The following is a 143,841-nucleotide window of genomic DNA, read 5'->3' as shown; positions in this document are numbered from 1 at the left end:
TGAACCATATTGGAGCCCAACGCTAAAGGAGAAGTCATTTCAGATCTATCGAAGAGTTTGATATTTTGTTCATCATGGATGACTTAAAAATCTCTTTATTGTAATCACTGAGGTTTTTGGGTTTTGGGTGCCCCTTAAAGCTTACACAGAGGTGAGTGCCTCACTCTAGGCCAGGCCCTGCCAGGAAGGGTGGAGAGTTGCTCAAGGCAATGCTAGTTTTGACCAGAGGCCAAAGGAGAACTTGGGTCTTCCAAATCTACAAACTTCATTCTTCTCTGTTGGCCTCAAGTGCAAAGTCCTATCTCTCCAAATAAGTCCAGAGTTCTGGTGGGCAGGGAACTAAATTGGTAGAATAATAACCCACTTGCAAGGTTATTGCCCAGCCAGGGAAGTAATATTTGAAAATTCAAGAAGCTGCAAGTTCATTCCCTAAATACAGGATTGCTGCCGATGGTGGTGTCCACATATTATTACTGCAGTGAGATAATAAGAGCTATAGGGACACATGCCAAGATGCAGACCAGCTCCCCAGCCCCACCCTCTCTTACCTGTACTACTTTCCAAGTGAGGAAGCCCCCTCCATTTTTCCCAAACCCAGGCTGATGACGTTCTTCAAGAGTTCTGTTACTCACCCCATGCTCCCAGCAGAGAGCACAGCCATAGATACATGAAGAATGAACAGTGGTCAGCAGCTGAGCCCTGACGATCACCTCTTCTTTCTGCATAATGACCACATGATGCGGCACGTTCCTCTGTATGGGGACACCATGACACAGCATCCGCTCATTGATGGACACTCAGTTGCTTCTTTTTGTTCTCTCCTTCCCTCTCCTGCTGTCCTCTTTCCCTCTCCATCTCTCTTTTTCTCTCCCCCTAATGTTGTGGCTGGGAGAAGCCCGTTTTTTCCCTCCAGGGCTCTGCACTGCAAAGGAACGTAATGTACATAGTTTTCTCAGATAGAGTACATGTTCCCTGCCCAGAATCAGTACTGCTTGTGGTCTATGTCCTCTACCTAGAGGGTCAATGGTGCCTCCCCCCCCTTGAAGGGAAAGCCCGTAAACCCAAATGTATGAAAATCACGGTTTGGTGCTGAGACTTTACAGAGAACTCACTCCCCAAGTCTCTGTGAGCATGGCTGCTGGAAGAACCCATAAAGGAGAAAGGAGAGCCATCTTACCATGAACCAAGTTGGGTCAGCTTTGCTTTGGCTACAGCCAAAAGAAAGTACACGTGGTTTTTCTTCTCTCCCTTTATCGTGCCATTCCCACCACCCCTTTTTAAAGAAAGAAATCATAATTTTAGTATCATTTCTAATAGGCAATTCATTCCCATGACTCAAAATTTCAAAAGTATAGAAAGTTGTCTTCTCCCAGTCACCTACTTCCCCTCCCAGAGGGAACCAACTTCACCGGTTCCTCGGGAGGGATTCCAAGTATACCCAAACAATGGTCTATAAGTGCTCCCACTCCCGTTGCAAATGGTAGAAATCACTCCTTCCCTCTCTTAGTACAAAAGGGTACATACTCCATACACTGGTCTTTACACAGGACTTCATTTTTTGTATCTTGGAGATGATTCCCCCATCAACCGCTGAAAGCATTCTCCTAGTTTTAATGTGGTTTACTACTCCATTGTATGGCTTACCACAATTTCTTTAACCAGTTCCCTCTTGATGGACATTTGGGCTCTTTCTAGTCTTTTGCCGAAGTAATGCTGCAGTGATGTTTGTATATATGTCATTTTGTACATGCACACATTGATCTGTAGGATTATTTCCTAGAAACAGAATTGCCGGGTCAAAATTGATACACATTCAGAAGTTTGACAGGTAGTGCCAAGTGCCCTTGCACAGAGCTCAGGCCAGTCCCTCCTGTAGCCCAAGAGTGCCCCTGGGAGCACACATTCCCCAGCTGCTCCTGCCGCGGTTTATAAAGGAGGACTCTCGCGATAGCCACCTTTACGGTCACTAACTTTTCTTTTTCAATCCAAAAAGTAAAAAATGGCATCTCAGTGTGGTTTTGCTTTGCATTTCTCTTATTAAGACTGGGTTTGGTTTGGTTTGGTTTTCTAGGACTTCTTTGTTCGTACGCTTCGCCCACTTTCCTATTGTATATTTGTATTTGGGAAGTACCTGATTTGAGCGTGCCCTTCCCACAGAAGGTCAGACCTTGTCTGCAGTAAGAGTGGTCAAGTCCATTTTGTCTTTTGACTTTGCCTGTGGTGATTTTGTTTGTTTGCCTTGCCAAACTTTTATTTTTATCATCAACTTTATCATAATTTTATGATTTCTGCTTTCACTCACAGATTTCAAACTCCATTCAGAGGTATTTTAGAATTTGATTTTTGACATTTAATCTTTTAATCTACATGTAATTCATCTCCTCTTAAGGTGTGAAGGATGTATCTGACTTTATTTTCTCCCCCAGTTGTCTACACAGGATATTTATTGAGAAGTCTGTCGTACCCCATTGGTTGAATTGCCATCTCCATAGGTCGTAAATTCCAGAGTTTCTTGTGCCTGCCTGGGCTTCTCCTCTGGTGTCTCCCTGACCTAGGCACTTGTGTGCCAGCACTGGACCCTCTCTTTTCCTTTCGGTGTCACTTGGACTTGACTACAGGTCCCTGGGTTTGCAGACGTTGGACTGGGATGGGGTGCAGTGGAGGAATAGCAAAAGTGTTGGATAACATCAGAAAACTTCTAGACTTTCTCCAAAGCCTCCCCACATCTAAAATGGTTTTTCTCTCACACTTCCTCTCTAAAGAAAAACAAAGAAAACAAATATGTTATTTTCCTCATTTAAAAATTTGACTATTTGGGGGCGCCTGGGTGGCTCAGTGGGTTAAAGCCTCTGCCTTCGGCTCAGGTCATGATCTCAGGGTCCTGGGATCAAGCCCTGCATCGGGCTCTCTGCTCGGTGGGGAGCCGGCTTCCCCCCCTCTCTCTCTGCCTGCCTCTCTGCCTACTTGTGATCTCTCTATCAAATAAATAAATAAAAAGTCTTTTAAAAAATTTGACTATTTGTCCACCTGGAGGGTATCCCTTTTTTTCTGTGCACTCTGCTGTACTCAGGGGAGGGGGGCTTCCATTCCAAGTCTAGGAGCTTGGGGAGGACTGGAAGCAGGGCTTTGACCACCATGTGGCTTCTCCCACAGACTTCTGGAGCTTCAAACCCAGCACTTGCCGGTGGAGTGTAAATTGAGCTGGTCTTTATCTTAGAGACATAACTATGGACCCTAGACAAACACATTAACAGCTACTAAGACTAAACTAATACTGGCCAATAAACAAATCCCCAGGAGAGATTATGCAGAAGAATCCTCCCTCCCTCTGCGTGCCCCTGGGGCTCCTGCTCCCTCAGCCCTCGGCTCCTCCCCATCGTGCTCCCCCACCAGACGAGTCCATACAGCCTCGCCAGCGGCTGCCCTGCCATGGCCCCCTTTTCTAGCCCAGCACGGTCCCCATGCACTCAGTAAGTAATGACTGCAAATAACCTTAAGCGAACAAATCTCCTTAGAAGGAACAGCTAATAGTTCCAAACTATCAAAAGGAAAGCTTCTCCTTTGGAGGTAGAAATCATCCCATATGCCAGAGGTTTTTCAACTTAAAGGTCTTCAGATGTGCCTCAGAGGTTCCCTGAACCCCTGCAGTGATTTGCAAAATTCATAGGTAAGTCTGGTGGGGAGGGCTTTTTCTATGTAGTGAGAGAGGAGGGTCCTCAGTGTTCATAAGAGTCTAATACTTTAAAAAAAAATGTCTAGTTATCTACGGATAAAATTACATCTGGAATTTGCTTCAAAACATTCCAGTCAAGAGTGCAGGGAGTGGGTGGGGTAGGTGTAGTTACGGATGAAACGAGGTTGACCATGAGCTGATTGTTGTCAAACCTATTGACGGGGGCTTGGGAGTTTATTTTATTATTGCCTCATGAAAGAGGGAGGGGAGGGGGGACGGAGGGAGGGAGGGAGGAAAGCCTTGTTACAGACAGACGGAAAGAACCAGACGGCCCACAATGTACAGCTGCCCTCTCCCAATTCCAGCTTTACAGGAACCACTCCTGCCTTGGTAAGTGTTTGGGAGCCTGGAAACTGTGTGGATGCAGAAGCGTGTCCCCTTCACTCTCACCTCCACCGAGTACGCTCAGCATGGCCCAGGGAGCAGCTCAGGCCCCCTCCCCATGCCCGTCGCAGGCCTCGAGGGCCAGGGAGCCGGTCATCCGAGGCCCTTGGCTCCTCACCCCAGCCCAGGTAGACAGAGCCCCTGTTGCCCGAGCAAGGTGGTGCAGAAGTGGGCTGTGGCCGCCCCATTTGGATATGCTTGGAGTAGAAAATTCACAAATTCCAAGCTCCTCTCCCAAAGCAAACCTCCCCCCGCCCAGGTGGCTGAGCCTGTCCTCCCTCCGACAGAGACGGCTCCATGGGCCGCCAAGCGGGAGGCTTTGAAAACCGGCTTGTGTTTGGGTTGTGAAAGCATCAATGTGTGCCCTGTTTGCGCAGAGAAGGAGCATATTTTCTCCCTTCCCAATGCAAACTCAAAAGATGCTCCACGGTTTTTCTTCAGACTTTCCACAGGAAACATAAATAAGGAAGAAAGATGATCGTAGGAGCAGAGCCCCGACATGGGACGCCAGCCCTGAAGGCGAAGGCACTGCTGGAACAGGCGCCCTCTGTCCCTTGGTGACAGCCTCCAGAGCCCTGGGCGCACCTCTCCTCCAAGCAGCCTTCGAGGCTGAGGCCGGGGGAGCCACAGGACCAATTCTCAGGCCCAGCTCCCGGCCGTCCTCGCCTAGCCCATGGGTGGCGGGTGCCCAGGCTGGGCGGTTGTGGCGATCCCTTAGCTGCCTAGCTTTCCATCTCCTGTCTTTGCTTGTGTTCAAGTTGAACACACCGTGCTGCTCCCAGCCCAGGGGCCCAACAGCACAGTGAGTCTGATGCTGAATCAGGGTGAAGTGTGGGGACGGCTTCCCAGGAGCCCGAGGTCCCCCAGCTGACCAGTCCTCCCTGTGTTGGGCTCCGTCTTGCAAGGACATTCCATCCCTGGTCTGCAGTCTCTGACCTCAGGGAGCTTATAATCTGCATGCAAACACGAAGTAAGAGCAGCCGTAAGGCAGTGTTTGAGAGCACACTGTTAAAAATAAAACAGAGAGACAAATCTTGAAAATTCCCTAAGCAAATTCACACAAGCAAAGCTGAATGCAGTGTATTTTGCAGAACGAACTCGACATTGATTATTTCTTGCTTGTGCCTCTGAAACCTCTGAAAAGCCTAGGCAGAGAACTATTGCCCAAGACTGACAGGAGGTTAAGCACTGACCAATTCCCTATCTTAAGAAAATTCAAATATCATAAGAAAAAAAGAAGAAAAAATTCTAATATTGAAACCAATCATCATGAAGAATAACAGTCACTGCTTTCTCACCCTATATACTGCTTTACAGTAATATACCCCCAGAGCCTCATTCCAGTTTGGTTCTATAATTTCCGGTTCACTAATTGTCTTTTTGGTGCGTGCACCGTCAGTGTTTACTAATCACTACTTTGGTGATTGCTTGGTTTTACTTCTGCTATTTCTGAACTTTTGACAATGCACATATGCATTGGCTGACCTAGCGTTTGTATAACCTTAATGGACTTTTTTTTTGCACACAGGATCAGAGTAACTCCTTCTCATGGGTTATAAATACCAGCTGACTGCTTCCGTGTTGGGAGTTTGTAAAAACTGTATTTCCAGATCAACTGGGCCCGACAAGAAATAGAGGATGGCCTCTGATGCCGGAGCGAAAGCAAATGCTGATAGGTTTATTATAAGCTTTGGTGGCTCGAGTGTCTGCTAGGGCCAGAGCTGCAAGGTTTCAGGGCCGCCATTTCTGTCTCTTGACATCCAAGAAACTTTCTTCGTGAAATATTTTCCTCTCCTTTAGTTTCTCTTTTTGGATAGACCCAACAAGCCCATTGTGCATCTGCAAATTAAAAAAAAAAATAAAACGTAATATCAGTTCCTAGAGCCCTGTGATAAGTCAACTACACAAAGCAAGGACACCACTGGGAGATGCTTCTGAGATTACGCTTCCAACCAGAGTTAAAACTGGCTTTGATGCAACACATTCAGAGAAAGACCACAGGAACCATTTCCTTTTCAGCTGAGGTTTATTTGTTTTGTTCATCTGAAGCTAGAGCCAATAAGCTAAATAATTTTCAATGGCTAAGAAGGTTTCTCAGATTAGGATAATCAATCCTGTCTCAGAAAAGCCAACCAAACTGCAGCCCAGTGTGCTGTATCCACAAGAGGAGCCGGTTCTGAGAGGGGTTTCCCTAGGGATGCTTCCAAGAGCAGAGGCCCGGCTGAGACTGGCTCAGAGAAGAGACGCAGAGCAGGAAAGGGAAGGCGGTGTGCTGACGGGGGTGAGGAAGAGTGATGGAGGAGAGGTGGTCAGGGCCCAGGTGGCTCAGAGCATGGGCTCTGGGGTCACACGGGTCTGGGTCTGAAGGGCTCCCTGGGCTCTGCCACCTAACAGCTGTGCAGTGTGACGTGCTGTTATGTTTCCCGACCTATGAAAGTGGCACAATACCAGCACCTGCCTTCTAAAGTAATGGTGAGATGAAAGAAGACAAAATATGGAAAGAACTCATGGGCAGTTCTCAGCCAGTGGAGGCTATTCCAATCATGCAAACAGAAAGAGTAAGGGGACACATCGGGGTTGGGAAGAGGGGACACGGTGGGAGGGGTACCAAGGCCTGACACTACAGACTGCATCACCCCCCACCCCCAGCCCCATCTCCAGCCACCTGGGACAGCTCATCTCCCAGTCCAGACAGATGGCACATGAATCTATTGAGAAACCATCCATGACAGTTATTGGAAACTTGACATTTGCAGGGTCTCCACACAATGCCTAGCTGCCACGGCTGGCAACAAGGCCTTATTCACTTCCCCATGCAGCTCCCTTAGCTGCCCCAGCCCCTCTGTCGCACGCTGGCTGCTGGTGTGCAGAGGGCCCCCTGGTGCCCGGCCACCTCCCCTCCTCTGGCTCTACGTGATTTCTGACTTGCTTTTTCCAAATGTGAAATCTTTGAATGAGGTCATTTCAACTGAGGGGTGGGGTGTGTGAGGGGAGTGTCACCAAGGCAACATTTCCGAAGTGCAGAGGTCCCTGGGGTGACTTTAGGCGGAACCTGGATAAACGTTTTTCATTTTAATAGATACATATTTATTGTTAAATGTATTTATTTTGAAAAGGTAGAATATCGATCCCATGATAGAGTTTTTAGTTCACATAAACTTGAGTAAAGCAAAAGAGAATGAGAGAGTTGATTTAAGGAAACTATTAAATGCTGAATAGTCCAGGTGGTCCTTGGTCCTGACAAGTAATTCTGGGAACACTGCACACTTGCTCTCAGCCCTCACCTACAGTTTCCTGGACACGCTGGTCTGATGGACTTGGTTTTGATCACAACAGGATGGTCCTACCTTGGGCTGACCAGAGAGAGGGGCTATTCCATACCCAAAGAGCTCCAATGACATGTCACAGCTCCCTCAACTATGTTTTATCTGCCCCCTACATGGACACCTGGTCTGCCTTGCTGTTCTCAAACACGACTCTCGTATTTCAAACTGTTCAAGAGCCCTCCATAGCTCCCCATTTCCTACAGGACAGAGACTGACTCCTCAGCCTGGCACTCAAAGCCCTGCTCCGTCCATCTCTCCATTTCTGCCACAGGCCCATGTACTCACTGCCTGGACATCTGGTGTCCTCCCTTTGGTGTCCCCTCTGCCCTAGCTGCTCTAGGGATGTGGATGGGGGCTGTCCACTCATCTCCAACCTGTCCTGTGATTCCTCATCCTCCTCCCAGGCCCCTGCATCCTCTCCTCCTGCAGATACAACTGACGGTCTAGCAGAACGCTCAACGCCTGCCTGTGGGTTCTGCCTCTGGCACTACTGCTTACCAGCTGTGTGTCCTTGAGCCAGTTACTTGCCCTCTCTGGTACCCCATTGCTTCATCTGTAATGAGGGCCACTGACAACAACATCTACCTCCTCCCAGAGCTGTTGGGAAAGCTGACTGAGATGCTGTTCCTGGCACAGCACCAGATACACAGTAGCAACAAGTACACGTCTGCGGCCACACCTTCCTTGAACTTGGAGTTTAGTTCTAGCACAGAAGAGCATTTTGGCACTCCTTTCCCAGGGAGGAGGTGTTTGATAGATACTTGTCGACTGATTGTGGATGTTCTGGGCTGCGTTTTTTACATTCTTCTCTTGATCAGAGGTTCCAGAGGGCCTGACAGCAATGTTCCCTTTCCTGGGTCTAAGGGTCCCTGCAGCCCTGAAAAAAAAAAAAAAATCAATTCCTAGGTTATCTCGCCATCTTCTCTTCTCTGGATGAGTCTTCTTTGGTCTCGAGGGCTCTATGTGAGGCTGCTTCTTCTTCCTTCAACTTTGGCCTAACATCTAGAATCGTCCCCGGAGTTGCCAAGGCCAGCAGAGGAGGCACGTGAAGCTTCCACAGAGCAGACTGGAGGAGACAGAGGGCAGGGGCTGGACACACAAAAGGCCATCTTCTCGACTGGAGAGCGGTCACCAGCACACACTGACCCAGGGCCCTGTTGTGCCAGGCACTGAGTGAGGGGCAGCCTTCGAGACCCAAGCTCTGCCCCTGGTCCTGGCCCACTTCTTTTCTTGCTCTGGTTGATACAGAGATGGTTCCAGAACCTGGATGGTTCCAGTTTTTCAGTGACCAGCCAGTGGCCACAGGCCTAGACTAGCAGCAGGCCTTCCCTCCCCCATCCAGTCCTCAGCCTTCTCTGAAAGATGTGTGTGTTCCTTCAGCCCTCCCCCACACCACATCCCCTTCCTCCCACAGAGCCCGGGTCCCCAGGCTGCAGTCCAGCAGTCCCTCTGAGCAGACTCCGGGCGAGGCTCGGCTTTGTTAGAAAACCTCATTAGCAGAGACAGCGAGGCCGGGGGGGCTTGGGGTGGCATTCCAGGTGTCAGTTGAGAGGGGCCGCAGGAGGAAAGGCCATTAAACCACGCTGAGGTCAGCCCCTCGCAGAATGAAAACAACAAACTGCAACCCAGGAGAGGGCTGGAAAGTACACTGGCAACTGAAAAGGGGATGCCCCATGCTCGGCTGGGAATGGAGGGCCCTGCCTGGTCCTGGGAGTCCCAGGGGTGAGGTGTGACCACCCTCCACTATGTGAAGCCCCAGAGGATGGAGGCAGAGCCTCAGGAGACTCTGAGCCCCCAGTGCCCAGCGCATGCAGGCACTCAACAAACATGGGATGAATGAATGAGTGTTTAGCCCATTCCCAGCGAGGAGGGCCAGCAATATCTCCGACTACTTGAGCGCTCACTAGGTGTGAGGCCCAGTGCTAAACTATGTATAAGCTCTTCATACGGCAACAACCCAAGTATTATCAGCTCGATTTTAAAGACAAAGAAGGATAGCTACCAGAATGTGTTGTCTGGGGCTCCTCTGGCCCTTCAAGAACTCTCTAGAACTCTCCCTACCCATACCTGGAACTTCTGAACCAGCGACACATTTCCTTCATTCCACAACTAGTTATAAAAAGGCTGAGGGAGCACTGGGGCTGAGGAAGCACAGGAAAGCTCACTCCTCCTGAAGGGCGATTAGAGTGAACGGCTGGTATCTGGAATTCGCTGTCCAGAGAGGGAGAGGGGCTGCCTGGAGTCTGGGCACAGAGTCTGTCGAGGGAGGCGAGGACAGCGGCTGCCTGTGTGTGTGGACTCCTGCTTTGCTTCAGTGAGTTCTGTTTGCCCCTGCTGAGCAGGGACGTGCAGGGGTGGGTATTTTTGTCACCTAACGGGGAATGCTCATGATTTATGAAGTCCTTTTAACCTCAGGCTGCCTCATAAAGAAGCTTTGAGGGGACTCCAGGGAACCTAGTTATGAAAGACCTTCCTTTCTGGGGCTCTTTTAGAGGAGGCCTCACTGCCTGCCTGCCTGCCTGCCTTCAAGGATTAGATACCTTGTGTACCCTAGTCTGGGTCTGGGATGATGGGGGCCGGGGACCCCAGGAAGACTGGCTATGGATCTGTGCCTTGTTCCCTTAAGCCTGCTCAGGCTTCTTGTCCTTTACAGCCTCTTAGCTGAAACCTGCCTCAAGACATCTCTGATCCCTGACCCCTCAAGCCCTTGACTTTTGAGGCCCAAGCTTCCACTGGATGAGTCATTCACCTTACTGAGCCTCAGTTTTCTCATCTGCAAAATGAGTATAATACTACCTACCTTTCTGAGGACAGCCCCCATGCGTCTCATCTGTTCTTGTCTCTCTAGCATCTCAGGTGGGACACAGAGCAGTGGATACAAAATGGCAATTTGTCCAAGGGAATTCTACTGGATTCCACCAGGAGGAATCAGTGGAACCTACAAGCAAGGAGCCTGGTGGGCATTTAGAAAAATCTGGCTTAAATCTGGATTTTGAATTTGATTCTTCCCTGCAGATGTGGAATGGAGACCCTGGACCAGATTGTGAGATGGGGTCCCCTGAGGGCCCAGCTCTCTCCTCCCAGACCCCTTGGGGCCAGCTACAGAGGATCTTTGCCTCTCTCCCTTCCAGGCACCCCTCCCCCAAACTGGACCTCCCGGCCTCTTCCCAGCCCTGCAGCAGCCCCTGTGGCCCCTCTGGGGCGGTGGGCGTCCCTGTGTCGGAGCAGCCAGCCCAGGCCCCTCTCCAGGGAAGGGGCGGAGGGGTGTGAAGGACTGGTGTGTGTGACTTTGTTTATTTTCTCTGAAAGATCCTGCCTGAGTCCTGCTATAAAAATAACCTGCCTGGAAACCTCATCTCCGAGGGGGAGAAAGAGGCTTTTGTATCCAGAAAAGTGGCTCTAACAGCCTCCCTGTGCCTTCGTCTCAGCCCCACACAGCAAGGAGAAGCTGGCTGAGGCGATGAGGAGCCTTGGCCCAAGGGAGGTGTGCAGGGCGTAGCCAGGGGATGGCCCTGGTGGGGGAGGGGCAGGGAGGGGGAGGGGTTCAGTGCCCCCCCCCCGCCACACCCCCCCCACTCCCGTCTGCGTGACCCTGGAAGTTCAGGAGGAGGAACTGAGGGAAAGAAAGAAAGGAGACATTGACAAGAGATACAAACCAACCAAGATGCACTGGATATCAGGAGAGAGACAAACAGGCCGGGAGAGAGAGGAAAATCAAGTCCTACAGAGAGAGACACCGGAAGGAGACTGAAGCCAAAGGAGAAAGAAAACAGAGATGTTCACCCAGCAAGTTGTGGCTGGAGCTCAAGGAATCAGAAAGAGTCTGCGGCCAGGTTTATAGAGGGAACTAAGGCTTTGGTCCAATTCCTGGGATCCCCAGTGTGTCCCCCTGCTGGGGGAGGAGGTCAGGCAGGGTCAGAGCTGGGCTCTAGGGCCCTTCCCTGGTCCTTTGCCCTGGCCAGCTCCTGCTCTGGAGCACGCTGGGGTGATAATGAAGACACAGGCCTGACTCGGGTCTCTCAAGGTATGCCTTCCCAAGGGCCAGGTCCAAAGGCAAGAAGGGATTCTGCGGCAGTGAAAGAATGCTAGCATTGCATTTGGAGGCCTGCATTCAAGTCCCAGTTCTCCCACTTGTTAGCCTGGTGACTGTGAAGTCTTCCAGCCTGGCGTTCTCACCTGTAAACTATAAAGGATAGGGCCCACACCAACTCGCAGCACCGTTGGGCAGATCCATGGAAGGGTACCCAAATAGTGCCAGTGAGACGAGAAGGGATGAGCCATTCAAACACATTTCTCTAGGGGCTGGGGTTGACCGTAGAAATTGCCAGTCTCGGTAACCAGCGCCACTCATGGTGTAAGCAAGAATGTCAAAGAGAAGCTCACAGCTTCAGCCATCTGGGGAAGAGTAGGTTCCAATATTAACCATGAAAGTAAAGTTTTTCTCCTATAAGAAATCTCCTGTATCTTTTCATCACCAAGACTCACGTAGATTCACATAGAATCAGGTTGGTAGAACACATACCCCTGAAGACACTCTTACGCTTAAATCCAGCGGGGAGGCTGAACTCTCCTGTGATAATGTATGGAGCCAGCAGAAGATAATGTATTATTTCCCCTAGGGCTTGGAGTTGCTGTTTTGGTGGTAGGGGTGGCTTTTCTTTTCTTTTTTTGTGACACAGATCAAAGGAAGAACAGAGCTGGGGTCCAGGATGCTTTAAAGCAACTCTTGGAGGGGCACCTGGGTGGCTCAGTGGTTGAGCATCTGACTCTTGATTTCGGCTGAGGTCGTGATCTTGGGATCGTGAGACTGAGCCCTATGTCAGGCTCCACATTTAGTGCAGAGTCTGCTTGTCCCTCTCCTTCCCTTTTGCTTGCTCTTGCTCTCCCTCTCTCTCAAATAAATAAAGAAAGAAAACCTTTTACAAAAATAAAGCAACTCTTGGAGGTACGAATTAACATGTGGAGAAACTACAAAGGAAACTCTACTTTGGGGACAAAGAGCTGGGCAGCACAGCTGTTCACTGAAGCTAGGAGAGGGCTGTGGGGCTACAGAAGCCATGATCAAAAGCGGGCTGTGGGCACAGCAGAGCCTAAAGCATCCCCACTGGCTTGAGGCTGAGCAGGGACCCAAGAAAGGAAGAAATGGGGGTAGGACTGCAGCAAGGCAGCTACTGGGAAAAAGAAAGGAGGCGGTCTGGTGATGCATCTGGAACTGTCCCACAAACTGGCCCTCAACAGCAACAAATTTGAAAAGTAACTGAAGGAATGTGCTCAGGACACTAATAACATTAATAGTTAAAACAAATGGTTAGCATTTACTGTGTGCCAGGCCCTGCTCTAAATGCTTTGCATGCATCATTGCATTTAGTCCTTATAAAGGTCCTTCCTAGGCATCCACCACACCCCCACAGTATAGCAGACTCTCATGCTGGACAGGGCTGACCCCAGTCCTAGATCCATGGGTAGGCCCTGGTAGATTTGAGCCAATCAGGGTAATCCCGTAACCCATGCCAGAGGGAACACCTTCAGGTTGTTCCAAGTAAAGTGTAGACTAGGACTTGACTAAAAATGAGGGAAGAAAAGGTGTGAGGCCTGGAGCTGCTGGCAGCCATCTTAGGATCATGGGTGAGCCATACTGAGGATGAACAATATATCAGGAAGGCAAAGCCAAAAGAACCACAGAGAACAAGCAGAAGCCCTGATCAAACTATTCCTGAAACCTTCATGACTTTAGGATTTTCATGTGCATTAATGAAGTCCATGATTAAGATAGTTGAGTGAGATTCTTTCCTTCCTTCCTCCCTCCCTCCCCTCCTTCTTTTCCTTCTTTTTATAACTTACAGCTGGAAGTATCCAAACTGATGCAGAATATGTCACCCGGGGAGGTTAAGTAACTTGTCTGAAGTCAAGTAAGCTACCTGATAAGTGAAGGAGCTGGGATTCAAATAAGGCAGGGTGAATTTAGAGCCTGTGCTCTCCCAACAGCATCAAGGAACCCTGCAGCAGCTGCACTCTGACCACACAGCAGCTCTGTGCCAAATCCCCATCCAGGGCACCTCACTGCGTCCTCATGGCAGCCTTTGGAGATGGCAGCCACTGTTATCCCTGCTTGTACAGATGAAGGAACTGAGGCTTGAACAGGTTAACTGACATGCTCATTGTCACATAGCAGAGCAGAACTGAATCCAGGTACCTGCGATCAGGGTGCTGGGCCTTCTCTCCTGTCCTGTGGGCAGAGGCTGCCCAATAGTGTTTCCAGACAGTCTCTTCCATTCCCTTTGAGGGTGAACTGACTTCTAGTTGTTTTATCTACGTTGGTCATAACTCCATGGTGATTGCACAGATAGGTGAGCGTTAAAGGGAGGTAATTTTATTTTATTTTATTTTATTTTTAAAGATTTTATTTATTTATTTGACAGAGAGAGTTCACAAGTAGGCAGAGAGAGAGGAGGAAGCAGGCTCCCTGCTGAGCAGAGAGCCCGATGCGGGGCTCGATCCCAGGACCCTGAGATCATGACCTGAGCCGAAGGCAGCGGCTTAACCCACTGAGCCACCCAGGTGCCCAAGGGAGGTAATTTTAGCCCAGAACATTCCTATTTTTCCAGCAATGGGGTGGGCACCCTGGGAGAGTCTGAGCTCTCTGTGGCGGGCAGGCCAGCAGGCCAGGGCTGGTGGAGAGGCCTGTTGCCTGCATGAGCAAGGCTGGAAAGAACGGCTGACGTTCTGTACTTCCAAAGCCTCAGTTTCCCCATCTGTACAGTGGTAAGGGCAGGGCTGGGTGAGGGCTGACATCTCTTCCACCTCTAACATTCTCAAATTCTGGAATTCCCGGAGGCAGGACTCCAGGCCCCAGGGTCTAGCCAGGAAAACAGAGAGGAAGCTGTTAGGCCAGCTGGGTAGAACAGTGGAGCTTATTGAACCCACGGTTCCCTGAAACAGAAACAGCCAAATGGCGCAAGCAAAGATAAATTCATTTATGGGGCTGGTGAGAGCAACTGAAAAAAATGCAGGGCTTGAGGGCTGTCTGAGGAGAGCCAGTTTTCAACTGGTGGGCTGTGACGGTGTGCCCGCAGGATAGAAACTGTACTCCGGGCCACAGGCTGCCCCAGCCAGAAGGAAGACAGTGAACCTGGACATGACTGTCCCCATCAAGTGCCCAGGGACCTAGAAGTCCTACATGGTCAGGGCTCCCTCACGTGGGTTCACTTCCCCCAGAGACCAGGGAGAGCTGTGCTTGTCATTAGCAAAGGGAGGCCTTTCGGAAATGTGCCTTGGTTAAACTAAAAACGTTGTTTAACTGAAAGGCACTTATTCGGCAACACAGAGACCACTCTTGCAAAGCTGTGAGGCTGAGAGAGAGGAGGCCTGAGTCTCCTTCCCTGCACAACTTTGGGTGGGCCTTGAGACCCAGGGGTAGACAAGATGCCACCATAAAGCTCTGGGGAGTCTCTCTGGGATGTTCCCTCCACTCTTCGCTTTCATGATGATTAATGTTGATATTGTGACTATTTGCAATGTGCTTTGCCATCTGCCATCCCATGTGAAAATGGAGCTTCCGAGAGGGTAAGCGGAAAGTCACTCAGGTAGCAAATGATGGTTTGGGGGTTGAACCTAAGGCCCTGGGCCTGAATCCTATGCTCTTTTCTTGTGGCACCTGCTACGCTTTTGGGGGGCCACAGAGGGCTGACTTTTCTAGGATGCCTTTTTCTCTTGCTTAGGGACAATGCAGAGCCCTCGGAACTGGATTAAAACCATTACAAGTGACAGTTTTGAAAAGATTGGTATTTGAAATAGAAGCAATTCTAATGGTAAAGTAAATGAAAAGAAGTCCAAGGGACTTCTTTATGACTTTCTTCATGATGATTACTTCTAGGCTTTAAAATAAGGCAAATATTGGAAATTAAATGATGATTTTTTTTACTTGGTGTCACCACCCTACTGCTGTCCTCAGTAATTTCTAGCCTGCCTTTGGCCTATCTCAGGTCCTTGGGCCCCAGGGCCACACTGCTCTGTGCTGAGAGGAAATCTCTGGAATTGTCTGTGAAATTGGGCCAGGCTATCCAGCTGGGAAGATGCCTGTGCTAGAGCAGAAGTGACTCAAGCAGAGAATAGGGCCCCTGAAGGAGGTGTTCCATGAGTGGGGAGGAACGAAGGTTGTCTGGGAATAGCTCATGTTGTCCCTTGCAAGAGGAGGCAAGGAAATAAGGCTACAGAAATGGAGGCTCTGGAAGAGCTATAAGTCATATTCTTCCCTGGGCTCTCGAAATGCAACAATGACCACCATCTTCACCCTCAGAGAGGAGGCCGAGTCCAATTCCAGGAGTCCAATTCCAGGCAAAAAGAGTAAGAGAATGGTAGAGGGGAGTGTTAGGAATGTCCAGCAGGGGAACAGGGAAAGAAGTTGGAGATTCCCCAAGTTCCCCTCCCTAGGGGCTCAATGTATCCTCCAGAGCTCCTTGGGACCAGGGCTCCTTCCTGTGTTTTCTAGTTCCTTCCAGACTCCAGTCTGGGGACAAGGGGGCTGCAGTTAAGTACAAGGGTATCCATTAAGAATCCAACTGGAATATTTTCCCACTTTCCCTGTTCTTTTTTCCATAAGTTCTATGTCCAACATGGGGCTTGAACTCATGACCTTGAGATAAACAGTGGCATACCCCACTGCCACTGACTGAGCCAGCCAGGGCGCCCCTTTCTGTGCTCTCTCTGATACTGCAGAGGCTGAGGGGGACAATGGGAAAGATTGTGGGAAGAAGAGTTTGGGGGGAATTCTGAGCTTTTTAACAGCAATTGGTAAGAATGTGCAAAACTCTTTTAAGTAACATAAAAATAAACAGCTAGTAACTTTTTTGATTCTCTGCCTCAAAAGAAGTAAAATGTGTTTGGGGTACAGCCGGCAAGCAGCTCCTTGACTCTCTTTCTCCTTGATCCAGTCCCTCCAACCACCCCTTCTCCCTAGCAGTCCTGCCCTGGTCCCTCAGCCACCCACCCTTTTAGAGACCCCATGGCATCATGGGGACTAGCTATTTTCTGGCTGACGGTGGGAGGGGCTGGAGACCCTCGTATGCTTGCGGAGCAGGTCAAGGTCCCTGAGGACCCTGGGATGGAGTCTTTGTAGGAGTCAGAGCAGTGAACAAAGAGGCCTTTGAGTCCTGGCGAAAGCCCTAAAGAGCCAGTGCCTTGCGCCCAGCCTCATACCCCCAAGGACTGGCTCAGGCAGACTGCTGGCTCTGGCCCCTTCTCCCCAAAGGGGATTTCTGATGCAGCTTTTGTGCCCCAGATGTTGCAGTGAGGTACTCAATTCACCTGAAATATCACCAGGGTTGGGGACATTCCCTTGAAGCCCTCTCATTCCTTCTCTCTCTCTCTCTCTCTCTTTTTTTTTTAGAAAGATTTTATTTATTTATTTAACAGACAGAGATTATAAGTAGGCAGAGAGGCAGGCAGAGAGAGAGAGAGAGGAGACAGCAGGCTCCCTGCTGAGCAGAGAGCCCGATGCAGAGCTCGATCCCAAGACCCTGGGATCATGACCTGAGCCATAGGCAGAGGCTTTAACCCACTGAGCCACCCAGGCGCCCCCATTCCTTCTCTTTTAAAAGACTTTGGATTCAAACAGACTTGGTTCCAGTGTTAGTTTCTACCACTTACTGGTCATGTGATCCTGAATAATTGACAATTTCAATTGAACTTAAAATGGGAATATTATTATTCTTATTACATTATATTGTATTATAATTATTATAATTATGTTATAATATTATTCACTTCATCGGTTGATTACACAATGCCTAGCACATGGTAAGCACTCAGTAGGTATCAGTATCAGGATTATTATTCCTAATATCTATCCCCATTCTCTCTTTCCTCTTGACTCCTGCCAGGCTTGACCCTCAAGTCTAACCCCAGTCTGACCCCAACCCAGCAAATGGGTCCATCAGGTGAGAAAGCCTCAGTTGGGCCTGAGCTGGGCTCTTCAAGGTTGTGATAAGTTTCCTCAAGCCGGGGGTATAGGGGCAGGAGTCATGTGAAAAAACTTCAGGCACTAGGTACAGGGTGAGGTTGACACTGACCTTAGATGATTGAGCGGACTTTCAATGGCCACATTTGTGTCACTTACAGGCACTCAACTCATATGGACTCCTGGAATGTTCAAGAAGTTCAGTGGTTCCTCTGGCACTATTGGTGGGAATGCAAACTGGTGCAGCCACTGTGGAAAACAGTATGGAGGTTCCTCAAGCAGTTAAAAATAGAACTACCCTGCAACTGATTCAGTAATCCCACTACTAGATATTTACCCCCAAATACAAAAACACTAATTCAAAGCAGCTCTATGCTTATAACAGCATTATTTACAATAGTCAAACTATGGAAGCAGCCCAAGTGTCCATCCATAGATGAATGGATAAGGGAGAGGTGGTGTATGTATAAAATGGAATACTATTCCACTGTAAAAAAAGAATGAAATCTTGTCATTTGCAACAACATGGAGCTGAAGAGCATAATGCTAAGTGAATTGACTCCAAGAAAGACAAATACCATATGATCTTACTCATATGCAGAATTTAAGGGAAAAAACCAAAACAAGTAAAGGAAAAAGAGAAGAGGGACACAAACCAAGAAACAGACTCTCACCTATAGAGAACAAACTTGATGGTTACTGGAGGGGAGGTCGGTGGAGGGGGTGAAATAGGGGATGATCAAAGAGTATACTTCTCATGATGAAAAAATAATAAAATGATAAAAAATAAATAAGTTCACCAATTTTTAAGTTTTGAGAGGATCTATGAGATGGCTAAACTTCTGCAACCTCTTTCCAGCAAAATATAGAATTCTACATGTTTTGCATATAATTTTAGTAGGTTTATCTGTGGACCTCAAGTTTACCTTTACTCATCTCACTGTTCAGAGGGATTAAATAATTTGAGGACCCACAGCTTGCAGGTGGCATAGCTGTGACTTGAACCAGGATTGTAATAGTCTTTGCTCTTCAAAGAAATGCCTCCATTCTGTTCTTTAATTGGGGTTTTGTTCACTCCCCGCCTTGGGTACTGGGAGGTTTTGCAAGCCCAAGGTGGTCTCCTTGAGGTCCCAAGGAGGTTGTTCAAGGGTTGATTCCGGTGGGTCCTAAGCTGGGTAGAAAGGATTGAGCAAGGCCAAGCCAGAGTTCCTACCAAGAGCCCACAGGCCCTGCCTGTGGCAGTGAAGGGTTAACAGAGCTTGAGTGTGGCTTTGTATATGTGTGCTCGAGAGTAAGGTTGCATGTGCAAAGGCGCACGTCTCTCACTTGTGCGTGTTGGTGCCACAGCAGCGGGACCGCAGGCCAGCCTGGGAGAGGTGCCGCAGGGTCCTGGTATGAATGGGCCTCTGTCTTTATGGCTGTGTGAGCCTCTGTGTGTACAGGTCCCATTAAGTCGCCCTCAGCCACATGTGGAAAGGGGAGGAGAGGCCCGGAGAAGCCCAAACCACTCGGCGTCCTTCTGATTTTAGAATGAAGTGGAAGACATAGGAGAAAGAAATTATAAAGACCCAAACTCACATATGACTAGAGTACACATACACACCCTCTCTGGGGCTATCACAGCCTCTATTCTCAACCCTGTTGCCAACTTCCTGTTACTTCTCTGGGTGATTTGGGGTGAAGAATCTTCAGCTAATGCCCTAAACCAGATTCTAGATTGCTGACCCTATTTACCTCTGTGGCTGTCTCAATGATATACTCTGTGTAACTTGTCTTTGTCTTGATTCTGGGTTTGGCTTCTCTTTCTGGTCTTACCTGCAGCTCCCGTGATACACACTCATACCTCCAACCCAGCCAAGCAGGCCTCCCTTGCACCATTATGTCTGGGATGGACAGGCTTGGCTCAAGTCCTGTCCTGAGCCCCATGTTCCCACTCCCCCTTCTGGTCCTCTCTGGGCCCCTGTTGCCCTTGGCTGTGGTTTGTTTAATGGAGCAACTCCTGTCTGAGAGCAACCCAGAGCTCAGGACACAGGGAACACTTGTCCAAACTGGCTATTTTTCACCCAAAGAGCCAAACCACAGTGATGGGCTCAGTGGCCTGGCCGGGTGCCTTCCTCAAGCCTCCAACCACTAGCCTGGCCCCCATTTCCCTGATGGGGCCTGATTACCTGTGGCCTCCAATTTAGGACTCCTCATTACCTATTGGGAGACTTTCTTAGCTGGAGTCTGGCACCCCCTGTGAGGGGAGAAGGGAGATCTGGCTTCTGAAGCAGCAGCTGAGACACAGAGAGATACCCTGGGGACCAAAGAACAGGCCCACAGAGACCAACAACCATACCATATTCATCCCTCTCTTCCCAGTTCCTGGCACAGAGTAGGTCCTAAAAGAATAAATTGAGTGAAGAGTTAAATAGATAGATGGATAGATAAGCAAATGGGTAGATGGGTGGATGGATAGATAAATAAATGAAGACTCTTAGACCCAAGTAGATATTCTGATAGAAACCTAATTTGGGGGGTGCCTGACTGGCTCAGTCAGTAAATCATGTGACTTAGGGTTGTGAGTTTAAGTCCCATATTGGGCATAAAGCCTACTTAAGACAGAAATTAAAAAAAAAAAAAAAAACAACTCAAACCTAATTTGACTCTTTGGTTTAGTCATGGGAGGGAAGGAAGGAGAGACTTAGGTGTAGAAGATTTAGCCATCTTACCCCAGAGTCTAAAGGAAATCGCTGAGCTCAGACCCTTTACAGTTCATCTTTGAGACTCCCCTGGAGGTCTGAAGTTGAGTGAAACTAGTGTATTCCTCAGGCCCCTTCTTGCAGAGGTTTCTATACTCACTAGAAAATGTGCTCTGCTGCTGAGCAAAGTAGCAATGAGTCAGGAAGGAATGGAGGGTGGGGGAGGGTGGGGAGAAATGAGGCTCAGGCTGATGGTAGTGGTGCCAGGAGCAGGCCCCGGGGACAAAATGTTTCAGGCTGGGCCTAGAGCAAAGTGTTATGTGCTTGGACTGGGAGACTGAGGACATTTCCAGCACCTAACACAGGGACCTGGCATATAGTAGGCACTTAGTATCTTTGAATTAATTAAACATTTCTACACCCTGTTCTGACTAACATCCCCAAATCCTTTTCCAAGGGGCATATAGGATTCTCAAGAGCCCTGGACCATTAAACACCTTCTTCTGGGGGTAGACTGAATCAGGGTCAGCAGCCCTACTGAGGGAACAAGGGGCCGTGTGTGTATGTCCACCCCCACCATCCAGTCCCCCTCCCCCATCCTCATCCTCCCTCCAACCACCATTTACCTTGGTGTTGATCCAGAAGCCTGCGGCACCAGAAGGGAGCAACACAAATCCTCCATGCTCCGTGAGTTTGTGCATGTGTGTATGTGTGTGATAGTCTCATCTCAAGCTTAGGCAAAAGGCCTCCTCACCCCACTGCCATAGGATGGTGTACGGGGCTGTGGCTCCTGGGGGTTGGGGGTGTGGGTGGGTCCTCTGGTGGAGAAAGGGCTTGGATGATAAGAAGGGAAACTCCACCCCAGGAAGGCCATAGCTGCAGGGCTCAGAGACCCCATTCAGGAGTCCCATCCCCCAGGCCAGGCCCAACAGATCATCTCTGCTGCTGAAGTCTTCATGGAAGGAAATGCTTAGAGCTTCTCCAGGGCCCTTGCTCCTGGAACATGCTCCTGAAGTTTGATCACTATTTCTTGCAGCAATTTGCCTTGAGACAGGCCAAGCAGCAGTCTTTCCTTACGGCGTATCCATGGTCAAAGCTGCCCTCTGAATTAGATCTAGAAAGGCTGTGTTTTGAGGCCCAAAGAGGCTTGCCTCTAGTCTGAGTTGAGCCCATTTTCTGAACAGACACAAAACTGTTGGCTCTGGGCAGGCAAGGAAAGGCCTTGTGAGCCAAGAGAAAACAATTAGGAGTAATTACCATCAAGAGAGGCCCCCAGTGAGGGGTGAGGGTGGGAAAGGCCAGTCTGTTTAAGAGGAAGCTCAAAGTGGCAGACTGATTTTGGGCAAAGAAATAGGAGAGAGGGTGGGAGGAAGGGTTGAGATTGTGTGTTGTCTTTCTTTCCCAGTAAAAGAGCAGGACCCTCCCCCCTTGGCCTCTAGCTTGAACTAAGTTCCACCTCTACAGGGGCTCTGTGTAAGGTGGTGGGGGTGGGGGAGCAGGAGGGCACAGGGCTGTGCATTCCTGAGATTCTCAAACCAGTCGGAATGGCAGAGGAAACTCCATACTGAGGGGACAGAGCAGGAGACACAGAAAGAAGTGAAAAGAAAAAAATGGAACACCGTGGAGCAGGGCAAAGTCTCCAAATGTCCCTACATACACACCCTTGATTCCTGAGCTCCTGTGGTGATGAGCTCTATCTGCTTGGTATCAGCATCTCCCTTCTCACCACCCTCCCATCCTTAGCCCTCCCCCTTTCCAGGTTAGAACTAGAGGCCTCAAAGGAAGTTTTGCCAATGTGGACAGCCCAGAGTTGGTGACAAGAATGGGAGGCAAAAGACAGTTGGAGAAAGGGTTGTTGTGGGAGGGGTGAAGGGGATTCCTTGGTACCCCTTTCTGGAGAAGCCAAGAGGAAATGAATCCCAAGGCAGAGGGTCCCCACCATTCCCCTTGACCCTCCAATCTAAGGGGACGAGACAAGGATCTCAATCCTGCTCATGAAGCAAAAGAGGGAGGGTTAGCCTTTGCAGACCTCATGAAGGTTCTCTTCTTTGGTTTCATACTGATAAACCCCCATGATATGTGGGTCACATGATCTCCCTGTTTTGAGATGAAACCATGCTGGCTGTGTGGAAGCAGTAGCTCATGAGGCTTTTACGGGCTTTGGAGACCTATGTTCTTGGCTTGGAGTCCCTGTTCCTATCACTGACAGTCTGAGACTTAGGCTTATTCGATCCCTAAACTCATTTCCTCATTTGAGAAATGGGGATAAGGAATCGTAACTACATCACACACTTAGTGAGAACTAAATGAGGTAATGTTTATAAATGTTTGGCACAAAAGGCTGGGGCCAAGGCCTCTATAAATGCTTCTTCTTGTTGTTAATGTCAGGAGAAGAAGATAGCTCTAACTGCTAAGTGGATGATACATCTGAAGCTGGGGACCCCGGGTGAAACATAGGCTGAAACAGACACAAGGTGAGGACCTGAATCAGCAGGGGAAGCTGGCAAAAAGGGAAGCACAGGCACCTGGGACACACAATGAACAGAATTTTAGTGAGAGACAGACAAAACACAAGTCAATTGATACAGAGATGTTGGGGTTCAGAGGTGATGGCCAAGAAAGCTTCAGATGTCTTCGATGCAAAAAGGTGGTTTTATTAGCAGAGGGACAGGACCCGTGGGCATAAGGAGCTGCACTGGGGGGTTGTGACAGGTGCCTGATATATAGACTTTCAAGTCGGGAGGGGGCTAGGACAGCACAAGCCTCCAAAGTATTTTGGAAATAAGGTTTCCAGGATCCTGAGGGGGCCAGTTACTGTAAAGACAATGTCATTTATTACTATTTAGCAAAAACTTAGTCATGAGACCTTTCAGATGTATATCAATGGGCCATATGCTTGGAGAATGACTGCTAACACATATCTGGGGGGGGTGGAAATAAAGGAAGTTTCCAAAGGAATTTTTATATGTTAAAAATATAAAAAGGATCACAGGATCCTGAGAAGTCAGGCTGATTTCTTTTTGCCCTTAGCAAAGTGTCAACATCAAGGCAACTGAGCTCCCAGAGGAAGGTCACTCTGCCTGTTTCAAGGACTTGTCAATGATGAGCTTTAAGTAGTAAGGCAAGGATTGTTTCTTATTTCCCACATCATAAATAATACAGTCAGATATGAAATGCCACAAAGAAATGAAGGTAATGGAGCTAGGGAGTGTGACAATTGAGGTGTAGGGGTGACAATGCCCCAAGAGCCTAGAGGTGGTGAGGGAGTGGTCAGGAGGAGATCCAAGGAAAAGCCCTCCAGACACACGAAACAGGAGGTAGAACCCCCGTGAGATGGAAGCAAGTTTGGTTTGTTAGATAAACAGCAAGGACACCTGTGTGGCCGAGACTGGTGAGCCCCAGCTGAGTGGGAAGGCATCCTATTGGAGGTGCAGGGCCCCGTAGGCCATCATAGGTGAAGATCACTGGCTGGTGGTGGGCTGATGGAGAATGGAGCACAGGTACACAAGGAAGCAAAACTGCTTCCCTGGGGTGCCTGGATGGCTCAGTGGGTTAAGCCGCTGTCTTTGGCTCAGGTCATGATCTCAGGGTCCTTGGATCAAGTCCCTCATCGGGCTCTCTGCTCAGCAGGGAGCCTGCTTCCCTTCCTCTCTCTCTCTGCCCGCCTCTCTGCCTACTTGTGATCTCTCTCTGTCAAACAAATAAATTAAAAAAAAAACAAAAAAAAACAAAAAAAAACCTGTTTCCCTGGAGTTCAGAATAGTGTCTGGAACATGAATTCCTTGAGGAATAGATCAAGTCTCCCCACCTTTCCCCCTACCCTTGGGTCCTTTGTAACTTTCTGCAGTGCAGGATCACACCAGGCCCCCCAGGAGCAGTTGGAGACAGAGGCTGACTCTAACTCACAATCCAGTCCAGGTCCCACTTGGAAGGAGTCTTCTCCCTGTTCAATGATGGACATGCAGATCCAGGCAATTGTCAGTTACCTTTAGCCACATTCAGGAATCAGAAAATAAGAATGGCTTGAAGGCTTCCCTCCTCGCTCCAACCATTTTCAAACGGCCGAAAAATCTTAACCATGTCTAGAAAAATATTAGAACTCAAGAATGTCCCGGGGACAACAAGGGACTCTTCTAACTCATACAGACAAAACCACTTCACCAACATACTGAAGATTTTTCAAAAGCTGGTGCTTTCTTATGTTTTATTCTCTGGAGTGTAAGCTTTACAGGTAGAGAGGTTAGACTATGAGGAGGAAGGGGTGCAGGAGAGGGGCAAGGAGACAAGGAACGCTGTTAGCAGAGTGGGCTGGAAGCCCTGACTGGTGTATTTGGCTTAGGAGGGCCATCTGGCCAGCTCCACAGACAGGTCTGGTTTTGAAAAGTGCCAGGGAGCCATGGATTTGCATGTTATTTGCGTTCCAGGCTTCAATTCCAGGTATGTGGAATGAAATGAATGAATGCACAGTATTCAGACTCTCGGTTAAGGGGTGGACTCAGGAATCCAGACCACACTGAGGATCCAATCACTGGTCCCACTTGGATCAGGAGACATAAGACACAGAGACAGAATAAACAGTCAAAGAGACAGAGAGACAGTCTTAGAGAGACAAATACCACCAAGTCCTTTTTTACCAGGGAGTTTCCAGTCAAAGCAAGAAAGCAAAATCCACAGAATTTATTTTAAATAAATCAACTTTTAAGAACTAGGGAGAGAGTTACACACAGGTAGATAAACGTAACATCATCCCTGACTTATCTCTACCTCTATCCCTCCATTATCCACACCCAGCTTCCAACTGGAGTGTGTGCCTATGACTTTGGCCTTCTTGATAAGATCCGTTGCTTGGTGTCTGCCTAGCCTCCAGATTAGTTAAACTCTAAGGTCCATAAGGACAGGTGGCTTTTATTTCCTTGATCAAACCATCTTTTCATTCCACCCTCCAGGACCCCCAAGTCCAGTGCTTAAACACTTGCTTATTAAACACCCAGTGTAAGGGGTTCCCCAGAATATCAGAAGAGGCAAATGCCCTCCAGGAACTTAGCTCTGGCTAACAGACAAGACACAGGCAGCAGGTAAAATGGTCCATTTAAAGCACAAGGCAGAACGGGACTCAGTCTATGGGAGATGTACAACAGCACTGGAAATAGAAAAGACAGAGAAGATTAGAAAGATGTGTGGTTAGAAAAAAAAAAAAATGCTATGATTAGCTCCTTGGGACAAAGACCCAGACCCCGAAGGGCATGCTGAACTGCCAAGGAAGATATTTAAGGGTAGAGTGGGGCATCAGGTTTGGGACCACGAAGGAGGTGCAGCCCTACGGCAGGTTGCCAGAAGCAGTCCTCCTTCCCCAACCCTCGAAATACTGTCTCCTCAATCAGTGTTTAATGCAGTTACCCTACTCCTCACTGGCCAGCCAGAGAAGCAGCTTGCACTCCTGGCTTGAAGAAAAAGCACCAGATCATTCACCTGCCCTCTGTGGCGACCGGTCTCAGTCTATTCCTGATGTAAAAGTTGGATTACAAACACAGAGTTGTAAGATTTTCTGATTATAAGGGCTACAGCTGGGGTGCCTCGGTGGTTTAAGCATCTGCCTTCAGCTCTGGTCAGGATCCCAGGGTCCTGGGATCAAGACCCGCATTGCATTGGGTTCCCTGTTCCTAGGGAAGCCTGCTTCTCTCTTTCCCTCTGCTGCCACTCCCCCTGCATGTGCTCTCTCCCTCTGTGTCAAATAAATAAATAGAATCTAAAAAAAAACCCAAAAAACAAAAATAAGGGCTAGAGCTGTCCAGATAAGAGATTTTAAGATAGTGTGATTAGGGAAGGCTTCATGGAGATGGGATTTGGGTGTGTGTGCTCTGGAGGTATTTGTGAAAGAAACGCAGGAGTAAATTGAATGAGGTGTGTCCCACTGACTGGACTCTGGGCTTGTTGTACATCTCTTTCTCACACTTTCCCTTCCGGACACTGATGCTCTGCAGAGTGGAAGGGCAATCTCCAGAAGTCAGGCAGTTGATGGCTACTTCTCAGGGGAGAATGCCAAAGTCAATAGCTATGATGTGTCCCATTAGGGTAAGACTCGGACCTGGGCCTTAACTCTAAGACTAAGCCGTATTAACACTGGCCTTAAATTTGAACTTTGATTCCCTACCTTGACTGAATTCTATTCCAAGCAGGATCACAGCCCTCCACATTTCAGAATCTTAGACTCTGACAAGACCCTAGATATCTGGCCCAACGACTTACAATGAGAATTATTCTTGCCCTATCCCTGAAAGCCCAGAGAGGCAGCATGTACTAATATTATTTCAAGGTTTATCCTCTGGCTTCGAGTTTCTCTTTTGTATCCTACAGGGGATTCATGTGTAAGTTCTCCCGTATCTTAGTGGATGACCAGCATGACCCCCACATACCCTTATGTCACTCCTTACCTCCAAAGCTGGGAATGATGGTCATGAACTCTTACTAGAGGTCACGGTTCAGCACAGGTGAAATAAGGTTTCCATCTCTAAGGAAAGATGCTGGGCTGAACCTTACATTTTAGGATGATTTTGAAGCTATGGGTAGGTTCCTTTTGGGCAGCGAAATATGGTAACTTTTCCAGAAGCTCAGCATGTGGCCTGTCAGAGTCAACTACAGGCTATGAAGGTCTATATTCCACCTCGCCCTGGCTCATCCAGGTGGAGCAAGAGAGAAGGTAAAGTCCAAGTGTCTAGTAGTCTATCTCTCTTACTCTGGAAAGATGTATTTGAGAGCTGGAGGGATGGCATCGAAGGACCAGAGGCTGAAATATTAAAAACACTGGGGTTCATAAGTGAATCCTCTCCCTCTCTTTAGGCCTTTTATAAGCCAGGTAAAACCAGATGGTGATGGACAAATTATGGGATAGGGTTGCTGGCAGTACTTTCTCAGGTCATGTGTTTCTGGCAGTACTTTCTCAGGTCATGTGTTTCTGCCCCAGAAACTAAACGTGGGGCTTACACTGCTAGGGGTAGTGGGTAGAAGATGCTGGTTCACAATTACACGAGCTAAAGAAGAGAAGAGCTGATACCACAGAGAAGTATGAAGCACCACATGGAGGGAGGAGTGCATTTCCACAATGTCTCCATGAGGGAGAGGGAGAGAGAAAAGTACTCTTATATCCAACCCCAAATGGGACTCCCAGGAGCAACAGTGGGTCTCTGGCAACAAATGGGTCAGAATTAACCTACATGCTGTGGACCGTGTATTTTCAAATGTTCTGATTTTCTCTTTTTAAGGTCCAGGAGTGCTTGGTAGGACTGTGGTTTCTGTTGAAGGCTCTGTATCTAGATTGAATTCATCATCCCTCAAGTGTTACTTTTTAACGGGAGGTAGGTGATTATGAGCAGTGAACACATGGAAGAAGGAAAAACCGGAGAAAAGGCAAGAGGCTTTAGTTTAAAGCAGTTTAGCTAAGATACTGGTAGCATGCCCTTGGCCATGGAATGCAGAAACCTCTTCTTGCCTCCCTGATCATCTAAGCCCACCCTTAAATGAAGGAGAAATTAAGTTTCCAGATGCTAGTCCTGAATCTGTTGGCTAGTTCTCTGGAAAAATGGCCCACTATAGAAGTCTATATTTGGTTCCCAATGAGCCACCCTGGGCTACAACCTATGTCTCAGCTTGGTCCACCCATGTAGGGTGGTTTCACTAACTTCGCCTTGTATGAAAATGCACTGGTCAGAAAGGGGTCCATGTTCAGACAGGCTCAACAATTCCTTATATATTTTTCAAAGTGCTTTTGTTGCATGTTTCATTTTCTGTTATACATGGCAATAAATATTTGCTGCTTTGGTCTGTACAAAAGATCTATGAGGAAGGTAAGACAGATGTTGTTACCTAAACGGACAAACAATAAATACAGACAACTATCTTGTTCTGAGTCCGCCCCAGATAATAGCAAAAGCACCTGAAAAACTCAGGTCTTTTGATTCATAGTCCAAATCTATGCCATACTGCCACCTTTCAAGTTGTCATTGAAATACATTAAGTACCAAGAATCCATGTGCAGGAATCCTACAATAAGCCTGCACATTGCAGCTTTCTAAAAGAGAATGTTAAAGGGCTCAGCAACTCATAAATAGAAAGCTATTTATTTCCTATAGAAAAGCATGAAAGAAAGAAAGAGAGAAAGGAAGGAAAAAAGAAAAGAAAAAAGAAAAGAAAAAAGAACAAATGAACGGTGGTCTTCCCCAAAAAGTCAGGCAGTTATGAAAAAGGTAGGACATCTGGTTGTTGGAGTGGAAACAGTAACATTCAGTTAACAATGGAATATTTAAAAAAAATAGTTTTCTTTTCAAATTGTAACCTGTGGTAAAACATAGAAAAATGTACTAAACAAGCTTGGTATAAAACAGAGTAAAATTTTCAAATAAGCCCAGAGAGAAAGCACAATGTTGGAAAGGATGGGGTACAAGGGAAGAAGAGAAAATATTTCATACAAAACTACCTATTACAATACAGAAAAAAGTATAAAACGTTCCTATTTTGGAACTTAAGTACAAAATGACACTGGCATTGGATCGTTTCACTATCTAGCCTGAGGAACGCTCAGAGGGTGGGGGAGATGCTAGAAACAATAAAAGGAATAGCAGTTTTTTAGTCTCAAGTTGACAGTCCAAATTCCACCCGTTTTCCAGTTGAAAATCTTGCCTCCCTTGGTAACCTCTACCCCTAAGCCAAAGTTCATCCAGGCCTCAAAATATTGTTAGGAAGTCCACAAACACCCTACACATAGGGGCTGGGATCTGTGCGTGCTAGAGCTAAATTTGAAAAATGGAAATAAACCTAGAGGCTAAAGTGGTGAACACATTCAGCCTTTTAAAAAAAAACACATATCCCTGTGAAATATATATATATATATGTGTGTGTGTGTATATATATATATATGTATATATATATATATATATATATATTAAATTCTCTGTGGTTAGAAACATATTTAAACTAACTAGCCACAGACCACACTAGACCTGCATTCATTCAATGCTGGAATTTTATGCTAAAGACTGAGGTCCTTCTTCTTGGTCAGAAGTAGGTGGCAGTAGAAGTGGTGCCTTGGTTGCCCCACTGAACTGCTCCCTGGGTGGGTCTTCTCTGTATCATGTGTTCTGAGCACATGCAAACCCCTGCTTTAAGGAAAAGGACTGCCTGGGACTTTGGGGTCCCCCCAGGGCTCATGTGTTGTGCCTCACAATGGGAGGAAGCTACAGATGATAAAACAGCCTTGTATAGAAGCAGACGGATCTCACAGGAGGCATATAAATAGGGAAGTCCTGGAGGAGGGACTTTTGCATGGGACCCAAAGTTCAGATTACAGTCACTTTCCTGACAATACATCTTGAAAATCCTGCGTGTATGTATGTGTGCGTGTATATGCTGGTGGTTTTCATCCCTACCTTTTTGCCCAAGCCCTTTCCTACCTCTTAGTAAGGCCTAACAACAAGAGTTTATATGAAACCAAGAATCTGTCCAAGCTTCTCTCGGCCCCCGAATTAGGGACTGAGTGAGGCTGGAGCCCTTTGAAAACAAGATGGCAGAACTGAAGAAGTGAAAAGCAGTCTCTCTCTTCAGCTTAGGGATGTCCCTCACCCCTTTCACAGCACCAAAGTTTCTTTGCAAAAATAGTATCTGAGATACAAAAGGAAAGGCAGATGTGCTTGTGAATGCATCTCGCCAGGGCCTGGTCCGGGATCAAGGGCTTTACAAGAACACAGGGGTGGGAGCAGCTGTTTCCAAGGTCTCTGGCTGTAGACAACAAAGAGCTGGTCCCCCACAAGGTCAATGTCGGCTAACTGAGACAGTCTTCACAAAAGCTTTCGGTGGAGAATCTCCCAGACCATCCGCTTCCGGAAGTATGGCATGTGTTGCTGTAGGGACACAGAGATACCCTTAATTTTTTTGTTGCTTTCATCCAGACCCAATACTCCTTTCCTTCTCAGGGTTTCAATTCAAATAGCTTCAGTTGCATTTCTGGTCTTTCAAATTGCTCAATTCTTGATTACATGTAATTTTTTCCCATTGTTTTCTATTGTTATCTCTACTGCTATTTTCTCTTATTGTGGCCTTACAAATTTTATTGGGCATCACCAGGAGTGCCCACGCTACACCCAAATGTCTCCAAGAATTTTGAGGAGGGTGTCTATCAAGTCCTATATGTTGACCTTTTCAGATGATAGGAGATCTAAGGCTTGAAAATAAAAAAATTACTTTTTAGGGGAAGAGTTACGGAACTGCAAGCGCTAGTTCCACACAAGGGCTATGGTGGAAAAGTCTGGTAAACCCATTAATTTAAAGTGGAGGACACAAACCATAATCTCCAGTTTCAATCCACTTTGGTCTCTGAAGGACAGCATGGACAGAAATAAACAATCACGAACTAAGAGAAGACTGATCAGCTGCACAAGTGAGGGGCAGGGGCGGGGGCCGCAGGGCAAATTGTGCTAGGAGTACACAAGATATGGCCTGTTCCAGAACCTGACTGCCAACCAGATGAAGAGTAAATGAAGAAAACTTGCTCTGGTCCCAGTTCTCTATTTCTTACAGGATTTGAGGTAGGTGAGGGAAAGGGGCAAAGAAGGCTCTGCTAATGACCAGCATTCCTTGACTACAGCATGTGATATAAGGGAATGCAGCATGTAGTCTACCACTATCCTTCTTTCTCTTGTGATGTGGTCCGTGCGGTAACCACCAGTGTGATGAACCATAGGCAGAGTCCGCTAGGCAGAGCAGATGGAGGGGAAAAACATCTATCGGGCAGCTAGAGACAGGGCTCCTTGCCAAAGGCTCAGCTCACCTGTGTGAAGTTGATTGGTCTGTCTTTGGTAATGCAGTCAGCATATTTGCAAGCAAACATGCCACAGTCGCTTCCATTCATCTGCTGTGGAATTTCCTGAAAGATCAAAAACAACAAAAAGCTGACATCTTTCCAAGCTTCTTTCCTTCATATTAGATTATAAATAAGAACCAAAGGATATAAATGTTACAGGTTTCCCTGAATTCTGAAGAGGTGACCCTAAGTCCCTCACCCAAAACGACACAAGCTTAGAGAAAAAAAAGAATACAGCATCTCAGTCAGATCTTCATATTAATATTCATCTTCATATCAACCACAGGAGACACAGGGCAGGAGACTATCTTAAGATTTCATGACACCTAAGGATGTAAAGAAAAGTCCCTCCCATAAGGGCCAATCAGCAACCATTTCCCACAGCAGTGAAAAGCTCAGTAAAACAGCTGGGCATTCAAAAAACCTAGTTCTACATAAGAAACACATGACCAGTTTTCCCACAGACAGCTTACTCTATCTTCCCTGAGGAACCAAACAACAAAGCTGAAGTCCAGCTAGACACTAAGAGAGAAGGTCCCTGAGAATCAAGCAATAAAATCCTATCCTTCCCAAGTACCCTAATCTCAGGATTTCCACCTGATGAGATAGAAATGTACCTGGCTTTTCTTGCTGAAGAGCTGCCAGCCATTGGTGTCAAACTCTTTCCTTTTCTTGTCAATGCTTTCTTGCTTCAGGTATTGCCTAAACGTATTGGGAGAGAAGATGAGCTGTGAGGCACTGGTGATAGCTGCCACACTAAGAATGAGGTTCACAATCCTTAGGAAGGGTTTTCAACTGCACTTCTGAGGAAAACAGTATATAATGCTGGGCAGGGAATCTTTGGATGGCTAAGCTTCCCCTGCAGCTCCCAAAATTCATACCCACTCTGTCAACCCAAGGGAAACAGGACCTCTGCCTCTTACACCCAGGTTCCTTCTACCGATTGTTCCTCCTGAGGAATGAGTTTTGATTCTTTTCCTTGGTTTATATGGTCCTTTAGAATTCGACCTCATGGGAGAAGGTTTCTTTAGCAATATTAAGGCAGTTATTCACTATTTATACTCTTGACTCTCCTGTGTGAAAATTCAATCCAAATCATAATTTGATGAGTGCATACCTCATACAGAGCACTCTTCTTAAGTGCAAACTGTTCACCATTCTGGAACCTATCTCCTACTGGCCACCAGAGTGGCACAATGGTACAATGAGGAATAGACATTTTGAAAAACAAACAGATAGGGTATAAAGAGATCTATCTGCATTCTGGTTCCCAGCTGAGCCACTAACTACTAGGACCTAAGCATATCAAAGTCACCTCTGTGGGTCTTGGTATCTTCATCTGAAAAATTAGCAGGTTGGATTAGATGACTTCTAAGTAGTTTCAATGTTGACTCTTCATTATTTTAGTGCACTAGGCCAACAGTTGTCCCCATGAGGGCATCTTTCTGGTATTATTATATTATTATTAAACTTTACTTACTCAGACATAAAATATCCATTCTTACTCAATGTGACGACTTCCTTTATTAATCATAATAGCTCCACTAAAGATATCAAAGAACTGACTTCAACAGTAGGAAAAACTCAACATATGTCCAACACCAAACTCTCTTATTCTCAACTCCCTACTTACAGGAGGATCCTGCAGGCTTCATTGTTTATTCCACCCATAGAGTCATAATAAGTAATGTTCTTCTTCCGAAAGTCCACAACCTGGGGATAAAAAAAATTCTGTGTGTTCATAAAATAAGAAAAATAGTCTCTCAGCTTTCACTTCCCCAGAACTTGGAACCTTTTGCCAGATTTCCTGTGAAATCATGACAAGTTTGACTGATATTTTGCATTATACCATGCTTATATTGCAGAGGGAAGAATAGGGGACTATTTACGTAGTACTGTTGGGGCCTCATTAATGGCCCTGAAATCTTTTTCTAGTACTTAGGTTCTCCATCTGCCATGTGGGCAACAGTGAAGACAGACATACTCTTCAGAGACTGTAAGATGAATGAGATCATTTCCAGACGGTTTCAGAAAGATGGTAAAATAGTCAGTCGTTTGTTTCTTTATGTGGAGAATTTCTCTTTAGCTTTAATTTTTCAAATGTAATTCAAAAATAGATTGTAAGGTAACTTTTGTATTTTTATTAATATATTAAATGAATGTATCCATGTTCTCAGAGTCATAAAAGATATTAAACTATCAAGTATGCAAGGCAAGTCATAATTGGGGCAGAAAGTACGTCACAGAATCTGAGTTGGCAGTATCATTAAAAAGTCACTTTTTCACCCCCTGCCTTGTCTTGAGAATGTTTAGCCTTACAACTCCCTTTTAAATATTTCCAGAAAAGGAAACTCCACAACTTTCTTCAAAATCTAAGTATCTCCCACTCTTGACAGGAAGTTCACTAATCTATCCAATTTTTAGGCAACAAAAAATGTAGAATACTCACTACTCTGTATGTTCTATAATTCTGTAGATTTCTTTTAAATTTGATTAAAAGTAAGAGAGGTACTCACAGCAAGACACCAGTGCACTCCTAGGTGAATGGGCACCAAAAGAATATCAACAGAAAATACATCCACTTTCTTTGTCCAACGTTTCACTGCCTGATAACCAGCCGTTTTTAACTTAGTGAAAAAAAAGGTATTAAATGCATGCACACTTGGCAATCCCTTTTCTTTACTTCGTTCCATCAACATATTCATGTAGAAATTGATTATCTGTGGGAAGAAATTGAATATATTAAAATAGATACTCAGTCCTTTCAAAAGAGTTGTGTTGTATGAAGGAAAAGTAGTTGCTGTTTCCTTATCAATTAAGACTTCAACGCCCCAAAGCCTCATGCCCCTACATCAAATTCCGGAGGGCTGAGCTATAGATCTACAGATATCTTATGGGGTTGAGGATCCATATGGGCACATGCTAGTCTGATCTGTAGAAGACTGAGGATTAGGTCCAAAAATGAGGAGGAGGAAGAGGAAGGGGTGCTACAAGGTGAGACTCAGAGAAAAGGAAAGGAAGTAACCAAGTAGTTTGATAAGACACATTAGAGGTATTTTAGTCTACTGGGACTGGATGAGCAACTTAAATGAATTCTGAGCTCACAGCCTAGTGTAATATAAGTGAAGACCAACAGTTGAGTCCTTAGATGTGGGTCACCTGGATTTGCACAGACCGAAAACTGTTCCACAACTGAAGACTGCCTTTTCAGCCTAGTACGTCGGCTTTCAGAGATGACTGGCTCTCGTCTCAAGCAGAACTGAGTGACAGAATAAACCATCAACTGTACTAGAAAAAACACTTCTCAACTGCCTATTTGCTCGGCATTGTCACCTTTGCAAAGGTAGACATGGATATCATATAAAAGCCTACATTACATGAGACCTAAAAGTCCAGACACAAACAAGAAGAGTCAAGTTTTCCTCCAGAATCTGTATGGTTAGCTTTCTCATTTTTGTTGATTCCATATAGGCCTCCAATATCAAGCATGCGTTCAAGAAATTTAAATGCTTGATATGGAAGATACAGGATTCTTTCTGTTAACAAAACAATGTATTCTCTATTAGTGACTGTTGACTATGGTCCCTTTAGGTCCCACTCCTTGGTACTAAAGCCTGAAAGTTACTGTGCCGGAAGTTACTGCATACTTACTTTATGTGGCCAGCTGAGGCCAGGCCAGTGTCTGTCAACTGCAAGGAATGAATGGGCTAACTGATGCACATCTTGGAAATATGACTAAGAAAACAGGCACATTTTTCAGAATGCTTTTTGGGGAATGGGAAAACGCCCCTGTCCTTTGACAAATATTTACACACTAGGATGCCAGAGCAGTGAGCTACTGCCCAACAGTAGGCAACTACATACTGGGTAGGCAGCAGGGAACACTGCCAGGAACACACCGAAACATGGTCTAGACTAGAGAAAGGGCCTATAGACGAGGATGCCTCAGCAGCTGCAGGGAAACCACACTCGCCATGAAGCAAAGCTCTGAGGGTGGGGGTGGAGGGGACTGGGACTAAAGAAAGACACTGTTCTGCTTGCATCTCTGAAGACCAAGCAACAGGCCCAGCAGGTCCAGAGGACTTAAGCTGTGGCTGATCCTCTGCCTAGTGTGATGCTCGGCAGATACCTGGAGCTCAGTTATTTTAAATAATAATAATGAATCAAAACATAATTAAGGTTGCAGATTTCTCAAACTGAGCTTTTTAATCTAACTCTGACCCCAAGGATAATGGTGCCAAAGGTCGATTTCAGACTTGTGAAAGGCAGCCAGGAATGCAGGAAGACCTGCCCAATAAGTAGAGATTTCTAGGCTATAAAACTACATCCTCTAGAGAGAGAAAACCAGCAAGAAAGGATCGATTCTTCCGGTCTTCTGCTCATCCCACAATATTAGCCATGTTATGAGGCTAAGACCTTTAATCCAAGGGGTTAAGTGAATAGGCAGATGACCTATCAGTCACTGTACACCAAACCTTCCATGGGCAGACAAAAGTCATGTACTAGAAAGGCAATACAGACTCAAGCAGAAAGTAGAGAGCAGGCAGAGAAATAAAGACAGCCAAGCACATGAAAGCCATGGAGATGAATCTCCTTTAGGTGCCCTTCAGAGGGGCATCATTTTGAGGTCATTACCCTGAAGTATAAAAGGATGACATAAATGAGTATCATGCTACCCATGATTTTCCTATGTTTTAGGAGGAAAGAGTTCCAGAAGCCAAGAAGTTAGACTTACATAGCCTGGGTTGTTTGGTTTCTTATTTTTGTGTTTTTATTTTGAGAGTGTGGACTATAAAGCTAAAGACCAACCCAGCTTAAGATGAACAGAGACCTAATGATTCAGGATACACATTATCCATTTCCTTTGAGAACTCCTCTTCCATTGCTTAAGTTCTGCCTCCAACCACGGTTTCTCCACTGCCAGGGAAATGGCCTCCTCCAAAGTCAGCTTATTAATTAGCTCTAAGGAATTGTCTGGGCTCTTTTTCATTTCCCCTATATCCCAGTAGGAGGGAGCTTGGTGGCCCCAGTGTCCTCCCCATTAGCTGAGGATGTATAATTTGAAATCTGAGGCAGAACTGAAACCCCAGTTTCCTCAGTTTTGCAGCTATTACTCTGTCCAAATGAGGAAAATTGCCCTAGTGCAGCCAAGACACAGTTCTACCAAAAAAACAAGCTAGGAGTTAGAGAACAAAAAGAATCCTACATGTCATCTCACAGAGGACGGCTGAAGATGAAGGAAAAAGAAATGAGAGAAGGGATCACAGTGCTTAAGATGAAAGAGAAGCAGGGATAGGAATTTGCTTATATTTTGTGAAGACAAGGGTCCCTCTCCTCCCAAGGGGAGAGCCCTTCTGCACACAAGACTCTATTAGCTCCAAAAAATCTTGAATACCCCTTCAAATAGGGGGCTAAAAGTAGTCAATCAGCACTGTGCTACTGTTTGTCTTGCCAATTCACCAGCATCTGGGGACAATTGCCAGTGTTGGTCCACCTGTCCCTCTTTCTGGGGCCCACACTTGTCTGTCTGCTTGCTGCAGCTCCAGTGCCTCAGGAGCTGCCCTTTCCGCTGCCTTCACAGCCTTGGCTATGAGCGCCTGCTTGTCTATGCAGGGCTTTTTGGGGGGGCGGGGTGGGACTGTTGTTTATAGTGTCTTGTTCTTTTGTGATTTTATCTGAAGAGCTGCCAGGCTGAAGCTGGAAAACTTTCTCTTTAAAGGAAAAGCCTACAATGTTTTTAAGCTAAGGACTCAATCCTTTTCCTGTATGTTACCACAATGGCATAAATGACCACTGCTATCTATACCTTCTTTCTCACCCAGTAAACCAGCCAAACTATTGTTTTCTCATCCTTTTAGAAGTAAAATACCCCACTAACAGTAAAATTTTAACTTTTAACCCTTCCCTATTTTACACTCTGAACCTTTTTTTTTTTTTTAAAGATTTATTTTTATTTGAGAGAGAGAGAGAGAAAGAGAAGACCATGCACACAAATGGGGGGAAGGACAGAGAGAGATAATCTTCAACAGACTCCTTGCTGAGCGTGCAGTCTGATGCTGCTACTCTATCTCAGAGCCCTGAGATCACAGAACTGAGCTGTAACCAAGAATCACACGCTTAACCAACTGAGCCACCCAGGCACCCCTGAACCTTTCTAACTGGCTCTAGGGAAAAAATGTTCTGAAAGTTGTGGGTATAACAGTGCTCCTACGTAGAAACCAAGACAAGCTTTGGTGGGGAAAAAGCCATTTTTCCTATTTTACTTCTCTATGTTCTCACCTTGACCTTCCTGTTCTGATTTTTAAATTAAATCTACCCCTTTTGACCACAAAGCCCAAAAGACCAGCCAAGCAGCAGCATTTAAATAGTATGAGTCAGAAGATCATTCACTCCTAAGATCTAGACTATACTTACAGGGATCATTTCTATAGTTTGTTAACCTAATTAATATAAACTGTAGACTTCAGGTAAGCTCTGTGTATTGCATTTCTCACTGTGAACACATACCCAGGATTCTTCTCCCATGGAAATTCAAGTAATGAATTATTAGAATCACTGCTAAAGTTTTAGAAAAAGACAGGCAGGCAACACCTATTTTTATGGAGTTGTGACAACTGTAATTATAATTCTCCATGACCCTGCATAAATCCCTGGTTTACCCAAAGGACTACTTCTATTAAAAAAACACTTTAAGAAGTAACTATAATGATGTGGAATCTACCAGTGAGTCACGTTAGAAACACTCAAATTTCCATTCTGATCATTTTATTCTACATGTAAGAGTACATTGCATATGATAGACACATCATATTCACTTAACTAATTTATCTCATTTTGCCTAGGGTCTCCCCCATCCCCTCATGGAATCAGTTTTTACTTCCTAAGGCAAACTTATTCCCTGTGTTAGGCTTGTCTAGTTGGGATTAACGTTCTGTAAGCTGTTTCCTCTCTTCACTGGGCAATACTTAAATTTAACGGCTCCTTGGAAATAACCAGAAAGCTATGACAACTACCAATTCCCCATTTCCACTTTTGTTATGAAAGAATGCTAGACAGAGTTATGTGCTCTGATTTCAGATGCTGATTCCACAATAAAAATCAGATGACCCCAGTATACCCCTTATTAAGTCTTACTTCTTACTTTCCCACTATCAATCAAGTAAGAATACTTTCTCTATATACAAGGCTACTGTGATGTAAAATAGCTGAAAGACACCTCTTTCTTTTCAGAGATGAGACCTACAAAATAGGTAATTGGTCTGCCTTGTTAGCTTGGTCATCAGTGTAGTCAGTCTGCTATATAAAATCCACCTTATTTCCTCCTGCATTCCCTCATTCCCCACATAGTATTAGTCTTTTCCTTACGGTGTTCCCCCTAGCTAGGAAAAAGTCAGAAATACAGTGTTCCAACAGTCTAATGCTTTTGCATTTTGGAAGCAACTACAATAATTAACAAGGGTGTACAAAATAAAACCAGAAAAAAAAAAAAGACATGTCTGCTTGTTATTTTCCCAATTCATCCAAGTAAATTACTAGTAAGGGATGACAGGAAGGACAGAGTCCTGGAGGGAAAATGAAGAGACTGAAGTGCAATATCATCCTGTTTCTCCACATGGGACAGAGCACATTTAGTGCTGTCTAGAAGAGGAAGTGTTTCCTGCCCACAAGCATTTGGGTACATGGGATCCATCTACCTAATCTGGCTTTCTACATCCTTAACAACTTTCTATTTCTCCCACTGATTATTGAGAAAGGTGTTGAAATCTCCAATGATAATTACAGCTTTGTCTATTTCTCCTTTCAGTTTCATAAGTCTTGCTTCATATGTTTTGAATTTCTCTTACTAGGTGTGTTCATCTCTAGGTTAAGTCCTCTTGAAGAATTTATCCCTTTCAAAATGTTTGTCACTGGTAATATTCTTTGCTCTGAAATATACTTGGTATGATATTAATATAGTTACTTCATCTTTCTCTTGATTAGTTTTTGCATAGCGTATTTTTTCTATCCATTTACTTTTAACCTATCTGTGTCTTCACATTTAAAATGGGTTTCTTGGGGAGCCAGCTGGCTCAGTTGGAAGAACATACAACTCTTGATCTCAGGGTCATGAATTTGAGCTCCATGTTGGGTGTAAAGATTACAAACAAAACAAAAAAACCAAAAACCCCAGGAAATTTCTAATAAACAAATAAATAAAATAAAATAAAATGGTTTTCTTATAAACAGCTCTTTTCTTACCCAATATGACAAGCTCTGCCTTTTAACCGGATGTTTAATCTATACTTTCCAGTATGGTAGCCACAAGTTGAATGTGACTACTGAGCACTTGAAAAATGACTAACCCAAACTGTGCCATAAACATAAATATGCTGTAAGTAGAAAAAGTGCACTATACTTTAAAGGAAAGATACCTCTTTAATAAAATTTCACTATTTATTACATGCCAAAATGACAAATTTTACATATATGGTGTTCAGTAAAATATATTATTAGAATTAATTTTACTGGGGTGCCTGGGTGGCTCAGTTAGTTAAGTGTCTGCCTTTGGCTCAGGTCATGATCCCGGGGTCCTAGAATTGAGCCCCATGTCAGGCTCCCTGCTCAGTGGGGAATCTGCTTCTCCTTCTCCCTCTGCTACTCCCCCACCCCTGGCTCATGCCTTCTCTCTCAAAAAGATAAATTTCTTAAAAAAAATTAATTTTATCTGTTTCTTTTTAGTTTTCTCAATATGACTACTAGAAAATTTAAAATTACCTATGTGGGGGCGCCTGGATGGCTCAGTGGGTTAAAGCCTCTGCCTTCGGCTCAGGTCATGATCCCAGGGTCCCACATTGGGCTCTGCTCCACGGAGAGCCTGCTTCCTCCCCTCTCTCTCTCCCTGCCTCTCTGCCTGCTTGTGATCTCTGTCAAATAAATAAATAAAATCTTTAAAAAAAATTACCTATGTGGTTCACATTATATTTCTATTGGGCATGCTGGGTTAGATCTTTTACATTTATTTATTTATTTATTTTTAAGATTTTATTTATTTGTCAGAGAGAGAGGAGCAAGAGCGAGCACAGGCAGACAGAGTGGCAGACAGAGGCAGAGGGAGAAGCAGGCTCCCTGCCAAGCAAGGAGCCTGATGTGAGACTCGATCCCAGGATGCTGGGATCATGACCTGAGCTGAAGGCAGCTGTTTAACCAACTGAGTCACCCAAGCCGTCCCAGATCGTTTACCTTTAATGTGATTACTGATATCGATGAGTTTAAATCTACCATCATGCTCTTTTTTTCTATTTGTCCTATCTGTTCTCCCTTTTTTCTTTTCTCCCTGCCTTCCTTTGGGTTATTTTTTTTCCATTTTATATGTTTATTAACTCTTTTTATTTTTATTTTCAGTGGTTGCTCGAGGATTTATAATATAGGTCTTTACCTGATGACAGTCTATCTTCATATAACATTATATCACTTCATGTACTGTGTAAAAATTTAATAGTATGTACTTCCTCTTCCCCACTTTTCTGTTATGACAAAACATAAAATGTAATATAAAAATCCCATAATACATTTCTGCTTTAACTAGCCAATTGTCCTACAGAGATATTTAAAAAAAAAATCAGATCATTTCCACTGCTTTTCTTTCCTTTATATAGACTGAAATTTCCACCTCATAGTTTCCTTCTGCCTGAAGAATATCCTTTAGTATATATATATATATATATATATATATATATATATTAAGTATTTCTTATAATACAGGTCTGCTGGTGGTGCATTCTCTCAGCATTTGTCTGAAAAAAAGTATTTTTTGAAAGATGTATTTGTTGCATATAGAATATAAATTGACAAGGTTTTTTTTTTTTCTTTCCTTTCAGTACCTTAAAAATGTAGCTACACTGTCTCCATGCCTACATGTACTTCTGTCTTGTATTCCTCTAGTACATCACGTGTCTGTTTTTCTCTGGTTGCTTTTATCACTGATTTTCAGCAACTTATTATACTTTTTAGTATGGAGTTTCTTCTACTTAGGGTATGCTGAATTTCTTGGATCTGCCAGTCTAAGTTTCCAAATTTGGAAAATCTACCATTATTTTCTTCAAACTTTTTTTCTGATACCACTTACACTTAACTCTTCCTTCTGAGACTCTAATTACAGCTCAGAATGCTTGATATTGTCCCACAGCTCACATATACTCATCTTTCTTCAGCCTTTTTTTCTGTTTCATTTGGATTGTTCCTACTGCTATATCTTCTAGTTCACTAGTGTTTTCCTCTGTAGTGTCCAATATAATGTTAATCCTACCTCGTATATTTTTTCTTTCAAAAACTGTGTTTTTCACCCCTTAGAAGTTCAATTTGGGTCTTCTTTTACATTTTCCATTTTTCTCATCAAAATGTCAATTTTCCTCTAAATTCCTGAACATATAGAATGTGTTTGTAATATCCTGCCAATGTATGCTAGTTCTGTCATTTTTGTCATTTCTGAGTATTTCTGGTTTTTTCCCTGGTAATAAGTTGCATTTTCCTTCCACCTTGCATGCCTGGTATTATTTGAATGGAAGCTGGACACTGGTTTCATGTTTTTTGGGTTTTGTTGTTACTAGAATATGTTTGTATTCCTTTAAATATTGTTGGTCTTTTGTTCTGTGATACAGTTAAGTCACTTGAATCAGTTTCAAGCTTTCAAGATTTGTATTTAACTTTGCTACCACTGGTCCAGAGTGGCCTTTATTCTAGGGCCAGTTTGGCCCCACTCCTGAGGTAATGTCCTTTTGAGGCCTTTATTCATTGCCACATGATTTTTCCATTCTTAACTGGTTGGAATATGAACTATTCTAAGCACTTAGCTCTGAGCTTTGTTCTGATTCCTTCTTCCTGGTGGTTCTTTCCCCAGCCTCTGGTAGTTTCTTCCAATCTATGTACAGACTGGTGCTCAAAGATTTGGGGTGGGGGGGGCTCTGCATATCTCTGAAGCTTTCTCTTTGTGCAGCAACCTCCCCTTCAGTATTTTAACCTCACAAATCTTAGCCCCTTTCACCTCCCTGAACTCTGAACCATGTCTCCTCCACTAAGCAAGACTGTCAGGCACTGCTAGATTCTACCAGCTCTCTACCCTCAGCATACCATCCTAGTGAGGTTGGGAAATCATCAGCTCATCCCTTTCATTTTCCTCCTCTCAGGGATCTCTGATATTCACTGTCTGAAAATTTTTGTTTCATGTTTTGATTAGTTTTCTGGCTAAGCTGTATATGTGCTGCTGAAGCGAGCACAGTTTTCTGGTTAAGCTGAAAGAGTAAACCTGATCCATCTTATTCTATTATGACCAGAAATAGAAGTCATATCCATTCACTTGTATGCCCAAGTAATTTCCATATATCTTTAAATTTATCTGATGCCTTATAAAGCAATACTTAGGCCCTCTACGAAGTAGAACTGTCATGCCATAAAGCAGAATCATCAAGCCACTGGATCACAGAAGTCATCTAATGTAATCACCTGGAATTAATAAATAATTTTTAGTGCTGACATCCATTTAGAAATATTTCTTTTTTGCTTCTTGATTATGATTTTCAATCTACTTTTGCAACTAATTCTTCCTCTCTTTAACCCTGACCTCCTTCCCTTAATTAGCTATTTCTATTAACGATTAATCACCAGACCTAGTACAGAAATTGCCATCTATAACGTCCCTGGACTTCTCAGCCTTGCAGCCACCTTTTGTATTCTTTACAAAGACAGCCAATTTCCACATTCCATTTCTGAGAAGTTTCATTTTCTTACATCGAGTTAAAAATGTCAGCCCTATCAACCAATTATTAGACCTTTGAAGCTACACAGAATTTATTCATCTGTACATAAATCCATTCACAAAAACCTATGTTTGAAAGCCTATTTTATAAACAAGCAATGTAGCCTACTCCTTTAGGGAAGTGACCGGAGAAAGGGTAGTCTAATGGCTTTCTGCATGTATTCTAAATATAGGACTTCTGAATTTTATTTTCCTTATAAACTAATTCTGATCCTTTTCATTTCCAGGATCTTATATTTCTTTCTTTCTTATCTTTTTTTTTTTAAGATTTTATTTATTTATTGTCAGAGAGAGAGCGAGCACAAGCAGGCAGAGTGGCAGGCAGAGGGGGAGAGAGAAGCAGGCTCCCTGCTGAGCAAGGAGCTGGAGGCGGGACTCAATCCCAGGACCCTGAGATCATGACCCAAGTGGAAGGCAGCAGCTTAATAGACTGAGCCACCCAGGCATCCCAAGGATCTTGTATTTCTTGTCCATAAAATGGTAGGAATAACATGCCAGTCACCTTATTTTGGAGAAAGATTTAAAAGCAGCCTATAAAACTGATAGGATATACAGAAAGAAAATAAATGGCTATTAATGAAAATATCTATTTGAGGGAGGGACCGGATTGAAGAGAGCACAAATTACTTGCAAAAGATGACTCAGAATTCACAACCGAGAAAAAGAATTATGTATTTTTAAATGAATATGAATACTTGGGATATCTACTAATTCCTCATCAGAATGTTAGCTTCTCACAAACAGTAACTTTGAAAGCCTGAGAAGTACTGTACTTTGAAAATAGTGCTTTCCAAAATAGTTACCATCATCACATATGTGTGAATTGGTACCTGCTTTCAAAGTTAACATTCTGAACTCAGAATACAAGCACTCTCTACAAAAGTTATGGGTAGGTGTCATAGAGATGAAGTAGAAAAGGAATCTTTCCTTCTCTTCTACTTTTCTAAATAATGTAATTTCCATGAACTTTGCTTGCTAAAGATCCAATTTTTGATGGGCCGGGAGAATAGAAAACATGTTCTGATGAATGCCGCCTCTGTAAGGGATCTCACCAAGGAGCTCACCGAGGTAACTGCCACAGTAAACAGCAGGGACTCAGCTCATATCCTACTCATTGCCGCCCTCTAGGAGGCTTTGCATAATTTACAGCAAATGAGCTACAATCCCAATACAACAACTGATCCCTTTCCATTTGGCAATGGCAGGCAGAAATTGGCAAGAAACCATACATTAATGTCTTCAAATAAAAAAACATTTAATTGATGGATACTTTTGACAGTCCTTGATTTCCATTTTGCCCTTTTATCTGGTGAACTCTTTTTTTGTCCTGTTATGTGACCCAATATTCTAATATCATTATTTTGAGCCAAAAGAAGCAAGAGGCTTCCCCTAAAGCAAAACAGTATCAAACCATACCTTCCTTACCATTCTTGTTCAAAGATATTATTCAGGGAATAATGAACTTCTGAAATCTTTATTTTATTTTATTTTTAAAAGATTTTATTTATTTATTTATTTATTTGACAGAGAGTGAGAGAGGACAAGCAGGGGAAGCGGCAGAGGGAGAGGAAGAAGCTGGCTCCCTGCTGAGCAGGGGACCCCCCCCCCCCATGCAGAGCTTGATCAGAGAACCATGAGATCATGACCTGAGCAGAAGATAGCCATTTAACTGGCTGAGGCACCCAGGAGCCCCTGAAATCTGTATTTTAGAAACTGATCAGGGGCAAAGAGAATGGGGCTAGTCTAGCTGCCCCCAGAGAAAATCAACATGCTGGGCATGGCATATGGCTCTCAAATTCTACACATCTAACCCTAAGACAGGATCCAATTTAGGATTCTGAGGCAGTACAATATATAACAGATAAGACCCAATGCTTGGGTCTAAATCCTGGCTCTGCTACTTACTGGCCATGTAACCTTGAAAGTTTCTTAATCTTTCCATGCTTTGTTTCTTCATCTATAAAATAGAAATGGTTAAACTACAGTATATACCTCCAAGGTCTGTGGCAACTATTATAACAAATAGAACATATAAAACATAATAGTGCCCAACATGATGTAAATGCTCAATAGATGTTAGCAAATATTATTATTTGGAAGATCCTAAGCATACAAGAACAGATTATAGATATCTAGAATATCTAGTGCTTATTATACGGAGTATCTAAAAATCTTTCACAGCTATAAAGTTTTGAGTAACCCAAAATATAAGGCAGGGATGTTTCTACTGAGCCTAAGAAAGGAAGCAAGTACTTAGAGAAAAAAACCGCAACCCCATCTCTTCCTTTGCTGTGAAAAATACCCTTCTGAAATAAAACAGTCTCCTCCAGGTTTAAGAATGGGGACAGAATAGTTTAAAGACTGTAATTAATCTACTTAAAATTATTAGCAGGAGCTGAGGGCCATACCTTTCTTTCAACCCAGTACATCAAATATTTAATAATATAACTTTTTCAATGTCAGTATATTTAATAACATACCTTTTTCAATATCATATATAAATGCAGGCTATTTTAGAAAGCTTAAGTCTCATAACCTAGGTAACCTGGAACAAGTACAGAAAGATGAAAAAGGAAGTAGAAATGGAAGCCATGATGGAAATGATGGCAACACAGTCAGAGCTGTTAAAAATCTACTCAGAAGATGTGAACTGCAGGGTAGGTGCCTTAAAAAGAATGAGAGCCAAATGTCCTCTCCCTCAGTGTCTAGATCTTCCACACACAACAAGGTAAATCAGCAGTTCTCAGGCTCACAGGTATAGATAAAAAAATCAGCTGAGGTTATTTGTTTAAAATGCATTTCTCCACCACAGTGTCTCATACTTACTCAGGAGAACAGACAAACATAGGAGAGCCAATTCTACGTAGGTCATCTGAGGACCACACTTGGAGAAAAGATAATGCCTTGATTTAGCTTCTACTTAATGCTCACTATTTGAATATAAAAACAGGTGCGAGATTACCTCATCATTGAGCCAGTTCAGATGGTTTAGAGTTTGAATATCTTTGCGTGTAATGGTTAAGCGGAATGCTTCACTCAGAACTTCATCCTGGTTCCCATTACGAAATACATTCTTTATTTCCTTCTCCATTTCCTAGGGAACCAAGAGGTACCAGAGATGACGCCTACATGGCTACAGACTAGATTTCTCACCAAAGCTCATATAATCCCTAGGCTATATTTATCAGTAATCAACTGTTCACTTCTAACATTTTGGTTTGATTTCTATTCCTTCCAGTAATTTCCTGGGTTACTTCCTTTCATCCCATCTTGTCCTCCCTTCTCATTTGCAGCACAAAGTTTCAGACCCTTCTTTCTTTTATTCCTAAGTCTGAAATAACCTTCTGCTATCAGATTTTCTAAGTCCACAAGAAGACCTAATTATATTTCATATCTTTGGTCCATACAATTTCCTAGTAAACAGAATCTTTCCCAAAGGGTAGTCAGGGGATAAAGGTAATGTCTTCAGACACATTTTCATAGAAAAAAATTAGACTTCTTAAATGTAAATTATGGACTTCAAGACAACTATAATAAATGTGTTATACTTACCAGCTATAGGATAGTTTTTCCAACAGAAGAATGGATTAAGGAACAGATTATCTTAAATGTACAAAGACTTTTATATATTTTCCAAATTTTTATACTTACTTTTTACTACTTAAAAAGAACCATAAGCCTCAGCTTACTACTATTTGATGTCAAACTATTGTACACATACAAGTGATAATGTACATAAAATAAAACACAATTTTATTCAATGTTTTTTCACTGAAGTCATGAAAAGCCACCCACAATTCTTCCCTCAATTTTCAATAATCCTTTAAAAAGAAAGTCAAGATTGGTATTGTAATACAAATAAATGAAAGCAGGGGTATGCAACACAATTTAAATGCCAGGTGTTCTATTACTTCTACATTTGAAATTCATTCAAAGTATTTCTTCTAAACACACTTGCTAGCACAAGAATCTGTAGTATGTAATTTACCTCTGTGATTTCAGGAAATTCATCTTCACTCTCAATTAATTTATGACCTTTCTTTTCTGTTTCTTGGGTGATCGTGACAGGGATCTCCTTTTCAAGTGGTACACGAAGATGCAGTTCTACTGAATCATGTACTGAATGTTCCTGTTCCTGCAATCTCTGCAAAAAAGAAATTTAGAGTTAAGTAGGATAAGGAAAACTACTACTTTTCTACATACACTGAGCAGGACCAGCTGGAGAGACCAAGGACATCCACCAATCATATATAATGTTATACAACCATAACATCTTGCAATTACAATACCTTTGATCCCAAGCCATGTAATCTTCCAAATCAGTTTCAACTTGGATATGTTATTTATTTACAACCTTATCTCTAATTGTTCGTTTACCTGGTTTTGAAGCTGTAATGCTAGTGCTTTCTGCTCTTCAATCTGGCGCAATCTCTCCCGTGCTCGAGAATCATAAACACTAGTTCTAGGAGATGAAAAGGAATGGGACAAAAGTGCAGACCACTGTGTTAGCATCAGGCACATTGTTAATGAACGATGAGCATTAAATATAAACCCTGATACATAAAGTCTAAAATCCATACACTAAACTTATCGTTACACTACACTTATATTTTAAGACAAGTGAAACCAGGTAGTGTTATTAAAATTATCCTATTTTTATTGAAATGATGAATTTTTTTTGCTAAATGGGAACAAAGTGACTTTTGTGGATATTTGCAAATGTGTAGTCTCTTTTTTCCTTTAAGCATACTTATAAGATTATGGAGAAAATGAAGCTTCATTCTAGAAACTCAAAAATAAGACTGAACCCCAAAGGAGCAAATAATATAAGATATAACTGAGGTTTCAATTCAAATATTTATGATCCAAAAGAAAAAAATATGAGTTTTTTTCCCCTAAAAAAAATTAGTAAGGCCAGGGATTTGGATAACTCAAAGTTACTGAAAAATGGAGACTAAAAACTCAATAATTTTGCAAATTCCAGAAATGTGAATTATTCAATAAATTAGTTTTATCAATGTGAAAATAAGGGCATTTATTTTCCTTTCTATGTAATACCTAACTGAAAGTTCTCCAATCCAATTTAATTTCAGTAATTGTTAGATATTTAACAAACCTAAGCAAAGACATGTCCCAACCCCAATAGGTTCTAAGAACCCAACAACTTAAAAGTTGTTTTATAAATAAATATTAAATAGGGAATCTTTACTGATTAAATATAGGAGGGGTGATTGGCTAATTGACTACTTCTAACTGGAAAGGAAGTGATGGAGAAGGAAATTAACCAACCAAAATTAACAACTTACAATTCTTTGATCCACAGCTCTGCCTGAAAAAAAGTAGGACTATGGGTGGGGAAAAAGATATGACAAATGAGCAGGAGGCTTATAAGAAAATTCAAATATTATCACCAAGAAAACCAATCATTTAAGTAATTTACAAGAATGCTTTATATTTATGCAATAAGTAAAAAGTCCTAAATTACATAAAATAATTGCAACTAGGAACTAAAGGAATACAGGTACAAGTCATTTGCACACATACTAGTTAAAAAGATGACCCAAAGTTTGGCAGAGAAGTTAACTGTAGCATAGCTCTTGTGTGAGAGACCAAAACGATGTGAAAGAGCACATCACATGTCAAGGTAATATACTAGGCTAGATCATTCCTCCTTCCAAATGCTTCAGATTAACAGATTTATTAATGATTTAGTCAAATCTTAGACTTCTTGTCAGTCTACTTGAATCAAAATATTTTCAACTAAATCATACTGCACACTGGAAATCCCCACCCACACAAGAATTCGTATCAAATGGCTAGTGAGTCAATGAATCAAAGTGGAAAATCAGCAATACAACTCTACTCCAAAGATGAGTGACCAGTTCTAGTCCATGCAGCTCTTGTGACAATCCAAATGAATAATGCTTCGCAGAAGAGTCACAGGCATGTTCTCTCTCCTATAGAGCCTCTTGCTCTTCTCAAATGTCGTCATCTCCTTGCCAATCCCTAACTGAAGGATTTCTCAAAGAAACAAAGAGGAGTGAACACTTTTCCAAAGAAAACTTTTAGATACATAGAACAAGTAAACAAAGGAAAGCATCAAATTGGGAGTTAAGAGACCTAGATCTCCTGGAACAGTCCGATTCACTTTGTGACTTTGACAAAGTCACTTCATTTCCATGGGTCTTAGTTTCAGATTTGTAAAATATGGAAATCAGAGTCCCTGTCAGTTCTTCAATTGGTACAGTCTGTCTTAGTGAAGGCAAGAACAAGGATTCAAGAGTTTATCCCTTGCTCCTTAGCCTACCTTTTGAGAATCAGTATTCCCAATCATCCTTAGGCTAGGGTTTGGCAATGACAATGCTGTTCTATTGCCTCACCACTGTCACTGAGGTTAATCAATGGAAAACATACACGTAGTAGCCTATATCCTTGGCACAGTGAATACTGATGTAACAACCAAGATAGAAAGTCAGAGAGATCAATGGTAGCACTGTGAGAGGCCTAGTGTGTGACATTAAAAACAAATGAACATGAAAACACATTTACTGCACAATATAAGGAAGTGACAAGAATTGCCTAGAATTTCATGGTATTGTATCACACTATTAAAGCTTGTCTGCTTCCTTATTAGACCATAAACTTAATGAGGATAGGAATTTTTGTGTTTTGTATTTACTACCATAACCTCTGCACTAAGAGTGTGCTTGGCACACAGCAGGTACTCAGTACTTATTGAAATAAGTAATTGAAATGAATAATGTAAGGGAAAAGTACTGCTCTTCAATGGATCAAGGTATTTGGTGGCTTAAAAAAGTAAAATAAGATTATACATTATTTTTCATATGATTGAAGCACACAGTAATAACTACAAGCACCTACTTAGTGCTCTCTGTGAAATTCTGCTTTAGATGTTTTATAGTAGTTAAGCCTCATGATAATTCTCATACTAGTTAAATCTTAATATTATATGTAATAAGGAATTATTCCTCATAGTGTACAGAAAAGGAAACTGAGGTGCAGAGGATAATCTGTTTTGGAAGTCAGGATTAGAAACTATGTCTGTCTAATTCTGAAGGCTGTGATTTCTTCTCTTGCAATGTGCCTTTTAATAAACCAAAGCCTTAAACCAGTAGGGAGATGATGAATACTTGAGCTACTCAAGAGAGCATTTAAGGCTTTCTAGGAAATGCATGTTTAACAAAGATTTATTTACTAAGTACCTATCATATGCCAGGCATTATCACCATTAGGTAAGTGCAAAAGTATTAGTAATGAACAGACATAGGGATAGAAGTACTAGAAGAAAAGGCTTATGCTGCCTGGAGAAGTCAGAGAAATGTCTTGAGGAAAAAATAACACCTGAGTCAGATTCTGCAAAGCAAAACAAGAACAAGTGGACAAGGAGAGAAAGGAAATTATAGGGATTAGGATCAGCATGTACAATGGCACAAAAATAGGAAATGGAATGGCATATTCTGGGAAATAAGGGCAGATCTTCACTGTGAGACCTTAACCAAGAGGCAGTGGTAGGAGATTAAGAATAAAGAGCCAATCAACCAAGTCTTGAGAGAGCAGGCTCCAACTGCGATAAACAGCATTAGTCAATCAGCCCTCCCCAACAGACCATTTCTCCTGCCATCTCATTCTTCGGGCATCACCAAGAGAAATCTTCCATAAAGGAAAAGTATACCCAGTAAAGAAACATTAAAGAACTAAAAGCACTCATTTATATGAGAGTGACCTTTTCCCAGGAAAAAATACCTACTTTGTGTACTATGTGTAAAAACACTTTTATAAGTGCTTTTTGAGTATATTAACCTTCACAGCAATTCAAAAAATAGTAAGGTGTTAATACTGGCATTTTCACTGAAAAGGAAACTAAGGTTCAGAAGGATAACTTGTCCAAAGTTACATGATGCCTGGACAAAATCAGAACCCAGGTCTGGGACTCAAGAAAAAAAAAAAATGTATAAAGAATAAGAACTCCAAACTCTAAAATCTCCTTGAGAAACTATAACAGAGAGTTTTTCTTTAACTATCTAAAATTCAGGACATATAGGAGAGCTGCAAAGTATAGAAACTGAGATGAGAAAGAATGTTTCACTACTGCTAACTTCTTCAATGGAAATCTGACACTATTATCATTCCAGCAATTGAATTGCTAAAGCCACAGAAAGAGCAATGGCAAAGAAATTGCGGATCTTAAGTAGTAACCCACTGAATTACAAAGCAAAAAGTTTCATATAGAAGTCAAGTATCATAAAAGATCATATTTGAATTGAGATTTAAAAGACAATAAAGACATTCCTGCTTCTTTAGATAGACAAGTTGAGGTAGGGGCTACATACCAGGCAGAAGGAACACTGACTATGAAAGTAAGTAAGGATGTATCACATATAGTTCAGCACGTAATAAACACAGGAAAGAGTCCCATCTTCCCACATGTCTCCTCCTCTCATGTCCATCATGTCTCCCCTCAAATGTCCCTTATCAGACTTGCCATGACCACCCAGATAAACAGTGCCCCAGCCTATAAGTTACCCTGCTTTATTTTTCTTCACATTTATCACTACCAGATATAAATGTTTATCTACTCATTCATTATTTGTCCCCCCATCTCTTTCCTTATACTTCTTATAACCAGAATGTAAGTTCCTTGAGTGCAGGGCTTTCATTTTGTTCACTACTGTTAGCCCTAATGTCTGTATTAGGACTTGGCACATAGTAAATGATCAATAAATACTTGTTAAAGAAAAGAACGTGTGACAGGAAGTGCGGTGTGCAGAGGAAATGCTTTGTATACCATATCATGGGAGTTTGGGCTTGACTCTAGTCTGAGAGCCAGCCACTCCTATTGGAATTTAATGAATAATCAGATATGCATTTTAAACAGACCACTCGGGTTGCAGAATGGAAGATAGAAAGAAAAGGCAAAGAATGGATTTGAAACCATGATGGAAGATGGAATGAAGCTCAACAATGAGGCCAGAGGAAGATGACCAATCAGAAAGTCACTGAAATAATTCAAATAACATAGGCAAGAGGTCTGAATTGAGGCAGTTTGACCTTATATTCTGTAACTCTCAGTGAAGAAATTGTGAGTAAGGGGAAGAAAAAGAAAATATGTCAAGAACATCCTTTTTCCAAAGCTTACCTGGGAACTGGAGTCTGGGAATCTTTCACTTTGAGTAAGATCACAGAGTCTGATCCTAAACAAGAAACACACGAGCATATCATTATTAATAAAATCCTACATAGTTATATACTCTAGATGCCTGTAGTCTAAGTTCCCATACTTTGTTATATTCTATTTTCATAAAAATAATGCAGCATAAGGACAAAGATAGGATGGAAGAGACAGAGAGAGAGGCAGGCCCATTTTCACTAAGCCAGAAAGAGGGCTTAGAGAAGAGCTTGCCTCACAAAGAAAGCAGTCGTTCTAAAATACAAGCACATAGGCCCTTCATCAACTACTCCCAGGCTCTGCTTGATTCCTGTGCTGCTTCTTTCTGTTCCTGGGGAACAAGAACAAACCAATATTTCTCAAAAGTTTTCAGTTCTTGAACTACCATGAGACTGAATAAGGTGAAAGAAGGGAAGGAGAAACAGAAGGTAGAAAGACAGAAATAGTTATAGAAGTAGCAGAGTCTAAAATGTACAAACTCCATCATTTCATCATTTATTTTCAGTGTTGATAAAGGCAGGAATTGTGTCCTTCTAGAGAATCATGTCTTAATCGAAATGATTAGATCTCATTTAGAATACTTATTAAATAGTACAAGAAAAGTAAGGAAACACTTCAATGTACTACAGTATATTTGTTTCAGTTTAGTTGCATCTAACCCTTTGTCATACAACTTATGTGTCTTAGGTTAAAGGCTTTTTTAATGGTAGTTCCCAGTAAATCATCTCACAAAATTTTATAAAGGTTTTCATGAATACATGTAGCTATATAATGATGCCACCAACAATTTTAATCCCCAAGTGAAATTTTAAGAAAGTGAATATCTTAAAAAAAAAAAAAAAAAATCAAACAATCTGAGGAAGGAGGTAAGAGCCTTAGAGAATGATCTATCAAAAGATCCATAATGTCTAACCATTTAACCTAAAACTTGTTTTAAGTTATATACCTAAATACATACTATCATAAACATACACAACACATACCTACAGAAGAGGAAAACTAAGCAAACGAAATTATCCCAGAAAACCTTCATTAACTGGAGTGCAGAGTCTAGATATTTCAGTTAACTGAAACTTAGGTAGAAAACTCATTTTGTTTCTGAAATTTGCTGATAACCATTCTAAAATGCATAAACTTACTACACAGCTTTTTAAAACATTACCTGATTAAGAACTTTTACTTCAATACTTAATTGATGTTCCAAAACTTCAGAGTACTTAATGGTCATTGTAAAGTACTAGAGACAGAGAAAGTACTTACGTAATTGGGCTGACTGTGTTGACCCTAGACTCTGCTCAGATTACAACCTTGCCTATGATTCACATGGATCCCATCAACAGTTAACTGGCTATTAGGATTGAAAATATAGTTAAACGAGACCAATTTCACCTTCTGATTGTGTATTTGAAGCTGGTAAGTGATCTGGCTGATGTAGAAGAGAGTGGTGATGTTGGGGTTGATGGACAGGATCAGAATCTTTGGATCCAAATGCCACAACATCTGGGGCACAAGATGATAAGGAATACACACTGTGGGACAGTTGTTCCTGGGCAGTTAAAATGCTGGCAGATCCAGATGATGAAGTATCAGAGCCAATGATCTGAGCTGCACAAGAGTTTCCATTTTTAAACAGTGAGTCTTTCAAAGTATTCTTATTGGAACTAAGACATCGAGACCTAGTAAGAGAAGAATATAGTTTCAATATCAAATGACAAAATGAGAATTAAATTCATTTGAAATATGTTTCTGTGACTCACAGGTGTAAAGGAAAGTGTGTGGTGGGTTTTGCTACAGAAAACTGTTTCCCTGTGACCATCTGTAGCAGCTGTCTGTAAATCTCTCTTTCTTCTTCTTGGACTGTCTATATTAAAAAAAAAAAAGAAAAAAGAAAGAAAGAAAGAAATCTTAGACACAACCAGTGAAGAAGATTTTTTTTCAAAGCAGCATCTAGATTCCCAGAAGTTCTGCCAAAGTTCAGATAGAATCCCTCAAGATAATTAAGAATTATCCTTAGGGATATTCTAGAAAATTATAAGAAGAGTTAAATGAAATAAATACCAGATACTATACTTTGGAAAATTATGGGACACATATGTAAATAACAATGCAGACAGGCTCTAGGATAAGAAACCAGAAGGCCAGTAGGCAATCACTTTTGAGTCAAATGATAGAATGCCAGAAACAAAATATTTGAGGATCTCTCAATTAGGATTCCAACAAACCCTACAATTCCTGACATCTACTAGAAAAACTATAAGGAAGTGACCAGAAGAGTCAAAATCAGAGTGGGATACCTTGCTGTTTTCTACTTTATCTAATTTTTAAGTATTTTCCAGAGATGGTTTCCATCTCCAAATTTACTCTTCTTCCTAAGCCTCAGTACTGAATTCATTTATTGACTTCGAATACCTACTAAGCACCACTCACTAGAGATACTATACTGAATAAAATAAAATAAAATTCCTGTCCTTGTGGAATTTACATTATACTTAAAAGGAACAGTAAACAAGATTAGTCAGATAGTATGAAAAATTAAAGGGAATAGAAAGTGATGGAAAGGAAAGAGCAAGAACAGGTAAGACCCCTTTAAAAAGGTGGTTATTTCAACAGAAACCTGTATCAAGGTAAGAGGTATGTCATAGAAATTTATAAAAGACTATTCCAGGTTGAAGGATAGCAAACGCAAAGGCCCTGAGACAGGTATGTGCTTAATGTGTTCAAGGAAAAGTGAAGTAATGGGGCGCCTGGGAGGTTCAGTTGTTAACCGTCCACCTTCAGCTTGGGTTGTGATCCCAGGCTCCTGGGATCTGGTCCTGCATCAGGCTCCCTGCTCAGCGGGAAGCCTGCTTCTCCCTCTCCTACTCCCCCTGCTTGTGTTCTGACTCTCACTGTCTCTGTCAAATAAATAAAATCTTTAAAAAAAAAAAAAAAAGGAAAAGTGACATCAGTGTGAATTAGCAGAGCAGTAAGAGAGGTTACTTGGCAGAGAACCAGATTACACATGGACTTGTAACCATAGGAAAACGTCTATTCTATACTGATCCCCAGAAGCAGTGGGCTGCATTCACTACAAAGTATGCCCTGATACTTTAAAAAAAAAATCTTATATACAGTTTAACACAGCCACTAATCTTCATGAAATAATTTTAATATTTTGTGCCAGGGCTAGCTACATCCTGCACTATGACATTTCAATGTGCGTAAGCATTTTATTCAGTTATACATGTTCAAAGCAGAATGAAATTAAGCAACTATCTATGCAAAGGCAAACAGACATTAAGTTTTTTTCTTCTTGGTCACTGTTTGCTACATAGTAACTGTCAATCACATTGTCACTATGTTACTGATCTAACAAGATTCACCTTGAACTGTGAAGCATAACAACTCCTTACGAAAAAGAGGTATCCTTAAATTTGAATAGATGAGTAATAAGGTAGAATTAGTTAAGCATTTGGGGGAAAAACAGACCAAAGAGAAAAAACAAATTGCAATTTTCTATATGAAGAAAATAAACTCCTTAATTTTATCCCTTATACATTAATACTGTATTTAAGATGACAGCAGTCCTTTTTCCTATTGTTTGTGAAGAAACGGTCTACAGTATTGGACAGGCACTTCAGTAAGAGCACAAAAGTGATAATGGTTAGCAGGTATACATTATTATCAATCACCAAATCTGTAGGTTTTGGCTGTTGTACTGGGGAGGCCATGAGTATCTGGGAGATAAATTTAAAAGCTGTAATTAAGGGGTGTCTGGGTGGCTCAGATGGTTAAGCCTCTGCCTTCGGCTCAGGTCATGATCTTCAGGTCTTGGGATCGAGCCCCATGTCAGGCTCTCTGCTCAATGGGAAGTCTGCTTCTCCCTGTCCCTCTCCCCCTTCATGCGTGCATATGTTCTCTGTCTCTGTATCTGTCTCAAATGGATAATAATAAAAAAATCTAAAAAAACTTTTTTAAAGCTGTAATTAAAATAAATGCCTTTTTATTAAAACCTAAATTTGCTGTAATAAAGGTTCTTTAGGTAGACAGTCTGAAGAATGAAGCATCATTACAGATTATTAGATTGTAAGAGACTGCCAGCCAACTCCATAGTGATCTACATACAGGAAAGCTGTGTTACCTGGCACTTTAACGACTGAAATTTTTGAACGACCACCAAAGTTGATCCCACATTCCCACTACACCAAATAACCTAATTCATAATCCACAATACAATGGGCTTAATAGTAAATTGTTTTCAGGAGGCAGTGACGGAAAATCAGAAGAGTAATACCACCTGGGTCGTGGAAATTAACTCTAAATTAACCAATCATTGTAGTTCATTTCCACTGTCCTACCAAACTAAATTTTAAGAAGGTTTGACTACATTATCACATCATAGGGAGGAAAATAAAGCAGAGAAATTGGTGTAAGAGGTTACTTTGACTACCAAGGGAATGTAAAGAAATACCCCCAACACATGAAGACTTCACAAACACACTGAGAACAGTGACATAGAAAGGATCTTTGCCTGTGGTACCCTACAGACTTCAACTGTAAAAAGTTAAAAACACTTCTCTCCTCCCTCACATCACATAGCAATACAGTTTCTTAGAATAAATTTTTAGGGGCGCCTGGGTGGCTCAGTGGGTTAAAGCCTCTGCCTTCAGCTCAGGTCATGATCCCAGGGTCCTGGGATGGAGCCCCGCATTGGGCTCTCTGGTCAGTGGGGGGAGCCTGCTTCCCCTTCCCTCTCTACCTGCCTCTCTGCCTACTTGTGATCTCTGTCTGTTGAATAAATAAATAAATAAATAATAAATGTTTATACTTCTAAATAAAACACGAAGAACCAACGTGCCATTGACTCAGCTAAAGTACATTATCATAAATCTAGATTGATTCAAGGTAATGAACTGATTTTTTTTAAATCAATTAAACATACATAAGTCACCCACAGATCATTTTCTCCATCTTTTCAAAGAAAAGCCTCTGTCTAAACCGGAACAGCCTCATAGTCATTAGACACCATAAAATAAACAGGAAGAGATGTTCTGTATTCCGAATAATTATCTGAGGTCTCTTGAAGCCTCATACTTTCAGTTTCAACTATAGTCTAAAAAAGAAATTACAGAAAAAAGGTTAAGAATTTTTCACTGTCCTACATGACAATTTAAAGGTCACAAGAACTTAACTGCTATTTCAGGCAAAGAAAAGATAGTCCTGCAACTCTCTCAAGAACATATATAACATTTGGCTTTACCAAAAGAACATGCAAAAAGGTAAGTCTCTTCAAACTTGAAACACAATTCTTTTTTGGAGCATCTGGTACTAAAAAGTAAAAGAAAACATCTTTCTCTATACATTACTTATTAAGCTATTTCTACTGAATAAGCAAATTAGGAAATTAAGAGGAAAGGAAGTAATAAGTGGATAATATGTTAAAGTAAAAGAAATTGGCTAATATTATGTTTTAAACATAATAAAGGACAAGGAAAGTTTAAAACCACATAAAGGTAAATAAGGTGCTGAATTCTATTTTTTAAAAAATGTGGCAGATTCTTGCACTTAGATGCTTGTTAAGAGTCTCCATAAAACTGTCTGTAAAATTATAAAAATCTAACAGAGAACAATAAAACCTTTCAATATAAATTACTCAAATAACTTCATAAATCTCCTTTGATTCTGTTTTAAGTAATAGCTTTATACAATTATACAATTAACATAAATTTCAATTATCCAAAGTGCATAGTTCAACAACTTTCTGTTTTTAAGCCCAAAATTCTTGGTTATAACAAAATTGTAAAGTTTGTTTGGTTTTGTTTTTAAAGACTAAAACCACCAGTGTCATCTATTAAGGAAGTCCAACATCTTAAAATGTTGTTCAATATGTTGCAGAGAAGCATGCCTGGAAACAACATATATATGAAAAGAAACTTTGAGTTTTTACTGTTTTACATTTTAAAAATCCCTAGTATTTTCTCTTTCCCAATCAGAAATCCATATCCTCTAAACAGTGTTAGTTATATTAGAGATATTCTATATCTGTACTGTCCAATACGGTAGCCACTAGCAATATGTCTGATATGGTAGCCACTAGCAATATGTGTACTTGAAATATGGCTAGTGTGACTGAAAAACAAAATCTTTATCTTATTTTAACTGAACTATTATAAGTAGTGCACAGGACTAGTGGTTACCCTATTTGATAGTACAGTTCTTTAATGATGTCCTTAAATCAGCCATTAGCCAAGTGGTGGTCCAGTCACCACTTACTTATTTCCAAATTCTTCTTTATTCTCTTTAAACTCCTGTTGTAAGGCTGAACAGTAAAGTGGTAACAACATCATGTTATTTTTATAGATTTAGATTCCTGAAAGTGATAAATCCAGCAGTAAAATCAATACTTAACTTTCCTTCTTTAACATAAGCAACTGCTTCTCCCTTGGAGATCTCAGTATTTCCATGGAAAGTAACTTTTCTTCCACTTTGTGAGCTCCCCACCAGTAAATTCTTTATTTCCGGGTGGGGGGGGTATTTTGTTTTAATCTAGATTATCCATACTATCTGAGACTAAATATCTAAATAATCTGTTGATACTCTGATTTAATAAAGTTTGGTCCTATATTTTGTCTTACTAGTATTATATGGGTAATGTGGTATTTCTGTACTAAAAGCGAGTCACTTTTCATAGCAGAATATAGACCTACAAACAACTGGTTGACTCCAAATTTTCTGCATCTCTTGTTGCGTGGGATAGGTTCAGTCCCTGCCATTTTCTTGGCACTGTAGAAGGAAGGGGAACTCCAGTTTCATGTCCTTTAGTGGGCCAGCCTGGGGCTGGGAGGGCTGAATATAATCTAGCTGGCCCAAGTCCTCAGGTGGAGGTAGAAGTGAAAAGAGGAGGGGCTGAGTGGTTCAAAGGACTGCTTGGCTAGTGGGTGAATGGTGGGCTTACAACAAACACAGATAATCTTAAGGATGCCATGATCTCAGCGGCAGCCATGGGAGGTAGGGGAGGCTTGGGGGACAATATCCAGCCACCACACTGCTGCCGTCTTCTTCCCCACAAGTCTCTCTGTAGCCTGCAGGCTGCCTAGGCTCCAGCAGAAGCACAACCCCAGTAATCTAAAAATATTTAAGTAATAACTAACACATACATGGTACTAAATTTAGTAGTACAAAAGTAAAAAATAAATCTCACTTTTATAACTGTTGCTCAGTTCTCATCACCAAAGGCAACTGCTGCCAGTTTCTTCTCTACCCTTTCTCTACTAAATATGATTTACTAGTTCTGTCACCCTCTGCTTAATTTTTCAGATTCAATACAAACATAAAAACAAACAGAATGTATAAGATTTTCACTAACCATGTCACAAATAATCACGTTTTGCCACTTAAAAGATCTTCATTATGAAATTAATTATTTAGCATGAAATGCTGTATTCTTGACTCTCCAATCTGTAAGCTCCAACGGGCTGGAAACACACCACTGTGTTGTATAACAGGAAGCATACCAGACTAGACTCCTGAAGACCTGGGCTGTAGAATAGCCAGGTCTTTTACTAGCTGTGTGACCTCTGACCTCCACTCTCCTAATGTGTTTAAAATGTGGGTATTACCTCATCTCTACCTATTTCACAGGATTAAAATGATTCAACATAATAATACATGTGAAAAGCATACTGGAAACTCTATAGGCTACATAACTGTAAAGTATTGTTATTTATTTGTATCCTCATAGCAAGCAGTCCAAAGCTGACTAGATGCGTAATAAATATTTAACAGATATGAGCACATTCTCTGCCACATAAATTATATGCCATATTATATTTACAGAATTCATCTTTTTTTCCTTTAGGTTTTTTCCTTTAGGTTTATGCATATAACAACCAAAGTGTCAACAAAATATCTTTCTTTGAGGGAATATCTATGATCTCAAAGATATTCTTACTCATAATGAAGGGACATAAATTATTTAGCTGGCTTCTTGATTTTCCTTTTATAGTGAGGGAAAATTGTCCTAATAAGAAATAAGGGCCAGTATTTTACCAAATCCAGCAAGTTAACAGTTTTGTCACAAGAAACACAAGTTGAGGAAGGGTCCAAAAGAACAGAGATAGTTTGATGTATGAGAAGTAATTTAGAAAATACTGAAAATTAAGTCTGCTCTTTAACAAGAATTGAAAGCAGTAAGAGAAATGATGAAGTCCTGCTAAAATCTCTAATTTCTTTAGCACAGATGACAGCACTCAAAAAATTAAGAAAGAAAAGGCACAGAAAGGATTAAGTAAATGGAATGGTTAATAAACATCTACATCAGAGGGAATGAATGGCTAGGGACAGGGAAAGATTCTAACCTTTAGCAGCCTTTGTTGCAGGTTTTCCTTACCTCTTCTGCTGTACTAACATGTCGCCTCTGCATTTTCTTGGGGCTCAAAAGGTTTCGACGACATGAACCACTCCAAGATGGACTTGGAACAGGCTTAATAGGAAAAGATTTTTCATATGCAGACACATGGCAGTGATGGTTTGACTTTCCCGTAAAAGTGTTTGATAATCCACTAAAAAAAAAAACAAAACACACACACACACACACACACAAAAACCAGAGTTTGTAAGAAAAGAATAAGAAAATCAAACCTAGTGATTTTTACTTCCAAGAAATAACAAAAACAACCAAAGTGTCAACAAAACCAACACCAGTAGAATGAGGGATGTACCATTTGAGGGAAATATACAAGAAATGATCCATAGATTGCTCCATCAGATTCTGCCATACTGTAATTATCAAACACCTAAAATTGTATTTCTTGGCTTTACAGTTCCTTTGGTCAGGAACCAAAGACCTGTGCATTATGACAACAAGTTTATCACATTAGATTTCTTTAGAAAATCTGGGTCTGAAGGATCTAACATACACTTTCTATTCACTTGCCCTTCAAAGCAAGTACTTGCTGCACTTTCTATTTACTTGCCTCCTCCCCCAGTCCTTTGGAGGGACTTACTTTAAGATTAAATATGCAAAGATGGATAAAGCTGAAGCCTTTCAATGAAGCTTTTAAACTGACTTTTAAAATTTCCTTAAAAAACCAACAGATGGCTCCCTTCCTTCATTAAAAACAACCAGAAGGCTTTCTCCTAGGTTACATCACTCTCTCAATTCTTCTGGCCCATTTACCTCCTCTGAAGGAGAATTTTGTTTTTGCTTCTTTAAATTGTTTGTGCCCCCCAAAGAATGGGGAAAAAACTGGCAGGAAAAATACTTTTGTGAACTTAAAACCCTGTCTTATCTCTAAGACTAGATTAATAATTTAAAGTTCTTTCTATGTGGTCTTTTTCATCTGTTATTGCCCTGCAAGGATGAGCTACTTGCTCTCAGCATACTGATTTTTCTCTTTTTCTTTTCTTTCTGGTTGAGGATGCAAAACAGAGATACACAGCCAACTAAGCCAAATTATGGAAGCAACTCTTTAAGTCAGTACTTTTGGTCTGGTTCCAAATGAAATCAGACTAGGTGTAAAAAAAATTAAAAAGTACATATATGCTCTCTCAAAAGGGGAAAAAAAAAGAGAGAGACAAATCAAGAAACAGACTCTTAATTATACAGAACAAACTAATGGCTACCAGAGAAGAGGTGGATAGGAGAGAGAGGTGAAACAGGTGATGGGGATTAAGGAGTGTACCGTTTTAATGAGCAGGGGGGAAGATATGTGTAAGTATTGAATCACTATATTGTACACCTGAAACTAATATAATGCTGTATGTTAACTGGAATTAAAATAAACTTAAAATCACTTAAATGCTCTGTATCTCTACAAATTACAATGGTTTCTATGTATGTTAGAGTGGAGAAGGAATCAAGGAGTCAGAATTCCAGGCTTACTTCCTTAGGATGGGTGGATGCTGCTACAAAAAGAAGGCAAGGGCACTATAATTTGGTGAAGATCTAATGAATTCCCCGCAATGCCTTTTGCATTGCTGCTTTCTAGAGTGCATGTGTGTTTAATGCAAAAGTCTTCCTTCTAAACAAAAACCAGTGGGAGGGTATCTTGCAATGCCAGAAAGCAAGTATGCTACCTACAATTAAAGAGATTGGGCCAGACAGCAGTGAGCCTGAAGGAGCTCCTGGTGGCCAAAGCTGTGAGAATGTGAACATTAAAAGAGTAATGATTCTAGTGGACAGGAACACACTGAATCTGGAATGACACTAAAGAAGAACAGAAAACCTCATCTGAAGCACATGAAGTGGCTATTAAAAGAAAAAAAGACCAAAAAAGACACCTACTTTGAAAAACTGGTTATGAAAAAAGAAGAGCTAATCCTATCACTTGTCTTCCCAGTAGATGGGAAGGGTATCCCATCAGGGTAACCAAACAACTCTACCTAATATGGAAAAAACCCCTCCCCTTCAAAGCAGAATGAAAACAAATACAGAAGAAATGGTTAACACTGGAAAAGTACTATTTCAGTAACTCTAATAAAACTATTAATAGGTCAAAGAAGGTTAAAAGGCACCAACTTCAAAATATAAAATAAGTAAGTCCTGGAAATGTAATGTATAAAATGATGACTACAATTAATAATACTGGGGTGCCTGGATGGCTCAGTGAGTTAAGTCTCCGCCTTCAGCTCAGGTCATGATCTCAGTCAGGGTCCTGGGATCGAGCCCCACATTGGGCTCTCTGCTCAGCAGGGAACCTGCTCCCCCACCCCCACCTGCCTCTCTGCCTTCTTATGATATCTCCCTCTATCAAATAACTAACTAAAATCTTTAAAAAAATAATACTGTATTGCTTATTTATAAGTTGTTAAGAGAATAGGTCTTAAAAGTTCTCATCAGAAGAAAAAACTATTTTATAACTACACATGACAACAGATGTTAACTAGACTTACTGAGGTCATTTTGCAATATATACAAATATTGAATCATTATGTTATATACCTAAAGCTAATATAATGTATGTCAATCTCACCTTAATTTTAAAAAATTATCAGGTAAGGATTATCAATTGATATGAGTAACTATAAGGCTGATGTGAAATTGGTCATGAATAAAATTGCCCAAGTAACATCATTTAGATTACATTCTAGTCATCACAAGGGGGAAAAAAAAACTAAGTGTACAAGAGGACCACATTGTTATCTCCCTAATCCAGAGGTCAATCCAGTATCACTGATAAGGAGAAACAGATTTGTAGATTTTCTAATGTGATATAACAAAGCACTAGCTTTTATTCAAGACAAAGATCTAGTTTACAAAAAAAAAATACAGAGGAGAGATGACAAAATAATACTATGAGGAAGAAACCTATCAAACCCAAAAGGTGAAACAGGCAGAAAAAGTCATGTCATAAGAAAAAGGGGCTGGGGCGCCTGGGTGGCTCAGTGGGTTGAGCCGCTGCCTTCGGCTCAGGTCATGATCTCAGGGTCCTGGGATCAAGTCCCGCATCGGGCTCTCTGCTCAGCAGGGAGCTTGCTTCCTTCTCTCTCTGCCTGCCTCTCAGTGTACTTGTAATTTCTCTCTGTCAAATAAATAAATAAATAAAAATCTTTAAAAAAAAAAAAAAGAAAAGAAAAGAAAAAGGGGCTGTTCTAGATTTAAGAGACTTAAAAGCAGTAACTAAAACATTGAAAAAAATGCATGTAAATGCAGAGAAAAATATCTGAAAAGATATGTACTGGATATTACAGAGGTGATCTCTCACTGGTGGAAATGACGTTTTTACATTTTATTTTTTATAAAGCACATGTATTTGTTTCTATTATTATATTATAGGGAAAGGTTTGGAAGGAAACACACAAAGGGGAGGGGAATAAGATTGTGAGGAATGGTCAAGCATCTTTAGTTTTAATGGCAACCTTTTAACTTTTACAATATGAATGCATTAATGAATTCTTGTGTAATTTAAAAATATATTAAGTGGGGAAGACCAGCCCTGGGAGTACTGACACATTTCCAAAGTCCATGTGCTAATAATCACAAAATAAAAAAGTCATCTCATTGGTTTCTATCAACACCAGAAAGCTTAGCCTAAGCAGGAAATTAAATGACCCCACATTCCTAAAATCCACCATCACAGTAAAATTTAAGAAGTCATAAATAATATTTTAAAAAAGAAATATTTTACTAATAAAGTTCCTGAGGGAGAAGTTTCTAAGCCAAACTTCATCTGTCTTTAATGATCAGTATAAGCTTGGTGAGGGAATAGGCAGCCCTTAAGACATTGGGCTAAAAAGGAAGAAGCTCTTTGTAATTCTGTTTTCGAAGAAAAGAAGTTTAGGTCCAATTGACTAAGGCCATAAGATACAGAACTTCTTTGGTTTAAGCCAGGTCTCTGCTCATGGGAGAGCCTATAAAATGTACTGATTTCTTTGCTACTGAAGTTGTAAAAACTGAACTATTTCCACTTTAAGATTCAAAATTTTGGAATAATACTCATATGCACCAAGATTTCCCTCCAAACTCTCCTCTAATGAGAAACTTTGGCTGTCACCAAAACTCAGCACCAGGTAAATTAAAAGTTGAAGGTTTAAAATGGATTTGTCCATATTTTCACAGTTTAAAGTTCAGAAACAGTGTTACTCCTTTAAAATGCCAACATTGGGGCCCCTAGGTGGCTCAGCTGGTTAAGCATCTGCCTTCAGGTCAGGTCATGATCCCAGGGTCCTGGGATCGAGCCCCATGCTAGGCTCCCTGCTCAGTGGAGAGCTTGCTTGCATCTGCCTGCAGGTCTCTGCCTGCAGCTCTGCCTACTTGTGTTTTCTATCTCTCTGTCAAGTAAATAAATAAAATCCTAAAAAAATCAAACAAACAATAAAATGCCAATGTTGAGTTGCTCCCCACAATTCTGGGGCAGCAGTTCGTTCTGCCCATGGGTTCTGTCCCTATGCTTTAATAAAACCACCGTATTGCATAAAATAAAATAAAATAAAATAAAATAAAATAAAATAAAATAAAATACCAATGTAAACAACTATGTTATGGCCATTTTCTCTCATATTAGAGGAAAGGCTTGTTAACTAGGAGGCCAGAATACCTACCTTGAGGTCTTTCGGGTTTCGAGGTAAAGACTTCGGCTATTTCTTGATTTTTGTGAAGTTGAACCTGATGCTGGAGTGGAATTTCTCCACTGGCCATTTGCACTCTGGCCAAAGGTTCTTAAGTCTCCTGAGCCAAGAAAACTGTCTGAGGAAGGGTTGTCTAAAAGAATAAAAGTTTGAATAATTAGACAAATATCTACAGTAGTAGTTTTCCATATGACTGCAACCATGTCCAACATTGTATTCCAAAGTAATGTGGTAAAGCACCATGTCTCTCATGGAAGAAAGATCCCAGTCTCAACTGCCAGTAAAGTCTGCAGTAAGGGAACTTCTACAAACTATAATTGATTCAGCCATACTAACCTGAAAATTGATGAAGGAGCTGAATCCTGCCACAGCCATGTGCCTTATCTGCATCAATGTGACTCCGTGGTGTCCACCAAAAGTCAACATTTTACCCCAACTATATCTTGCAAGCACTCCCAGGCCTGGGCCTGAAAGAAGGTAGGCCAGACCAGTAAGAAAGCAGGTGGAGGGCCAAGAAGAATTGTAATTCAAATGAACAACAGTTATCGCTTAAAAAGCAGCTCCTGTCACTTTCTTGCTTTTAATTACCATGTTCAGGACTCGGAGGAGGGCAGGGGGGCTCTCTCTCAGAACAGAGATAACCTCACTGCTGCTTATTCTGGCTGGCTTATGGCAGGAATGACCCATCATATGCATCTGGTATGCTAACCTTCAGGTCACTTAATGTCATAATCATCAAAAATATCAATACTCCCTCCGATGCTTATTACTGCACTCAGGCTAAGTGAGGATTATTTATTATTTGAATCTTCTGACTTGTGGCTTACCAACTGGGGTAAGAAAAAGTCTCTTGAAATTTCAGCTAGGAATAGAATAATTTCTTTTTTTCTTTCTTTTTATGTAGGCTCCATGCCCAGCAAGGAGCCCAATGTGGGCTCACACTCACGAGCCTGAGATCAAGACCTGAACTGAGATCAAGAGTTGGATGCTCAACCAACTGAGCCACCCAGGTGCCCCAGGAATAGAATACTTTCTAAATCCACCTCTCCCTATCAGCAGGATCAGACAATTTAAAACAGCACCTTCAAAATAACTTTGGATGTCAGGTTATGGAACTCTGAGGAGCACCAGTAAAAAAATGAGAATGATAATTCTCTACTTCCTGAATTTTTGCCTAATGCTAACATTTTCAAACCATATGACTACAGAACTCTTCGCAATATTATTTAAAATATTTAATGTAGCTTTTGATTTGGTATCCAAAAAAACAGCAGCTGACAAAAAGAAGCTTAGTACTTGGGTTTGTTTTGTTTGTTTTTTGTGGGGTTTTTGAATCAGGATTATCGGAATTTAGGATAAATAAGACAGGAAAAAAGAACATTCAGGGGTGGTATTAGTACCAGTTGATTAACCACTGGATGAATCTAACAATTAAATATACTTTTAAAATGAATTATAACCTTGTACATTTGCAATCAGTATCTATGCTTAGCATCTATTACTATTACTTTAAGGAGAGAACATAAGGCTAATAAAAAAAAAATGAGTATCATTAAAGGACCAGAACATTTTAATCTTTAAATGCAAAGTTATAATAGTAGAAATATGTCTCTTACACTTTCTTGCTAAAATAGGATTAGGGAATGATCTAACTAGAAATGTCTGCTTGAGGAATGTCGCCAAAAAGGCAAAATTACCCTGATAAGTGTGAAATTTGAGACCAAGGATAAGTCAGAGTAGCTACCTCAATGGCATTTCACAAAGGCTTCAGCTTTTAAATGTAAGGGAAAAGCACAGGATCAGGCAGCCTTTCTGTTTAACCAGAACAAGGTGATTCCACCCCCACTCAATGAAAGCAATCAATGGTCTTCTACTACTGACGTAATCAAGCAGAGCTGGAGAGGAACCCAAATGGGGCTGTAGACACTATTTTTTAAGTGATGATTTAACTTCCTATTCTGTTAACATTAAGAAATCAGATTACAAACGCCACAAATAAGATTACTTAATACGTGCACCTATGCACACACAAAACTATAAGGAAATACACCAAAAGTTTAATTTTGGCTGTGCTCCAAAAAGAGAATGATGGGTATTTTCCTACCGGTCTCTACAAATCTTCTACAAGGACAGGCAATAGTTTTATGGACACAATGAAATAAGTTTTAAATTAAAAAAAAAAAGTATGTCAGGCAATTACTTATAATGAAAGTAAGCATCATCAGTTGCTCCTGTTAACTTTCAGGTTTAGTTTTATAAATAGCAGGATGCTTTAAATCATCTACTAAATGCCTGTCTGGCAACCTAATTTAACATATTTTCCAAAGATAAGATGATGATAATGATTCTAAGCATAAGCAAAATTGTTTTTCATCTTAATCTACTTTTCTGTTTAGTGTTTAAAATATTTCAATTTTCAATTGTTAATAAATTGAAAATAAAATCAAGATGTCTTAAAGGCTAACCAGCAGTAAATTATTAAAGTAAAAGAGCTGTATTTTCTCTAAAAATATTTTTTATATTAGTCTAATTTTAAGTGGATTAAGAAGCAGATTTTTGAAAAACTTGATACAGAGAGGCAGCAGATGCAGTAAAACAGGAAATCGTAAGTAAGCTCCAGACCCTAGATTCTAAAGTTTGGGGCTTTCCCATGATTGTTTTCACCTTGGAGAAAAGAGAATAGCAAGAAAGGAGACAAATACCAAGACAGAATGAGAAGACTAAGGCAGGTAAACTGGAGACCCCATCTTGCCCAATCAAGCAGTGAAGCTCAAAGTGACTGACCACAGAAAATCAATGTGGGGATTATAGGAAAAGAAGACATACAAAGGAGACACAATTCTGCAGGATTTACAATCAATTAGAATGGATGTGGCAAAGGAATGAAGTTAAGAAAAATATACACTAAAAAGTAGATTTAAATTAAAGACTTTAAGAAAAAAGTATTTAAACCATTGGCCTTCAGAGATTTAAAATCTGATTATCAGAGAGCAATCCTGGAACTCTGTGACACATCCGTACATTTGTTTGGTCAGGGATGAGATGAAATTTGGTGGAGGCACAAATCTAAATCCTCTGCTTCAGGCTGTAACTTAGAAAATGACTCTAATAGCTCAGCATCCGCATTTCAATATGGCTTTGTTATTCACTGTTGCTATTCACTATTCATCATCACATATACACTGTTATGAAGTAATTTTTTTCCTTTTCCTAAAAAATGGCCTTCAAATGAGAGGCAAAACTTCCATGTAAGATTTTGGTGCAGGGATCAACTTACAAGATGAGGACAAACATAGGAAAAATGTAACTCTCAAGAGTCATCTAATTCAGTAGAAAGCCAAGAATCTGGTCAAATATACCAGTCAAGAACATAAAGTTCTGAGATGATCTCGGATATATCCTTTATGAATATTAAGGGTGTAATGAAATTTTACTTTTTTTTGTAATAACATTTTAAAGAAAAAAGGCTATACATACAAATGTTCTTATTACTTACAATAGCTAAAAATAGCGTGAAGAGGACCTAACCTACAGAGAAAATAATGAAGCAAATAAAGGCATGGGACCATTATCCTAAATCGTAGTCCCCTAGATCCCACTGCATTTCTGAATTTAAAATTTTTGGAGTTTTAGAAAGATAACCTGGTATATATTATGTAACACTTCAAGGTATAATTTGAAGCTGCATCCTGTAATCAAACACATTGATACATCTGCGGTGAAATATATAAATACTCATATTTACAGAAACAAATAGAAGACAAAAATATAAATAGCTTCATGTCAGTTCATGTGGGTTTTGCCAAGGAATGAATTCAGGTCAGGTCAGTTTGGATGCCAAATGAATTATGAAAAGAATTTCTGGTTTTCAGAGCTTTTTGGATTTTCAATTTGCACATAAAGCACTGTAAATGTGCATATCAATTCCATGGATTATTAGAAATCAACAGAAAAAGGTAGACACGAAGAATAACATATAAATGGAAAACTAAAAATTAAAATATTGGACAAAAAAGATGGTATGTATTGAATCATACGATGTGTATCATGTATGTACACATGGATAAGGCCACAGAATTGAGGGTTATGGTTAGCAGAATCTGAGTATAATTTTCTCTACATAATTGTTTATTATTCAGCAATTATTTTAAACTAAAAGCAAATATTCTATCCAATGGTAAATCAACATATGAAATTATAAATAAACAACCTGAGTTCAAGTGGAAATATTAATGATCTTGTTTCATTATCCACTCAAATGTCATTTCCCTAAGATTAATAATGAACTATCTAACCAGATGTCAGACTCTCTGCTCATCAGAAAGGCCTTTCCAATAGTTAATGATGGCAGAGTTATTTTCAGAGCCAGTTAACTGATTTTCCTATACAAACTATGCACATACTTTGCAGAGACCATTTCCCATACCAAGAGAGGAAATTCAGAGCCCAGGGTAAAGTACCGCCCACCTAAATGACATTTAAGTATAATATAAATCTAAAAGATCATCATACTAACGTCTTTTTAGGGGAGGAGATCTCATCTTGCTGACAAAGAATCCTGAGGAAGCCAAATAACAATAATTATTATTTGCATTTCATATTTATCACCTCAGTTTATCCTTATAAAAATCCCATTAGGGCAGGTTCAACAGTATTACTAATATTTCCATATATGTGGGAAGGTGAGGAGACTGAAGCATGAGGAGTGATAAGACATAGGAAGGCACTATAATCTTCCTGGGTCGTACTGCCAGGAAGCTAACCAATAAAAACCTCTTAGTTTCCCCAAGACAGAGCCAGAAGATCACTGGGGGTCCTAACCTTAGGAAAGGGTCAGATGGAAAGTCGGGCAGGCCAGGGACTAGGAATAGCCTAGAGAATGCTGACTTCTGCCATGGATCACAAGCTGAACAGGCAAGCCCCTGAATATGCAAGCATGGCTGTGGCAGGTGCTAGACAGAAACATGTAATTAACATTTCCTGCCCTGATGGAGGGACAAGCTTGGATAGAAATAATTTGTCAGGATTCATGGTTTCAAGCAGAACAGAAATGGCTTACTCTGTGCTTTATGTCAATATAAAACACATATCCTGTACATCGTAGACACATATCTTCAAAATAAAACAAAACAAAAAAAGCCAAACCAAAGCTGTACTGCTTTTCACAATGACATAATGAACAAGTAAAAAAAATGGACTCCCCCCCACAAAAAAAAACTTTTCCATTAAATATAAGTGGTTGAGACTAGGTCAGTAAAGTACTATAGTAACCTCCTCCCCCCGTCAACACACACAGTGATGTTTTAGTGGAGAAAATACCATTTTGCTTTTGACAATGTTTTCACTCTAGAGATGGTAAACACAGACAATTTGCTAGGAAGAAATCTGAATGGTACAAATGCTGTGACTCCAAGTAATATGTCATACCTGAATAATAATTTGGATTATAAGCCGTACTTCTTGTAGAACATGTATAAGATCGGTCCAAATTTCCTTCCCTGGAAGGTAAAATCTAAACAAAGCAAAAGATTTTTCTTAAATCACATTTTTCACAATAAAATGGAATAAAAACTTACGCTTGGAAAATATCATTAAACAAGATTATGATGTATTTCAGAATTCTATATAATTATATTTTTATATATTATAAAAAACCCTACATACTAATAAGAAAGGAAAACGCATAGACAATCTAATGAAATGACTGAGGCTTCAAGGGGAAAAACAGGCAAAGTATCTGTTATACAACTCAATTCAAAGAATGCTCATTAAAAGGTAGACATGCACATGGTATATCCTGTTCTGAAAGCCAGCTGTATCATCTATCAAAGAGGGTGACAAATGAACCTGGTTTTAACCTTTTGATAACTTTATACAGAAGTTCTTAATCAGGGGTGAGGCTGTACCCCAAATACCAATCTGGAAATGTGGGACTATATATTCAGTTACCAAAAATGATTATTGGAGGCAGATATTACAGGTAATTTAGTGCCCAAGGGCCAACAATGCTAAACATTCTGCTTTGCTTGGGAGAGATTCACACAGTAAAGAAATGTCTCATCTATATTAGTCATGGCTTTCCTACTGAGAAAGGCTGCTTTATTAATGCTCCTCAAACTTTAAAGTGCAAATAAACTAGCTGGGGACTTTTCTTTCTTTTTTTAAAAAATGTTTTCATTTCAGCATAGCTGACACACAATGTTACAGTTTCAGGTGTACAACATAGTGATCCAACTTTTCTATATGTTACGCAATCCTCACCACAAATGTAGCTACCGTCTGTCACACCAGATTCCCTATGCTGTGCCTTTTATTTCTGTGACTTATTCATTCCATAACTGGAAGCCTGTACCTCCCACTCACCTTTCCTACTTTTCTCCACCCTCTCCCCACAACCATCAGTTTTGTTCTCTGTATTTACAGATCAAATTCTGTTATTTATTTGTTTTGTTCTTTAGATTCCACGTATTAGTGAAATCATAAGATATCTGTCTTTCATAGTCTTATTTCACTTAGCATAATACTCTCTAGGTCTATGAATACTGTCACAAATGGCAAGATCTCATCCCTTCTATGGCTGCATGATATGTGTATACGTATACCACATCTTCCTTACCCATTCATCTGTCAGTGGATGTTTGGGTTGCTTCCATGTTTTGGCTATTGTAAATATTGCTGCAATAAACTAGGGGTGCATATATCTTTTTGATTTAGTGTTTTCATTTTCTTTGGGTAAGTACCCAGTAGAAAAATGATTGAATCATGTGGTATTTCTATTCAGCAGCTGGAAATTTTTAAAACCGTACATTCTAATTCAGTAGGTCTGGGGTAAAGCCTGGGATTCTGCATTTCTAACAAGCTCCCAAGGGATACTGTTGATGCTGGTCCTTTGAGAAATTACATTTTATAACATAGGGAAATCTCAGAGCTTCTGTATATTGACATATTTCCCCCCACTTAATGCTCAACAATTTTAAGACTCTAGTTGAAAAGGACACTGACCTGTGCTTTGGTAATTCTAATATGCACAGAAATAATAAAAAGTTTTCTAAAAGATACTATTCTCAAAAAACTCATACATAGCCTAGTTCTTGTCTTAAATTTAATATATTAAAAAGAATTCAAAACACCAGAAATATTGATTCTAAAAAGTTTATAATGTTTGTCCTTTTGAGTGTGCCATTTAAATTACATCAGATGAAAACTTAAGCCAAAGTAATTCATCAACTAAAGGAAGAAAATTATTCCTCACCTGATGGTCAGAAAATGAAAGCTGGTCCTCTGGAAAACCTGTTTGGGCCAGGAGATGGGTTTTGAATATGGAGTTGTGGTTCACTAAAGTTACTTCTCCAGCATCCATCCTCATCCTATCAGCAATATCATCTGGGGGAAAGAATCCAAATTAATTCAAGTCACATAATTCTTCAATAACTACTTTTCTAGGAATAAATCAGTTCACCTAATAAAAATGACTCCCAAAGAACACCTCTATAATCAAATAAAATCCCTCTTTCAGAACTATTGGCCAGAAATCTCAAAATGTCACTGTCAAAAAGAGGCCCATGTGCAGAAATTGGCTCATTCGGAATTAACGGAGATCATCTATCTACCAAATAGTTCAAAACTTGTGCAAGTATTAAAAAAAAAACCCTTAACTCAAAGTTTTTTTAAAAAATGAAATTTTCCCTAAAAAAACTTTGAATGTTTTAACTGTAGAAAAAAATTTCACTATTAAAGAAAAGGGAAAAAAAATGTCACCATTCAGAAACAAACACTGTTAACAGTTTCTTTCCTGTATCTAACTCAAAAAGGTGCTTTAAAAATGAATCCACCTGAACTTTTTTCGGTAAAAAGTACCATTTATTCATATGGCTCTAAACAGATATCAGCTCCATTACTGTAATGCTATGGCAGAACCTTATTTTATAACCACTTTTGAGACCTTTGTTAATATAAAAGAGCTAGAATAGTAACAGATAAGAGTGACAGAACTCAGGTGACTTACAATGACATTAACGATTAGAGAAAAGTGAAACAAATGACCGGGGGAGAGAGAAGGTAGACTACGCAAAAGCAAAAAACAGAAGAGAAAAGACTAATGTGACTTTAAAAGGAGCACATGGAATGTTATAAGATCTAACTGTAAAAATTGTTCAACCTATTCCATATTGGCTACTAGTCCTGATCCTGTATTGATCGCTTTACAGATATAATGAACTATAAACAGCGTATAGTATAAACTATAAATATAAACAGTATAAACTATAAACAAACTATTGTAATCACAATTAATTTTCAATGCTACTAGCTAAATGAAATTTAAAATCTACCTTAATCAAGTTATTTATCATATGGAAGTTGGTATAACATAGTATGAAAGAATAAGGACTCTGGAACCAGGCTGCCTGAGTTTAAATTCTGGCTCTATCAGTTCTGGTTGTTTCTTAACCTCTGTGCCCCCATTTCCTTGTTAATATTAGGCACCGTGTAAGACACTTGTAAAAAATTAAATGAATTAATGTATTCTAAATACTCAGAACAGGGCCTGGCACATAATAAATGTTAGTGTGTTTCTGGCTTTTTCAATACAATGAACCAGAAAATGCTTCCAAAAGATGCTATAAACAATGTCTCAACCAAAAGAAAAATGCCTGGTGTTACATCTATTACATAATTAGGTTGAGACCTCCTTGAAGATTATTAAGCACAAAGATGCAAATACCAAAAATGTTAAAACAAAACAAAATAAAACAAAACAAACCTGTCTTTCGATTCAGCTTAACTAATCAGGGTAGCTAAAAGGACTGATTATTATTTCATAGTCAGACTTACCCATGTCAGATCTTTTCACATCACTGACTTTAGCAAGATACAAAGTCCTATAAAAGACAGAAAACAGAAATGTTACATACTGAAGCACCCCCTTCATATAATTATAGAACAGGAAGCCACACACAGTGTGGCTCAGCCACTCACATTTTTGTTCTCAGTAGAGAAAAATATAAGGTGGTGAGGAGAGATGACTTGATGGGAAGAGAATGGGAACTAAAACGAGCCAAGGCAATTCCAAACATTTCTGAACCTTGAGCTATATTAAAAAGCAATTATGGACTATCCACAGAATCACAGACTATTACAGCAAGAAGTTGAGAGTACCAACCCTTTGGAGATTAATTTGCATAGGATCATAAAGTTAGTCAGTGACTGCACTGAAATTACAACCAAGAAATTCTTTGCAATCCATGGCTCTAATACCCCACGCTAAACTGTTTAATAAACAAGACAGATCTTACGGTGGTCCTATTAGACTTTTCTTCCATATGTTTTAGTCAGCAGCCAAATATAGATAGCTACTGATATTCTCAGAACAATCAAGATATACTTCCCAGTTGTACTAAAGTACTTTCTCTCCCATCATTAATCAAACTGTTACAAACCAAAGTCCCTTTGCCTACATGAAATTATTTTCTCCTCTGATGTATCTAATTTTCCCCAGAAAAAGGAATTTAAAAGCCTGCTTGGAACTAGGTTAATAAACATACCCTTGGCACACATGCTTCTTGGAAGAGGAGATTAGGAATGGTAAGAGTCACACTTACTATATTCATAATATCATTACCATAAACTATTTAAAGATTTTATTTCACAGAGAGAGAGATCACAAGTAGGCAGGGAGGCAGGCAGGGGGTGGGGGGCGGTGGGGGAGAGCAGGCTCCCCCCTGAGCAGAGAGCCTGATGCGGGGCTCGATCCCGGGACCCTGAGACCGTGACCTGAGCCAAAGGCAGAAGCTTAACCCACTGAGCCATCCAGGCACCCTTACCATATTTTTAAAAAGATTGAGCCCTCATCAACTTCGGTTTGTTACCAACTTTATCAATCCACTTTAGCAATATCAAGGCTTCAATCTACTAAGGAGACTGGATGATGCTATTAGGTAATCCATATGGTCGCAAGGAAGTGCCCACATAAAGGAAGCCTGCTTGAGCTTTTCCTGGCACAGTTACAGACTAAGCAGAGTAATCATTTGATACCCAGTCTTGCTGGGGAGGATTCCCAAATAACTTAAGCCTTATATTTAGGCTTCAAGTATGTTTCCCAAATGTTCAACCTAACAAAAGGCTTCTATTTGGAAATTCTCCAGGTTATTCTATCCCCTTCCTCCTTTTTAAATAATTAATTCCCTGGGTTCCCCGTTAAGGGAAAAAATCCTATCAACCAACAAACTAGGAGTGGCTTTCTCACATTTCACTCTTTTGGCTATTTCATAAGTGTCATCACTAGTCTTTTTTGTTGATTTAAGGAAAATGCCAATTTAAAAGCTTGGTGCCCAGTTCAACAATCCCCATGTTACTTCTTTTGCATTACTAAGATAGAGGTAAAGAGGGAAGCAAGCAAGAAATTAAAGAATTTTGGAGACTATGTCCAGAGAGGTTAAATGACTTGCCTGAAATCACATAGATGGGGAAAAGGGAAGATAAAAATCCAGGATATCCTAACTCCCAAGAAAATGTGCCTTTAGCAAACACCACAAAACGTGGTATCCTTTAACATATCTTCATTCAAGGATTCATATACTTTGTCAAGATAAAATTCACCTCTTGGGGGTGGTCCTGGGGGGATCGACACTGTTTAATAAGTTTAATATTTAAAGCCCCACGTTTACATTTTAATACAAATACATCCACTTTCTTCAGTGTGCTTATGTTACTTTCTTTTTGCCTTTTGCATTTACATTAGAAGAGATATTTTACTCCAAGATTCACCATGAAATTCTGGATCTAGAAACTTTGATGCCACCAAATTCTCACAAGCCTAAGAACTTTTCCCTTTCAAGAAAAGTATTCTAATAACATTTCCTAGTTCACACTGGTCATCAACTTACTAAAAGAATACAAGCTGTTACAGGCATTCAGGTGAAATCAACTTAACAGCTGAACACAAAAGTAACAGGAGATCTGAAAGAAAAAAAAAAAAGATGGCAAAGTCTTGATGGTAACAGAATGTAACAAGTAGAACAAAACATGTATAAGCTTACAGACAAAGGTGGTTATAAAAGAGAATGTTTACAGTTACCATGAAGTTACTAGAAAGTATGTATTGAGGAGCGCAATTAGCTTTATCCAGGACCAAATGTGGTTAGGATAATTTATGATATGAGAAGGGTGTGGAAGTGATCTTGTGAATCACCCTACTCTGAACTGTGGATATATGTAAGTTTGCAGTATATTATCACGTATTTGTTTTTGTTTCTCAAACTTTTACATGTAACCTCTCCCAATCAGACTCTCAACACCTTAACACTTGAACACCTTAAAACACTAAGCATTCAACTGCTTTAGTACACAAACATTTACTGTGCACCAGTTCCGTACGTGGTACTAGGGATACAAAGACGAGTAACAACTGGTCCCTGCTGCTGAAACACTGTCTCCTGGGAGAAACCAGATCCATCAACAGATACTTATAGCAAGAAAATAAAGCTGGTGCATTGGCAAGAGGCGTGGGAGTCAGGTAAAGAAAAGGAAAGACTTTCAAAGCGGTAGTCAAGAGTTACATCACCTTAGCCTGAAGTGGCAGAACCTGTTTTTTAATCCACGTGCTCCCTCCAGATTTAACTCATCCGACGGGGGGACATGAAGACCATGTTTGCAGCAGGGATAATTAATTGCAATCGGGCAAAAATGAAGGGGACTTCTCAAAATAAACACGAAATGAGTCTTCCAAAATTGGGACGAAAGGGAAAACGGGATCTCTAAATTGGAAGAAGGTTGTGGGATCATGCTTAAGAGATGCGTAAGGCTTCACTGCCACTGTCATTTCAAATTCAGTGCCATCTATCGTTCAACACGAGGGCTTCACACAAATTATCTCTACAAAGGATAAAGATTTAGGAGATAATGTGACCTACTCCATTCAGAAAATCCGATTAGAACAAAGACCCTAAATATAAAAGGTGGTAGCCTACATAAGGCTTTACATACACCTCACAAGCATCAACACTCCCCCCCAAACGAGTGTACCAAATGTGAAGTGAAATGACCTTAAAAAGGCTGACTCGAAAGTGATAAAGGAGTGAGTTATTGCCAACAAGATAGTGAAAACACTGCAGAGGCACCGATAAACAGAAATCACCAAGCTCAAGAGAAGCCGGGCATATATCCAGAGAGACCACGTTAGGGTACAACCGAGAAAGAGACGGTTCAAGGGAATGACCAGGCCATGAGCCAGGTAAGCAAACCGTGGCGGTGGAGGGGCTTTTCATAACCTGGGCAGGAGGGTCCAGCCGTGTCTCTCTGGTGGTGGCACTAGCGAGATCACACCTCAGGGAGATACCACAGAGTGAAAGAGTTGGAGAAATGTTTACGTGAGACGCAGAAGTAGTCGAGAAACACCATTCGGGTCTCAAGAAAGGCGGGAGAAGCAGGTGTTAACAGAAAGCTGAGCTTCCCGGTGAAATCAGCTTTCGCTTGACAGGAGAGACCCTGCCCGGGCGGGAAAGCCCCGAAATCCCCACCGGCCTCTTCCCCACAAGCAGCGCCGGGCGCTGAGACCGGGCCCGCGGTACCGGCAGGGAGACGGCCCCTCCTCGACCCAGGAGAAAGGGGACTGAAGGAACGGCCTCGGGAAGCCTAACTAACGGCCGCCAGCCAGAGCGCGGCCGGTGGAGAGCAGGGGGGAGGGGAGGTGGTCCCAGGGGGCGGGGCAGAGGAAAAAGCGCCGTCCCCACCGCCCTCCCCGCTTCCGCCCAGCCCAGCCCAGGCTGCTGGGCCCGGACCGGCACTGCCTCCCGGCCCAGGCTCCCTCCATCCCCACCCCTCCCCCAGCTTCCCGCCGCCACTCACCGAACCGGAACCGGCTGCTATGCGAAGGGGTTTCCGGCCGGGCGCGGAACGCAAAACCCGGGAACCGCCGCGAACCGGAACAGCCTCCACAACACCGGAAGAGCCTCCCGGTGGCTGCGGAGGGGCGAGGGGGTGGGGCGGAAGGTCAAAGAGCAGAGTTGAGGAACCGGAGAACGCCTGCGCAGTGTGGCCAGGCCTGAGAAGCTCAAGGACCATCTAAGGCTGAACTCATTAATTTCCCTCTTCCCTTTTCAGCGTGGGGTTTTTCTCGTTCCCGTTCTCGGATTACTGTTAGTGTACCCGTCGTCCTTCGCTTTTTTCTGTTCCCTCGATCCCTTTGCGCGCGGTCTTCTGGTTCCGCTCGGCGATTTTTGCTTTCGCTCTGGTTTCCATGGCAGCTTTTCGCTGTGGCCCTCCCTCCACCGGCGGGAACTTGTAGCCGGCTTGACAGATGCAGTCCCGAGGGCTGAATCGAGCTCTGTATCGTGTTTTATTGAGAATCACGGAACGCTGATGCTTGTAGTGGTTGTGGGAAATACTTTACACTAAGTTTCAGGGACGTGAAGTCATTTCCCAGAGTTATAAATTGCTCGGCAGATCTGGGAACAGGGAAAAAGTTTCTTAACTTGCAGTCCTGTGTTCTTCACATCACATCATGCTTGATTGCCATTGGGGGCGGGAGTGGAAGCGTTTTAGGATTAGCCGAGGTTAGACTCCGGAAACGTGTAGAACCTTGCAGAACTATGGAGGCGTTTGAGACATGGGCAGAGGTGTGAGGAAAGCTATTGGGGGTCCACCAGAGATCTACTGTTCCCAGTAAGAATAGAAAAGGACCCAGGTGTCGGCCCTCTGAAGAACTAAATGGCCGTGGTGGTGTTCCTGTGACTGAATGGATTAACATGTAATCGGTGCTCCACTTTCAAAAAGAAAATAATGGGAAGAAATGGGTTTTTTTCATTCAGGCTTTTTGCCAAGTCCTTCAACGTGACTTCTGGACCCAGGCCCTTTCCAGAAGTCTTGGAGAAATGCTTCTGAGTAGGCCCTCCAGACCTCGGAAGTCTGAGCTCAGACTTAAATAAGGGGAACCTCTGGATGCCCTAGCCTTTTACCTGCTCTGGGGAAAAGGAGATGCTTGTTGAATTCAGGCGATCTTGCCCTGTCAAATATATAAAAGGAGATTCTTTGTATCTCTTCATATACTGATACTTTATTTTGTCATGTCCTAAGGCCTTCAGTAGTGGGCGTACCTGATCCATGTCTGTTTTTCCAACTTAACCATTCCAGGGTTCTGTTCATATGGCTTAACTCCATCTCTATTTCTAGGAGACAGCCATGCGGAAAGAGGAATTTCATCTGAAATTTTTCATGTGTGTGATTCAGTCTCGTGGGTTAGTCAGGCCTCCTCAGCGCACAGGTACCATTGTCTCCCGGTCATACTCCAGTGAGGGATGGCTTCTCTTGCAGGGAGTTTGAATATAGGATGTGAAGCGTACTAGTCTAATGTAGGTGTTAGGGGCCAACTGACTTTATTCCATCCCTAATATAGTAAAATAGCTGTCTCTGAGCTCTTTTTTAAGAATACAATATATCAGGTGAGATTTGGGGCTCATATGTGGGAATAGGCCCAGGCAGATAAAAAACACAGACCTGGGAGTTGAGGAAGAACAAGACTTATAGCACATGAGCTGGTATTTGATTTCTCTGTGCTTTGTGAATCCCTTTCTGGACTCATCTCTCAAAGTCCTTGTTACGACTGTAATTGACAATAAAATCTATAAGATAGAGTCCCAAAGAGAAATGGTTTTCTATTCTACCATAGTCTCAAGGTAGCTAATGACATGTTCTGCTTTTCTCTCTTTTATGTCAAAAGAACAGAACCTTTTTAACGGTAAGATAGTTGTTGAGAAAAGTCATGATTTCTGTAATTTTTCATTGGATCATGGGGGAAAAGGCCCTGGACAGCTAAGAGTTACAGAGGAAATGAATGAGAATAAGTAGCATTCCCTTCCCTGAATCCCGCCTTGAGGGTAACCTGGCGATATTGCTTCTCAGCTGGGGAAGCTTCAACTTCCAGCATGCTCATACAAAAGCCACCACCTGAGACAGACAACTTGAAGTCTCTACATGCTATGGATGATCCAGGCACCATGGAAGGCATACCTGTTTTGAAAAATGGTGAGGCATCTGGTTAAACAAGGGGGTGGGGAGAGGTGGAAAGGAGTATTGGGAAATGAAGTTTATGCATACATTATAAATTAGGATACAACTACCAAATTTGAATTAAGACACGGAGAAAATTTGTGTGTGTGTAGTGGGGGAGACATTGAGAGAGAGAGAGAGTAGGCGATCATCTGAGAAACTAGAAACTCTAGAAGAAGAGAGTAGAGCTCTATGAAAAAACATCTTGATTTAATCACTAGTGATTCAGTTGGCTTCCTCATGCCTGTCTGGACTAAGCTAGGGTATCCTGTTATCAGCAACCTGAATCAACAACCTGAAATCCAAAAAATAGATTACATAAAGAAGTTATTATATTACAAAGTGGTTCTAAATATTGTAAAAAATATTCATCTTAGGAATCCATTTAGTAACAAATTTCTCTTGTATATTTTGAGTAGTGTTTAACTCAAAAACAATTTATATAAGATATCAGAAACATCTACATTTCCTCTCAAGTGAAATACATCTATATTGGAGTCAGTTTACAGCAAACATTTATTGAGTTCTCACTATGTGCCTAATATACTAGAAATAATAGGGACAATGTAAAAATTGTATATAAAGACATAACCTTGTCACTTTTCTAATAGTTTACAGTTTGAAAATGACTTATTGAAGTCCAACTCCCCATATTTGAGGAAGAACTTCAAGTCTAAAATGGTCTTCCTCAAGACATTAACAAGTTCATTGGAGTAATCAGTCTCAGCACCTGTGAAATACACAGCAGTATTTATTCTATTTTTTATTTTATTTTTTAGAAAAGATTTTATTTTTATTTATTGGAGAGAGTGTGTGTCTCTGTACAAGCAAGGGGGAAGGACAGAGAGAGAAGTAGACACCCCCCTGAGCAGGGAGCCCCAAATGGGTCCTGGGATGGTGACCGGAGCCGAAGGCAGACTCTTAACAGACTGAGCGACCCAGGCACCCCTCAATAATTTTTTCAAACAGTTACTATTCAAAATCATTGTACTAGGCTTAATAAATGAGAAAATGAGCTAGTCACTTTCCCTTTCCCCAAGGAGCCTATGATCAAGAAAGGAGATAGAATGAGAGAGCATGTAAGCGAAGAGCTTAATAGCTTTGGTCCAAAATGCTGAATTTCCAAGGAGAATGTCATTGAGAAGTCGGGAAGGGGGGGGAGAAGTGGACCTCTTAGGCAGAGTTTTACTTTGGTAGGGTATCACATGGCAAAGTCCTAAGCTTTGAAATGCATAAACTCTAGCTTAATTCGGTCTCATTTTAGTGAACCTAGAGTTAACCATACTTACAAGAAAATGATTTATACACAAGAATATTAACTTATTAAGATGTTGGAACAATAGATGTCTATATATGACAATTTTGTGTGGTCTGTGTCTCTTTAATCGACTTGCTTTGCCCATCCATAAATAGCTGCTAGGTATAAGAAGTAAGCCCATCTGGTGGCCCGTCCTACACTTACTTGAATTTGTATAGATTATTTTTTATATGCCCTTGTTTTCCCTGCTTTTCCCATTTTCATTTTACTCTATACCTAAAACTCACCTCAGACCCCTTAGCTCTAATGATCCACTTGGAGTCGGTTCTGTGGTTTGAACTTAGCATTATTCCACAAACAAAATTCTTGGGACACCTGGGTGGCTCAGTCAGTTAAGCTGCAGTCTTCAGCTCAGGTCATGATCCCAGGGTCCTGGGATCCAGTCCCACATCAGGCTCCTTGCTCGGCAGGGAGCCTGCTTCTCTCTCTGCCTCTGCCTGCTTGTGTGTGCACGCTCTCTCTCTCTCTCTCTCTCCCTCTCTCTGACAAATAAACAAATAAATAAATAAAATATTTAAAAAACAAAACAAAACACTGAGGCTTCTGGTGAGAGCTACAGTGAACCCTTCCAGCTTTCCCCCTAGAGATGGAGAATCAAATGTCTTCCCAATTAGTCCCATTGGGACCTCTGCCTCTCTCCCTGCCTGCTTCCTTTCTTCTTTCCTTCCTCCTTTTTATTCCTTCCAAGAAAATTGAGCATATACTATGTCAGGCACTGTAGTTGGCACTGGGAATAGATAGTAGCAAACAAAACAGGTACATTGCCTACTCTCTTCAAGTTTATAGTCCTGTAGGAGTAAGACAGCAATCACATCATCACACACAGATCATTAGAATGATGCTACTACGGTGAAAATAATGCCACATAATCAGTGGGTAAAAACAGGGTAACTAATCTGGCCGGAGAATTGGAAAAACCCTTTTAAGGAATACCTGAAAGATGCATATGCATTACCCAGGAAAAGGGGAAAGAAGAGCTTTTTGGAAAAGGGGACAGTAGGATCTGAATTGAGGAGTTTGGCTTATTGGAGGAGCAGAGAAGGCCAGCACAGCTTGGGTTAGAGAAGAGTAGTTGGAGATTGAACTATAAAGATAAGAGCCAAATTACACTGTGCCTTCTAGGTCTTACCACTCCTCCACTATGGGAACTCACTGAAGAGTGACAGGATGTGGCTCCTGGGTTGAGAATGACTTGGAGTGGGCAGGAGGGGTTATGTGCTCTGGCAGGATGGGAAATGCCACCTCCTGGCTCCTCTCCACCTAGGGCATAAGCGAGGAAATGCCATCAAATCTGGTTGGCAGAGGTGAGCCCAGAACTACTGATGCCGCAGCACCCCAAAACCCTTGCCTGATCTCCCCCTGCTGAAGATTGCATAGGGACTCCCCACGAGGCTGTGTGTGGACAAGGTGAGCTCTAATCCTGATGGAAAATGGAACACGTTTTGTTTCTAATATCACACTTGGCAGGGAAGCAGTTGTTACTATCTTCTCTGACTCCTTGCAGCTTAGAATAGACCAGCTCTGCCTGTACTGTGACGAGGCCGACTGCATGTGTGTGTGTGTTGTGTGTGTGTGTGTGTGTGTGTGTGTGTGTATGTTTCTCAGCAATGGAGGAACAGAAGGAAGCCATTTGGTCCTGCCTGCACTGGGACACAGCAAGGGGATGAGTCACCTAGGCCCTCAACCTTTGCAAAGAAAGGTGGTTAGAATTCCCAGAGAGCTGAGAGCATGAGACGAGGACCTCCAAAACAAAGGCTCAGGGGGTAACAGTAGCTTTGTGTGCCAGGCTCTGATCCAGCAGATCCAACCACCCACTAGACCCAGAGCCTCTCCTCTGCATATACCTCTCCTGGCCCCTGATGGACAACAAGCCTTGGCAATCTGGGACTCCTGAGATGACTTCTTATTGGGCTGCAAATGAGCAAGTGTACCAGGACAGTAGTGTTTCCGCTTCTGCCCGCTGTGTTACCACTTATCCCTAGAAGCTGAGACCTTACTACCATATTCCTTCCTTCATTTAGACAATCTGTCACCAGGATTGCCCAGTTCCCAGCACTGTTCGGTTCCTTTGACAGTAAGACTGTCAAAACCACCCACATCCTGGTTTATGCAGACCAGGATGCAAAGTTTCTTCAACACTGTGGATGCAACTGATAGATGAAGGTGATTGCTACAGCCCAAGTTTCTTCCAAGCGGGTGTAATTGTTTCCTGCGTTAGAGACAAGGTTTTCCATCTATAGATGCTATGTTATAAGTAACCTGAGCGTCTGTACTCTTGTTAAAGGAAAATCAGTGAGAGTTCTGCCTCTGTAAAGACTGTCTTAATCTCAGCCTAGTTGCCACTCAGCATTGATCTCCTGGTCCCAACCTACTAGGACCAGCTCCAGAGAACTTGAATTTTCATGAAACTGAAATGCTCAGGTCTCTTCAACTGTCAACTGAATTGGGAAGATCATTGAGTAAGAAAATAACCATAAGGTTATTTGTCTTCTCTGTTCTGATAGCCCACAAAGCTTACTTCTTTAAGGAAAGAAAATGTTTATCTGGTCCAAGTTTGAGACTACATACCTCAGCTGAAGGGTTTATTTTCCTTTGCCCCTCTCAAGACTTGAAGGTGGCACCTTCAACCTATAATGGCGGTTATCTTGTTACCTGTGACCTCTTTCTTGAGCCAGTTTTCCCAGGAACTTGATCCTAATGGGTGAAGATAGGAGTCATCCATGCTTTCTGGCCATGCAAATTTACTTTTCAAGTGATGGTTGTCTTGGACCTCTACATCTTGCAACAATCATTCTCAAACTTTTTTGTGCATCAGAATTACCTGGAGGGCTTGTTAAACCACATAGTTGAACCCCTGTCCCAAGAGTTTCTGATTTAGGAGGTTCCAGGTAGGACCCAAGAATTTGCATTTCTGACAAGCATCCAGGTGATGCTAAATCTGCTAGACTGGAACTGAGAACCATTGTCTTAAGCCAGGGCCCTATGTCAGAAACATTAATATTAGTGGATAGCGGAGGGTGCTCTGTTTCCAGGGGTCATCTTGTCCCAGACAGAGCTAAAGATGACTCTTCAGGGCAGACAGTGGTTTTGTGCCCATGTCTAGGGTCTGCCCATAAAGAGCTTCCATTCTGGTGGAGGAAAACAGATTATAGTCAGAGGATGACTAGATGAGATCCAGGAATTGTGTAGAAGTGAGAGGACCAGATAGATACTTGTTTCAACTCAGAAGTTCACACCTAGTTGCTGTATGTGTTTCATTTCAACCCACCAAGTCTCTGTTGCCCATTTACAACTCTAGTTCTAGTCCAAAGGAAATCTTGGTCCTCCTTTGTGACACTCCTACCTTGTTCTGCCTCAGGACCTTTGCATTTGCTATTCTCCCTATCTGAAAGAAAGCTCTTCCTCTAAAGGGTAGCATGGTTTTCTTTCACATTCATTCAAACATCCTCCTAGAATGTTATCTCAGCAGGGTCTTTCCAGGCCACCCTATTTAAGATAGCACATTTGTCACTCTGCTTCTTTGCCCTGCTTTATTTTTCTTCAAAGCACTTAACACTATTTATTTTCTTAGAGATCTTATTTATTTGAGAGAGCGCGCAAAAGAGAGCATGAGCAGGGGAGCATGAGCAGGGGAAGGGCAGAAGCAGGCTCCCTGCTGAGCCCTATGTGGAACTCAATCCCAGGATGCTGGGATCAGGACCTGAGCCCAAGGCAGACACTTAACTGATTGAGCCACCCAGGCCTCCCTTGACTAATTTGTTTATTATCTGCTTTCCTCACTAGAATGTAAGCTCCATGAAGACTGACAAGTTTTTTGTTTTTGTTTTTGTTTTTTCAATCCTGGATCCCCTTGAGTCTAGGACAGTGCGTAACATATAATAGGTGCTCTGTATTTGTTGGCTGAATATTGGAAACCTATAGTATGCTGTTTCCTATTCTCTTGGGTGAGAGTCACAGCTGGATGACTACCATGCCTATTTCTCGTTCCTAAATGTCCTGGCGCACCATTACTAGCATCATTAACATGATCTTTATCCTCTTCATCATCTTGCCGCAGTGGTCTAACTGTAGATCCGTGCCCACTCCCTAGTCATGACACTAACACTGGAGTAGTGAATGGGCTCGTGGGTATGGCATACGCCATTCTCTTAATTGTCCCCCATCTGTGCCGGCCTTAGGTAATCCTTGTTAAAGAAATCCTCTGTCTTCATGAACTACTCAGATTCCTGGCTATAGTATCTAGCTTTATCCTGGTTTGGAAGGTACTGTTCCAAACTTTCTGTAACTTCATTTGACTATCCACTCCTTAAGAGGACTAATGGCCACAGCATCATGAACCAGGCACGTTAGAATACCTCAACTGGGTTACCGAAGTGCTCTTCCTATCTAGCTGCTACAGAATTATCTTTAAACATCTTCTGACATTTCTCTCCTCCAGAATACCTTCCTTGTTGTTTTTTTTTTTTAAAGATTTTACTTATTTATTTGACAGACAGAGATCATAAGTAGGCAGAGAGTCAGGCAGAGAAAGAGAGAGAAGGAAGCAGGCTCCCCGTGGAGCAGAGAGCCTGATGTGGGGCTCAATCGTAGGATCCTGGGATCATGACCTGAGCTGAAGGCAGAGTCTTTAACCCACTGAGCCACACAGGTGCCCCCAGAATACCTTCTTTTATAATAACTATAACTTTTGCACTTAATCTTCGCCTGGACTTCATGTCAACATCCTCATAGCTAACTGATATATGGAGAGTTCTGGGAAGTACAGGAGAACTTTCTAAATACCTTCCTGTACTCTGAGATTAATATAAAGAATATGCCTTTCATCATTTGGTACCAGGACATGACCTATAAGGTGAGATATCATATGGGTTTCCTGACATGCTGAAAACAGGAAGACCACCACCGCCAGATAGTACAAGATAGAAGAAATAGCGGATTTGACCACATGACCTTCTTGGTCCAGATGAACTTCTTTTAGGTTCCATACTTTTTTCCCCCCTCACTCTCTGCCTATCCCCTAAATCCTGAATTTTAGCTACTGACCTCAAGAATTGAAAAAAGCTGGTTATGGTTTGGGATAAAGTTCTAGATTTCCATCAGCACCCTAGCTAATTCCCATACTTGAATATAGCATTAGAATAGGCATAAGTCCCCTTGTGGAGCCCATCAGAGTACTCCAACTTTTTTTTCTGGTACAAACTCAGGACATTTCAGCTTTCTTATTTGGAGGAAAGGTCCAGAGTATTCTTTTACAGACCCGTTAATGCTTACCAGCAATGAAAATAATCTTAGAATCAAATTCAGCTGCTGGCTTAAGTTTGGTTACCTGGAGAATGTGTTGGCATCATTTCTTGTTTGTTTGTTGTCTAACTTGCTGTTTTGCTTCTGTGATTATTGGTCCTTAATTCTGCTAAGCTGTGCAATTTACTCTTGACACTTTCCTTAGGCACCCTACCTTGTATGGCAATATTTAGATCCCTTCCGCAATTCCTCTTCTGTAGTCACCATTCTGTGTTTACATGTAGGCTTCGTGCACCAACAGCCTGCCCCATGGAATGCTTCTCATCCTCCCTGATTAGAGGGAGGAGGGTTGAACGTATGTCATATCTCCTAGAACTGCCCATATTTTAAATATTCTCTCCCATCATCAATTTACCAATAAATTATGTATCCAAATTTTGAAATGTAAGATAAGTCAACCATACCTAGCTAAGATGACCTTTCTAAGTTGTTCAGTTTCCTTAGAAACTGTATTTGAAATTTAAAAGTTAGTTAATAAACAGAAAATTGGAAAGAGTAAAATGTATGGTCTGGAGTCTATGATTTAAATTAAAGAAAACTCATTTTTAAAGAGCTAATCACTGTTTCATTGTATCATCCATCTCTCTAATACTGAAATATTTGTATCCATTTGTGTCTTACTCTGGAATGGTCCAAATAAACACCACCAAATTCTTACTATCTAAGTTCCTTTTTTTTTTTAACTTCATTTACCCTCAAGTAATATGAATGTGTCATAAGAAATTGGTGCATTATATTTGTTAATTGGGGTATTGATTTCTTCAATTATATCCCAGGCCCAGTGAAACATAAACTCCCTGTGAACCTTTGTTAGTCCCTCTAGATTTTAAAATCCATGAGAGTTTATTATAACTCAGCACCTGGTATAGTGGCTGGCACATAATGAGTCCTCAATAAATAATTATTGAATGTATGAATTAATAATGAATAGGGATTTCTCAAGAATTCTTATTAGGAAGATATTTACAGCTCTTCTTAATACAATGTGTTTCTTCCATCAGCTATCTCTATTTTGTGTTGGTTTTTACTAGTTAAATTCTCAGAAAATAACATCTTTAAGTTTGAAGATTGCATTAAGATGACCACAAGCAAGGCCCAAGTACTTCTGAGAAAATTCTTCTTTTCTATGGCTTCCACCCCCAACTGACCTGAAGGTGCCTTTTGAGATGATAGTTCCTTGATTTGTGCTTATATAATTTTCCAGGAACTCCTGGGGATGATTGATGCCTGGACAGAAAAAGGAATCTAAAGAATCAAGTGTCTTTGGATAAGACTAGGAGTAACAGTGACATTTCCTTGCTTTCACCTAATTAATGCAATAATTCATTAAGAACACTTTCAATGAAGACTTAAAAGTTGGTTTGGGGTAGGGGACCCTGACTGGCTCAGTTGGTAGAGCATATGACTCTTGATCTTGGGGTTGTAAGTTTGAGCCCCACATCGGGTATTGAGGTTACTTAAAAATAAAATCTAAAAAAAAAAAAATATTTGGTATTGGGTAGAAAGGGTAGAGAATTGATCATCTCTCAGATTTCAACCTTTATGTTGGAGTTAGAATGCTGTAGGAAGCTTTTCTAACTTTTCCTTTTCTAAAACTTTTTAACATCTTTATTGAGATATAATTCACAGATCATAAAATTCACCCATTTAAAGTGTATAATTTGAACATTGGCATTCCAAACGGATTCCTCATAAGTAGCTTACAAGTTACCACTCCATCCTAGCAATAAGTAAAAGTAAAAAGACTGAAAAATTAACAATTCTTCTTGGATCCATAAGAAACAGGGAGGACACAGGGCAGACTGCTAGCCCCAAATCTGGAGAGACAGACAGGCAAGTACAATTTATCACGGCTTACTAGAGCAGAGACCCATGAGTGGAAACCTTCTTGGAATTAGTGATGGGGTAGGAAGCCCGAATTGTAATTAACTAATTTCTGGAGACAATTCTGAGAGTTAAAAACTGCAGGGGGACCCAGTCAAAGGGAGTCCCCACAATATTGTGAGATTTACTTTCAGGAGCTCAACCAGATTCTCATAGTAAATATCAGAGAAAGCCCCCTGAGACTTCCAACAAGGTGAGGAGAAAAGGAACCATCTGAAATAAACCAGAGCATTCTTTCCTGGTCAACAAGCCCTGCCTTCAGAGGAAACAAACCAGGGCTTAATTTACTGGGTTGTTATCAGAGTCTAACCTACCCGAGGGAGAGAAATACCCAACTCCAGCCCACTCTAGCCATTCTGGCCCTGGGTAAAAAACCTGAGAAATTTCTGTGAAGTTCATAGTCTAGGGACAGAAGCTGGAATCTAATCATAGGACTGTAGATGCTTCCTCTCCCCACCACATCTTACCACCACATTGGACTGTAGACTAAAGGCCTATTGACGGCACTTCCTTTTGCCCATTACATCATGTCTGGCTGTCAAGAAAAATTACCAGACATATAAAAAGGCAAAAAACACAAATTGAAGAGGCAAAGCAAACATCAGAATACAACATAGCAGGGCATCTAGCCATTTTAAACACCTATGAATAATGTGTTTAGGATTCTAGTGAAAAAAAAAATAGACAGCGTGCAAAACAGAAGAGCAATGTAAGCAGACAGATGGAAATTCTAAGAAAGAGCCAAAAAGAAATGCCAGAGATTAAAAAAAAAAAAAACATGATAATAGAAATGAAGACTGCCTTTGGTGTTAGTACACTGGGCATGGCTGAGAAGAGACTAAGAACTAAAGATTGTATGAATACAATTCTCAAAAACCAAAAAAAAAAAAAAAAAGAAAAGAAATATTGAAGAAAACAGAACAGAGTACCCAAGGACTGTGGGACAAATACAGCAGATGTAACATACACAAAATGGGAATACCAAAGGGAGGAAAGAAAGGTAAAGGAACAGAGGAAATATTTGAAACAATAATAACTGAGAACTTCTCCAAATTAATGTCAGACATCAAACCATAGATCCAGGAAGCTCAGAGATATATGCCAAAAATAAAGACAAAAACCCTTACATGTAGGCATATCATTTTCAAACTACAGAAAATCAAAGATAAAGTACCAAAAGAAGCCAGAAGAAAAAACACCTTACCTATAGGAAAACAAAGATAAGAATTGCATCTAACCTCTCCTCAGAAACCATGCAACCAAGAAGAGCATGGAGGGAAACATATGAAATGTTGAGAAAAAAAAATCAACCTAAAATTCTGTACCCTGAAAAATTATCCTGTGAAAGTGAAGATATGGACTTTCTCAGACAAATTGAGGGAATCTGTTGCCAGTAGACCTGCCTTGTAAGAAATGTTAAAGAAGTTCTTTAGAGAGAAGAAACATAACATGGGTCTGAAACTTGGATCTACACAAAGAAAGGAAGAGCATCAAAAAATGAATACACGGGGCGCCTGGGTGGCTCAGTGGGTTAAGCCGCTGCCTTCAGCTCAGGTCATGATCTCAGGGTCCTGGGATTGAGTCCCGCATCGGGCTCTCTGCTCAGCGGGGAGCCTGCTTCCCTCTCTCTCTCTCTGCCTGCCTCTCCATCTACTTGTGATTTCTCTCTGTCAAATAAATAAATAAAATCTTTAAAAAAAAAAAATGAATACACGGATGCCTGGGTGGCTCGGTCGGTTGATCATCTGCCTTCAGCTCGGGTCATGATCCTGGGGTCCTGGGGTCAAGCCCCACATCCGGCTCCCTGCTCAGTGGGAAGCCTGCTTCTCCCTCTCCTGTGGAGTGTGTTCCCTCTCTTGCTGTGTCTCTCTATGTCAAATAAATAGGCTCTTAAAAATTTTTTTTTAAATGAGTACATGAAGATAAAGCAAAAAATTATTTTTCTTATTCCTAGTTGATCTCACAGATAATAACTTGTTCAAAATAATAATAGCAACAATGTAGTCAATTACATAAACTCACATATATCTATGCAGTTTACTCTTGAACAATTTGGGGGTGAAGGGCACAGGTGAAAATCTATGTGTAACTTTTGATTTCCCCAAAACTTAACCACGAATAGCCTACTGTTGACTGAAAGCCTTATCAATAACAATTGACATCTTTTGTATGTTTTATGTATTACATACTGTATTCTCACATTAAAGTAGGCTACAGAAAAGATAATATTATTAAGAAAGCCATAAGTAACAGAAAATACATTTACAGGACAGTAAAAAAAAAAAATTGCACATAAGTGGATCAGCATAATTCATGCCAGTGTTGTTTAAGGGTGGGTTGTATACACCTATGTTATGTTTGTATATAAGTAAAATGAATGACAGCAATGATACAAGGAATGGGAAGAAGGAATTTGGATTATTTTCTTATTATAGGTATTCACACCACATGTGAAGTTGTATAGAGCTATTTGAAAGTGGACTTGGATTAGTTGTAAGTGAAATATTGCAAACTCTAGGGCAACCACTAAAAAGGTAAGAGTATTACTGATACACTGGGAAAGGAGAATGCAATCGTATAAAATGTTCAAGTAAAACCACAAAAGGCATGGGCGCCTGGGTGGCTCAGTGGGTTAAAGCCTCTGCCTTAGTCTCAGGTCATGATCCCAGGGTCCTGGGATCGAGCCCTGCATCGGGCTCTCTGCTCAGCAGGGAGCCTGCTTCCCCTTCTCTCTTTGCCTGCCTCTCTGCCTACTTGTGATCTCTGTCTGTCAAATAAATAAATAAAATCTTTAAAAAAAAAAAGAAACCACAAAAGGCAGAAAAAAGAGTGAAAGACAAAAATAGGAACAAAGAACAAGGGCAAAAATAGAAAACAGTTAATGAATATGGTAGATATTAATCCACTGTATCAATAATCACTTTGGAATGTCAATGGTCTAAATGTATCAATTAATAACTAGATTGTCAGAGTGAATCGAAAACATGACCCAACTATATGTTTTCCATAAGAAACCCACTATAAATGTAAAGATACATATAGATTAAAAGTAGAGGGAGAAAAATATATCATGCTAAAGCTAATTTTTAGAAAGCAGTAGTAGCTCTATAATTTCAGACAGAACAGACTTCGAAGTAAGGAAAAGTTATCAAAGATGAAAGGCATTACATAATGATAAAGGGGTCATCTCTAAAAAGATATAACTGTCCTTAATGTGTATGTGTCTAACAATACAGCATCAAACTACCTGAGGCAAAAACTGGTAGCAGTGAAAGGGGAAAGAGAGAAAGAGATTTACCATTAGAACTGGAGATTTCAACACTCTTCTTTCTGGAAGCAACAGATTCAGGAGGCAGAGAATAGGCAAAGGCATAGTTGAACTCAACATCATCATCAACCAAATTAAATAAATGACGTCAACAGTTCATCCAACAATAGCAGAACACACATTTTTCTCAAGCTCACGTGGAACATTCACCAGGATAGCCCACATTCTGGGCCATAAAATACACCTTATCTAAAGGAACAGAAATCCATGGGGCACCTGGGTGACTCAGTTGTTAAGCGTCTGCCTTCAGATTAGGTCATGATCCCAGGGTCCTGGAATCAAGCCCCACATGGGGCTCCTCGCTCAGCGGGAAGTCTGCTTTTCCCTCTGCCACTCCCCGTGCTTGTGCTTGTGTTCCCTCTCTCGCTGTGTCTCTCTCTGTCAAATAAATAAATAAAATCTTAAAAAATAAATAGATAAACAGAAATCCTACAATGTCTGCTCTCAGACCATGATGGAATTAAACTAGAAATCAGTAACAAAAAGATAACTGTGAGGATATATGAGATTTAAACAACACATAAATCACACATAGGTCAAAGAAGTTTAAATTTTCAAAAGAAATTTAAGAATATTTTGAACTAAATGAAAATGAAAATACAACTTAGCAAAATTTACTGGATGCAGTGGGAGCAGTGCTTAAAGGGAAATTTATAATATTGAATGCATGTAAGAGAAAGGAAGAAGGTCTAAAATCAATAATTGAAGTTTCTAACTTGGGAAACCATTAGAGAAGAGCACATTAAATCCAACGAAAAAGAGAGAGAGGGAGAGAGAGAGAGAGAGAGAAAATAAGAATTAGACCAGAAATTGGTGTAATTTCAGCCTATGTCATGATCTCAAGGTCACGAGGTTCAGCCCTGCATCCCCCTCTTTGCTGTGTGTGGAACCTGCATAAGATTCTCTCTCTCTATGTCTTCCTCTGACCTTTCCTCCCACAAGGGAAAGAAAAAAAAAGAAAAGAGAGCAGAAATCAACAAAACTTTTTAAAAGAAAAAAAAAATCAATGAAACCACAAGCTGGTTCTTCAAAAAGATCAATAAAACCTATAAGCCTTTAATGAGGCTAAATACGGAAAAAAGAGAGAGGACACAAATTATTACTATCAGAAATAAAAGAGGGGATGTCACTACAGATTCCAGGGACATTAAAAGGAAATAAAAGAATACTCTGAACAAATCTGTGCCCGCAAATTTAATAACCTAAATGAAGTGGACCAATTCCTTGAAAGACACAGTATTTCAAAACTCATACAAGAAGAAATAGGTGACTTGAATAGGCCTAAATCTATTAAAGAAATTGAACTAATAATAACTTTTCAAAAAAATTAATAACTTGTCAAAAAGAAAGCACCAGTCCCAGGTATATTCCTGGTGAATTCTGTCAAACATTTAAGGAAGAGATTTTGCCAGTTTTCTACAATCTCTTTCAGAAGACAGAAGCAGAGAAAAAACTTCTAAATCATTCTGTGAGCCAGCATTACCATAATACCAAAACCAGAAAAAGACTTTAAAAGAAAAGATTACTACAGATCAATATCTCTTATGACATAAGTGGAAATTTCTTTTCTATCTCTTAAATATAAAATGCAAAACTATACAATTCCTGGAAGATAATATAGGACAAAACCTAGTTGACCTTGGAGTATGGTGATGCCTTTTTAGATGCAATTCTGAAGATATTATTCATGGAAGAAATACAGTGGACGCTTGAACAACACAGGTTTGAACTATGGAGGTCCACATATACACAGACTTTCTATGGTACTGTAAACATATTTTCTCTTCCTTATGGCTTTCTTAATAACATTTCCTTTTCTCTAGCTCACTTTATTATAAGAATAAAGTATATAATACATGCAACATACAACATACATGTCAATAAACTGTTTATGTTGTTGGTAAAGCTGCCTGCCAGTCAACAGCACGCTGTTAGTACAGTTGGCCCTTGGACAACATGGGGCTTCAGGGCACCAACCCCTTGTGCAGTTGAAAATCAGCCTATTAACTTCTGACTCCCCACAAATTTAACTACTGTTAGTGGTAACTATTAACTATGCACAAGGAAACCCATGCAGTTCAAACCCATGTGTTTGAGTGTGAACTATAATTAAGTTTTTGGGAAGCCAAAATTTATACATAGCTTTTTAGACTGCATGGGTTTCCTCTTATTATTCAAGTGCCAACTACAATTGATAAACTCAACTTCATTACAGTGAAAGCCTGTCATTCAGTGGAATATAGTATGTTCATAGGGCTTGCAGTCATTTTAAGTTTAGGGCATTTCCATCACCCACAGAAGAAATCCTGTCCTCATTGGCGGTCACCCCTCATTTCCCCATAGCCCCAGGTAACTGCTAATCTACTCTCTGTCTCTATAGATCTGTCTGTTCTGGACTTTTCATATAAATGGTATCGTATGGTAGTGGTCTTTTGTGAATAGCTTCTTTCACCTAGCATAATGTTTTTAAGGTTTATCCATTTTATAGCATGTATCAGTACTTCATTTTCTTTTATTGCCAAGTAATATTCTATTGTATGGACATGCCACATTTTCATCAGTTGGTAGATGTTTGGCCTATTTGCACTTTTTGCCTATGATAAAGCTGCTATGACCATTGGTATACACATTTATATGTGTGTGTCTGTGTGTGTGTGTGTACATATGTTTTCTTTTTCCTTGGCTGTATACCTAGGAGTGGAATTGCTAAGCCATATGGTAACTCTGTTTAACACAAGGAATTGCCAAACTGTTTTCCATAGTGACTATATAATTTTACATTTATACCAGCAATACACAGGGTTCCAGTTTCTCCAGGTTCTTTCCAATACTTGTTACTCCCCCTTTTTTTAAAATAGTCCTTCTAATAGGTGTGAAGTTGAATCTCATTGTGGTTTTAATTTGCATTTTCCTAGTGATTGGTAATGTTGAGTATCATTTTATGTGCTTATTGGTTATTTGCATATTTTACTTAGAAAAATGTCTCTGTAAACCCTTGCCTATTTTTTTGTGTTTTAATATTACAATTTTATTAGATATTTCATTGAACAAAGTATGCTTTTTAAATGAGTAGACTTTGTTAGAGAAGTTCTAAGCTTACAGAAAATTGAGCAGATTGTACAGTTTCCTCTCCCATGGTCAGTTTCCATTTATTACTACTTGAATCAGTATGGTCCATTTGTTACAAAGATAAGCCAATATTGATACATTATTATTAGCTAAAGTCCATAGTTGATATTAAATTTCACTTTGTGTTCTAAGTTCTATGTCTTGACAAATACATAATGTCATGTATCCAACATTATAGCATCATGGAGAGTAGTTTTACTGACCTAACAATGCCTTGTCCTTCACTTATTACTCCTTCTCTACTCCCAGCCCTAGACAACCATTGATCTTTTTGCCATCTCTATAGTTTTACCTTTTCCAGAATGTCATTTCCTTGAAATCATACAGTATGTAGCATTTCCAGACTGGCTTCTTTGACTAAGCAATATATATTTTAAGTTTCCTCTCTGCCTTTTCTTGGCTTGATAGGTCATTTCTTTTTATTGCTAAATAATATTCCATTGAATTGATATACCACAATTTATCCATTCACCTTTTGAGGGACATTTTGGTTGCTTCCAGTTTTGGGCAATTATGAATAAGCTGTTATGAACATATGTGTGCAGGTTTCTTTGTGGGTCTAGTTTTTGGTCCATTTGCATAAATACTTAGAGGAGTACAATTGCTGGAATATAATAAGGTTATATTCAGTTTTGTAAGAAACTGCCAAACTGCATTTTAAAATGATTGTACCATTTTGCATTCCCAACAAAAGATTAGGGTTCCTGTTGCTCTACATTCTTGTCAGCACTTGGTATTGTCAAGGTTTTTTGTTTGTTTGTTTGTTTGTTTTTTGCTTTTTAGATGCCAGCCATTCTGATATGTAGTATATCTCACTGTTTTAATTTGTGGCTCTCGAATGAGAATGCTGTGGACCATCATTTTGTATGATTATTTGCCATCTGTATATCTTCACTGGTGAGGTATCTGTTCAGACTTTTTGCCCATTTTTGAACTGGGTTATTGTCCTTTTATTATCGAATAGGAAGAGTTATTTACATATTCTGGAAACCAGGCCCTTATCACATATATGATTTGCAAATTTTCTATCCTCTTCTATAGGTCGTCTTTTGATGGTAACATTTGCACCACAAAAGTTTTCTGTATTCCAGTGCCTTCATTTTAACTCTTACTAATTGCAGCCAGAATATACAGGGGCAGAAACAAAAACAAGTAAGAGGAAGAGCAGTGGGAAGAGCCAGGAGAGGAGAGACGCCTTCGGAGAGGCATTGCCACAAAGCCCTGGGTGGAGAGAGGAAGGAATAAAGAGGACGGAAGAAAAGAGGCGTCTTTAGTTCTGGCCCAAGTTCCCGCGGTGGATGCCGTTTGCTTTGTAGCCCCCCGGATTTTCTCTGAGAAAGGTACATACATGTAAAAGGAGTTTTTGAGGTCCTTCTAAAGAAAATACCGGTGTTCAACGTTCCTCCAGGGCAGGGACTCTATTTCCTTTACCTTTTCATCCCTAAGCACCTAACACAAACCCCGGCAGAAAGACTTTCCGTAAATGTTTAGAGAGGGGGAAAGGTGAGAGAAAACGCATCCGGCCGTTCGGGGAAGTTGACTCGTTGTGGAGGGTGTTTGAATGCAGGGCGTCTCAGTCCGTCCCCGCTAGGAACAAGCTGTCTCCAAGAACAACCCGGGAGGCAACTAAATAATTTCTGACTCCCACTGTGTACAGGAGCTGAGGGTTCCCAAGACAGAGATGGGGACCCGAGAACCTTCTGTGGAATGACGAGATTAAGCTGATGCCATATCTGAGCCGTTCTTGGGAGAAGGAGGGACGGGAGGAGAAAGAGGAGAGGGAGGAGGTGGAGCCTCGGGAGCAGCATCAGCCAGTGGAGGTTGGGCAGCCTCGCTTTCCCCTCCCTTGGTGCCTCCACCTGGCTCCTCCCCGCGGTCGCCAAGCTCCCCTCCCCCTTCCCCAAGGACAGTCTGCAAGGAAGCCGTGGCGGAGGAGAGCTGAGACTAAAAGGCAAGAGGGGCCCTTGGGTAAAGACCCAGGGAGAAAGCTGAGAGCGAGGTGGGGATCCCTGTGCTGGGAGGAGGCGGTGGGGAGAACTGGAAGGAGCGGATGGGAAAAGAAGAGGTGGTATGGCATGTGAAGCTGGAGGGAAGAGGGGGGATGGGTAGGGCCGTCCTGAAGAATCCTAGCTCTTGGGCTCAGCTCCCTCTGCTTGCACGCGCAGCCCCCATCCCTGGGAATCAGTACTGCTGGACCTCGTTGCCCTTGGCTGCCTGACTCCTATCCTGGCACGTGTCCAATTCAAATCAGTGCACCTGTGATGTTGTCTCCCTGTATTTCTCCCTCCCGCACGCTTATCTACACACATGGGATTTTATATTTAGATTTTATGCCTGTGTTTCTACGTGTGTGTCACTGTGAATCTGTAAGGATGCTTATAGATGAATCTGCGTACATTTGGTATTCCGTGCCTTTATAACTGGTTTAGAGATGCAAAAGAATCCGAGCTGTGTTTGCAGGTCAGCACTCCTAACCTTCCCCCTGGTGAATTCTCTCCCTCAGGGAAGCCCCCAGGGGTGAAAGATCAGAGTGTGGGTTTGTAAGTGAGGAGCTCCCAGGGTGAATGAGAGGAATAAACTCAAGGGAAATAGGATTAGCATACTCAACGTTTTGTTCTTCTGTTCCCCAATTTTTGCCTTCCTATTTGCACTAGCTAGTTAGTCTTTCTTTTTTTGAGAATGGCAGAAAATTGAACATGAACACTCTAGTTATTAGGAGAGTGTCTCCATCCATGTCTGTTTATTGTATTTCTTTCACTGTTTGTCATTATATGCTTTTTAAAGTCCTATTTGTATGTGTTAGAAATAGAGTATGGAGCTATGTATCTAAGCATATTAAATAAAAGTTTTCATATGCCTGTGTGCATTTTGTATTGTTTGTCAGTTCCCTAATACTTTCAGTAATGATTTATTGAACTGTGATGTGCACAGACTTCACCAGGCTTTGGAAAGCTGTGGGAGAGTTTTTTAAAAATGAACATGATCCCTCCCTGGAGGATTGTTCAGTCTAGTTAGGGAAAATGGCTTATAGCAATCATCTATCCCGGGGTCTGCAAACACTTTCTGTAAAAGGCCAGATAGTAAATATTTTAGTCTTTGCAGGCTATCTGGTCTCTGTCACCATAATCTACTCGGTTATGGTAGTCAGAAACAGCCATAAGATGATGTGTGAAAGAATGAGAGTGGTATGGATAATGAAATTTTAATTTCATGCAATTTCAACATGTCATGAAATTGTTTTTTCAACCATTTAAAAACATGAAAACGTTTCTTAGTTTGCTGCCATATGAAATCATAGAAGGGGCTAGATTTGGTCCATGTGCTATATAGCTTGCTGACTCCTGATCTAGTCTGACCTTCTTTTCAATATATGAGAAGCAATTTAAATACCACATAGGGGCGCCTGGGTGGCTCACCCGGGTAAGCAGCTGACTCTTAATTTCTGCTCCAGTCATGATCTCTGGGTCCTGTGATCTAGCCCCAAGATGGGCCCTGCCCTCAGCAGGGAGTCTGCTTGGGATTCTCTTTCCCTCTGTCCCTCCCCATTGTGTTCTTTCTCTCTCTCTCTCAAATAAATAATAAATTTTTAAAAATCACATAAAGTAGTGATTAAATGCTAAATGAATGATCCAGTACCAGACAATATGTGATGAGAGGAAGTCCCAAAAGAAACTCCTTGACCTGTGAGGTTGTCAGTGAAGGCTTAATAGACTTAATATTAATAAGGTTGTGACTAGGACTGGTCTTAAATGATGGACTGGGCTATCGATCTGGGGAAAAGGGCCTGGGTGGCTTTCTGGATGCGGGATCAGTGTGCCCAAGTACACACGTGGGGAGGAGCAAAGTAATGTTCAAGTGATGATGGAGCAGGAAATTCATGGGAGCAAAGGTTGAAGCGGTAGGCAAGGGCCAGATCATGGAAGCTTGGACCGCTGACTCAAGAAGCAAGCACAGATTACGTGTAGTTTGTGAGGCTCTGTGTCCCTTAATAATACTATGTGTGTTTGTGTAGGTGTGTCTTCATGAGTGTCCTGTTGCATGTATTTTATGGACACGTGTGTGGATTTGTGTGTTGATGTGTGTCTTTATCAGCAGCTCCCCTCCCCTGATTTCCCCAGATTCAGAGCAGAAATAGGAGCTGTGCTTAAAGGTCATTAGGCCCCATTCAGGTAAATGCATCCTCTCTCCACTGAGGCCCCAGGGTCCGCCGACCTTCTGTGGAGGTTTGTTTTGTGTCTCTGATAGAGTGGACAAGGGAAACCAACAGAGGGAGAGCAGCTATTGTAGGCAGTTCCGGTGGAGAGAGGCAGCCAGGATCGCACAGAAGAGAAGGGTAAGGGCAGATAGAAGGGAGAAGAAAAGGATTTGGCAACCATTCTGACTCTGAGAGTAAGGAGGAGATAAATTAAAAAATTTAGGTTTTAGCCTGGGTAACCGGGAGAGTGATGATTCTGTTGACATTTTAAGGATATGAAAGCGTGTCTTGCGTGTTCCTGTGAGAGAGATAAATAAGACTTGCAGACAAAAATAGGAAGGTGGTCACATGTCATGTGTCCCTATCCCTGCAAATGTGGCGATGATTCTGTTACTCTTCCCGCCGGATAACGTGTGTGAGGTGCAAGGCCTGAAGGGGAGTCAGGAGATGCCCAGGGAGCCTGAGAGCACGAGAGAAGCCCTGGAATGTCTTTAACCGTCCCTGAGCCTGAAGCATTGATTTGTGCAAGCTCAAATGTGCATGTTAAACCTCAAACTCTAGCTCCAGCTTAGCTCGATTCCATACAACTGAACCCTGATCTTCACCGTAACCCAGCCCACCCTTGCTTTCCTGCTTCCATCTGACAGGTTCTCAGTCAGTGCCCCAAACCTCATCGGGTTCCTGCTGTCTGCAACAGCCTTTCCCTTCATGAAAGCTCCTCTCTTCCCCTTGAAGCGAACTTGACTTTCCTCCCTGCTTTCTCATTTCTGTTCAGTGAACTGCCCTTCCCCTTGACCTTAGCTTGTTTTCCAAATAGGCTCCAATTGAGGTGGGAGGGATTAGCTAGGACCTTTGCGGTGCTGGATTTGATTACTGTGACATTTCAGCCTGTCACTCTGCGGGGGTGTGGCCTTCTTCTGGAAGAAGTCCAAAGCACCCAGGCTGTAAAGCCCAGACTTAGTATAGTGAGAGAGTCTGACTTGAGGCGGCTCTCACCAGTCAAACAGCCATTTCCCCGAGCACCTCGATCTACTTGTGTCTTAACGGGTCATTCCCTTGAATTTCAGAGTGGATCATGACCCATGAAGAGCACCATGCAGCCAAAACCCTGGGGATCGGCAAAGCCATCGCCGTGTTAACCTCTGGTGGGGATGCCCAAGGTAAGGAGGAAGGTGCTGCTTGGGGACGGACAGAAAACATGGCTGGTGGGCCCCCTTGAATTTCTTGACTCCCTTCACTTGTAGAACAAGAACTGTCCTCCTTAATGTCCTCCTGCTGTAGATTCACGCTGGAATCCTGGGTCTTCCCAAAATTCTCTGTCAGGTCTAAGTCCCCTAGTGCTTCTGGATATTGTTTGCTGTAATTTACTCAAATCTTCATATAACTTCTTTCCAGGTTTCTCTGAAGATTTGGGACCATTTGGGTCTTTTGGTACCTGAAAGACAGGTGTTTCCTCAAGCCGCATTAGAAAGAGACTAAAGAGATAAAGTTGTTGAGAAAGCAGTAGGTGGATTCATTTCTAGGACACCGAAGTAGTGGGGAAAGGGAGGGACCAGAATTGGGATTTGATGGACTCTACGTAGAGCCTTAGTTATTGCCTCTGATGTCTGTGGGGCTGCTGCACTGGCCAGGGTCCAGCATCTCATTCCGATTGCACATTCCCTTCTAGTAGGCACAGTTCTGCTCCGTTTTCTGTTTTCTCTGGCCTTTTCCTCCTCTTCCATTCCTTCAGCCCTCCAACAAACAGGAATAGCAGCAGTTAATTGGTACAGACCCATAGGGGTCTAGGGGTGGGTTGGGCAGACAGCAAAGCCGGAGAGAACCACTTTCTGGGTTGAGTCCCAGAAACCTGCAGGTCAGGAGAATCAGGTATATGGCAAAATGAAGTGGGAGGTAGAGAATGTGATTTTTTTTTTTCTCGTTTGATGGTCTCATGTATTCTAGTTTATAATACCTTGAAGAGAGGCAGACTGTCTTTGAGAGGGACACCAGGACATGGACACTGTGCTGGAAAAAGAGAGAAGGAAAGAGATTTTAGCTGGTTTCCCCTTCACTCCACTCCTCTGTCTCTCTAGGCTTCCCAGACTTTGTGTTAAGCACCCATTTTGTTTGGGGCCTTGTCCCGTGTGTTTTGAAACAGTTGATTTCCTTGGGGAACTTATAGTTCTAGGAGGAGAGGTAACATACATTTCTAGAGTGTTTCTACATTTCTTCTGTGAGGTTCATAAATAACAATAATCAAGTGTGCCTTAAACAAGCAGAACCCACTTATATTATGAAACATTAGGCTTTAGTAGGACTAACCAGGGAAAAGTTCCCAGGCAAGGTAGATTTCAAGAAACTGAACTCTTCATTGAATGGATTCTTGCTTCAACAGTGCCTAGTACATAGTAAGTGCTAAATAAACATATTTCTAATTAAGTGCAAAGGGAATTATTGAGCACCTGTGTAGCAAGCAGGATGGTGGGCACTAAGGATACATTGACGAAAAGGTCACAGGTTGTCTTCGCTCTTACAGTCCTTCTCAAGAGTGTTATTAGTAAATCTAGATTTTAAATATGTTTTAAACTAATGTTTATTGAGTTACACCTGTGATATATATTATGAACATGAGAATGCTAGAACGAAGACACTTAGGGAGGAGGGCTGAGAAGTCTGAGTTCAGGAATGGTGACTGGATTGGGAATGCAGAGCCCTGCTTGAGGCTGGCTGGCTTCTCTTGCTTCTCTGTTCTCTCCTGGAAAGACTCCCATGCTACATAAACTCTTGAATGTTGACCCTAAAACCTTGGTAAGATGGGTTGTGAAATTGGATGAAGCGAAGCAGGAGCTTGCTGAAAATCCAAGGGAGGTATATGAGGTTAGGAAATTATGAAAAAGAAGGGCTCTCTGGAGAGGGGGAAGTGGTTAAAAAAAAAAAAAAGGAGACACACACACACACACACACACCCCTAGGATTTAACTTGAGTCTAAGAGCAGCAGAGCCCTTCTAACTTCGGATCCTGAGCAGAACCTTCATTTTAGAGGAACTGTCACCTGCGTCACAGGAAGTTCATCCTTCCTGGAGGCAGAGGCTAGCATTAGCTGATTTGCGGTGGGCCAGCTGGACCCAGGCCTGTGGGGTCCTGTGACAGGCACGGTGTCTCCAAGGAAACATCCCATTGGGAGGCCACATAACATCACAGGTGCACGGGAGCAGTTGGGACGGGATGAAACTGAGAGAGGCAGGAAGCAAAGCAGAAAACTCAAAGCAGAGCCGAGAGATCCCAGCTGAAGGAGCAGCTCAAATACAGCAGTGGCCTGCCCAGAGATCAGTTTCACGATCTTTAGTTTTCCCAGGGAGAGCAGAGCATAGAAATAATTTTTCCCCAGAGGCTGTGGGCCATATGGGAGAATGAGATCGGGCTCTGTAAAATCCAGACAGGCCACAGCTCTGTCATTCCCTGAGTTCAGCAAAGCTCGTAACTTTTTAAGGTAGAAGAGAGGCCAGAAAGCAGCCTGAGTTCAGAAGCTGGTCTGAGTAGATACAAATCCTCATTCCTGCTTCAGCCCAGGAATGGCCCCAGCTCTGCTCAGTCATACCACATTGGGAATTCTGACATTGGCTTATTCTGCTGGAAAGGATCGCAGTTGTCTGCTCTGGCCCTATGTCCTCAGAGGGGCAGTCCATTCCGAATGCATGTCTATCCTGTTTGCAAAGGTTTTAGAGGTTTACCGGAATAGGGATTCGATGACTTCTCTGGATTGCTGTTCTAGGATTCATAACTTGAATTACATATTCAGAAGTGTAATTTAGGTCTAACATTTATTTCTCATGTTGGAATTTAAAGGATCTCCCGCCCCTCCATTCAGAGTTCAGTTAAGGTAGAAAGAAACTTTTTAACATTTGCTTTCAAAAAGGTAGTGACCAAGTCATTTATTAGTTTGTTTCTGTCTCATGTGATAGGGACCCATCACCCGTAGAACCGTAGTTCTCCCCAACGCCTCTTCCCTACAGGCTGTAATTAGAAACTCCAGAGTACGTGCCTCTGATGTTCTCCAGAGCCCCTCTTCGCTGTACCCAGAATACCCCCTGGGTGGTGCCTGTAATCTTATCCTTCGTCTTGCTTCTAATAAGTGAGACAGCTGCGAACACAGGGTTATTTAGGGCAACGTGGAACAGCTAAGGAGAGCCTGGCCAGGACTGGTCTGGGGCCAGAATAGGCCAGTAATGTGAAGTAGGAGAGCCCAAAGAATTGCTGGGACTCCCTAGTAAAAGTTAGTATACATCCCAGTCTGAGATTTCTAGGGAACTGGGGGTTTGAGATGCGGTATAGGGGACGAAGGGAGTCTTAAAACTTGGTTTCTAGGAAAATAGCTGTCAAACTTAGAGGCAGAAAGGATGACCTCTGGAGTTTGATAAGATGAGGTGAGAAGGTAAAGGGAGGAGAGAAGAGAAAGAATTTTCTTCTGCCCAATGAATTTGGATATTTCCTACCTGACAGCCATTGTTTACACTTAAAACCTTTTAAGTCATTTGTTTTTCTTAAGTCTTTTTTCCCCTACTCTTACTCAGTTAAGGAGTGGGAAACAACATTCTAAATTACAAATTTCAGAAGAATGCTTTTTCCTTATTTTTTAAAATTAAGGATAGGCCAGAGCTCGTGCTCTGGAACTCCAGGTAACCCAAAGAGAATCCCAAAGGCCTTGTCAAAGTCTAGAAAATGAATAAACAACAGTCCTTTCTATTCTGATCTTACAGACTTTATTCCACCTTCCTAAAGCACAGATGGCTATGCATTGACTCTGACTTTGCTCTTTTCATAAACACAGGCTTTTCCTAAAACTCCTGAGAAGCCTGCTTCCATCACAGATTTTTCCATTTTGATCCCTTCAAGTTGAGAATGTGAACCTAGACTTCTAGACTCTGACAGCGCTGCTCACCAGGACCTCTTGTAGGCAAGCCGAATCTTTCAGTTCTTATCTGAGATCAGTTTTGGGAGCCTTCGGCATTGTTCCAGCTTCTTGAAACTGTCCCCTCTGGCTTCCAAGACATCGCTAAGCTGGTTTTCCATCTGTCTTTATTGCGGCTCCTCCTCAGTCTCCCTCCTGGATCCCATTTTCCCCTGCCCTTTCTTTCAGTATTGGTTTTCCTCTGGGTTCCATCCCTTGCCTTTCCCATTTGGATTCTACATATTCTCTTGAGACAGCCTCTTCCAAGTCCACGTGGATGTCCCACAAGAACTTCAAGCTCCGTGTCTCCCAATATGAATGTGTCATCCGCACCCCCACCTGTCTGACTCAAAACCCGCCTCCACTCGGTTAATTGCACCACCATTGTACCCCGCGCCTGAATCATTCCTGGTGCGTTTCCATCCCCCTCTCCAACACCTTGAAATCTAACTGCATAGCTGTGCTGCTTCTGAGGTGTTCCCGTCCACTGTCTCCTTTTTGTCCCCAATGCCACTCTCCCCTGCATCCTCCATGTTGCTGCCATGGTGATCTTTCTGATGCGCACAGAGCATCATGCCTCTCTGCTCTTGAAAGTCTGCAAAGATTCCCCATCATTTGCAACTTTGTTCTTCTAGGTCACATACCCCTTTAAGTATCATATGAAAGCTACGGACCTTCTCCCAAATGAAATTCCTGTGCCCAGAACACTTTTCGTAGTTTCATGGGGTTCATGAAGTCCCCGAAACCACCACCCATGGATCTCCAGTCGAACCCTGGCCTACAGAATAAGAGTCACAGTTCCTTATGTGGCATTCGGGTGCCTGCCTAGCTGTGTGTGGCTTCATCTCATGCAGTGAGACAGAGCACAAGTCAGGGGAGGGGCAGAGGGAGAGGGAGGAGCAGACTCCCCACCAAACAGGGAGCCCAATGTGGGGCTCGATCCCAGGACCCTGGGATCATGACCTGAGCCAAAGGCGGACACTTAACTGACTGAGCCACCCAGGCCTCCACCTAAGGTGGTTTCTTGACTCTTGCCTTCATTTGTGCTATTCTCCTGCCTGGAACACTCACCCAAAGTGTCCATCTGACAAAAGAGATTTATAAGGATATAATCCTTTGGGTCTTAGGTCAAATGCTGTCATTTCTGTATAACCTGTCCTGACTTCCTCCAGTTGAGATGCTCCTTTTCCTTGCTCCCACTGTGCTTTGTACATATCCCCTTTGTAGGGATCCATGTTGTAACCATATTATATTCTTTGCAAGTCTTGAGGACCATTACCTTGATTTTGTATCCCTAGACTGTATCATTCACTACCATTTCCCTTGTGCCTATATAGTGCCTGGAGCATGTATTCAATAAATATTTGCTCAACGAGTGAATGGCCCTTCGATCTGATTTGGCCCTTTTAGCCATCTAATACCAAATCTTGTCAACCTGTAAACTGCCCCCCCCCCCCAAAAGACCCCAGACATTTTGGTCTTTTTTAATCTGTTCCATTCCAGGCAGTTTGGGATTTTGTAGTAGTTCTTGATGGATTTTAGTTTGCTGCTGTGGATTCTTCTAACTACGGGTTTCCCTAGTGCTCACTGGAATTTGGCATTTCTCTAGCCAGGATTAAGGACCCTAGGAGTAGACTTGAGATTGAAACAAAAAAATGAACTGGGATATCTGAGGGAAGGTGGTTCAAATGGTTCACAAGAAATTGATCTATCTTGGCTTTGAGATTCCTTGAGCATCACGGTGAGCCCCTCCTCCCATTACAAGGTAGGAGGGGCTTACTGGGGTCAAGTCTCGGGAGTGTCTTCCATCTCTCACCAGGGAAGCCCTGCTTACTTCGTACAGTTATCAGTAGCACTGGTTCTAATATTCCGGCCTTTATAGCTTCCACCGTGTGTCGTGTGTTGTGGGGGGTGTTTCCTCCACGGTATCCATGGTAGAGACTGTTCTTGCCACTGAGTAGCTACTTTTCCAGTAGCTACTGGAAAAGAATGATGCTTAAGTGGGAGAAAGGGGAAAGGCTCTCCTCTCTGTTTTAGTCCCAATTAGTGTCAGTCCTAATTGTTTCTCCCAGTGGAGATAGTGGCTCTGTGACTGTGGCTTCTTTGGACTTCAGTTTTCAAATCTGTAAAATGGAGGCAGCTTCAGAGTTGTGGATAGGAGTCAATGAGATGAGGTTTGATAAGCATTTAGCAGTGTCTAACACTACAGTAAGCATTCAAGATGATGATTCCCTGGATTGCCCTGGTGAGGAAAGGTCTTAGGAAAGATGGGATTTGGGGGAAAGGGAGAGATATCTGGAGCTACATATACACTAAACATGGTAATTCAGTGTTAGTGGGGAGGCTGGGAGACTTGGAGGAGAGAAGTATTCTAGATTCAGAGAAAAGCCTAAGAAAAGGACTGGGTCATATCTTGTAGTCCAGGCTGCTTTTCTGAGGACTAACTTCTCCTTCTTGTCTTTCCTCCCTCCTTGCAGGTATGAATGCTGCTGTCAGGGCTGTGGTTCGAGTTGGTATCTTCACTGGTGCCCGCGTCTTCTTTGTCCATGAGGTTGGTTCTCCACTTTGTTCTTCGTCATTCTTTCTCTGTTTTCTGCTCCTCCCTCCCTACTTTCTCCTTCCTCCTCCCAGTTACATGCTATGTCTCACCTGTCTTGGCTCCCCCTCTCCATGAGTATCCCCTGCCACTCCAGTCTCCGATAATGATGGTGGGATCTAGGGGTCTGCAGACTGGGTCCTCATGGTGCTTGTCCAATTTAGGATAGAAGTACCTCATTTCAGAGTATTTCACAGAAAATTTAGTATATCCAGAGATAGAACCTTTGGAAGGAAGAGTCTCATCAGGTTTCTGTAGTTTCCTAAACCTTCTGAGGGTCTAACTCCTCTACCATTCTCTCCCTTCCCTCTCGTTCTTTGTCCGCTCTTCGCTCTAGGAGATTTATTTGCTTTCTTCCCAATTTCCTCTTTTCAAGTCCCACTTCTCTCCCTCCTTCCCTCCAACACCCTTCTCTTTTCCCTCTGCTATTATCAAAGCCATCTGTTATTTAGTTCCCTGGGAAGCAGATTGGAGGACATGGGATGAGCCAGAAGAAGGGGGAATTAGGATGAAATATCAGGAAGGACATCCTGCCCTTTTGAGATTGTAAGAAACTAGAAGAGGGCATTGAAAGTTGATGTCTTCTTCCTTGGACTGTGTTAAATTTAAGAGTGTCGTGGGCATCCAGGAACAGTAATGGGAGGAGGTGGTTTGATTCTGAGAACTTCTTCCCAGGACCCTGTCTTAATTGTGGGGGTTTAGGAGAACTGGCCTAGCAGAGGCTGAATGGGTGTAATGTGCCTCACAGGGTTACCAAGGCCTGGTGGATGGCGGAGATCACATCAGGGAGGCCACCTGGGAGAGTGTTTCGATGATGCTGCAGCTGGTATGTTCCTGAAGACTTCTGTCCCATGTTTGTCCTTGCTGCACCCCACTCTGGTTTGGCCTCATGGTTGCTCACGTTCCCCCCATGTGGCTCAATGTGAAGGGTTCTAGGACAAGAGAGGTGCCATGACTGCCCTTTACTCTTTGAGTCTGAAAATATGTCCCTGTTTTCCTAGGGTGGCATGGGGACGGGAATGTGGTCACAGGACAGTTTGCTCTTTATAGAAAGGTCATAGGCAAGACTTGAGGAGCCACTATGTAAGCAGGACCTGCTTTGGGATCACGGGGAAGGCCTGGCCATGAAAATAACTTTACCAGAGGACTGGAGCCAGAGCCAGAAGTAGAGCTGAAATCTGCCAGTCCTCATGTGATGGAGATAATGTCACCTGAAACCAAAGTGTTTAAGGGAGGAAGGAACCAATATAGCATTTCAGAGTTTCCAGAAAACACCCCAAGATGATGCTGACTATATCCGGAACCCTTCGTGCCACTTTATCTAAGTCATATACCTATTTTCTGATTTATTGAAAAATCTGCAAATTACATTTGTATCCCCATTCTTTACTTCAACCCTCTAAGAATCCATAGGAAAAATTTTAATGTGCAGTACTTCGTGAAAGTTCTCTATAAGCAATAATGCCTGCAGTAAAGTGGTCTGAGAATGAGCCAGAATTCTCCATCAATACTCCCAAAGGCATGGAGCCAGTTACTTAGCTCTCTCGGGGTATCTATACGCCCCTGGGAATACTCAGAGCTATTTTTCCTGTGAATACCTAGGTATTGTGCTTCCTCTCACTAGCACCATAGTCTGAGGAGCAGAGAGGAAATTGGCAGTGCCTGGTTGCCATTAGAAATCAGTGAGTTCAAGAGGGAAAAGGTACTACCAAGCACATTGGGATGAGCTCCTAAGAATAGTTTGGATGCAGTCTGATGAAGTCAGGTCACTAGGGAGAATTTCCAGGACTGAAGCCAGTGCTATTTCTTGTGAAAGATGGAGATTATTCCAAAAGCCAACTGCATGTATGTATTCCTTTGCTGTCCTTGTGGATAATCACTTTGATGACAGTCTTCAATGAAATGGGTTGATCTTAGTCTTCAAAGAGGTATAGCAGAATATAAGGAGTAACCCTATGATAGCTCAGCCACTATCATTTCTCTCTCTTCTAGAAAGGACAGATGGCCCTTCAGGATGTCAGGGCCCTTTCTAGAAAGGCATGTGGTTAGGACAGCCCATCACAGTGTTGGAATGGAGGAAATCTTAGCATGTTGAGCCCAGATTTGGCCGTGTCCTCTGGGGAGCTGACTTCTACCTCTTCCCCACAGGGAGGCACAGTCATTGGAAGTGCCCGGTGCAAGGACTTCCGGGAACGAGAGGGGCGACTGCGAGCTGCCCACAACCTGGTGAAGCGTGGGATTACCAATCTGTGTGTCATTGGGGGTGATGGCAGCCTCACTGGGGCTGACACCTTCCGTTCTGAGTGGAGTGACTTATTGAGTGACCTCCAGAAAGCGGGTGAGACGTTGTTGTCATAAGTATGATTTGTGCGCCTGCACACACCCCTGTCCTCCCACTGGAGGAAGTCATTACCTAGATGCAAACGGACAGTTTCTGGCCTCCTTGTTCTGCCATTGCTTATGGTTCCCATTGGCTGCAGATCCTTCCCTCCCCAGTCACCTGCTCTTTTGGCATGCAAGGCACCTCACCCAGTGGCTTCTGGTTCGCTTGTCTTTGTCAGGTAAGATCACAGCAGAGGAGGCTACAAAGTCCAGCTATCTGAACATCGTGGGCTTGGTGGGCTCGATTGACAATGACTTCTGCGGCACTGATATGACCATCGGCACCGATTCTGCCCTGCATCGTATCATAGAGATCGTGGATGCCATCACCACTACTGCTCAGAGGTAAGGGGCAGTGTAGGAGGGTGGCAGCTGGGACTGGCTGAAGGGCTGGGGTCTAGGGAAGATGAATGCTTTGGAGCTGTAGACTCTAACAACCAGTTTCCTGGGGCCAGAATCCTGTTTTTAATGAAGAGTTATCCCTGGAGCCCCGAAATTGCGCTGCCGTCTACATGCTGTGCGTTTGCCTCTTGTCGCTGTCTAGTGCACTGTCCACACTGTAGCTCTGAGGGCTTTAATACCCAGGGGGTCTCCCAAATGATTAGGGGCTAATATGAGATGAATCCAGGGAGCCCCAAACCTCAGCCACCCTTTCAGCCAAGTCACAGTGACTGTGGTGGCCACCACCACCACTCTGAGAGTGTGAGAAGGAAGGACAGAGTGTCATGGTTTCCCAGGGTAATCCTTGGAGATTCCGGGCCAGTCGAGACCTCACTTTTTTCCCTCCCTTCCTGGGCCCCCTCGCTCCCCGAAACAGAGCCACAGGACTGATACAATGTACTGCTGTATTTCAGCTACCCTGTAGCTGACGTGTTTCCCCGGGTCTCCCTGGTCTTTCAGGAAGCTTGTTGGAAGCCTGTTGGAAGCATAAATGCATCTCCCAGGGAGCTTTAATGGGTGGATGCGGGTGGCAGCTTGATCCTGGCCACAGGGACACGAGGACTGTGTAAGCCTTTTGTCTCTCTCTTGCAGCCACCAGAGGACGTTTGTGTTAGAAGTGATGGGCCGGCACTGTGGGTAAGATCCCCATCTGGAGTCACTGATTCTGCAGTGCCAGCAATGGCTTTCTCTTCCCCGGAGAGTCCAAGGAGGTCTCCCAGGGGTAGCAGATTTGGAGGTGTACATGCTCCTCTGCTTCCCTGCTTCCAGCCCTAACCCCCCACCTACCCACACGTGCGGGGTTGTGCCTGTGTGTATGGGCCCAGGCACACTCCAGTGTGAAGGGACACACAGTGCTCTGAGACTAGAAGCTGCTTTGGTAGGTGAGCATGACTAGAAGGTGCTCCTCAGGGACAGAGGCCCACTGAGAAGCTGTCTCAAGAAGATACCTCACCCCAGGAAGGAAACCACAGACCTTCAGACCTTCCACTGACTATGGGGACAGGCAGACCTGCTGGGTATGGGTGAGGCTGTTCATGGATTGTGGCTCCTAGCGTGATGCTTCTGCCTCTCATCTCAGATACCTGGCCCTTGTCACCTCCCTCTCCTGCGGGGCTGACTGGGTTTTTATTCCTGAGTGTCCACCAGATGATGACTGGGAGGAACATCTTTGTCGCCGGCTCAGTGAGGTACTGGCACTTTATTTTGCCCTTAAAAAAACCCCGCCTGTTCCACTGATGCTGCCTTCACATCAGTTTCCCTCCACTGAGCTCTCTTCTCTTTGCTCTTGACCAGACAAGGACCCGTGGTTCTCGTCTCAACATCATCATTGTGGCTGAAGGTGCAATCGACAAGAATGGGAAACCAATCACCTCTGAGGACATCAAGAATGTAAGTAGGAAGAACCCAGAAAGGGCTTGGACACCATCCCCTGTCCCCTTCCCTAGTGATCTGAGTCTCCCCTTAGGCCTTCTGTACATCTCTCCCGATGTTTCTTGCCTCCTGGTGTCCAAGGAATTGTGATAAGATAAGAGGTTGAGCCATTTGGGTTTATCTTAGTCTCTACTTGTTTTCAGCCTCTGACTCTTTATCCCTGTCTCTGTCTCTCTTTTGGTCTCTTTAGCTGGTGGTAAAGCGTCTGGGATATGACACTCGGGTCACTGTCTTGGGGCATGTGCAGCGGGGTGGGACCCCATCAGCCTTTGACCGAATCCTGGTAAGTCATGGGGTTATGAGGCCCTCACATGTTGGAATTCATAGCCTACAGAACTGCACTTCGCCGTGACAGGGGCGCACCCCACTGACCATGCTCTGATGGCACCGGCCCTTGACCCATTCCTGTACATGTATCAGTTCCCTTCTGTTGCAAAAACTGGTGGGAAACTCTATGCTCCCCAAACGATGAGCTCCCAGATCTCTGCTTTGAGCATTAATACCATTATTAAGATCTAATTTCAGACTCTCAAATTGAACCCTCTTATCCTACTTTCATTGGAAGAGAGACGCCATACTCTTCCTTATTTTATCAATTATTAAGCCTCAGTAACCTCCTTGATTACTACAGTGGACACATTTCTCTGGAATCAGATAGAATTCTAATGGCAAGGGGATGAGGAATCATCAAGCTTAGATGAAATCTGAGTAGGGAGGGAAAGTCCAGTAACTTCCTGACTGTAGTCCTCAGATACGTGGCTCAGCCCTGTGATCTGGACAGGCCTTGAGTGCCCTGGCTCTCCAGGCTGAGTCCAGATCGGGAGGCCTGACCCAGACTTTGCCTTTGCTCCCTGGGCTCCTGCAGGGCAGCAGGATGGGTGTGGAAGCCGTGATGGCACTTCTGGAGGGGACCCCAGACACCCCAGCCTGTGTGGTGAGCCTCTCTGGTAACCAGGCTGTGCGCCTGCCCCTCATGGAGTGTGTCCAGGTGGTAAGTACTGACCTCAACCCCACTTCCTAAGAGCCCCGAGCCTGTCTTTGAGCTGAGAGGGAAAGAGACCCACTTCCAAGGCCAGTGGAGCAAGGAACAGATGGAAAGACAGCAGGGGAGTCAGATGGGGAAAGAACATAATAGGCTCTGTATGGGAGCGGTCTCCTCTCTGAGTCTCAGGGTCCCCTTCTGTAACTGTTCCTAAAGAATGTGACAGATGCTGTATCCCACCAAGTAATGAGACCCAACATCACATAATATCCAACCTCAATTGCTTTCACCACATCTTCATGGGAAGAGGAATGCAGTAGCTCTCCAAACACTATGAAAAGCAGGGATAGTAGTAAGGTCTGGCTGGCTGGCTTATATGTTTCTATAGTATCCACCTTGACCACGTTTCTCTGAACCAAAACGAGGTTTCTGACGCTCACCCTGAAGGCTAGTAGAGGGAGTGGCCGGACGCTTTGTAAAGGGTCTGCTGCAGTACCTGGAAAATGCTCAGTGCTCAGGGAGAGGTGGCTCTTACAGGAAGGACTTGCTCCTCTGCTACCACAGAGCAGACATCGCGGCTGGGAGCTCAGGGGTCCGGCCCATCCTTGGAGCTGGTCTGTATGCACAGTGCTGAGGGCCCCCCATCTCCTGCCCTGCTTCTCTCGGAGACTCGGGGAGTCCTAGCCACCTGCCGCACAGATCTACTCGAACCTTGCTTGGAACTGTGTCTCTGGAAGCCCAAGAGCGAAAGCTCTGGCTCATGGAGAAGAAATCAGTAGCTGGGAAACACATGGCAGGGACTGGCCATTCTTCCTGACTGCGCTCTCTGGGTGATTGTCTTCCTTTACTCAGTTTAGAGGCTGCTTTGAGGTTGTGGCATGGGCGTGGCATAGAGGGAGATGCTATTCTGTGAGCACTCCTCCACTCTGCCCATGTTCTAGTAAGTAGAGCATTGAATTGGCTCCTTCCTCTGGCTGCTCATTCTTCCCCAAACTGAGGACAAACAGATACTTCTCTCTGTGCAAGGTCGGGGGGCATGGAGCAGGTGGGGTGCCTGGTGGGCAGGAACCAGTCATAACCATGGAGACGGGCCGGGTGTTCCTATGGGATAGAAATCCAGCCGCGGAGAGCCCTGCCCTGTAGTTGTGACTCTAGCTGTGCTCCTTCCTCAGACCAAGGATGTGACCAAGGCCATGAACGACAGGAAATTTGATGAAGCCATGAAGCTGAGAGGCCGGTGAGGGAATGACCAGAAGCTCCCTAGCTACAGAAATCAGATACTGGAATGAAGCAAAAAAAAAAAAAAATAAATAAAATAAAAAATAAAAAAAAGATATAGCTTCAGACCCAAAATAGGGGTGTTTTATTGTCGCTGCAACAGTTTCTTCTCCAGGAGAATGGGTGGGGAGGTGACCGGGAGGCACAGTACATCCCTGGGGTCTCTCCCTGGGATGTATCTTCTGTAATGTGGTGTCTCTGTGTGTTGATTCCAGCTAGGTTTTCTGTTTCTCTAGGGAAAGCGCAGCATCTCATGCTGCGTGCGGGGCTGGGAGGAGAGCACTCAGGGAGGGTTGGATTAATCAGTGGCCCCTTTTAAGCCCCAACCTAGTCCCTGCTGTGTCCCAGTTATATCCTTCGGGGTTCGCCCTGTGGAACTTCACATCATGAGCAAAACTTCAGACCCCCTTGGCTGCTGGCATGGGGAGTGGCCTGGAGACACTCCGCTCTCTCTCTCTCTACTTTTTACAGGAGCTTCATGAACAATTGGGAGGTATACAAACTTCTGGCTCATGTCAGACCCCCAGTCACGAAGGCACCGGTGAGTTCTCTGCCCTTGACTCTCTCCTTCTCCCAGTCTCCCTCTACGAAGTGCTACTTTTATTCCACACAGCCTACAGCCTGGCCAGCTTCCTTGCCCCTTGTCATCTTTGGTACCAAGCCCCTGACCCTATTAAGAAATCGCTCAGCCACCCCAGATTCCGGCCCCATGTTCTTAGTGTGCCCCAGGCGTCTCGAACCCAAGACCCACACCCAGTTTAGGACTGACAAGGTAGTTTGCAAGGAATGGGAATTTTTCCCCCCCTGGGCAAATCTGGGAATAACCACGTCTGAGTGTACTTTAGCCACTTCTATTGTGGTAGTGGTTCTCAGTATTTGGGGTATATCAGAATTATATGGGCTGCTTATTAAACATGCAGATTGCTGGGTCCTTCCCTCAGAGAGGATTTAGATCTGGGGCAGGGGCCCAGGTTTAATGGCATAAAGATCACGTGGCCCGAGGATCATGCTTTGGAAGCTCTCATTCGTTACATAATGAGTGATGTGTGGGCTTAGGGACAGAGCTTTGCTTATTGATCGGTGATAGAGTTTTGCTTCCCTAGCATGAGGGAACAGGCTATGCCAGAGTTCCTAGGGTAAGGGGGGTGTTATCCAGAGGCACGTGTCCTGATTGTGGGACCACCAGGGACTCGGGGTCAAGCTCCCCTTACCGACCTGCCCCCTTCTCTCTGCTGGGGTTTTGGTCCCTGTCTCTGCCCCACTCCCTTTCTGCTTCTTTCTCCCCAGGGTAGCACACACACAGTGGCCGTGATGAACGTGGGGGCCCCGGCTGCAGGCATGAACGCTGCCGTGCGCTCCACTGTGAGAATTGGCCTCATCCAAGGCAACCGGGTGCTGGTTGTGCACGATGGCTTCGAGGGCCTGGCCAAGGGTCAGGTATGGGGACTAAAAGGACAGAGGGCACATACTCTGGGGCCAAGGAGCCATCGCAAGGATGTTAAGTGTAGCAGGGGGGACCTGTCCATTCTCCTTTCTCTTGCCCCCTGACCCCCCAACCTCCCCTTCCATTCTCTACCTTGTTTTCCTCTAAGGTTTTGAACAGAAGTAAATACTTAATTTTAGGGCAGTATGAATAGGCAGGAGCCACTGAAATGAACCATTTGCAGATCACATACCTTATTTCTCTATCCCAAAGCTTAGTGCGGTGTCTGGCATCAGTAGGCACTTAATATTTGTGGATGAGCAGTAATAGTGGAGGAAGTTCATCAAGGTGGGGAAAGGCCGATGCCTGGCATTTCTTCTCCCACCAGGGGCTGTTGGGGTGGGCTCAGAACACAGGAAGTGGTGTCAGTTCACAGTGCACACCTGTGTGACCTTTCTTGCAGATCGAGGAAGCTGGCTGGAGCTATGTAGGGGGCTGGACTGGCCAAGGTGGTTCCAAACTTGGGACAAAAAGGTAAGGGGCATCATAGGAGCACTCCTCCTAGTTACCCCTAAAGATGTCCCTCAGATATGGGTGTCAGTTCATTTGGTCAGCATCTACACTGCTATCGTCTGGGACTTTGGTCCCCAAGCCCACAGTGGCCTCAGTGGGGGCAGGCATGCTCGTGCAGACCTCTTTTAGCAGCTTTGGGCACGTAAAGCCCCAAGGTGGACCCGTGGACAGTGGTGAGAGGTGGCATGAGGAAGGGGGCACAAGTCAAGAAATTATACATAAAGCACTCTTCTAATTCTGGCTTTTCTCTCCCTGGATTTTGCTGTCCCTTCTCCAAATCCCATCACCTCATTGCCCACCCCTGCCCCACTCTATTCTACTAGGACTCTCCCCAAGAAGAGCTTTGAGCAGATTAGTGCCAACATCACGAAATTTAACATTCAGGGCCTTGTCATCATTGGGGGCTTTGAGGTGAGTGCCCTCGCATTTCCTCCCCTCCTGCCCACCCTCTCCCTCTCCCCTCATCGCTGCCCTCGCCACTCTTCTCAGGCTTACACCGGGGGCCTGGAACTGATGGAGGGCAGGAAGCAGTTTGATGAGCTGTGCATCCCGTTTGTGGTCATCCCTGCTACGGTCTCCAACAATGTCCCCGGCTCCGACTTCAGTGTGGGGGCTGACACAGCCCTGAACACTATCTGCACGGTGAGTCCCTGCTGCTACCTCCCAGGCCTCTGGCCGGGACTGCAGCCCCTAGACTGCATGTGCTCCTAGAAAGTGAGCCAACCAAGTGAGTGCTTGAAGAGTGCTTCTGGAAGCACAGGCCTTTATGCAGGCCTTATTCGACCACATGTGTGGGGCTCATTCTCCCCTGGGCGTCTCCAACCTGGAAAGGCACCAGTACTCTGCATGCCATGGTTTCTCCTTCCTGAGGGTCTAGGGCCTAATTTCCCTACCCTGAGCAACAGAAAGGAGGAGTACAGCTTCTTTCTGAGGAGAAGGGTTCCACAGCCTGGTGGGCCTATGTGCCTGCCACCCCTGAAGGCAAGCAGTTGACCAGGCCTAGCGGCCCGGCCTACCTGGAGAGGAGAGCATTCCAGAGCGGGGTCGTGGCAAGGGCCAGAGAAGTGACAGGCAGCAGAGCCCGGGCCCCATCTCTCTAACTGTGACCCACTGTCTCGCCAGACCTGTGACCGCATCAAGCAGTCAGCAGCAGGCACCAAACGGCGTGTGTTCATCATCGAGACAATGGGCGGCTACTGCGGCTACCTGGCCACCATGGCTGGCCTGGCAGCTGGGGCTGATGCCGCCTATATTTTTGAGGAGCCCTTCACCATTCGGGACCTGCAGGTAGATGGCTACCCTGAGCCTGTACTGTAGCCCTCCCTTGCCCCCGTCTGTCCTCACTGTACCTGCAGCAACCTGAACTGTGCGAGATCAAGACAAGGACAGCTGCCTGGTGTGTGGGGCCCTGTGAGTAGGCAGGAGAGGGCAGCACGCAGGCATTGTCTGGTGTAAGCTCACATGTGCCCGTGGCTCCTGTTGTCTGGAGTGTTGGTTTTGAAGGATGGCATGTTGCTAAGCCCTTCCCATGTGTTTTTGCGTTTTAGCTTCAAAACAGACATGCAAGGAGACATTATCTCCATGATACAGATGAGAAAGATTTAGACAGGTTAAAAGCCTTTTCTAAACTTAAACGAGTGAGTAGAGGATTTAACCAACAGAGAAAGTCAGCCTTTCTACTGCATCCTGCCACCCCTTCAGACTTCCCTTGCTTCCAGACTCTTCCATTCCCTGTCACTTCCAGGGCTGGAGGGGTGGGGAACTTGGACTCCTGTTCACAGAGGAACTGTATGATCCTAATTTTCCAAGATCTCAGTCCACTAGAGGAAAAAAAGGCCACAAAGTGGAGGGGCAGAAGGCTGAGGGAACTCCTTAATCCAAGAACCTATGCGACCCCTGCCAGGAATGGAGGTGAGAGTCTGCCTCCTTTACCCCCAGCTCAAAGCCCTGATGAAGGAACTGGTTCCTCCCAGGTGAATTACTGCCACACACCCAAGCAAACCATTTAAGGACCAATGCTGAGAGCAAGAGTCAGCCCTCTGAGGGACAGGAACCAGAAACCCCTGGAAAGGGACATTGAGAGCAGGGGAAGGGCGAACTGGCAGTTGCCACAGCTGTCTCTGATGTGCCCTCTTCCAGTTCTGTCTCCTCTGCTATCTTTGTTTAAATTTCAGTCTACACTGAACTTCTTATAGGAATTAGACACAGGATTGTAAACTGTCTTCCATGTCCTTCTCCCCTTCTGGGAGGTCTGGTGGGGAACAAGAGCGCTGTGCACCTGCCCAGCTATCTCCGCTCCCAGCCAAGCTTAGGATTTACTCTCTTGTTTTCAGGCAAATGTTGAACATCTGGTGCAAAAGATGAAAACCACTGTGAAGAGGGGCTTGGTATTAAGGTATCTAATCCACGGCTTGTTCCTGAGTGAAGAGAATTAGTTAGGCTCTGGCTCTAGCCCACAGACTGAATCTGTTTGGGACACCCTGAGGAATTTGGATACAAATGCAGAAAACCTGTGCCATGGGAGGAGATAGAAAAGGGGAAGAAGAAAGCTTAAAAGCAGAAAAGGGTCTGGAGGGAAGGGAGATAACCAAAGTCACAGGCTTTTGGTTTCTACTTGGCAGGAATGAGAAGTGCAACGAGAACTATACCACTGACTTCATTTTCAACCTGTACTCTGAGGAGGGAAAGGGCATCTTTGACAGCAGGAAGAATGTGCTTGGCCACATGCAGCAGGTAGGGAAGACACCCTGTCACACCCTTCACCAGATGGCCTTACCCCCAGTAGCCACTGGGCCTCCTGCTGGCCTCCAATCTGCTAGGGGCCATCAGTGCCACCACAGAGCATGAACCTGCAGTCTTGTACTGGCATAGAATCTAAGCATCTTTACTCTGGAAATGGCCTTAGAGATTATGAGTCCATCCTCTTTATGAAGGCGGGTTTCTTAGCCTAGGCACCATTGCTGTTCAGGGTTGGATAAGTCTTTGTTGTGGGGAGCCGTTGTGTGCATGGTGGGGTGCTTTAGCAATATCCCTGGACTCTACCCACTACAGGCCAGTAGCACCTCCCTCCTGAGTTGTAGCAACTAAAAAGATGTCTTTAGACATTGCCAAATGTCCCCAGGGAGGCAAAATCATCTCTAGTTGAGGACCACCAGTTCAGATGAGGAAAGCGAGGCCCAGAGAGGAGAAACAATTTTTTCAGGGCCACTCATCAAGCCTGGGTGACAGCCAGTGCTCTTCCCACCACACCATGCTGCCCTCTGTAAGGAACCTGGGAAATGAGTCTGGGCATCTTGCTGGTATTGGGCTCCATCCCCAAGAACTGGGGCTTCCAGGGGAAATGAATTCCTCTCTACCATCCACATTCAGTCCCCACCTCTGGTGGGCCTCGCTCACAGATGATACTAGCGGTCTTGGGCTTCCCCATCCTCAGTGTCTCCAGCTGATCCTGCTTACGTATGGACATTTGACCTTTGTCTACCCACATAAGAATTCCCAGTATCTCAAGTCTGAATGAGCTTGCTATTAGCCCCTGTAGGAATGGGTAGTGGATATCCAAGTCGATAAAGTATGACAATCTGTTCCCCATTTCCCACCTACTTTCGCTTAGCTTGGAGAAAATGTACATGATGTTTTATACTATTCAGAGGTGCTACTAAGGCCATCCATATCGGTTCACAAGGAACACTTCTATGTCCCTGACTATGGCAACTGACAAAAGCTGCTAGGCTCAAGAGGGGCAGAGAAGTGACTGAGTGGCCAGACTAGAAGTAAACAATGGGATCTGGCAGCTGTGGAGCGAGAAGAGGCAATTGTGAGATCAATTACTCCTTTATCTAATTAGTTAGCTCTTACACCTGATAAACGGCCAAATCTGCCACGCCAACTCACCCTGGTTCTCAGCACTGTCCCAGGATTTCCTTTCAGAGTTAGACTTCCGGATTCCTGTTTCTGGCTATAAACCTGGGAACTTTTCTTTCCTTTTTGTTTGGGTGTCTCTGCCACTTCATTAGAGTCTTTCCCTCTCTAACTTTAAAACTCTTTTTTCAGGGTGGGAGCCCAACTCCGTTTGACAGGAATTTTGCCACTAAGATGGGCGCCAAGGCTATGAACTGGATGTCTGGGAAAATCAAAGAGAGTTACCGTAATGGTAGGTGGGGTAAGAAGGTAAGCCCCCTCCACAGAGGTTGGCTCCCCATTACTGAAGCTTATTGACCATCCTTTATTACAGGGAGGATCTTTGCCAACACGCCAGACTCAGGCTGTGTTCTGGGGATGCGTAAGAGGGCTCTGGTCTTTCAACCAGTGACTGAGCTGAAGGACCAGACGGATTTTGAGTGAGTACATCTACTTCCCTAGTAGTTTCAGGATCTCCTCTTCCCAGCCTGTTTGCCTTTTATCTTGGGACTAACACGGGTAGTCATACCTCTTTCAGATCTTAGCTCTTGCCCTAAAGTCCAGCCTCTTCTATTCACCTTCTTCCCATCAGCGTTTGATAGAGTCACTTGGGGTGCTAAAAGGTGAAATCATCATCTATCTCATTTCTCTGTAGGCACCGCATCCCCAAGGAACAGTGGTGGCTGAAGCTGAGGCCCATCCTCAAAATCCTAGCCAAGTATGAGATTGACTTGGACACCTCAGAGCACGCCCACCTGGAGCACATCAGTCGGAAGCGATCTGGAGAAACTTCTATCTAACCCTCTTTGGAGTGAGGGTCATGGATTGTCTGATCATGGTCAGCTCACCCTGATAGATCCAAGTCTGTGTATTCCCAAGTGTTTTAGTGCATTTTTTTTAGGTTTCCTTTTATTCTGCAACTGTAGCCATGACCAGCTCTGGCCAGGGCGCTGGGGTGGTAGACAGTGAGTAGAAACTCCTTTTAGGTAGAATTTATCATGACTTCTACCCCAGCTTCACCTGTCACACAAGACTGGGCTCCTCTCGTGCTACTGCTAGATTTCAGCCACTCGGTTAGAATTTTCCTAAAAATAAGCTTTATTTATTTCTTTGTGATAACAAAGTCTTGGTTCCTCTACTACTTTTACTGCAGTGACAGACAATAGCTACACTAATAAATGCCAACTGGTCACTGTCCTTTTGGTTCTTCTGTTGTCACTTGCACAAGTAGATGTCATACTGCCAACCCTAAGGACCAGACCCTACTCAGACACCTGGGAAAATGCAGCCCATGCGATCACCCCGCATACTTCTCTCCACCTCCTGGCATACTTCCCACAGCATCTCTTGGCTCTGTACAAAAGATCCTAGAACATCCTATGCTGGTCCTTACCCTTGTTTCACACCAGTCCCTCCTGCATCCTTTGCAGCCGTAGGGTGCACCAATCTCTCCTAAGTATGATGTTGTGTTTCACCTTTTGATCCTATACCTATTACCCAGGGGTGCTTTTTTTCCAGCCACCCCACAATCTTTACTCTTCTTCTGACAACTCAGCGTTCTTCCTTCTCAACCCTTCCCCTGTACTCCTTCCTAGATGAAAGGTAGAATCCATCTGTGGGGTCACATGCACATTTTGAAAGCATGTTTGAAAGTTTGGTGGGCTGGCTGAAATATGGCTTTGCAAAGTTGTCAGTTCTTATTTGGTTCAATTTGTGTTCTGTGTCATAACAACAGCTTCTTCCTCCTCATCAGCCAAGTGACCGTGTCACACAGTTGGGTCTTCAGGAGCCTCCAAATTGACAGGATGGCGTCCTGTTGTTGCTCTTGGCACAAGCCTACATATTCCTCCCAACCCAGTTTTTCACTTGCTTGATGAAGCAGGAAGAGGTTCCAGGTTTTACCAGGGGTGGAAGACGGATTAGCTCTACTACATGGCTTTTGCTGGCTGTCCAAAATATTACCTCTATACCCTGAAAACAGTTTTAAACAGTAACTGAGAAATCTTGTCAGGAGTCCAGAATTAAAGAAGCCAAATGCTCGTGGCGCAGTTCTTTAAGGGGAAGAGAAATTAACAATAAATATCGAGCACTATTACCACTGTATCCTCAAACCAGCTTATAAGGAGGGTAGTGACAGCCCCGCTTCCGAGTTCCAGCCAACAGGACTCCCAGTGATTAAATAATGTGGAGAAAAGTAGGAATAGTAGAAATTGCCAAACTTGCTTTTAGAAGTGTTTATTTCTTTCTTTTTTTTTTTTTTCAAGTGAGCAAAAAAAAAATCCCACCAACAGCAAAAGGGCAAAAGCAGACATTGTTTTTCAAATTAGCTACGTCAGCAGATTCTAGTTATCTTTATTTGTGGTTCCCAATCAGTGAAAAGAAAAAAAAATGTTTTTCAAATTTGCATCTGGGTCATCCAAGATCAATAACAATTTGCTCTAGTTTAAGAACATGAAAAGAAAGAGTATTGTTCACCAAGTATGGTTCACTAAAGCAGTTCTTTTTTGAGTAGGTGGGCCATCTCAAAAGAAGCTCTTATACTGCTCTTCCCCCACACCCTTGGCTCCCCCGATGTCTTGTACAGATCAGTAAAAAGCAAAGTTTCCAAAACAGCTGAAAGGAAAGTAACTCCCAACTCTTAGCAGAGTGAGCTATCTATAGGGAAATGAAGACCAGTGGGAAAAGCCCAGCCCTTCTCGTCCCTTGCTGGAGTAAACACCTTCAGCCAAGGTGTACAAACACCTGCTAAGCCCGCTGGAGCAAATTGGCTTTCACAAAGAGAAAGAACTGCATTAGTAGACAAGTCCTTAGGACACTGAGTTCTTAGGACTGCTCAGAACCTGCTATCTCCTCTACTATGTGGAAAGCAGCAAGACCGTGTTATTTCTGAAATAACACTGCTGCACTACTATAACCCTCAGGTACACCCATGGAAAAGAAGCAAAGACTGCTGTTTCCTTTGCTGTTGGGAGAGTGTTGCCACACTCCACGACGTGACACTCTCGGGTATCATCCATATCATCCAGCCCAACTGTGTTTCTGCACACCATCTGAGGTCATCGTTTCTTCATCTTTGGGCCACATCTGTTAGCGGGGATTTTCTTAAACTTCACTGACCAGTTACAATGCTTCTAGAGGGATTCTTCTGAAATTTTAATCACGTTCCCAAAGGAAAACTAAACATATTCTTTAAATACTCTTCATCTTCTAGAGAATTTGGTTGAGCTGTTCACTTTTTCCCTAAAGGGGAGGGTAGGGGGAGAGCTCTTCTTTTGCAGGGTGCAATATAAAAAGCCACGTAAGCAATAAACAGAAAACAAAAGTGAGGGATCTTTTTTGTTTGGTTGCTCGGTTTGGGGAGGGGAGATGGTGTGGAGGTTACTGTTGTGACACGTTGCCTCTAAATACAAACCACACAACAGGAACGACTGCTTTTCCTGTTTTCCAAGACAAAGAGAGCACTGCAGGGAAAAGCCTCCCCCAGAGTAGCCTGTGTGACGGGGCAAATGTCTCCTCCAGCCTATTCCATGAGTAACAGGTATTCCTTCAGAGAAGCTGGCAGTGGAAGGCCCTTCACTGCATCTGGCAGATACTGGAGTCCCAAACTCCTGCGCACGGCATAGCGAGAGAGTGTTTTTAGAGTTCCTGGGGCTGAGCACAGGACAGTCAGTTTTTCACACAGCTGCTGGTCTCTGGCCACTTCTCGTGGCATGGTGCCATTCTTCCTTAACTCAAAGTGTCCCACGGCTCTGTGCAGGAGCTCAAAGCAAGAGTCTTCTTTCTCTGTTCCAAGTCCTCTGACTAGCAGAGCCACCAGGCGGGAGATGGGCGTCTGGCCTTTCAGGTTGATAACTCTGACCTCTGCACCATAATCAAGAAGGATGCTGACACTCTCAAGATTTCCCTTCATGGCGGCCCAGCTGAGTGGGGTATCATTGTTATAATCCAGGGCATTGACAGAGGCCCCACTCTCTAGGAGGGCCCGCACACACTCGGCATTGTTCTTAAAGGCTGCCCAGTGAAGTGGGGTGTCTCGGTTGCCATCCAGTGCATTGGGGTTTGCACCATACTCCAAAAGGACCTCCACACAAGCCTCATCTTTCTCAGCTGCATAGTGGAGGGCTGTTCGGTTGTAACCATCCAGGGCATTTACCTGTAAAGAGGGAGGAACTACATTACAGTAGCTAGACCACCAAGAGGAAGATGGGCGGGCAAAAGCAGCTTGCATGTGTTTATCCATGACATTTGCTAAGTCATGTTCTGAATATGAGAGTCAACAAGCAATTCCCAACGAGTCCTGGTGATCAAGAGGAGATATGACAGGATCTCAGGAGCAAATAGGAAGAGAACGGTCTCAGAACAACCAGCACTCTATTCCGTGCACTGATTAGCTGGCCTGCTTCATTAGGTTTTTGCTACGTTCTTGTTTATTATTCACTAGGATCTCTACCATGGGGGGAGGGGTAAAGAAAGAGATGATGAAGTCTAAATCCTTATAACTACTCTGGAAGATATTTATTGGAAAGGAGCTTGAATATATAAGCCAGAGCAAAGGTTCTGGATTATTTTGCTTATCCCAGCTCACTCTATTCTGTGGCTAATGGCAGCTAGACTGAGATATGAGGCCGAACTCTGCCCAGGCAGTTTTGCTGTGTTCTTTAGCCATACAGAGAAGCTCAAATTGTGAATCCAATCAGCCCGCTTGCAAATATACACTGTGCAGTCACAAGAGAACCTGGATAAAAGCATGTAAAAGGAAGAGCACAGAACTTTCAATACTGGAATAGCAGCTGACTTGCCAAAAATCAGTATTACCAATAATTTCTGAAGGCTACAAAGACTTCAATATTTTCTTCCCCTCAAAATACAATAAAAATATGCTGGAATATTTAACTGAGTTCAACCTTCTATTTAGCTAAAAACTTCCCCCCCAGGGTATTTTCACCATTGACATTGATCACTGGCCTTCATTTCAGGGTAACTCACAAGAGTGACTACATAATGGTCAGTACAGAACACTAGGGCTGTATGAAGATGATGGTGCTCTGGACTGGCCCCTTAGGCTTACTGACCAATGTGTTCGGGGCCCGTGTAAGCTTCCTGGCACGTCTGATTCCAAACAGCGCCTCAGCCTATGCGACTTCCAAACCGCTTACAAACAGTCAAAACTACTTTTTTATTTATTTAACAAGCACTTACTTAGCAATTACTACATGACAGCGTACTAAACACTCGACAACCTTATGAAGAAGACACCACTATCATCTCCATTTTATAGATAGGGAAACCAAGGCAAAGAAAAAGTAACTTGTTCAAAGTCACAGACCTGGAAGTTACAGAGTTGGGATTCAAATCCAGGAAGTCTGGCTCCAGAGTCCATTCTTTTAACCATTCACTACCCTATGCCACTTCCTGCTAATGTCAATATAAATTAATCTATGTTTCTTACCGTAAGACACATTAAAAAGAAGATATGAACAAGACATAACAAATGTAAAATAATGAGTGGACAGAAATAGCACCAGTGATCTGAGCAATGGACTACCTAATGAGATCTATCTCCCAGTAATGGTGATATTAGAAGTACATGTCTGGCAGGGGGTGTCAATGGTTTCCACTCATCACTGGAGGGTCCTCTGTACTTAGAGCTCCTGGACAGTCAACAGGCAAGAAGAGGAATGAATGGAAAGGTAAACAACCCCAGAAGGAAGGCTGGGATAAAGGGGAAATAAAACTCCCTCTTCCTGGAGCCACAGACAAGAAAGAAAGGCAAAGGAATGAAATCCTTTGGATCACTGTATATAGTTACCATTACATTTTGCTTTAATATTCTCTATGCCAATGTTATGATGGGCTAGAAGGTGGGAAGAGATGGGAGAAGAGACAGAAATGTTAAGGAAATGTGAAGCCCAAGCTTTAGTGGATCATTAATGTGACAGTGTTAAAGACTTTACCTCTGCTCCTTTTTCCAGGAGTAACTCCACACAGTCAGCATCTGACACCATGCAGGCACAGTGCAGGGGTTTCAGTGTGCCATGGGTACAGTTCACATCTGCTCCCTATGGGCAGAAGGAAACTCCGGTCAGTGTGCTCAGCTCTGGCTCACTGAGCAGGATGAGACTCAACTGAGTCCAGGGCGGAAGAGGCCTCTAGCTCTGACCGCATTATAAACACGTCATTGGTCCCAGTTTCCAGTCTTATTTACTAAATAATATTCACACCAAGAGAATACACTGAAGATGAAGGAAAGGAACTATTGATTCCTTAGATCAAATTATTAAGGTTTTCCACAAGGTAACTTGCCAGACAGTCATCTAGACCTCATTGAGGACATAACCTCATGTGCAAAAGCGGTGGAAAACTGGGGATCAATCAAATAGGAGAGCTGGAAAAGCAATCCACTTTCTATGGCCATAATGCTCTGAAAAAGTCAGGAAACCGAGTCTGTCAGACTGAAGCCAAGAGAACTGGCATGCTCTTTCTGCATTCAACAGATGACCATCATTAACAATAAGGTCACGTTAATGTTCTCTTTCTGTTTATAAACATCTTCAAAGTAGTCTCTTAGCATCGGCATTCTCTGCTGCCTAGCCCCTGCTGGTACTTCTGTTTCACATCTGATGAAAGGGGCTGGGGATCCTAAAGACAGACCAAAGTTGCTGAATGACTCAGCAGCAGAGCTAGAATTAGAATGTGACAAACTTCCTACTGCTGAATCCTCTGGTACTGCTCCTGCTGAGAACAAGTTTGTATGACTTTCTTCTCAAAGCTGCACCACCCAACTTCGAAGCAGCTAGAGAGCTCCAGGCAGTAAATAAGGATTCCACAGTTGTTGAAAAGAACTTACAAAAGTAAGCATCTTGATGCATTTTCTAGTGATCAAAAAATGACCCTGTAAATTCTCTTCAACAGGAATAATATTCAGAAAACGATATCAAAGACCAAAGACCGTCTAGGACACTAGTCAAATAACAATTGCTGGATAGCAGTGGTTAGACATGTTAAGATGTTTTCTTAAGTCAAAAATTACCATGCACTTTAGGGATTGACATTCCTTACAGAACTACAAGTGGTAGCTGTTGTCAAGATAGATGGCAAGTGATATCTCTCTGTGTAATTATTATAAACCACAACGATTTCAAAACCGCTTCTGCTTTGCTCGTCTCCTTCCTCCCTTAGTAAAACATGTATAGAAGACTTTGAGCTTACTGGATCCCACATGTACCATATCCAGACAGAGATTTCACAAAGAATGTGAGACTAGGGTTACCTAGAACATACTTCCTGAAGAAAATGTCAGATGCACAAAATGAGAGGGAGAAGAAAAGAGAAGCAAAACACAAGGAAAATGTATTTTCATGGTCAAGTTAATACATCTAAGAGGACTATAAAACTCCTTGGGACGCCTGGGTGGCTCAGTTGGTTAAGTCGCTGCCTTGGGCTCAGGTCATGATCCCAGGGTCCTGGGATCCAGTCCCACATCCAGCTCCTTGTTCAGCGGGGAGCCTGCTTCTCTCTCTGCCTCTGCCTGCCGCTCTGCCTGCTTGTGGTCTCCCTCTCTCTGACAAATAAATAAATAAAATCTTTAAAAAAAAAAATCCTTGTGATATTGTGCTGAGTCAATGCTTCCAATCTGTAATCTATTACGATTCCCCAGGAACTTTCCCCCTTTCCCTCCCACAGGCCTCTCCGTCAGTCCAGCACACTCACCCCTCTGATGAGGTCCTCTACATTATCTTGTGGGAAGGAACGAATGGCAGCGATTGTTCGGATTAAGCGCTCTGAGAGAGAGTATTTGCTCTGAATGCTCTGCATAATATACCACATACTGGAACTCATCAAGGCTCAGAGTATGTTCACATGCTCCAAACTGCCTGAAACAAAGAAGTTTTAGGCATACACAACATCACTGAGCATACCTGTCCCTAGGATTAGGAATTCTCTGAGGCCTTCCCAACAGTACAAGTAGATTTCAAAGCGATCAATGACTAAGTAATAATTTTTTGGAATCATAAAGAAATAGAATGTAATAGTTGCTTAGGGAGCTGGGTAAACCTGGATGAAAATTCTCTGGCTTTCAGCACCTCAATTCTACTCTCTGAACTAGTCTGAAACAAGATTTCCCCAAGCGGCCCCAAGACCCTCATGGAGCTCTGTGGAGTTTACAAACAAGACTAGGTAAGCAAGGGGATTTTTTTTTAAAGGCTGAAGATGCCCCAAACTAACTTTCCCTCCTCTGGATTCTGTGGCCTTTTCTATCACCATCACCTTTAGCTTACTTGTTATATTTGGCCCCGCAAGTATAGTTATGTTCATATTGTTTCTCCTCTAAATTGTAATCAATTAGAAGGCAAGGTCCCTGTCTTCTATTTTTTGTTCATGTAAGACCAGCCACAGAATCTCATAAAAAGTAGGTATTTAATAAATACTGGTTGACTAAAGGTTATAGAAGTAATCAATATCTGTGTGAAGAGAGGGAAAAGGCTATGGAAGAAATACATCTATGTTAACAATGACGAGACATCTATGAAACAGGTTAAAATGTCTTCACCAAAGAAAACACGGGAAATATTTGGGCGACATTCTAAAATAAAAATCTCAAAAGGACAATTAGTCATGTATAAAAAAATCAGAAAAAAACTGAAGTTCATACCAATGACATCTGCTTGTGGTTGTAGGAAAACAAGCAGACTTACGAGGCAAAACGAATTAAAAATTTTAATAATTGGCCTAAGAAATAGATTTGGGATAATATATGTTCAAACCACAATATGACAAAGAGTTTTAGCATGGAAGAAAAAAATGCAATATACTTAAATTTAACTGATAAGAGTTCTGGCTGTATAAGACCCATATACTAGTTGGGGAACATTTAAAATTATAGCAAACAAGGTGGAGCATTTCTATGAAAAAGTATATATCAAAAAACTGTAGAGAATATATAGTATGCAATATCAGCTCTCTAGAAATATGTGTTCTTATTAAACTCTAAGTTCTTTGAGGGTAAAGATAGTGTTATTTTCCAAAAGTTCCTGGCACATGGCAGGTTCTCAATAAATATTTGTTGAATTAATGTAAAGATTATTACTTTAAATCCTAAAAAATTCACACCTTGCATAATTAAATGTTATGCAAATAATCACTACTAAGGTAAAAAACCTAAAATTATTTTCATTTCACACTACATTTTTGCTTTTCATAACGGAGTATTCCCTTATGCATTATGTAATATAAATTTGAATAGTTTCTATTTTGCTAATCAGTAGCCATTTATCTATTTAAACTAATACAGTATTAATTAATAGAAAGCAGGTTAACAATGTTCAATTCATAGGTATCAATGATTCATATTAGGCATTCTTCTCCTATACGTTATTATGAATGAATAAGCTTACACACTTGTTTATATGTCTCTCCGAATCTTTCCAGATAGAAGAGAGTTGGCATATGTTTTAACCTAACAGCCACTACATGCAGAGACAATGGTCTGTATCTTATACTTTTTTGTTGCAAGGGAAAGGGAGAAAAAACCAGAGGTGCATTTGAACCAGAGATTCCAAGAAGGGGGAGGGGGGTGGGGAGGTGGGTGGGGGGCAGAAGACAGAACATCTAAAGTGAAAAGCTTAGACTGAACTGGTTTTGTTATCCGTTTCTGGGCCATGATAATCTGAAGAAAGTAAACGCTGCAATCATTTTCGGGGCACTCCTGGGACTCCAGGCTGACTCCTAACTCAGGACATGACCAGTAGTTCTCAGCTGTTGCATGGAAGCTCCTGATGAAGAGTGAAACTTCGGGGCGTATTAACAACATGCACTGTGGGGAAGGGTCAAGGAAATGTAAACTTGACCCATTTCCAGACAGCAGCCCCTTTCCTCTGCTGGAACTGAAAAGCGTCTTTCCCCCGGTTTTCTTTCACTGCGGACCCAGAAAAAACACCAAGGGGTTTTCTATTGCGATGGTAGAAGCAAAGGGGGAGAGAGGCGACATTCAACCCCTTTGTGCCAGTGAACCCTCGGCTTCCGTCCAGGCCGGGAGACCCTCAGCCCAGCCAGAGGCGCCCCCAACCCCACCACACCTGCTGGGGTGAAGTGGCGGGGGTGGGGGGCGGCTCGCGGCAGCTGCGTCTTGCGGAGGCAGAGCTGAAGGGCAAGGGCACGAAATGCGAGGACGTGTGGTGTCATTTTCCTCATGGGATCCGCAAAGATCGCAGCAATGCCGGCAGGTCTCCCTGCGGCGGGGGGCGGGGGCGATGGGTGAAAGAAGGTCGAGCGATCTACGCCTGTGGAGCTCCGGAGGCTAACCAACCCCCGCCCTGTTTCTCCCAAGGCCAGGAACCATGTCTCTGTCTCCAGGGCTAACGAAACCCGAGTTGGGAATGGAGAAAGAGCTACCGCGCGTAGTGCCACGGGTTAAGGAACCTGGCTGCCGGCATTCCCGCAGCGAGATACGCACTCACCAAACCGCGGGGCTGAGCTGGTGGTGAAAGCCGCTGTCAAGGCGTGACCCGGAAGCAGAACTTCTCGTCTCCAGCGGGCCCCCTCTGTTTACAGGATGTGAAGGCTGACTGGGATGGGTGCCTGCGCACCGGCCAATGGCTGGAGGCGGCGTGCGCCTGCGCAGACTCGTGAGGCAGCCTCCGTCCTACCCAGGTATAGTTAACAGATAACGTTCTTTGCCAGTCGGAGGCTTTGCGCGCAGGCGCAGTGTAGCGCTCTCGGCCGCAGTTCGGGAACTCGGGTCAGCAGCGGTAGGCAAAAAGCACTCCCGCCCCGGCTCTTCCCGACGCTTTGCGGCAGCGCCTGCGTGGACCAGGCCTGCAGTGGGTCCTTCTGTGCCCTCTGCTGCCTCCCTCTGTCTCCAACTGAGGTGGCCTGAGCACCGCATTTCGAAATTTCTAAACTCGCTGCACTGGTTCAGTTGCTCAGGAGACTAAACTGTTATTAAGAAGCGTTTTGGGAAGCGATTTCCATCATTCATAATATCGGAACGCATGTATGCTCTTCTGAACCCTCCTGGATACTGTCCACGCTCCCTCAAAGGGAACCATACCGAAGATGACCACCCAAGAGGTGTAGTAGCCCAAATGTTGAAGACTGAAAAAGACGTACATGCTGACAGAACCGTTCCCACCTTGAGAGATGCTGACATCTCTCAGTGATGTACTTTCCGTGCAAAGCGCAAACATTTGAAGCCAGGAGCACAAGCTTCAGACAACAGGTAAAGAGTGAAGCAGCCTACACAGGACGACTGTCAGTGTTGACTGAAATCTACCCAGCAGCCTGTTTAACCAAAAACGCCCCGACACCTACCTCCCAAAGCGCGTTTTAAGCAACATAATCGAATAAGTTTTAGAGTAAAGCACAGCCCAGAGAGTTCATGAACATCACCGAGAGGATGATGAACTGGAAAAGCTCATGTCTTGTCTGAAGAGTGAGCCTCTTCTGAGTTCCAAACTGAAAAGATTTTTGCCATGCGGAAATGTGTCCCCCACCTCCCGCCACTCTGCTATGGTGAGGTTGTCCAATTTTTCAAAAGAGGCTAAAATCCAGAATTTTATAAAAGTGAATCCTATCCAATTGCAAATATTGGCAACATTTTTAAAGAAGAATCAATTTGCAAGCAGGCAACAGTCAGCCTGTAAGCCACCAATTCCATATTCTGGGTTAAAGGCTGCTCTAGTCATTGGCAGCTCTATGGAAGAAGGGCTTAGAGACAGCCTGCTGATTGGGATGGAGTCTGGGGAGTTGACTTGAAGCTGTAGCTACATATTAATTACATTGCTTTTAATTCATAGATTTACTTAGGAAAGGCGGAAGGAATTTGAATGATATGTGGAGGCCAGAACCCTATCCCCATGCCCTAACTACCATAAGGCATTTGATCAAAACAGTGAATGGAAGCAGTTTGATTCTGTGCCCCTTGCTTCTAAACCAGAAATCTATATTATTCTCTAGGGTCCTAGAGAATGTTAAACCTTCAGATACAAGGGCAAGAGATACCTGTGTTTGTGCTGATCCAAAATGGGAAGTTCATCCTGTGAACCTTAGTCCTTCCTGGCCATCAAAAGGGAAGATCATAGATAAGTCAAACCACTACATGTATTGTCAGACCTAACCTTGTTTTAGTCAGTACCTCTCAAACTCTCACCTCTGTGCCTAGAACTGTCTACAATTAATACCCCAGTATATATTCTCCCTGGAATCTGCTTGGATTCTACTTGGCTGGGGAATTAATGAGGCAAGAGGCAGATGTGTAAAAAGTCCACTGCATGATGCACTGGGCCAAGGTGTGCTAGGTCTCCCTCTCTCTGGACCCAGTAATATGGTGCTATACTTGACACCACCCATAGCTTTCTTTAAGTGGAGCACAAGCTTCAGACAACTGATCTATGGAAGGGTTGATGACTGCCTTTCTGGGCTTCATTTTACTAAGTCTAGTTCTAGTGAGTCAACCACTGTGTCTTGGAAAATCTTGGAAAATCCACTGCACAAAAGAAGGAGGTCTTCCACATGTACACACCAGAAATGATAGAGTCAAAGGATGCAGCAAATGAAAATAGAACACTTGAGTTTCCTTGCCTTAACAGTTTTAGTTCAATGTCATATGCCGCCTAGGTGGAAAGAGAAACCAGAGTACAGAAGTACAGACCTAGCTTTTGTCCTGGCTCTGAGATTGATAGTTACTTCATCCCAAATTTTGGGGCATCAGTTTTCTCATTTGTAAAGTGAGAGAATTGGCTGAAATAATCTCTGAACATCCTTCTATTTCTACAATTCTGAATCTGTTTAATTTTAAGCAAAAATTCCTGCTTCCAAAATTTTGACTCCTCATAAGATAAGAATAGCTTTATGGCTATAAAAATACTACATATTAGTAGTAGTATTTATGGCTTAATTATAAGATGCCAAAGTCTACATAGCGTCCCTTCCATTTTTGCTTCTTCTGGTGCCATGTTACATGTTATTTGTGTTACATTAATGTTCAAACATACTGAAAAAAAACTAGAGAGAATAGTACCATGAACTCCTTCTATCCGTCATCCATATTTAACATATTAACATTTTGCCAAATGTCTTAAATATATTTTTTTATTTGTTGTTTTGTACAGCTTTAGGCTTTCCAAATGAACTATTCAGACAACATCCACGGTTTGGGTGGAATTTTTTTCTGAGAAGTTTTGATTTAACACCCTACATGGTCATATAAAAACTCGAGTTATCTCATGTTTATCCATTTATTCCTTGAAAAACTATGACTTTTTCCCTGGGTTGTCTACTTTCTCAAAAGTTCTTGATTGGTAAATGTTAGGGTGTACAAATTCTGGGAGACTCCCAACATCTTATAAATATAGAATGATGACTCTCCCAGTGAGACTCCCATAGGCCAACTATACAGATTGTTTCATAGTGTCTGAGAAATATACTGCACAACCAAATGAGGTTTCAGATCCATTCATTCATACATTTATCAAACATTTAGTGGCACCTTCTTTGTTTCAGGTTCTGTGCTCATGGTGCAGAGAAGACAGTGATGGTGAAACACATTCTCTTATTATTAAGGTTAGAGATTGATTTGAAAACAGTCAATTGCCATTCAGATAATTATTTCAACAAAGCGTTGATGTACAAAGTCAATGTTGAAGAACAGTTCTACTTCACAGTGAGAGAACACAGAATATAGAGAGAAAGGGTCTGTGTGGAGGTTTCTTGAGGAACAATTTGCTTATGCAGTTCCCACTCCCTTCCCACCCAGAGGGAGAGTTAGTGCTCATGCTAATTCCTTACCCTTGAGCCAAGAGAGGGGATTCTATGGCAGTTTTTTCCCATAGTTGTAAAACATAGAGAACTGCACCAGCACTTGCCTATAATTTAAAGGCAGGAGCCACAAAGCAGAGGTGGATGCTTTGGGATCTGCCAGCACTCTCATATTTGATAGGGATGATAAATGGAAAAATGTTTCTTAGGACCAGATATGGGCCATATAGAAGACAGTCAGCATAGTGTTGCCTTTGGTTTATTCAAAAGGGCTGTCTAGAGGTGTGGAGGAAGCCAGTGACCATAAGCTAGAGATACATGGACAAACATAGGAATCTTAGCATACACAGAGGTTGTCATAGGCAACCACCTGTATCTGTTTAGGCCAAAAGGACTGAGGTGAGAGGTCTCTGATGATAGGATTTCTAAAGAACATTTAAAAGCACCCTACAAGAAAAAGTCAATTTAAATCACCTGCCAGACCTAGGTTGTACACATATATCATATCTCCTAGGTGCTCTGCTTCCCGCTTTCACACAGCAGGTCAAACAGCAGTTAGCTAGTGGGGGGAGGAGGTAAGTTAAGGGGAAAGTTGAAGGCAGGCAGCCACCAGACACAAGAGGCCTTACATGGGAACGGGGAGGAGAAGTCTTAAACTGGTGCCTTAGAATGAAGACTGAAGTATATGATTACCATCTTGGACTGGAAACATTCTAGTTACCAAATCAAGACTCTCTTTCTTGGCTTAAAGTGATGTACTTAAAGGATTGTCAGTTATCAAAGAATGAACCAAAGTCAGGGAATCTGCCCAATTTTCCACTCAGGGAAAATTGCAGGGGAAGATCATCCTTTCTCTCTCTCTCTCTCTCTCTGTGTATATATACATATATATACACATATAAATGTGTGTATGTTTGCATATATGTGTATGTATGTATGTATGTATGTGTGTGTGTGTTTGTATTTTTTTTAAAGTAGGCGCCATACCCAACATGGAGCCTAATGCAGAGCTTAACTTGTGACCCTGAGCAGGGGACCTGAGCTGGAATCAAGAGTAGGACACTTAACCAATGGCCACCAGGTTCCCCCTCTCCCCCAAATTTTAAAAGATGATAAAAGCCAAAAAAACAAAATGGTTTTTTATCACATCCTATGAATTTTGCATTTAACATTCCAGTTCCATGGCTATACATTTTAGTTTGTTATTTGTGATCTTCATGCTTTGATATAAGTGAGTTGTTTTTTGCTTGTTTTAGATATGTTGCATCTCTCATAAAACTTTTAGGTCATTATTTTTTCTTCTCTCCTCTGCTAATTCCAGTTCTGCTCTTAAGAAGTGTTCATTAGATGGTGCTGGCTAACAGCACAACTAGTGTTTCTATTTTCAGACCTTGGCACAGACCTGAACTAGAAATTTGATAATGCTGTTTTGCTTGTAATGATTGCTGCCATCACTGTTCAGCATGTATTAGTGTCCAAGATCCGGGCAGATGCCATTAAGCTGTCCCAGGTTGTAGACCTGGGTGTCTTGCTTTTTGAGCTTTGTGGCTACCTCACAGTGGCAGGCTTTTGTGTAACTCCCTTTTTGGAGTGAAAAACTCCTTTCTTCACCAGCTGGCTCCAAACCCTTTCCCGATTTTGCATGCAACCCTCTAGAGTGACCATGTACTAGAGGAGAGGAATTCTGTCTTACAACCTCTGTAAGTGGTAACATGAAGCCTTTCCCTACAGTTTCCTGGATTCTGGCAAGAACTTATCAATTATTCTTCTGTCTAAAAAAGGACTCATCTTTCTTTGGGGGCCACTTAGGTAATGTTGGTACAACGTTTTCTTGACACCTGTCCTAGAGAAAGGTGACTTAAGACATGTTTCCTTCCAAATGAGCTATTCTCTTGTCCCCAAAGAGCGGGGGGAAAGAATGAAAAGGAAGTTTGTGATACTCTAAGAGTGAAGGAGAGAGAGGGGATCAGTCAAAATTAGCAAAGTAGTGAAAAAAAAATAAGATCTAAGTGTCAGACTAGTTGGGAAAATTAGCTTTGGTTCATTAATACAATGGTTTATTTTCTCTCTATTTTGAATTTCTTCAGTTTTTAGGGTTACTGTTTATTGCTTATCCCTTATTTGAAAAACAAAATAATATGTAAATACCACAGGGACCAAGTTTCCAGTTCTGATATTAGTTCTAGTTACTTTGCCAGTCTAAGCAAGTTATATTATCTAAGTATCAATTTACTGATCTGTACTACCTGATGTGCAGATGTGGTTCTTATATATTTTGTATTTGTCTGGTGCTGCCAGATACACTGTAAGCACCTCGAAGGCAGAGATTCGGATTTCCTGCACTCACTCCTCCCTCCCCCATAGCACAGTCCCAGACACACAGTAGGTATTGGATACATGCATTGAACTAAAGTGAACTAACTGACCTCCCAAAGACAGGAATAGTGGAATGCCTCTATGTACTGGTCCTTGACCCTGAGAAAGAAGTCAGAAGTTAACAATTAAAAGGAAATTTGAAAAGGAGCTTTGGAAATAGAAACAAAGGAAAAGAAAAAAAAGTACAGAGAAATATAAGCCTTGTGAAACTTTTTTTTACATTTAAACTTTGTCCTAGAGAAAGTAGTTCAGCAGAGAAAAGAACAGTATTAGTGTGCAGCAGGGGTAGTCTCCCAAGACGTGTCATCAGGCTTAAACAAGGACTTCTTTCAGAAACTGCTTAGAGGCAGACATGCTCCCAATATTCAAACTCTATTCTTTTTCTTTTTCCTTTTAACATTCCCCAAGGCTTAAGGAAATCTATGAATTGCTACTTTTTGAAAATTAGCTTTTCATCAATATTTTATTATTTTTTTGGCCTCATAGGTTACCAATATTTTCCACAATTAGAATAATTTTAAAACATTTTGAGACTTTGTAGAGAAAGAATGCCTAAAGGATTGGGGGGGGTGCAATAAAAATAGAAATAACAATGTTAATGATAATATTTAAATTACATATACATAGATAATATTTTTTCCAAGAATGTGGGCAGTTATAGCTAAATCACCTAGCAAACCAAGACTGGAATAGAGAAACACAAGCAGGAGGGATTTCAAGATTGTTCAAGGAAGGGAAATTAACAGAGGAAATGCTCGCTTGTCTGGTACCACTGGGTGGTCTAGACTGACCTGGAGAGTTCTACTAGCAAGGAATGATTGGATTCTCTGAAACAATTTCAGAGACTTAAGAAGCTTTAGAAACTGTTAATTTGAGAATTTTGTGCTCTCTTGAGCCCCTTGCTATTTCTAGTAGGAGTAGGTCTCCCCCTAGAGGGGGAAATAGAGAATTTATTTCTCAGACTTTTGCTCAGAATTGAGTTAACTAGTTTTGTTCATTCACTCATCATTCAACCATTCATTTCAATAAATACTTATTAAATTCTATTACTGTGCTATTCCTTATGACAGATGCTGAAGATATGGCTGAAAATAAGATCAACATGGTCCCTGCCTCCAGGAAAATTATAGCTAGTGTCAGAAATAAACATTAGGCAAAGAAACACAAAAATAGGGGCACCTGGGTGCCTCAGGGGGTTAAAGCCTCTGCCTTCAGCTCAGGTCATGATGCCGGGTCCCTGCTCAGCAGGGAGCCTGCGTATCACCCCCCCTGCCCTTGCCTGCCTCGCTGCCTATTTGTGATCTCTGTCAAATAAATAAATAAAATCTTAAAAAAAAAAAGAAACACAAAAATAATCACAGTAGTGGTTAGTTCTATAAGGGAAAAGTATGAAGGATAATATGACCATTCAGTAGAGTTTCAGTAAATCTGGGAGGTAAAAGAAAACTGCTTTGATCATGGATTTGGAAAATAAATGGATATAACCAGATCAAAGCTGCAGGGAGTGGGCCCTCTAGAAAATGGTCAAGAGTATTCAAAGATTCTGAGTGGGAAAAAGTTTATGAAGTTGGAAGAAGAGTATGAGGCCAGAATGATAAGGAAGCAAAGGGCACAAGTTAAAGCTGGAAAGGATAGATGCTCCAGATTAGCCAGGGTCTTTGTGGACATACTAAAGATTCTAAACTTTATCCCAAAAGAAGAAGAAACTATTGATAGGTTTTATACAAGTGACATAATCACATCTGTCTTTTTAAAGGGTTACTTTGACTTTCTGATGAATGGATTATAGAAGGAACAATGATTAGAATAGGAAGAATAGCAAGTAAGTGATCTAGGCAAGAAGTAGTAGGGACTTGGACTAAGGTGGTGGCCATATAAAGGGACAGAAGTGAGTGAATTTGAAATATTTTAGGTCGGAATAGATAGAGCTTGGTGATTGACTACAAATTGAATGTGAGGGGGTATAGTCTGCCAACAATGACTTTTAGATTTTTTACTGTATTCTCTTAGATGAACTTGAGAGGAAACAGGTAGTGTGTGTGTGTGTGTGTGTGTGCGTGTGTGTTGGGAGGATCTGATCAAAGATTAGTTCATTAAATATTTATTAAGCCTCCTACTCAATGTCAGGTACGGTGTTTGGCATTAGATACTGGGAATTAAAAAGTAGAGGCAATACAGGATTCCTGTCCATAAGAAACTTTTGATTAATGGAAGATAATGATAACATAATGAATTATTTCAATATTATACAGTAATGCAAGAATAAATGCCATCCAGTAGAAGCCAGAAAAGAGACAAGAGGCAACTTAGCACAACCTGGGGGCTCAGAGAAAACTTTTGAAAGAAGATTATAACCGAATAAATTCTTGAAGGATTAGAAGAAGTAATTAAGGTAAAGAAAGGTGGAAGTTTTTTTCTTCACGAGAAACAAGGAGTAGATTACTTAGACCAGCTACCTGCTGAAAACAAAATACTGGATAGAATTTTTAAATTTTAAATTAAATTAAAATTTGTGTGTGTGTTCCAAAATTCATTGTTTATGCACCTCACCCAGTGCTTCATGCAATATGTGCCCTCCTTCATACCCACTACCAGGCTTACCCCACTCCACTCCAAAACCCTGTTTGTTTCTCAGAGTCCTCAGTCTCTCATGGTTTGTCTCCCCCTCCGATTTACCCCAACTCACTTCTCTCCATCTCCCAATGTCCTCTGTGTTATTCCTTATGCTCCACAAATAAGTGAAACTATATGTTAATTGACTCTCTCTGCTTGACTTATTTCACTCAGCATAATCTCCTCCAGTCCCGTCCATGTTGATACAAAAGTCGGGTATTCATCCTTTCTGATGAAGGCATAATACTCCACTGTATATATGGACCATATCTTCTTTATCCATTCATCTGTTGAAGGGCATCTTAGTTCTTCCCACAGTTTGGCGACTGTGACCATTGCTGCTAGGAATATTGGGGTACAGATGGCCCTTCTTTTCACTGTATCTGTATCTTTGGGGTAAATACCCAGTAGTGCAATTGCAGGGTCATAGGGAAGCTCTATTTTTAATTTCTTAAGGAATCTCCACACTGTTTTCCAAAGTGGCTGCACCAACTTGCATTCCTACCAACAGTGAAGAGGGTTCCCCTTTCTCCACATCCTCTCCAACACTTGTTTACTGTCTTGTTGATTTTGGCCATTCTAACTGGTGCAAGGGGGCATCTCCATGTGGTTTTGATTTTGATCTCCCTGATGGCTAATGACGATGAACATTTTTTCATGTGTCTGTTAACTATTTGTATGTCTTCTTTGGAGAAGTGTCTGTTCATGTCTTCTGCCCATTTTTTTTTATGTGATTATCTGTTTTGTGTGTGTTGAGTTTGAGGAGTTCTTTATAGATCTTGGATATCAGCCCTTTGTCTGTCGTGTCATTGTGAATATCTTCTCCCATTCTGTGGATTGCTTCTTTGTTTTATTGACTGTTTCCTTTGCTGTGCAGAAACTTTTAATCTTGATGAAGTGCCAAAAGTTCATTTTTGCTTTTGTTTCCTTTGCCTTTGGGGACATGTCTTGAAAGAAGTTGCTGTGGCTGATGTTGAAGAGGTTACTGCCTATGTTCTTCTTTGGGATTTTGATAGATTCCTGTCTCACATTGAGGCCTTTTAACCATATCAAGTTTTTCTTTGTGTATGGTATAAGAGAATGGTGGAGTTTCATTTTTCTATACATAGCTGTCCAATTTACCCAGCACCATTTATTGAAGAGACTATCTTTTTTCCACTGTATATATTTTTAAATTACCCTTAAAATTATTCAAGATGTTTCAAAAGAAACCTTTAAAGACTGATAATCTTAAATCCACTCTAAAGAGCAGAAAAAGGATGACTTCAAAAAGTCTTTAATAAAATAAATGTAACATTGGGACAAAAATCTGATAGATTGTACAAAGAGAAAGGTACAGATGAATCTCATTCATGAGTATCAGTGCAAAAATCCCAAATAAAATATTAGCAAATAGAATCAAACAACATGATATGTCATGACCAAGTTGATATTGCTTTAGGAAGGAAAAGATGGTCCAATGTTAGAAAATACATTAACATATTTATTAATATTATATATCAGAAGAAAAGACTTGTGATTATCTCCATAGATTGTGAAAAAATATCTAAGAAGATTCAAGATGTATTACTAATAAAAATAATTGTTAAAAGAGGAATAGAAGAGTATTTTCCTAACATTATAAAGCATCTTGCTTACCAGTAGCTTACTCTTTTTATGGGAAAACACTGGAGGCATCCTTACTAATGTCTGAGTCACAACAAGGGTGTCTACACTATTACTATAACATCTAACACGGTGTTTGAGGTATTTGCCACAGCACTGATATAGAGAAAGAAATTAGATATATGAGAATTGTAGAAAATATAGTCACGTGTCTAGAGAATGAAAGCAAAGCAATAGGAAAACTGCTGAAAATAAAAAGATAACTCAGCAAAGTGCAGGATATAAAAGCAATTTACAGAAGTCAGTAGGATTCATACGTACAGGGAAACTTTATAATACTCCCCAAAATACAAAAGTAAAAAACTTGAATGAATAAAAGACATACCTTCAGTTAATTTGTAAATTTAAGATAATTTCAGTAAAAAGTCTAACAAGATTTTGTTTGTTTTTTAGTTAGATAAATTGATTCTTTTTTTAAAAAAGATTTTGTTTTATTTGAGAGAGAGAGAGTGTGCACCAGCTGGGGGGAGGGGCTGAGGCAGACTCCCCACTGAGCAAGGAGCCCAAAGCAGACTCCACTGGCCTCAACCCGAGGACCCAGGACCCAGGACCTAGGACCCAGGACCCGGGGATGACGACCTGAGCCAAACGCATATGATTAACTGACTGAACCACCCAGGCACCCCTAGATAAATCGATTCTTAAGTTCATATGGAAAAAACTAAATAAGACTTTCTAGGAAAAACGCTGAAAAGAAAAGCAATGGGGAGGGGCCAGTCTTACCAGACATTTAAAATACTAGAAAGCCTTCACAGTCTAAAGTGTAGAACTGGCACATGAATAGACAGTTACACAATGAAACATAATATAAATCCAGTATATAAAGTAATTTCATATATGATAAAGAAATTGCAAAACAAGGAAGAAATGGACTTTGTAATAAATGTTGCTGAGAAAACTGGGTACCATTTGCAAGATAAACTCTGCATGGATTAGTTAACTAAACATAACAAAAATGGAAACCCTAAAAACAACAGAAGAAAACATGGGTCAGTTTCTGTATAATCATTACCCATGGGAGTAGTGAGGAATACATCTCTATGACTTGAAATCTAGAATCAATAGAAGACAACTTCCATTACATGAAAATGTTTAAAAATGGTATGACCCAGATACCACCACAAGTAAGACCTAAGACAAATGAGTCACTGGACAAAATATCTGCAACTTAAACCACAGGAAAAGGTTAATCTCCTTAATATAAAAAGAGAGCCTAGAAATAAAAAGATAAATCCAGTGGGAAAATAGCACAAGACATAAACATAGTTAAAAATTCATGCAAGTGGGCCCTTAAAGTAGTAAAATATACCCTTTAAAAACAACAACAAAAAGAAGCAAATTGCATTACATTGAGATAGCATTTCTTACTGTGCTGGCAAAAACCCAAAAGTTTGAGAGCACACTCTTACCACAGTTCTGGTGAAAGAGACATACTGATATCGACCAGTGGAAGTGTAGAATGATACAGCCCTCAAGGAGGGGAATTTGTAACTATCTAGCAAAATTACAAATAGAGACAGTCAGCCTTTAACCCAGCCAGCCCATTTTCTAGGAAACTATCTTAAAAGTACATCTGCACAAATTCAGAATGATATATGCACAGGGTTATTCCTGTGGCATTATTTTTAATGACAAAAGACTATAAATATCCTGAATGCCATTAAGAGAGAGGACCGGAATAGCTAAATAAATTATAGTACATAGTGGACATAGTCATACACACATAGGAGTATTTCTTTGCATTGCTATAGAATGATTGTCATAATATTGTGTGAGGTAAGGTGCAGAGCAGTATATGGGTACCTAGTTCTTGTCCAAAATTAGACATTAAAGAATGATTTAGAAACTAATTAAAATGGCTATTTATAGGAGGTGGGGATGGGGAATGAGGATTAGCGGGTAGGATTGGAAAAGACTCCTCTGAGTATACCTTTTCTTTTGTAGTTTTGACTTTAGAATAATATAATTATTTTACATAGTCAAAAAGTAAATTAAATCAAAAAGAGAAAAAAGAGCAATCCCTAAAATTAAAAACAAAGCAAATAAGCCTAAGCATGTGTGTGGTAACACAAACCCCCCCTCAACAAAAAAGATTTATTTCACATGACTTTTGAATGCAGGACTTTGTCTTTTCTTTGTGGGATATGCCCTAATAACAAAACAAACTGCAAAGAATCTTAAATTTCATTCTGTAGTTTTGTTGTTAATATCAATACTGATATCATGAAACATTTTATGTTTATTATTGGATAAAGCAAGTAAGTTCAGTGTAAGAAGTGATAAAAATGTAAAATCAAGTAAGTTAAGAATCAAGTGTGTAAATAAAATTTGCAAGCTATAAGTATTCTGAAGAAGGCACTAATCTCACTGCAGGATGTGAGCAAGTTGAATGATGCGGAGCTGTGCATGAATCTTTGAATGAGGAATCACAGAAGACTGTTTCTTCAGTGCCTGAGGCTGATGATCCCCAGAAAACGTCTGTAAAGCTGATGATATATAATACCCTGATACTGAATATGTAAATTGTTTTTACACAGTTACAAGGGACCAGATGCTTGAAAGATAGGGGATATCATCATCTATGAAAAAAACTTTTTAAAGTCACAATTAAAAACCTTTCAGTATTTTAGCTTCTGTTCAAGGGAAATGTGAAGAGACATTTTTCACAGATGGTCTCCATGTACAAAAAAGGGGAAGGGGGCATTTAACAAACCACCTCTGGACTGCCTGCAGGCATTATGTGCCTCTGAGAGCAAGACCGCCTTCACAATATACCTGTTGGGAAAAGAAATGAGGACGCTCGTTACAGAATTTCACTAGTGTGTTTGATGGGATTTTCAAGAACTTGCATTTTCTCAGAGCACGTGGGTGGCTCAGTGGGTTAAAGCCTCTGCCTTCGTCTCAGGTCATGATCCTGGGATCCTGGGATGAAGTCCCACATGGCATTGGGCTCTCTGCTCAGCAGTGAACCTGCTTCCCCATCTCTCTCTCTCTGCCTCTCTGCCCACCTGTGATCTCTGTCTGTCAAATAAATCAATAAAATATTAAAAAAAGAACTTGTATTTTCTCTACTTAAAGGAATGAAGCCCTTTATCTAAATTGCTATCATTCTTTGAGCACCCAGACTTTCAAGTGTTTTGTGGAAATGAAGTTTAATATTCAAAAGACAAAGTTACTCTTGGAAATACTTCATAAAGTTAAATAATTTCTCTTGCATTTTTATAAGAATTATTATTACTTTTTGTTTGGTATAGAAAAAGGAGCAAGCTAACTAAAGGCAGACTTGAGAATGCATTATAGAAATGTTCCAAAAATTATGGGTTGTATTTGTTGGTTTAAATGTCAACTGTGGGAAAATACTGGTTTTCCCACAATAAAGGGTTTGGCACTGCTTTGAAGCCCCCCCCCCCCCCGCCACCCGGGACATTGCTAGCAAACATAGCAGAAAGCAGGCCCACTTATGAATTCCATCTAACCAGAGAAGAAATAGTATCATTGTTTATTGCAACTGGAAGAGTTTCTACTAGTGTGAAAGAAGTGGAAAATTTCAGGAACTTGATGCAAAATATTCATTAAGGAAAAAAGTTGAGGGGAGCCTGGGTGGCTCAGTCCCTTATGCCTCTGCCCTCAGCTCAGGTCATGATCTCCACGACCTGGGATCCAGCCTGAGCCTGCATCAGGCTTCCTGCTCAGTAGGGATTCTGCTTTTCTCTCTCCCTCGCCCCTCCCCACCCCTTGTACTCTGTCCTTTTCTCTCTCTCTCTCTCAAATAAATAAATAAAATCTTAAAAAAAAAAAAAGACATGAGTTGAAATGTGCCTGTCTTTGGACAATAGAGGCTCAAGAAAGGAATAGTAAGACAGTTTGAAGTCAAACCTCTTATATAAAGTCACTGCTATTAAAGGAGAATTATATTGTTCAAGCGAAGAGTTTTATTCTGTGACTTACTGAATTTAAATATGTAAAATACTATTGTAAGTCAAGTAATATCTTGAAAATTTTCAAGTAATTTCTTGAAAACAAATTTTAAAGTTTAATATTAAACAAAATCATGATTATCAAATTTAAAACATTTTTAATTTTCACAGGAGGAAATATAGCAAATTATAGACTATAGGAGAAAAGAGTAGAGACCTTGAAGATCTGGAAATAGGAACTATTTAAAATGAAGTACAGAGAGAAAAAAGACTGAAAAAGAAAGGATCGGGACAAAAGAGATCTGGAAATATATCAAGCAGCTTAACACATATGCAACCGAAGTTTCAGGAGTTGGGGACCAAAAATATATTCAAATAAGAAGCAATGGCTAGGGACGCCTGGGTGGCTCAGTTGGTTAAGTGGTGCCTTC

General features: G+C 42.3%; 3 protein-coding genes and 1 pseudogene across 18 annotated transcripts; 2 read left to right on the top strand and 2 right to left on the bottom strand.

Moving 5' to 3' along the window:
• Positions 1-24,248: 24,248 nt before the first annotated feature.
• SENP1 (SUMO specific peptidase 1) lies at positions 24,249-77,909 on the bottom strand. 9 transcript variants are annotated; one of them, XM_045073324.1, is made up of 20 exons: positions 76,514-76,641; positions 75,837-75,909; positions 73,786-73,832; positions 72,206-72,336; positions 70,381-70,465; positions 69,470-69,511; positions 64,927-65,086; positions 60,275-60,446; positions 53,664-53,767; positions 53,296-53,582; positions 51,877-51,931; positions 48,026-48,064; positions 47,097-47,181; positions 46,708-46,863; positions 45,682-45,813; positions 33,445-33,648; positions 32,562-32,641; positions 31,546-31,630; positions 30,896-30,991; positions 24,249-26,863 (listed from the first exon to the last, which is right to left on the bottom strand). In XM_045073324.1, exons 3-20 carry the CDS (start codon positions 73,787-73,789, stop codon positions 26,792-26,794), a joined length of 1,989 nt encoding a protein of 662 aa, XP_044929259.1. In that variant the 5' UTR covers positions 73,790-73,832; positions 75,837-75,909; positions 76,514-76,641; the 3' UTR covers positions 24,249-26,791. The 9 variants fall into 9 exon arrangements, with proteins under 9 accessions (XP_044929259.1, XP_044929257.1, XP_044929260.1 ...); XM_045073322.1 differs by lacking the exons at positions 75,837-75,909; positions 76,514-76,641 and adding an exon at positions 77,797-77,909; XM_045073325.1 differs by lacking the exons at positions 75,837-75,909; positions 76,514-76,641 and adding an exon at positions 77,220-77,787.
• Positions 77,056-122,410, top strand: PFKM (phosphofructokinase, muscle). Of its 5 annotated transcripts, XM_013063007.2 has the most exons (26): positions 77,987-78,086; positions 79,120-79,210; positions 79,849-79,971; positions 100,218-100,310; positions 106,559-106,632; positions 107,426-107,503; positions 108,826-109,015; positions 109,239-109,404; positions 110,092-110,136; positions 110,579-110,687; positions 110,794-110,889; positions 111,122-111,214; positions 111,797-111,922; positions 113,086-113,150; positions 113,663-113,732; positions 114,479-114,628; positions 115,078-115,148; positions 115,511-115,598; positions 115,677-115,829; positions 116,310-116,474; positions 117,521-117,582; positions 117,809-117,920; positions 119,238-119,337; positions 119,419-119,524; positions 119,740-119,922; positions 122,006-122,410. In XM_013063007.2, exons 2-25 carry the CDS (start codon positions 79,129-79,131, stop codon positions 119,882-119,884), a joined length of 2,562 nt encoding a protein of 853 aa, XP_012918461.1. In that variant the 5' UTR covers positions 77,987-78,086; positions 79,120-79,128; the 3' UTR covers positions 119,885-119,922; positions 122,006-122,410. The 5 variants fall into 5 exon arrangements, with proteins under 5 accessions (XP_004765694.1, XP_012918461.1, XP_004765692.1 ...); XM_004765635.3 differs by lacking the exon at positions 122,006-122,410 and having other exon boundaries at positions 119,740-120,281; XM_004765637.3 differs by lacking the exons at positions 77,987-78,086; positions 79,120-79,210; positions 79,849-79,971; positions 122,006-122,410 and adding an exon at positions 77,056-77,182 and having other exon boundaries at positions 119,740-120,281.
• ASB8 (ankyrin repeat and SOCS box containing 8) lies at positions 121,304-129,645 on the bottom strand. 4 transcript variants are annotated; one of them, XM_004765631.3, is made up of 4 exons: positions 129,542-129,645; positions 126,795-126,958; positions 125,039-125,143; positions 121,304-123,237 (listed from the first exon to the last, which is right to left on the bottom strand). In XM_004765631.3, the coding sequence occupies exons 2-4, from the start codon at positions 126,921-126,923 to the stop codon at positions 122,605-122,607; spliced, it is 867 nt and encodes a 288-aa protein (XP_004765688.1). In that variant the 5' UTR covers positions 126,924-126,958; positions 129,542-129,645; the 3' UTR covers positions 121,304-122,604. The 4 variants fall into 4 exon arrangements, with proteins under 4 accessions (XP_004765688.1, XP_004765687.1, XP_004765689.1 ...); XM_004765630.3 differs by having other exon boundaries at positions 126,795-126,954; XM_004765632.3 differs by having other exon boundaries at positions 129,538-129,616.
• A 12,899-nt stretch (positions 129,646-142,544) lies between these two features.
• LOC123390018 lies at positions 142,545-143,069 on the top strand (annotated as a pseudogene).
• The last annotated feature ends 772 nt before the right edge of the window (positions 143,070-143,841 follow it).

Source organism: Mustela putorius, unplaced genomic scaffold (assembly GCF_011764305.1).
Source record: "Mustela putorius furo isolate JIRA1106 unplaced genomic scaffold, ASM1176430v1.1 tig00537227_pilon_pilon_pilon, whole genome shotgun sequence".
NCBI lineage: Eukaryota > Metazoa > Chordata > Mammalia > Carnivora > Mustelidae > Mustela > Mustela putorius.
Note: the sequence above shows the minus strand (reverse complement) of the source record. Positions and strands in the feature narration are given on the sequence as shown.

Bases quoted from the DNA above. Each gene is read 5' to 3' on its own strand.
- SENP1 (XM_045073320.1), bottom strand. From the start codon at position 76,734: ATGATCCCACAACCTTCTTCCAATTTAGAGATCCCGTTTTCCCTTTCG. The intron at 73,833-76,513 runs GTGATGTAACTC...TGTCTTTTATAG, and splicing joins TTCTGCCACTTCAGGCTAAG to GACTTTGTATCTTGCTAAAG. The intron at 70,466-72,205 runs GTGAGGAATAAT...TGCTTTGTTTAG, and splicing joins TTTCATTTTCTGACCATCAG to ATTTTACCTTCCAGGGAAGG.
- PFKM (XM_013063007.2), top strand. From the start codon at position 79,129: ATGCGGAAAGAGGAATTTCATCTGAAATTTTTCATGTGTGTGATTCAG. The intron at 113,733-114,478 runs GTGAGTTCTCTG...CTTTCTCCCCAG, and splicing joins CCCCAGTCACGAAGGCACCG to GGTAGCACACACACAGTGGC. The intron at 117,583-117,808 runs GTATCTAATCCA...TCTACTTGGCAG, and splicing joins AAGAGGGGCTTGGTATTAAG to GAATGAGAAGTGCAACGAGA.
- ASB8 (XM_004765631.3), bottom strand. From the start codon at position 126,923: ATGAGTTCCAGTATGTGGTATATTATGCAGAGCATTCAGAGCAAATAC. The intron at 125,144-126,794 runs GTGAGTGTGCTG...TTCTGCCCATAG, and splicing joins TAGAGGACCTCATCAGAGGG to GGAGCAGATGTGAACTGTAC. The intron at 123,238-125,038 runs GTAAAGTCTTTA...CCCTCTTTACAG, and splicing joins TCCTGGAAAAAGGAGCAGAG to GTAAATGCCCTGGATGGTTA.